Source organism: Dicentrarchus labrax, unplaced genomic scaffold, assembly GCF_905237075.1.
Source record: "Dicentrarchus labrax unplaced genomic scaffold, dlabrax2021, whole genome shotgun sequence".
Taxonomy (NCBI): Eukaryota; Metazoa; Chordata; class Actinopteri; family Moronidae; genus Dicentrarchus; species Dicentrarchus labrax.
In genome coordinates this window covers 19,790,999-19,912,894 of record NW_026136721.1, presented here as the reverse complement: position 1 = coordinate 19,912,894, position 121,896 = coordinate 19,790,999, and the positions used below count along the sequence as shown (strand labels likewise).

General features: G+C 38.6%; 7 protein-coding genes and 1 long non-coding RNA gene across 11 annotated transcripts in view; 1 reads left to right on the top strand and 7 right to left on the bottom strand.

The window, feature by feature from the left end:
- Positions 1-341: 341 nt before the first annotated feature.
- Positions 342-8,121, bottom strand: LOC127354356 (uncharacterized). The gene is made up of 6 exons (XM_051384245.1): positions 7,878-8,121; positions 4,142-4,300; positions 3,559-3,897; positions 2,056-2,118; positions 1,789-1,904; positions 342-1,201 (listed from the first exon to the last, which is right to left on the bottom strand). The coding sequence occupies exons 1-6, from the start codon at positions 7,903-7,905 to the stop codon at positions 1,055-1,057; spliced, it is 852 nt and encodes a 283-aa protein (XP_051240205.1). The 5' UTR covers positions 7,906-8,121; the 3' UTR covers positions 342-1,054.
- A 1,087-nt stretch (positions 8,122-9,208) lies between these two features.
- zgc:174863 (uncharacterized protein LOC100136852 homolog) lies at positions 9,209-21,144 on the bottom strand. Of its 4 annotated transcripts, none has more exons than XM_051384240.1 (9): positions 20,989-21,144; positions 14,946-15,025; positions 14,517-14,846; positions 13,754-14,062; positions 12,447-12,566; positions 11,756-11,788; positions 11,021-11,062; positions 10,879-10,951; positions 9,209-10,732 (listed from the first exon to the last, which is right to left on the bottom strand). In XM_051384240.1, exons 2-8 carry the CDS (start codon positions 15,019-15,021, stop codon positions 10,923-10,925), a joined length of 939 nt encoding a protein of 312 aa, XP_051240200.1. In that variant the 5' UTR covers positions 15,022-15,025; positions 20,989-21,144; the 3' UTR covers positions 9,209-10,732; positions 10,879-10,922. The 4 variants fall into 4 exon arrangements, with proteins under 4 accessions (XP_051240200.1, XP_051240199.1, XP_051240203.1 ...); XM_051384239.1 differs by having other exon boundaries at positions 10,879-10,926; XM_051384243.1 differs by lacking the exon at positions 11,756-11,788.
- A 315-nt stretch (positions 21,145-21,459) lies between these two features.
- On the bottom strand, positions 21,460-31,398 carry jpt1a (Jupiter microtubule associated homolog 1a). The gene is made up of 5 exons (XM_051384257.1): positions 31,177-31,398; positions 29,439-29,581; positions 24,819-24,916; positions 24,514-24,541; positions 21,460-22,968 (listed from the first exon to the last, which is right to left on the bottom strand). Exons 1-5 carry the CDS (start codon positions 31,230-31,232, stop codon positions 22,835-22,837), a joined length of 459 nt encoding a protein of 152 aa, XP_051240217.1. The 5' UTR covers positions 31,233-31,398; the 3' UTR covers positions 21,460-22,834.
- A 2,263-nt stretch (positions 31,399-33,661) lies between these two features.
- Positions 33,662-36,945, bottom strand: sumo2a (small ubiquitin like modifier 2a). Its single transcript, XM_051384258.1, has 4 exons — positions 36,798-36,945; positions 35,709-35,840; positions 35,075-35,146; positions 33,662-34,126 (listed from the first exon to the last, which is right to left on the bottom strand). Exons 1-4 carry the CDS (start codon positions 36,816-36,818, stop codon positions 34,061-34,063), a joined length of 291 nt encoding a protein of 96 aa, XP_051240218.1. The 5' UTR covers positions 36,819-36,945; the 3' UTR covers positions 33,662-34,060.
- A 305-nt stretch (positions 36,946-37,250) lies between these two features.
- Positions 37,251-47,484, bottom strand: gga3a (golgi associated, gamma adaptin ear containing, ARF binding protein 3a). The gene is made up of 17 exons (XM_051384207.1): positions 47,410-47,484; positions 46,655-46,739; positions 46,385-46,460; positions 46,171-46,269; positions 45,950-46,073; positions 45,631-45,734; positions 44,774-44,854; positions 44,470-44,607; positions 43,952-44,033; positions 43,551-43,676; positions 42,391-42,600; positions 41,867-41,946; positions 41,399-41,784; positions 40,390-40,664; positions 39,231-39,400; positions 38,950-39,060; positions 37,251-38,726 (listed from the first exon to the last, which is right to left on the bottom strand). Exons 1-17 carry the CDS (start codon positions 47,444-47,446, stop codon positions 38,616-38,618), a joined length of 2,295 nt encoding a protein of 764 aa, XP_051240167.1. The 5' UTR covers positions 47,447-47,484; the 3' UTR covers positions 37,251-38,615.
- A 32,229-nt stretch (positions 47,485-79,713) lies between these two features.
- On the top strand, positions 79,714-83,934 carry mchr1a (melanin-concentrating hormone receptor 1a). The gene is made up of 2 exons (XM_051384232.1): positions 79,714-79,869; positions 80,687-83,934. The coding sequence occupies exons 1-2, from the start codon at positions 79,812-79,814 to the stop codon at positions 81,709-81,711; spliced, it is 1,083 nt and encodes a 360-aa protein (XP_051240192.1). The 5' UTR covers positions 79,714-79,811; the 3' UTR covers positions 81,712-83,934.
- A 7,005-nt stretch (positions 83,935-90,939) lies between these two features.
- Positions 90,940-94,650, bottom strand: LOC127354384 (uncharacterized). The gene is made up of 2 exons (XR_007881534.1): positions 94,299-94,650; positions 90,940-93,952 (listed from the first exon to the last, which is right to left on the bottom strand). It is a non-coding gene; the product is annotated as an uncharacterized LOC127354384 (long non-coding RNA).
- Positions 94,651-98,883: 4,233 nt separating this feature from the next.
- Positions 98,884-121,896, bottom strand: part of usp43a (ubiquitin specific peptidase 43a) — a 106,148-nt gene continuing 83,135 nt past the window's right edge. Inside the window, exons 12-16 of the mRNA XM_051384193.1 lie at positions 116,735-116,854; positions 111,310-111,559; positions 108,710-108,868; positions 104,943-105,104; positions 98,884-104,836 (exon numbers count right to left, since the gene is read on the bottom strand). Of these exons, the coding sequence (XP_051240153.1) occupies positions 103,683-104,836; positions 104,943-105,104; positions 108,710-108,868; positions 111,310-111,559; positions 116,735-116,854 (1,845 nt within the window). The 3' untranslated portion in view covers positions 98,884-103,682. The remainder of the gene's footprint in view (positions 104,837-104,942; positions 105,105-108,709; positions 108,869-111,309; positions 111,560-116,734; positions 116,855-121,896) is intronic.

Genomic DNA, 121,896 nt, shown 5'->3' with positions numbered 1-121,896 from the left:
AATGATTTGAACAACATTGTGTTTAGAGCATGTGCTCTTATTTGAATAAAGGATCAACATTTTATCAAGTTATTCCAGGGTAAACAAGCTGCAACTCAACTCACTCTCAAACTGTTTTATCATTATCACTGTTGTTGTTGTATTTGCTTAACTTTGCTGTAATGTAATGCCTGTGGTCTAGTGTAGCATGCACTTCCTGCTCTTGACTGATAAGCATGTGTGTCAAAGTCAAAAATAAAATGAAATAAAATAAAAATGCAAGCAGGAGTGTTTGACAGAAACATAATTCTGGCATTGATGGGGGGGGGCTAAAAAGAGAGAAAAAAAAATCTAAACTGATATGTTAGTTAATCTTAAGCTTTTATTGAATATTCTACATATGTTTGTACACACTTATGCACTCTTGAATATCACATGTGCAGATAAAAGTCAAGAAGCTGTTATTTTAGAAACTGCTTTACAAATATCATTCTAAAGTTTAAGTCCACAGTGCAAATGTTGCATCATATTCAGTAGCATTGTTTGATAGGAAATAATGAACTATAAATGCAAAATACAAAATATGAAACACATTATTCATTGCTTTATAGTGATACACAAAAACAATTATCAACATAAAACTGATTAACAATATATGAAACTATTAACTCCTTTATGAATATATGGATTATATTAGATTTAAGATATATGAGAACTTTACCCTGTAACTTGCAAAAACAACCATCACATATATCCCATCCCCCTCATCATGTTAAGTATGTGGTTTGGGCCCACGTGTCATGCCTCACACCGTCCGACACAAACTTTAAAAATATCTGCGCCAGATTCATATTCATTTTTCTAACAGCTACATTAATCTGACCACGCACACTTTTAGGTGGTACTTTCACAACAATGAAACACTTTTAGGAGTGTTTAGCTGTTAAACATATGAACTACGTATTTTACTTTTTGTCTCATGATGATTTAAATCACTTGAAACATTCCATTAAGCAACAAACAATTAAAAAGTAAACCAACCCTCACCACGGCAATAACATTTGATGTTACAATGCTAAGCCAAATCACATGGACTTGGCGGTGACCGCTCTGGAGCTGCTAGAGAGCAAAAGCCGTTCTTGGTCATAACTTCATACACATAATCATTGGAGACCCGCGGGACCCGTTCTCTTCTTCTTCTGTTGCTAGTCCATTGTTTCACCTGTTGGTAGAAAAATATCACTGTAGAGATTGTCTGCATGGTATGAAGGTGTGTATAGATATAAGAAAGTCACATTCATTATGCAAGAAGACTTTTTTAGAAAGAAATTCAAGACTGAATTTTAGGACAAATGTTGACAGTCGAAGTGAATATCACAGACTACAATCAGTTGTTGGAATCAAGATCTTGTAAATTAAAATATTATTAATTATATCACTTTTTATTTTTATACTAAAACACTTTTCACTACTAAAATGTAGTCTCAATTAATTTAAAGAAACAATTCTGGAAAGAACGGTGGAAAGAATGTCTGTGTGTGTACACTTCAATAAACCTGCACCCACATCCTGCAGATAGAGCGTTAACACAGTCAACATCTAAACTGAAGCTCTCAGGGGAGCAAACCTTATATGTACAGTTGGTTGGTTTTGGGGGGCTGCAGTGACTGATTGTCTAGACTGATAAAGATGCACATGTAGAGGAAATAACATCTGCAGACACAGGAGGTAACCACCACTGAAGCTGGCACAGCTCCTTGAATATTTTAGTTCAGGCACAAAGCAGTGTGTAGAGACGTCTGAACTCACCCTCGGGAGGATCAGCAGGATGAAGATCACAGTTACCAGTGTGCTGCTGGCGATGGTGGCAATGATGATTAACACCAGAGGCTGACTTTTCTTACTGGTAGAAGCACAGGGCATTCCTGTGTGAAATGACAAAAAGGACAACATGGGTTACACCAAATAAAAATCTATCATCTTCATGTAAATGTTGATTCCATAGCATTTGTAACACAGCTTAACTATATTTTTTATTTTATAAATTTGCAAAATGACAATGAATTCTCCACAGACCTGAAGCAGGATGCTGCAGGACGTCACACAGTTTGCAGACAACACCACTCTCATTGAGTCCACCTGCAGGTGGGAAATTAACCAACTGACTCTTATCCCACTCCTTAGTCACTACACATTACATTAACAAAAGGTCTATGCCACCGGGTCACTATGTGTTACACTAATGCATATCTCTTGGTCAACATCTTGCACATTACAAATACTCTTCATACTTCATACTTTGAACTTCTGCACATTGCCTGGTTACTATTTTACAAATTCCTGCACAAAGCTTTACAGTTTGTTCACATTTTTATTGTTTAGTTTCCATTTATGCTTATTGACTTGAAGAACATTCCTTTTATATATTTTTTATATTTACCTCTATGTTTATTGTTACATGTCTATGATTGTTACACACCAAAACACCAAGTATAATTCCTAGTATGCAAAAAATACTTCTCAATAAACATGATTCTGATTCTGTGAAGACCTCTCAAACTAAAAGAAGCTAAATATTACCTTTACGTGGTGACAGACACACACCACAATGTAAAAATACTAGTCCTACATTTGAATATTCTACTGAGGTACCAGATAACGTTATCAGCTAAATAAGTTAATACTTAATTAGCTACTTAATTATAATATTCTGCAGTCCTAGACACCTGGGTCATCTTAAAACAGAAAATTGCTTTTAAACATGATTCTGAACCGATGACATGTTTCAAAAATCTGCAACAGACAATAACACATTAATTCTATTTGGGGTCTCAGAAACCTCAGCAGTAAAACAAGAGTAATACAGTGATTTTTCATACGATATGAGTATTATGACGCTACGAGGTCTAATTGGAAATTAAACCTCCACAGAGTCTAACTGACTCCAAACACAAGGCATGTCACTATGTTGGATAACATAGAGTACATTTCTTTCAGTAATTTCTTGGTAAAATTTCTTTATTTTGCCACCTTCATCAAATGTGCAAGTTGAGTTGCCACTTCAATCTGTTTCAACATATTGGCTTTTTATGCTCAGAAGAAAAGCAGGGCAAAAAAATAAAAAAAAAAAAATGGTGGATTTTGCAAATATCATTATCTTTCACATATATACAGCAGTGGGTATATTATCACAAATAAAAGTGATACTATTACCCACGTTACTACTTTTTGTGAGACTACATATCATGGATTTATCAACATGTAGGCAGCATTTTAATAGTGTATATTTCATATCTGGTTGAGAAGGGGCCCATTCTGTGTACTGTAGTATCATGTTTTATAAATTCACTATGTTTTAAGTAACTGGTAACAGTCATTACATGTAGTGGAGGGAAAAGTGCCCTATAAATCATTTCTCGCTAAAATGTACTAGAAGTATGAAGTAGAATTAAATTACACGGTTAACTGAAAAAGGTACTTATTCTATGAATGCACTGTACTGTACTTGAGCTACTCTCTACTTACTACATTTGAGAGATGACTGTGTGCAGTTTTTGAAAAGCAAAAGGAAAAACGCACCTCCAACAATAAGTGTGTAGACATTGCAGCGAACTTTATCACCGGGAAATTTGATGAAGGCACAGCGGTATAAGCCAGTATCATCCACGGTCAGGTTGCTGATGGTAATGGTGTGGTTCTTCAAAGGTCCTTCTGTCTGAGTCCTGTTTTTGTATCTTGGTCGTGGGGTGATTTTGTCAGCTGTTCCTGGCTTAGAGTGAAAGTAAAGCACCTCATCTAGCTCCTTAAACTCGTGATACAAATACATGCCAGTATACCCTTCAATGCTGCTCGGACATCCTGCAGAGGAACATTCCAACGTGATGCTCTCGCCAGACTCTTTATACACTGCAGTGTTGTCTTAAAAGAGACAAACTGTCTGATTAGAGGGTCAAAAAGCATACAGCAAGACACAACCATCTGCATTATTTAAACACTGAACAAGTTGCAGTGTTTCTGGAAGCAGCAACTGAAAAAAACTACTTTAATTTAACACAATTTAACTGGTCTAGTGAACATTGTGGCAGACTACAACTGCGGCAAAATGTTCTCGATTGAAAGGATTGAAATAATGAAATAATTTAAGAAAGGTAAATGGTCATACCTTTTGCATTGGCGAAAAGAGAGAGCAACAGTATGAACCAACATAGTCGCATCATTTTGTAGAACTGACTGTGTACTGTCTTTGTTTCTGACATATATACATGCAGATAGTGCAAACAGTCCTTCCTGTGCTGTTTGATGTGGGGTGATGATATGAAACCTGTTAGACAAAATCATTTGATTTCAGTCTTCTCCTTATGATCCACAGATAGTAATACCTTTAGCTTGGTGACAATGTCATGATGAAAACCAGACAATGAAAATGTGTAGGTGAAATCAAAGGTAAAGGCTAAACAACTTCTTGAATTTGAAAAATGTGTTAAAGGTTTAAAAATTAATAAACATAACATAATAGATGTAATAACTATGACTTTAGATAATTTATTATACTTCATAGAAGTATTAGGTGAGCACAACCTCTAATGGAGGTTGTTAAATACAATAAATATAAAATGAAAGATTTGCTATGGCCATGACAGCTGCTTGTGACACGCGCGGCACGTTCACACCGACAGCCGTCAGCTGCGTGGCTGCTGCTTTATGTTTCCCTATACACTTTTCCCTGTATAATGCTGTAGAATGTCCATGAAAAACAGGATTTTCATATAATTGAACTTACGATGCCATGTAGTTTAAACGTAAATGTGAAGAGTAAAAGAGCGATGCAAGCCATATAAAGCTTTATCATAACAGCATACAGTTGGGTTGTGTGCATAAATGCGTAACGCACCCAACCCAGCTGTTTACTGTTATTATAAAGCTTTATAAGGCTTTATTTTGGGTGAATGTCTTGTTGGAGTGATTTAGGCAAGCTGAAGGAAGCAGGATCACAACTGACGTCACCTGAGGGGAGCCGCCAGCAGTGATGGGAATAACGGCGTTATAAATAACAGCGTTACTAACGGCGTTACTTTTTTCAGTAACAAGTAATCTAATTGATTACTCTTCCCATCTTAATAACGCCGTTACTGCCATACTACATACTTACTGCGGCGCGTTACTATAATTGAAGCTGTTTTTTTCATCAGACCAACTAGATCTCTGAGCCGAGAGACAAAGACCTTTTTTTTCCCCCTGTTCTTCGTCGGTTAGTGGGCAATGCACGAGAGCGCATAAATGCTGACGATTGGCTGAGGTTGAGTAAAATTTCATGGTAAGCCAATCAGAGGTAGAGCTGGGCGGGTATTCGAAAGCACGCATAGTCGGACACACAACAAACAACACAAGCGAGTGAGTCAACGAGAGACAGGTATGGCGAGCCCAAATAATCCAAAAGTAGCCTTCTCTAAATGGAAGTAGAGCCATTACTTTTCCCTCCAAGAAATTAAAGGAACGAATGTAATCGTGAAATGCACATTATGCTATTATTATTATGTTAGATTGAAAGCACCTCATATTGTTACACTGTTCTACTTTTTCGAGGAAGAAAATACTTGAAGTACGGTATATCTACCAATTGTCTGAAGTTTTTTTTTTGTTTTATTTGCACTACAAAGACGGTATATATTTGTTATTTATATTTGGTATAGTGTTATTTGTATCGATCCACTATATAAACATAATGTCTACATACATGGCATTTGATTGGAGGCTAGTCTCACTTTGTCCCACAGCAACATTAAAATAGTTTAGATTTGTGTACGTTGTTTCTGTTAATAATGTATTGTATTAAGTGTCCATTTCATTATAATATTCAGATTTATCATAAATAATTGAATATGCACATGTATTTTAAGTTCTGTTAAAGAGGGGTGGTGGTGGGGTCACATTTGAGCATTTAAAAATGTACTTGAAAGTGACGCAATAGTTACTTTCTCAAGTAACTAGTTACTTTTATAATTGGTAACTGAGTAACTAATTTAGTTACCTTTTGGAAGAAGTAACTAGTAACTGTAACTAATTACTTTTTTAAAGTAACTTGCCCAACACTGGCCGCCAGGAGTTGCACCTGCAGAGAGAGATTTGTGGGTTTGAGACACATCGTGAACGACAGTCAAGACAGCCGACCCAGTTTTTTGCTGTACGTGATTATAGTAGCTTTACGGTAAAATGCGTTTCAGAACTGGTTTCAAAATAAAAGCCCGTCAAAGTGTCAAATATGAGACTTATTACATATGAATTGGGATTCAATTTAAAAGGATACGCCCTGTTATCACAGACTAATTCCACTTCAAGGTTATAGTACACGACCCCATAGTGTGACCCAGTAAGTATCAAGACATTCTGATGTACAGTTACAAATTAAAAGCCCGTCAAAGTGTCAAATATGAGACATATTACATATGATCTTGGATTCAATTTAAAAGGAAACGCCCTGTTATCACAGACTAATTCCACTTCAGGGTTATAGTATAGGAGCCCATAGTGTGACCCATTAAGTATCAAGACATTCTGATGTACAGTTTCAAATTAAAAGCCTGTCAAAGTGCCAAATATGAGACATATTACTATAATAGAATAGGGCCAAAAGGAAAAATGTGAAATCAAACAGGAATAACTACTTGTAATGATTTTAACCCAGTGATAGAATTTTGAAATTGCTTTTAAAGGCATGCAAAAGATAAGTATTTATAACTTGATGTCACAACCAGAACTCTTAATAATACATAGAACATGTTGTACATCAGAAATCTTTACATGGATAGGATTTTAAAAAATATACATCAATCAGAATGTCTTGAAACTTATTGGTCACACAATGGGGTCGTGTACTATAACCCTGAAGTGAAATTAGTCTGTGATAACAGGGCGTTTCCTTTTAAATTGAATCCCAAATCATATGTAATTAGTCTCATATTTGAATCTTTGGTGGGCTTTTATTTTGAAACTGTACATTAGAATGTCTTGATACTTAATGGGTCACACCATTGGGTTCTATACTATAACCCTGAAGTGGAATTCGTCTGTGATAACAGGGCGTATCCTTTTAAATTGAATCCCAAATCATATGTAATTAGTCTCTTATTTGACACTTTGACGGGCTTTTATTTTGAAACCAGTTCTGCGACGCTATTACCGTAAAGCTACTATAATCACGTACAGCAAAAAACTGGGTCGGCTGGCTTGACTGTCGTTCAGGATGTGTCGGCTGGCTTGACCGCAGTGTTTGAGTTGGATTGAACTCACCACGAGGAGAACACGAGGAATTTTGGAGATAAGAAGAGACTGAGAAACTGAGTTTATCTCCCACACCACAACAAACTGTTTGTATTCAACTTTTAACCTGAACATCCGGTTCAATAAAGTATTTACGATTCTGATTCTGATTAGTTGAGATCGCCCCCCGGTGGGAATCCTCAAGTACAACAGTCAAATGAATCTGTGGCTGTATGTCACAAACATTATTGGAAAATACATGCAACAAATCAAGATCCCTGTATGTAAAGAGTAAACCCACTGCACATGTAAAATTGTATTTGTATTATGTTGTTTGTTAAGGAAGTTCAATTATATTAAAATATAAAATGCATTGTATTGTGTGTTGTTTAAGGTATGTGGGAGTTATTTTGTCTGTGGACAACAGTCAACAAACATGCTTGTCGACACAATCTGAGGAATATGTATATGAGAGTATCTGCAAAACAAACAAAAATAACAACAAAACTTTTAGCATTCAACAGCCATAAAATCTTGACTTCAGAGTTTTGGCTTAACAGACAGATATTGAACCTGTTCTGGAAATACATCTGATGTTCAAAAGTGTGTCTGGGTGTACTTGAATGTGTGGATTTACTTACATGAAATGGCCAAAATGTGTAAATCCATGAAATGCTTAGTCTCTGCTGTGAAATCTGAATTTATGAAAAACCTCCTTTAAAATCCATGTCAAAACATTGATTGACACACTACATGTGAAGCTCAGCTTATTGATTCAGTGGGTATAGACAAGCAGAAGTAAAGTTTATTTTCTATCTACAAATATTAATAGATATTCCTAAATGTAACACACCGGACCTTTAAAACCTCCAGCTGCTAGTTCCTCATTTTGAATCTAGCACTGTTTAGTGCACCGCTGCACAGAAAGTGGACTGTTCCTCAAATTGTACAAGAGCTTACTTAGCTTGTTTATAAAAGCAGTCTAAAATGATTCCTTTTCATCCAACTGCACGGAACAGGATCTTATCAAACTCATTATAGCAATAAAAACCCAACTTTGAATGTCAGAAACATTGGTCACCAGGTATTATTTTTAACAGATTTTGAAACTTGGCTCTGTTCAGCCTGGGTAGTTTAAGAGAACCCGTATGGGAACGGTTACTTTTGACTGCAAATGTTTTATTGATATAATGCTCAAAATGCAGGAACAGCTCTGCTGTCCTAACAATGTGTTGCAATGCTCCTTGTCTATCTATTTCGGGTTTGCATGATCTGGATTCTGCAATATTCATCTTGAATCTGGGTCAACGTGATGTAATATCATTATTGATACATTTTATTTACTTACATAATACACCACAAGATTGGCCTGTTAATGAATAACAGAAATAGTGATAAGACACCAGATTTAAAGAGTCAGAAAGTGCTGGTTCACACTAAGAATCACAGATAGCCATTACTCACTATTTATCAGTCATGCAGCATCTGTTACAAAAACTTGATAGTGCTACAGAACTTTTGTTAGCAGAGACCATTTTAAATGTGTGCAAGAATTTTTAAGCCTTTCACTGTTTTATGCACCGATGAGAAGAGAATAATTATTTGTAATCTTTTCAACTGCAGTAGGAAAAACACTGAAAGATCTTGTGTAGTGATACATTGTACTGTAATCAAATGAGCTCATCAGGAAGTGGAACAATGCAAACCAGCCACTGCGTCACATCTTAAAAACAGCCACCAACTTAAAGAGAAGCAGTTTGACACAGAATTTGGAAATGTGTCTAGATATGTTAATATGTTGATGAGAGACAACCTGAAATTTTCCCCTGGAAATGATTTGTGATGTCTGTGTTCACATTGTTTTCTATCATATCTAGACATGTGTACTACCAAAACCCATTAACAAGAACTGCGATTAGTGAAACATAATCTACACAAGTGTGCAATAATAATAAAATAATCATTCACATGGTTCAGTTTGTCAAATTATATTTATTACATAATAGAAAAGCACAGATCAGAAAACAATGTGTTAATCACACCACAACAAATACAGAGTAATTACTGTACTGTCTATAGTTGAGCAACAGCTCTATTTTGACCTGATGAACAACATACAGTGAATTGACTCAGACACACAGAATTAAAATATTCACAGATTTGTAAAAACGGTATATACACAATACATTACTTACAAGTGCATCTACTGAGTTTTGTTAATGGACATTTGTGTTTTTTAAATTTCCAGAATATAAAATTCATACTTTCGTAAAGCTGTTGTTTGTGTCTATCCAATCAGTCAATGATTAACCCCAATGACGCTGTGCTATGGAACCAAGATTAATCATACACCTGCAGATGTTGATAAGGTGTTTTTGTTGAACACAACTGTGGTGTCAAAGCATTTGAGTCCTGACTTGGACTCCAGGATATTTTCTGGTGATCTGCTCCATTACCAAGCTGGTCACATATCAAAATCTCAAAAGGCTCAAAATATGGGCGCACATCCGTCTGAAAGATATCAGATGAAGAGAAAATGAAACCATAAACCTGTTTGCAATGGTAAGAAGATAAGCGATAATTTGGCAACAAAGATTCATACTACCGCCAAGGATTACACAAGCCAAAGACATTTGGAGGAACAAAAACATGTGTTTTAGACTTTTATACACCACATACTATTTCGCAACAGCAAATAAGTGACATGTGAAGATCATGAGACATGTGGAAGTGCAACTTCACCGAGGTAAATTTCTCTGTGGCTAGAAAAGGATATGAAATTTGCAGGGATTGAATATTCTCAGGACAGCCTGTGGAAACACTGACCTTTAAGATAACCAACTGACTTCATTATTTGTCTTGAAGTGGGAAAGTACCAATTTGCTATTACATAATGTGTTTCTACAGACCCTCAAATTATAAGGCTGGTGATATCCTACATTTTCTTTATTTTCTACAAATCCCAAGAAAGGACAAAAGCCAAAAATTAATTGATTTATAGCATATTCTTCTTTGCTATAGACCTTATGTCACAGACGGAAGTTAGAAGGAAGTCCACTCCTGCCAAGCTGCCAAGTGCTACAGTTACTGCGTGGGCTGAACAAAGACAAGATTAAACAAAGATTTTTCCAAGAACAGCAAACACATCTGTTATTCACTGACATCCTGATATCACTATCAAGTTGGTTTTTGGTGATACACTGGGCTCCCACTGGTTGTTTAGGTTTTAAGGTCACAGGACACGATCCATAGCCTTTAAGTGTATGTTTAGATTTAGAATAGATTTAAGAGTGATACTTAATAAGCTTAGATGAGTCCCTCACAATTTCTGTGATAAATCACAGTAATACAAGTTATTCCCAGTTATATACTGTACACACACACACACACAATTGTGCAGTAGGAAAAGTGCAGTGACAGTGGAGTTACGAAACAAGGAAGTGTTGATTTCAGAGGTTGCCAGTAAGTTTGCATATTCGTGTGACTAGTATGCGTCCTGCAGAGAGGGAGTGGGAGAGAGAGAGACAAGAAGAGAGAAAGAGATTTAGATATTTGATATGTTCTTATAGAGTGCCACTGCACACGTTGAAATGGAGGTGAAATTAATCTTCACAATTGTTTGCTTGGAGAATTATTTTTTACCTCAGGCCAGGCTATTTTGGCTTTCCAAATCCATCTGCTGATGATCATCTACAAAAAGAGTTCACATCAAAGCCTGAATTAAATCTTATAGAGTGCCTTTGACAGCAAAACAAAGGTTTATTAGTTAGACACAGTGACATACCTGCCTCATCCCCTGGTATATACGGGACCGCTTGATGGTCACCTGGAGCAAATTAAAAGATGTTACCGTAAGTTACAAATGGTGGGTGTAAAACCATCACCATATTTAGCAAGTTCATAGCATGCAAGCATAGGCAGGTCTCTAGTGATAAGTGTCTTAAATATGAGTCAGGTTATATTGTGATTCAAAAACTGGTGAGTAGTAACCAAGCTCAATTTTCCATCAACCATGGAAAAATACAAAACCTATGTCCAGTGTAATACATATCACAGGACTAGACACCTTTGAAGTCAGAGGAAACCCAGTGAGCAGTTTATATATTATGATAACCAGTTAGTGTAGGGATAGTAAAGTGTTTCGGTGAGTGACCATGTGCTCCAACTGAATTTATGAACAAAGTTCAAAAGGTGGCAGTAGGAGAGCATGTTCGAACAGACATGAAATGAGATCGGAGTAGTGAGTGAGTTTGGTTTTATTTCAAAATATTTATAGTCTGGGAAGCTGACCATATATAAGTATATATATATATATATATATATATTAATCAGTAAAAAATCATGCAAAAGTGAATCTATCAGCAGGTCTGTTGCAGATAGTGTTTCAGGCTGCAAAAACTAGTTGCTGATTGAAAAATCAATAGATAGAACCTTTATTTAAACCTCTAAAGACACACCGAATGTTAGCCGTTCATATCCTGTTAGAAAAGAATAGTATGTTTGTCCAAAATGGACGTACTCATGAGGGGTGCTGTAGAGTGCCTCCGTGCCTCTGAAAAAAAATAATGAATGAATAAAAATGAGTGTTCACTTACTGCAGGTATCTACTTGTACTTACTTCACCAATCTTTGTGAGACATTTTTTAGAACACCGTCTAACAATGGAAAGTGGTTTCACTCTACTGTTTTAGACCAATGAGAGGTTTGTCAGTAGCTACACTGCTTAACCTAACCTAACAATACACGAGAGCGGACCTTCCCATCCTGAATAACACGGCTGCGCACCAGGTGTTCTTCAGGTTTTTCCACTTTTCTGCCATTCAAGCTGCATCTTTTGTATTCTTATTTCCTTTTGCCAATTCATTGTTCACAGAAAGCCACTGATGAAATCCCACAAAACATTTGAGAATGTCAGTTTCCAAAAATATCTCTCCTGGAATATTTTTGAGTGAATACATACATCTGGCATTTTGACATACGTTTATTTAAGTCCAGATACAAGAGCTAGATGTAATTAAAAACAGGGAGTGCATCCCAGTCAAACAGAGAACTTAGAGTTCAGTGCTACAGGTCAATTGCTTAGACATTTGATTTTAGCTAATGAGAAGTTGCTACAATAAAATAGAGTTTCTTAATCTTTCTTGCACCTTTTTGTACATGCTGTGTCGTTACTATTAAAAAATGAAAATTAAATGTATTGTTTCACTCACGTTGGGATCGCCTTCGGTAAACTATCACCACCAGCAGCAATCCTGCGATCAGCGATCCGATGACCACCAAAGGAGCGACGATTTTGGAGGCTGAATTGATCCCTTTTTCTCCTCCCAGCTCTGAATGAATCAAATTGAATAATAATTTTTAGATTCAATGTTCTAATATTTTAAGTCAAGAAAGTAAGAGTAAAGATGGGTGTGCTGTAATGGAAATTATATTATTTTGCTTTTTGAGCTTTGCTGATTTTTTTTTACTGTTCTGCTGCTTCACTGGATGTGGCCACTGTTGCATGTCAGTCTCTACTAAACTTTCAAAGCATTCCTAAGAGGTGGCCCTTATCTTTTCCTGCAGAGATATTGGTTCATGTGAAGTTCAAGTATAAAAACCCTGTTTAAACCACAGGGAGTCTGCACCAGTTGCTGCTTTGCTCTGTGTTGTACTAATCCCTTTAAAAAGGTTTAATAAATAAGGACAAAGTTTAGTTTCATTATTTCAAGTCTCCAATGACAATGCTTGTAAAAATGGGGTATGCGTGTACTGGTGGGAAGTTCCCCCTGTAATACTATTAGCGATCTACATTCACTTTCTCTTTTGCTCCCAGATGGGTCTGCACAATATGTACAATTGCTCTGGGTTAACCCTCGTAAGCAAAGTAGAAAGTAAACAAGGTAGCATGCGGCACCAGGACTGCAACAATGAGACAATGAGAAGGAACAACAGGCACCGATCAAATGATAACCTATCGACTGATTTACTGTATGTGGCAGCTGTGAGAACATAGATAACAGCTTAGCTGTAATGTTCCAAGTGAACCTGTTGATGCCATTAATGAGAATGAATAGTGGATCAAAAACTTCAGTCCTACAACACGAGAACCTTCACCTAGTCTTATCATGCCTGGAGCGTCATGCACAGTTTTCTTTCTTTGTGAGTATTGTTTTGAAGTTTTGATTTCAGGTCAGATTCAGAGACATGTCACAGCCTGGATATTCATTGAATTGTCAATCAAAACAACTACAGCACAGATGAGGGTGACCTCTAGTTGTAGATAAAACAGACCCCCAAATCCCCATTGTTTGTATTTATATGTAGCTGTTGTTTACAAGGTTGGTCCAAAGTTCCTCTTATTTGAGCAATCTTAACTGTGTTATGAAACAGTGGAGACATCCATCTTGCTTCAAATTACAAGTAAAGCATGAGTTTACATGTAACAGTGGGAATTACTGTACGACATTTCATTGTGTGAAGCAGGATTGAGACAAAAAGCCAAAAATGCTTTAAAATGGTTCTTAACAACATATACCTTCTTTTTTTGGTGGTATTTCAAATGTGACCTCATCCTCTTTGTCTCCACTGGCATTGTACACTACACAGGTATATTTGGAGAAAGTGGATCCTCGAAGCAAAGGCAGCTTGCTAGAGAGCTCAAACAGACCACTTTCTGTCTTCTTTGCCTCCATTTGAGCACTCTTCACCCACTCCACGTTGTGCTCATCAAACCAGCTAAGTCGACCTTCTGGGTAGCCACCAGAAGAGATACACACCAGGGTACTGTCTGCGTTTTCAGTAACTGTCTCAGGGACAGAGTTTATAGTTGGTTTCTTGTATTTGGCTGCAAAGAGAAAAAAGAAAAACAAACATGATCATTTAGCTGAACTTAGTACTACGAAGTACAATACATGGTAGGCAAGATAAATAATAAAGAAACTGACTATAATAACAGGTATTTCTGGATGTGTATATCTGTCACAATGAAACAGAAAGTAAGTAAAGCAACAGAGAGAGACAGCTGACACTGCTCAGGGAAATAACAATCTGATAGTCCAGGAAAGTCCCTTGATCTCTAAACAACTTCATTTCATTAAGGCCACAATTAAATCTTTCGGCACGTAAATTTTTTTAGTAGCTAGTTGTTGAAAAGAAACAGAAACAGAAATTTTACTCATGGTTTAACTTTGTGATGAGTTCACAGGGATTAAGAGATACATTCTTGATTCTAAATGGTCTCTCTATGCCAAATAGTTGTCTTAATATTTCAGTGGTCAACCATGGCTGAAGGATCTCACCTCTGACTTTGAGTCTGGTTTTGTTATCGTCAGTACCGCTGTCTGTCATCACCGCACACACATAATCTCCCTCGTCCTTTAAACCAGTGTTGTCGATGAGCAGGGATATGTTCATGTTCTTTTTGTTCCAGGACGGCTCAGCAAACATATAGCCTGGCTGCTGCTTAGTGATCTCTTCTTTGTTAAAAACCAGTAAGGTCTTGTTGTCCTTCTTCCAAGTGACCACTCGGATTGTTACGTCTTCTTGTGTGGTGTCAACTACACACTCCAGCAGTGACTGCTGGCCATACCGTCCCACATTTTCGGTCTTGCATTGCACTTTTATAAACGCTGTAGAGGAAAAGATTTTTTTTTTAAAAAGGGATGAGAAGTTACATCAGTAGCAAACAGCATTTCATACGACACACTCCCAAATATCGCTGAACGTACCATTAGTAGTTGCAGTTCCTGCACTGATGAAGATCAGACTGAAAATACAGATGAAACCAATGGAGGCCATGTTCATTTACCTGAAATGACAGTTAAATTAAACAATTGTTAATGTGGGGATCAATTAAAATGTAACAAACATATACACATGTTTTATGGGATATCTATTTTGGTATTTTTGTGGGGCTTACTTGGATATGTGCTGGGATTGAAACAAATTATAAATATATATTATTAATAAATATTATAATGTGTTAGAGGTCAGTGTGCGAACTGAAAAGAAGGACAGTAATTATGCACAATGACTGACAACAGTTGGAGTAGGGTACAGCCCTATAGAGCGGGGAAGTGAGATCTGATCACAAGTGGTCACTTGATATGCATTCTAATGCCAGGTGTACTTAATAGCAATTTAAACTGTGGTATTTATGCCAGACTCCTTTCAAAGAAGATGACAAACTTTGCTGATGTTCCAGTAACACAAGATTAATCAAGTTACATGGTGGTTTTACAATGCCCGTCACTCAAATTGGGAATGCAGATGGAACTCATAACTGCTGCACTGTCAGGTGACTGTATACGGAGTCAGCAGAGCCCCATGCCAGAAATAACAATCGCCTTTCCATCCTGAGTGGTTTTTTTCTGTGTAATTACAAATGTCTACTTGTTGAAGACAGGACAATACTAGTGAAACATATAATATATGGATAAAAGGTGTTTATGTGCCTTCTGGGAGGTTTGTTTGTCTCCAGCAATGGAAGTGATGACAGAGTCTGAGCTGGTCTAAGCAAGCAGGCTAGCAGAGTTAACCAAAGGTAGTAAATCTTTGCAGCAAAACTAAACTGCGCTGCTAGATTGCCAGTGTCAATACCCCCTGCTGTGGTGAGTCAACAAGATATTAAACTACCTCAGAAAAATGCCAACAAAACAAGTACATAAATATTAAACTTCAGGGGAAAGCGTGGAGGAGGACCACCTTGACTAAACGGTTTCCTGGGGGAAACCCAGCAAGTTATGCCTGTACAAAAACAGAAGCTGTTAAGAGCATAAGCTTTAAAAAGGTCCAAAACTTTTCCACCACGATTAGTTAACCGCCCTGGTGATGGTTTCAAGATTCAACTTATTCGTCATTCATGCAACAATCAAGATTCAGGTTATTCACAGAATGATTCCACAGTACTGAACCAAGTGGCCAACAATCTTTTGTTTGTTTGGCTCTTTTGTTTGAAAGCACTAATTTTCACTGGACCATAACCAATGGCAATAAATAGTGAATAAACAGAGAACAATCTGTAGCCCAGCATCCAGCATCAAAATGACTCTTACAGCAACTGCACACTAGATCTTGCATGCAGGAGAACCCAATTCTTAAACTGATACTTAAACATACTACAAGGAGCCTCTACAATGCATATGAAGACGATTGGCTGTTACGATATAGTTATTCTCAATGCCTGCCACCTGCCGCTTTTGTCCATAGGGGTCGCCAGATTCAACACAAAATGAAAAGTTCCTCACAATTGCTTTGAATTTAAATGTATACTCTTTTTTCCTATTACACATACACTAACAGCAGTCAGTAGTTTAAACAGAGTTTGCTTACCAAAATGATGTAGCGCTAAACCATTTGTGCTTTCGCTTTTACCCTCCAGTAACTGAAAACATTTCCATAAACTGATCTCTGTCACTGGGTCTCTGTTTTCACTTTTTTTTTTTTTTTGCAACTTGAACGTGCCTACTGGGTTAAATTAGATACTTTGCATGCATGCTATTGTTCAAGAAAGGGAGCGTTACCCTCACCTGGCAGGCACAAAGCACAGAAAATAGGCAGACTGGGGTTATGAAGCTATATGAAAAAGGAAAGAGCTGAAAGAAGAGGCTGTATTTAATAATTTAGTTGTTATTTATGTTTGAATAGCTGTTTCCTGTTACTTGGCTTTCATGCCCACACTTTTCTCACAGTTACTCGCATAAAATTAGATTGCATTTGGGGTGGTAGCTGACTGTGGAGACTTTGGGAAATACAGCATTCTGCTGTATAATGAAGGAGTGAAACAGAGGTCTTGTTGTATTTCTAAAACAAACTCCAGTGACTGCAGCTGAGTATAAGAATATAATACAATACCAATTCATTTTAGTTCATTTATTTTTTTATTGGAATAGAAACAAAAGCATCAGATAGTCACTGATAAACAATTTTCACATCAATGTTTTTTTAAGCTAATTTGCAATGCTTGTCCCTCAAGGGTTTTTATTTTTATACATACACAAATACAAAAGTAAAATAAAAGTAGACGGTAAGTTTAGACATCTGATCTTCCATTACTACTTCACGGTCACTTCGGAAACCTGTTTGACCGGCTGTCCACTAACTTTCCACAAGTGTTTCTATTTACTCTTCAAATGTCACTTTACCCTCACATTAAACAGACAAGCAGTCATACTGAAAGAGAAAGTCAACGAGTTTGCCTAGACTTGCCAAATATGAGACAACATCTTAGACCCTTCAAAGAGATTGGGAGCAAATATGTAATCATCCCTGTGCTATGCCGACCTCTGTAGCTTTTCCTTCCTTCCTTTATTTGTGTGTGATCTCTCCTTTGAATCTTGATTTGCTTCATGACACAGTATGTGTTTTATGTCCTATACTGAAAGATTTGGTATCATTTAGGCCACGGCTTATTCAGCCACTTGGTCAAAACAGACACTTTCAAATGATTTGCCATTTGAAAGTGTCTCTGTTGAAAGTGTCTCTGTGAGGCCAACACAAAGGGGCAGTCCCACTTCCTCAGACGGCTTGCATGTTGGGGGATAAATATGTGTTTCAATTACAAGCTGGACAATCACACAGTCACGCATGCAGTCCCAATACAACAATCAAGTCACTGCAGCTGTGCAGAATCTCTTGTAAATCTTGGTGAAACATCTGCACTTCCCACACTACCAAGCCAGAATTGAATCCATGAATTCCTCCTCTGATTTGCAACATACTGATAGCACTTCATGTTTAACCACAAACTGAGACTGCAGGTCAATCCAAACCTGACGTTATGTAAACACTGTCAAGCAGAACAGGCCAAAACACTCTCCAATAATGACATGTTAATATTCAATAACACAGATCACATGGCACTGGTGGCCTGTCCTGTCTGTTCACTTCCTGTCTGGAGTCTTATGTTTGTCCACGCAGCTGTGTTGTACGGGGATGTTTATACTATAGCCCCAGCACTACTTGCATTAGACAGTTTAAAAATACATTGTGTATATGTGTATCTATTGGCTGATTTTTTTTTTTTTGTACTTAAACTAAACTTTTCAAGATTTTTTTAGAGTGGGGAGACAGAGGTGTAACCCATATGGTTACTAAGCCCAGTTACCAGCAGAGAAGCTGTTAAAAAATATAAATATTGCTTAAAAAGACAATTAAGTCTATTTATGTTAAAAATATGAGTTCATAATGAATAGTTAATAGTGTTAAAATAACTCTACTATAAGTGTGTACACTATCATTTACAATGATTTAAACTGTGTATGTACTGAATTTGATTATAAATATTCAGAGAATCAGAGTAGAAGAAGTAGAGAGTTAATATGAATATGGTATTAATGGAATGTGCTTTCTGCACTGTGTGTGTAGATTGGTTTTATTTTCTGCCGGCCAGGGATTGATCAGCACGAATTCTGAACCTTTCGGTTCAGTGGCGAGCCAGGCGATCGACAGGGAACGGAGAATGGGATCCACTCCAAAGACCACAGACTTCTACTCATTGCACTCTGACACAGATAAGAACGTTCACCACAAAATCTACCCGGGTAGTAGAAGGAACTGACAGATATACACACACCAAACACAGAACTGAACTTTATTCTTCTGATACAGAAGAAAAGGACACTTTTATTTGAACTTTGTTTTATTTATTTTTTTAAATTTATTTTTATAAAAGAGCTCTATTTTGTTTTTGGGGTTTTCCATTCCATGCGCTGCGAAATAATATTGATGGATGCAATAAATGATCACTGTTCAACTTTCACTCGAGTCCAACTTTCTGAACCTAGAGAATGTGGTTTCTTTCTAACATTGAGGTTAAAGGTGCCACAAGAGGTACGACATTGGAACAGGGGCCGTCAGTCATACACTTACAGTATATGATATAAATCTAAACCATGTTACCACCAAGATCACCCCTAACATTTTTTTTTAATCCCTTAAATATGTTTGTTTTTTTTTTTTTTTTTTTTAAAGAATTGTGACCAAGATATGTACTGCATGGAAACTGTTTAAAATATATTTTTTTCAATCTATGTAACATGGTCACTGTTTCTAAAATACCTAAAAAATGTCAGGATGACTATTCTTTTGCATATAGGCCTGTCGTCAATTTCTTTTTCCATTTGGATTCACTCCTCCCTCACATACTTTCCTCACTGTCATTATCGGGGGCTGAGCTGCTCTCAACAGAAGTCACATCGTCAGCCCCTCATCTTGATCCTGGCTTTTTAATTCTCAATCTCTGCCTTCAGTTCATTCGTGCTGCTGTTACCTGTGGCCCTGCAAACTTCCCATCACCGAGACTGGGCAGTGATGGGATGATGTGGAAGGACTCAATCTGTCGAACCTCCACGACCACACAGACAGATGAAAGCACGCTTTTATCATTACTCTCTCTATACACACTCTGCATTGTGTAGTGAGGTTGCCAACAGGAAGCCCAAACTAGTTAGATATGTCACCTTCAAAAAGTCCTTCATTCCTCACATTAACAAACATACAATATAACAGTGAAGGACAGAGTGGTGTCGGCATTACACGTTTTGATGAAAGTACCTACACTGGTATTGGATTTGTCTAAAATATATTCACAGCAATAATTGGGAATGCACCAATTGGGAAATGCTGTGCAGATACTGATAGCTTTTGGTTATATATTTGCCCTTTCGTGGCAGGGAAACAAAGAAATCTACAAAGATAAACCTATCTCTATTTCTCCTTTCATCCAAGACGCAGATGCATGGAGCACATCGTGATTGTGCCAATGCTGGAAAACAGAGTTGATCATTTATCCAACATCCAAGTGGGGAATAACCAACACGACATTCAGCCAGCCCAAAAATTGATAATCAGCGAGTGCCATCTTATTTACCAATGTCAGTCAAATCGAATAGGCAAATATCGGCCAATGCTGATGTTTGGCTGATATATCGATGCATCCCCAGCAGTAATGTCTGATGTAGGCATATCTGCTAAACTTAAGTTAACTTCAACTACATAACTACTTCTAGTCTAGTAGTGTCTACTAGTGTTTATAGACTGCAATGATTAATGCAGTACGTATCTTATATTGCACAAGAAGCCACCTCCTTGTAAGATAACCAATACATCCGCATTTATTATCTGTGACTGTTGTTCCAGGACAAACTCCCAAAACTGCCCTCAAGATCAGTTTTATATCCACATCCGTCTGTGCGTTGAATTCGTGGAAATCGTAATACAAACATTACAATTGTGATAAAGCACTCCCTCACTGAGAAAAGCTTCATTTGGAGCGGCAGGGAAGTCTGTGCTCAGATCTAAGCCACCAGACACAGACAAACCAAATCCTCACCACAGACTGTGGCGCCTGCGCAATGTATGGGAATATTTTAATAATTCAATCCAACGTTACTGTTCTAGTTATTATTCTTAAAAGACCTAAAAACGTCACAACACCGCCACTTCAAGGTTTATTTAAGGGTTTTAAGTGTGAGAGAGCAAACACAGAGAACATGTTAAATAAAATACAAGTGGAGCTGTGGTTCAGGAGTCCCGGACTAAAGGCTCAGACACAAACAACCTCCACTGCCACGGCAGAAACATCAGGATAGAACGCGGAAATATGGAACTATAATAGCTACATTAAACTGTGAACATGTATGGTTTAACTTGCCTAGTACGTCGGCCACCTCGCCATTTAATGAACAGTTACACAGCTTAAGTTACAACGTGTGACTATCCTACATATGGCTCGTCTCTGCCAATAAAAAAGAATCATAATGTGGAACTTACTCTACACGCTCCTCTAAAAGCAGAACACGTCTTTGACCGGAGGCACTGTGAAGACTGATGACTGTTTGGTCTGGTTAACCAGGTTATTCAACTTTCACTTTCGTTATGAGTCTCATACAGTTCGCACTTTGGACCAATGAAAGACATTATAGGCTACTCGTTAATCTGGCTTTGACACAGGTAATGCTTAACGTGTGAATATGGAGAACAAGAGATAAGGAGAGGTTGTCTTTGACTTAAAATAAGTCAGTCGTATGGACATTAAAAGCTAACCTTTCAAATGCACTGTGATACAGAGTCCCTGCTTTGGTTGCAATAACACGTATTTAAAACAGTGGATCTCAGTAGTTTGAATCAGTCAAATCAAGAGGATGTATTTGAATGTTTTTTTTAACATACAAATTCCTCTTTGTGTTTTGTTGGACAGTGCTTGAGCTCTTAAAAAACACACACAGCAATACAACAACAACCCATGGTCAAAATTGATTTTTAATGGTAATTTCCACTTGTGCCATTTCTTAATTTCATTTTTCTGCAGTGACTTACATCCAGCAACAGGAATTGGTATAGGATGCAAACAGAAATGTCTTGCATCATAACACACGTTAAAAATAGACACCACAGGAATTACAGTTCATGTAGGTCTTCTTGGGTGACAGCTGGCCGACACAGCAGTCACACACAGCAGCCACACACGTGGACTCAACAAGACAGAAGCAGGAGGGAGTTTGGGATTTTGGTTTAAATAATGTGACATGAAATGTTCTAAAAGAATGTTGTATATTTCCAGTGAGAAAATATAGAAGGAAAAAAAAAAAAAAAAGGCTGAGCTGTCATAAGGTCACTTGTCAAATCTAGGATGGGTTTACCAGAAACAGTGAAGTGTCAGGACCAACAACATTCCATTAACTCACACTGGAAAAAACTAGGTCTTGATGGCCTACTGGTAGGATCCGACTGGGGAAACCCAACCTTGTTTGATATTGTAGCCTAACATACAAACAGGCACACTTTATTTTAGAGTAAATTTTACCTATAAAAACATGGGGTACTCAAACCTGGCACTGGGGTTACAATAATCTAAGGTTAGTGACTACAATATAAAAAAGGCTTTTTCCAATTCTGTTACCTGACATGGGACCTACAGTAATCATCTGAAGACAAATGTTTGCATCCTTCAGATCACAATGACAGTAATTTATGTGGCTCCTATGTGGATCATAATAATAATAATCATAATCATAATAATAATAATCAGTAGAAATATTCCAACTTCATGCAACAACAATACAACAATTGTTCCACAAAATGCAACTAACAAAGGTTAAATTAAAAAAAAAATCTTCACAGTTATGTTTCTTCTCACATTCATACATTACAGACCAGACGTGCATGCAAGATGGGTCAGAACCGAACACAGTGCAAAACTGACAGCTTTTTTCTTTGCCTGTGTCCTAGAGACTTGCTCGTGTAATCACCTACAGCTTGTGCTGTCGCAATAAAGTTAGGAGATATTTACCATTGGTTGATATGAAAAATGTGATCCTTGTACCCTTTCTGGCAGGTCTAATGCATCACAGGGGCAAAGGCAGACTTTGAACCATGTAATTAGAAATACATAAAGTGCTTCTGTCAAACAAACAAACAAACAATAAAAACAGTACAAAACAGTTTTCAAAAAAGAGGTATCAAAACAATGCACTTGGGGATGTGGAGGAGACTGGTGTCTGTTGGACATCAGATAGGATTCCTGCGGTACAGACAAATGGGCTGGGGGTTCCTTGTTGAAGAAATAAAAGATGAGTTCAGAGATGATTGGATGTAAGGAGGGGCAGTCGGTTGGGATTCAGCCGAGGATGAGGCTGGACTTGCCCCCAGGAGGATTCCTGCGGCCGGATGGTAGTCCTCCAGCGGAATCCTCAGCTGGAGGGGCCTCCTCTTGCTGCCCTGGAACCGCTTCTGGCTCAGCAACACTGTTTTCTGAACACAGGCAGAGAGACTTGATTATAAGTTACATTTTCACTATAATTCACTATAATCATCATGTCATGGGAAATGGGAGCACATGCGACCAAAATTTTTAAGAGTGCGACTAATAATTTTTCTAGGTCGCACTGGCGCACCTGACGCTGTGTGAAAACATAAATTTCGCAAGCGCATCATCTCTGTGTTCTCCTGTGACCGAACTCACACACTCATGGTAGGATCATATCGTGTTCTAAACCAATAAGAGACAGAGCTCGGGCGGGTCTTTGCCTCTGATTGGCTGTGGTCCTGTTCACCGTGCTAAATTGTGTGTGTGTGATATTCCTTCAGACAGGACTGGCTGAAACAATTTCCCTGGCTGAGGTACAACAAAGGATGTAACGCAATGCACTGTGTGTACTGTCAGGAGTGCGGTCAGAATGTGGCCAGAAATAGTGCATTTGTGAGCGGGTCAACAACATTTCGTATCGAACTTTTATTTCGAAATGTTTTATTTTGCTTAGTGTTTTAGTTTGAAATGTTGTTTCAATTTCAGCTCAGTGAAGCACTTTAAACACTTTATTTTTCAACTATTTTTCTTTTTATATATATAATTGTGCTTCAAATAAAGACAAGCATTTCTCTACACCTTATTCTTGTTTAAAAATCATTCACATCAGGCTATATGAAAGTTATGGAGAGCGATAAAAAGGTGACCTTATGACGTTAAAGCAACGCAATGAAAAATTTGGGTGCACCTACATTTTGTGCTGTTGCACCTAAAAAATAAAGTTAGGCGCACCAGTGCAACCAATGCAAAAGGTTAGTCTGGAGCCCTGGAGCGTACCACGGCTAAAACATACCGATGACAGATAGAGTCTGCGGACATCCCGGGTGAAAAGAGCTTTTCTGCAAGTTTGTTTGCATGTTGAACAGGCGCTTTAATAAGCCTGATTCAAATAAAGGTTATTTATAGATAATCTCTTCGCTCATGACAACAGCACACCAATTTTTTTTTTCTTTCCCAGGGTGGTGGAGTCATGACCTGGGATTGAATTTTTATATAACTCGCCCATTTGAATTATATTAAGGCCTAAAACCCTATTTGCAGAAATGTAATCTGGTATTCATAGGAATGTTTCCATTAGTGTACGATCACTTGAACATAGGAATTGCTGTGTTCTTTACCCTAGAATAAGCCAATGCTGTCTAAAGATGCCGCGGGTCGCCTTTTCCTGGAGTCCGCCATGTTGAACTGCCATGTTTTTACAGTAGCCCAGAAGGGACAAACCGAACACTGACTATAGGGGCGTTTGCGTTTTGTGGCCAATATAGTGTTCATGCTTGAGAGGGTGAAGCGTGGCAATCTGCAACTACACTGCTAGATGCCACTATAATCCTTTTATTGTCTTTCCTCCTTTTTCTTTGAGGTGCAGGGATTGTACCCATTATGTTAAAAATGACTGTAGAAATCTGCCAACCGGTAGGCTACAAGGAGATACAACAGGCTACCCATGTACTATAAAACTGGGTGATGTGACCTGAAAAAGAGGTGCTTACCAATATCACGTACAGAATTGTCTCCATCCTAAAAAAAAAAAAAAACAGCAAAAAAGAAGTGTTAAGTATTTCACTAGCCTTCACAGACTGAAAAACAGGAAATTCTGTACTACGTCATCGGTGATGATGAACGCACTTAAAAGTCATTTGGTAATTCTTGGTAATTGCTACACAAGCTACCTTTGTGAGACATTAAGGGAAGATGAAGAGAAAGTGCTTTAAATTATCTGGACTTCACTTGCTTCCCTATAAGTTTGTCTGCTCTCAGGTTTCACTTCATTTCTTCTCACAACTCATGATCTTACTGAGGCCGGGGCGTCTGCAGAGTGGTTGGTGGTGGGGTTCCCTCCTCTCCTCAGGGGGGCTGACGGCTCACCACACAGTACCCCTGTGGGCTTCCCACCTGAAAGAAGATGGAGACATAATGGCTCAGAGAGACAGGCCTTCATACAGGAGGTGCAAGACAAAATATTTCTCCATGTTTATATGATGAGAAAAATGCCATGGTGACATACAGTATGTCATATCATTACAACATTGTATTTTTTTCTTCCAAAATAAGTTGGGCTAACCTGGGAATGTGTGTATGATCAACTGACCGCTCACGTTTCTTGTCCCAGCTAATTTTTTTCTGTGTGACACCTGTTCAATAGGCAACAGTATTGTTTTCGCCAGACCACAACAGTTGGGGCAAGCTGTGTAGTATTATGTGTATTCATATTGTGGCCATATTAACCATGTCCCCTACTTACTAAGACAATAATTGAACAATTTGTTTTTTACTTGCTCAATAGAATATTTGAGAAAGATTTCTTAACATTTTTATGTTAAATGGAAATCTGCCAATACCTGTACCAAATTTCATGGCAATCCATTCAATAGAAGTTGAGGTATTTTAGTCTGGACCAAAGTGGGGGTACAACTGGCCGACAAACCAACGTCCGCATTCCTCTGCATTGCTAGCATGTATAACGTTAGGGATTGTTTGAAAGCTTCACCAGTGGCAGATGAAACTGCATCTGAATTATACAAACAACAGTATCTAGGGATTATAGACTGAAACCGGCAATGAGGAAAAGTAACTCATATTTTCTGGTCATCACAGAAAGTACATGTGCTATGATGCAATCTTCATACACAGAGGAAACAGGAAGAAACTCACATTTCCTCATAATGTTAACGATAAATGCTAAAGCATCCTTGTGTCCGGAGTGTGGGTAATTTCCAGAATTGTATTTATCCATAACTAGGGATCTTGTATCTTAGGAAAACCCCAGACAATTGCAGTCCACTGATGCCATGCCCTAAAGCTCATGCTCCCACACACTTCCTACTCAATTCCTATTGTGCGTTAGGGAAATATCAGATTTGGGAATTTTCACTTTCATATTAAATGTCATTATTACAACAACTCTTTATACTGGTGTCGCTGTGATGTGCTACTGTGTAGGCCTTTCCCCTCAGAATGGGAAGTTTTGCTATGCTTTAATTTTCAATCTCCTCATTTACAGGTGTATTGTCGTAGTATCTCAGTGAATCAAGCCATTACATACACAGAGGAAACAGGAAGAAACTCAAATATCCTCATCATGTTAACAATAGATGCTACATCACTCTCATCTCCAGAGTGTGGGGAATTTCCCTGAATGTTTTTATCCATAACTGGGGATCTTGTATCTTAGGAAAACCCCAGACAATTGCAGTCCACTGATGCCATGCCCTAAAGATCATGCTCCTACATATTTCCTACACATTTCCTACACATTTCCTATTCATTTCCTATTCATTTCCTATTGTGCGTTGGGAAAATAACAGATTTTGGAATGTTCACTTTCATATAAAATGTCATTGTTACAACAACTCTTTATACTGGTGTCGGTGGGATGTGCTACTGTGTAAGCCTTTCACCTCTGAACAGGCAGTTTTGCTATGCTTTCATTTTCAATCTCCTCATTTACAGGCGTATTGTCTTAGTATCTTAGTGAAGCAAGCCATTGTAATTTTCAGAATAAGAAAGTAATGTATGTGGATTCATTCCCAGAGACTGGGTCGTGACTCAACTGTGGGTCGCATTTTATTTGGGTCACAAATAAAGTTGCAGAATTTCTTATTTTTATTATGCACTTATTTTTTCAATTTAATAAAGTGTACATTGTTTTACTGATGAGGTAAAACAAAAAAGAGAGCCTTAACTCTTCTCACTGTGAATTGGGTCGCCATGGTTTGTCATTTTTAAAAAGTGAGTCCCCAGAAAAAAAGGTTTGGGAACCACTTGAGAGTGTCTTGGCCAATTCACACCGCCAACATTTTTAAAAGCACTTTTGATATTTATCACACATACGTTACTATTGTACCAATCCACATCATAATATGGGTACTGTATGACATGTACTTATCTGATTCATCCTTGTATACTGAATTTGTAAATCAGATGATTACGTGCACACTCAAAAAGATAAACTATGTTTGTTTACAATTACAAGAAGAAGAACTGCTGTTTGGGTTTTTTTGGCTGTATTTTAATACTTACATATAGTGCCTATGTTGTCTAGCTATAGAGATTGGGTGTGTGGTATTCACTCAAGAGTTTCTGATCCCAACAACATTGTCAATAATACTTTCTGGTGTGCAAGAACTTGTCTTAGTTGTCAACAGGGACGTGAATGGAGAAGAATCATAGAAGTGAAAAGTAAATAAGTACATTTACTACATACATGAAGTACATTAAGTATAAATGAGAGCAGCCATATGTCACTTTCTTTTGGGTGAAGCAAGCTCTGTAAAGAAAACATGCCTAAAAGCTGCTGTGTGGCATTTTAAATCTTTTAATTTAAAATAAAAAGAAACCCAGTTTACGATTGTCTGTACTCTCCTAATCAATGGAGGACAGTAAAACAAACGTTTTATATTTTAAATATAGCCCTACCATAGACACACCCGCTTTTGAAACCCGTTTTCTACTTTCAGCTCAGAAAGGTCATTGCCATCTAACGACGATACTGCTTCGTCACAGTGATGTAATTAGTTTACAGTAACGTCACATGATTGGACAGATGGCCAAAACAGAAAAATAAAATGTCTTAAAGATAGAAACACTGTCAGATGTCAGAAATATGAGATCCAATAAGGAAGTTGTGTATGTCAGGTGTGTCCTCTGTGATGGAGGTAGACTGAAAGGACACTCATCCTCATATATAGGAAAATACTGTACTTTTTATTTCACATTAGCATCCAACTGTAGTAGCTGCAAGCCCCATTTGTGTTAAAATGTGAGTGTTTTGAACAGTACGAGCATACAAATGGGTGGCGGAGAAGCGGATAATGCTGCAGGAGTGATTTAACAGTTTTTCTGGATGTTGACACAAAGTAAAAAAAGGTGTGCTTCCAACAAAGCACACACAGTTCTTATTTCAGATACTTCCCCCCTGATACCATGAACAAAGCAACTTTTATATTGTGCGGTATAGACACCTCTTGACCAAGAAAGGGGAAGTCTAACAAGGTTATTAGCTGAACAAGATATTTAGTTTAAGATTCTGCCTATTAAATATAAAATATCTAGATACATGAGTTTCCAGTTATCCTGTCATTTTAAAGTTGGACACAGCATCTCCAGGACTGCCATGCCAGTCCAATTGCCTATGTACATTCATGGCGGCGCACAACACAGCCAATCACTGTGATTCTCTGTGACAGCTGAGCTGAGGCAGTTGCAGTCTTCAAAACGGTGAGACAGGCACTCTGTGACTATGAGGAAAGTGCTTGTTGAAATGTTTTTTAAAAAGTTTATCCTTTCTAGCCGTTCTGACTCCCACGGTCAGGACTGAAGTCTCAGTTCTATCAGCAAATCGGAAGTAAAAGGAGGAAGAAGAAAATGTCAGCGGAAGAATATGTGAAAGCTTCAATAGGCATTCAGTCTGTGACCACATAGAATTGTTTTTCAATATCTCGTGTAGGTGTTATAGTGTTGAGTGAGAATCCCAAAATACTTTTTTAGAAAAAAAATACACTGCGCTGTCTCAAGAAACATTCATAATACTAGGGCCCTAATAGTCGACTAGACAATTATTCTTAGTTGAAGCACTTTATATTAGTCGGATAGTCACAGAAAAAACAACAACAATGTTATGCTCCGTTTGGGAGCTGCGCCTTGTTACTGGGACTGAAGTGTCAGGGGATTGTTGCAACAAGGATATTTTCTCTTCCGTGTTTTGAACAACAAGACTTGTGTGATGTTATACTGCTGAAATAAATTGACTAAAATCAGAATCAGAATCAATTGCTGTATTTTTCCATTATCATTTAATAGGCAGCTATATAAATACATATTTAAATGTTTTGCGTGTAGGTGGTGCAGGGCTGTGAAAAACGGTTCTAGAAAGTATTATTTCATTTCCTCTTTCAGTAGTATTTTGCTGTGTATATTTTTAGGACTGGAAAACCCCGCACTGGGTAAGAATGACCAGCCATAGGTATATAAGGACATAAAAGATGTGTTTTGTCTGTTATTATTCCTCTTAGAAATATACTTTTTAAATTCTATGATAAACACTATGATCTAACAAGGACTCGAGGCAGCTCAATACTACATGAATATTTCAGATCGCTGCAGACTTAAGAAGATCCTGATTAGTGGAGAAACACTAGTGATTGAATACCTACTCACAGCCTGAAAGACAAATCAGTGCATCAATAGGGCAACTAAATGCATTCTGTTATGTCAAGTAGCACCACTGGAGACAGCAAATGTTATTCTTATGTATTCAGCTGTCTGCAGTTTTGAGCCTGGGGAGGCAGAGGATCAGTTTGGCCCTGCAGCAAGAGAAAAACCTGCAGTGAAAACCTTGTATCTCCAACAGATATGACAAATTAAGTTATAAGCTTTAATATTAAAGCGACATGTTTAGAGATTAGGAGGATTGTACCTGGTGGGTTGTTCCTTCGATTAGCATAGGGGTCCTCTGGCTCAGCGAAAACACTGGAGGCCATCTTGTTTTTCCGGACGGGAGGCTTCTCCTCATCTGCACCAAGTGAAATGTTGGAGCCGCCACCAGGAGGGCGCAAAACCCTGGAAAGTAAGAGATGGTGATCAACACTGTTAGTGAAAGTTGGATCGTCTGGGTGATTCTTCTGCAGCATCTTCTTGCCATTCTCAAATTATTAATAAAAAAATAACTTGCCGTGGTTCACAAAAGGGATGCACAGAATGGATCAATGAGAAATTATTGTTCATTCACACTAATGTCAATAAAGGTCAACGATCAATTTTAATTTGGGTCATTTAACAATATGCTACCCTTCAGGAGATAATGAAATGACTTTAACTGTCTATCGGATGGATCTGTTTCAACTGTGTTATTATTCCTTTAGTACCCTTTTATACAGTTATGGTTACAGACTCTCCTTCCACCTCCCTACACTTGTGTTTGAGTGTAATTCATTGCCAAAAAAAGACACAATAACAGTTACAGGTGGATTTGACTTAATGTTTTTTTAATTCTAGGGTTAGATTATGGTGGAACCTATAATTGTTATAACAATACTAATGTGTCATTATTACAGGTGTTTCTGATATTTTGTCATATTCATTGACAAACAAGGGTAGACTAAATATTAAGAACACCTCTCAGTATAATGCCATACAGTTCAACAGTACCACAAACTACAGATTCCTAAATGGCCTCTATAAGGGTAACAACAGGGTTGTTACTTTTGACTGCACTATTTCTTAACTAGTTGTGCCTAAAAAACTATGTAAACTATGTACTTGTGCTGTAGGACCCTTACTGTACCCTCTACACTATATCCATATTGAGTATTTTCTTTAAAATTGAAAGATATCACTTGATAGTGCTTCCACAGTGTGTGAAATAAATTGGTCTAATGCAATTTGTATTGTCACGCTATGATGGTATTCACCACGATAACCACATGACTTAATGAACACTAAATCCTTCAATTTTAAATATGCATTATTCCAGATTCAACATCACGGGAATGTCTTCGGATGTGGATTCCTTTCATTGCATCTCTCTGATTGAAAAATATACATGCAGCTCGGGTTATTGTCAGGTGTAGCCAGCTGTAACATGGCCCTCGCCTCAATGAGGCCATATGCTGGGCAGACGAGCGCATGTCTTATTGTACCTCACTGATCATCTCGATAACTGATCCCAAATCCAAGGCGGCCCCGCCCAACTGGAATGACAGATCTGATAAATCTGTCGTTGTCAGACAATAAACACGATTAAGTAATCAGGAAATATACGCCCCAAAAAAACTACATAAAAGGCCTACATGTAGCACTAAGGTCTGGTGCCGAGCCGCCTAGTCTGCACTTGCTAGCCAAGCAGCTTCTCCAGCTACAAAAGGGAGGGTGCATGTGTGCTATGTTGCTAGCTAGCGTTTAATAATGGGACTGGTCCATCCCAACAGACAAAACGGGAAGGTGTGGTACCGAGCTTCATCGTAGCATCGTCGTCCCGTGCTTACATGCAACCATTTCCAAAGCCGGTTGAGTAACAATTACGGGTGGGGACCAGAGCAAAAAAAAAAAAGACTTAAATTGTACGTTAACCTATGTAGCGTTGATGTTAACGCCGGAGGATGCTGGACGCTTCTTGGTAGCTAACGGGTTACAGACGGTCTGAACGACGCCTTTACCTGGAACTGCTTTTAGAACCGGGCTCCATCCCTTGATATGTCGTGGTCGTCGTCATTTTAGCGCAAAGAAGTCGTACAATATTTATAAATGTGACAGTATACACGCGAATTACACTTTCATTACCAGTACTTCACCGCCTCATCATTGTCTATCCTAGCCGGTGGTTTTCCCAATAATCAACCTGCCTCCAGTCTGAGTGGTTCGGTGTCAAGCTCACCAGAAGGAGCAGTCGCGCTTCCGGTCAAAATTTCAAAGTAAAATATGTTAACATGGCAGACCAAAAGTTGCGGCGGTTTTAAAAGCATATCCAAGTTAAATGAAATCATATCTACATTATTAATGTAAGGATTACATTATTTAGGGTTAAGGGTTTGTTCTTTATGACCCCGTATTTAAACAGATGTGACACATTTGGAGTGTAATCTGGAGGCAAAATCCGATGTATTTCCGGTCTTCCTCTGCTTAATTCCTGGGTGCTTCTCCTTAATAAAGCCCTGGATTTGACAGAGGTGCTGGTGCGACATAAACCACTGTGGAGAGGATGTTTCTATAGCCTAAGTACCGCCCACAAGTGAACAGCTCCTTCTATGATTGGATCCTGGCACATTAATCTAGACTGTGATTGGAGAAAGGACTTTTCATGGCATGCACATCCATCAGCTTTCATCATGTATTAAAACCATTGACAGTATATGATTAAAACACGTATTGTTTATTTAAAAGGTATTCAAGAACACATTAACTCATTTGAGGGTAAATTCATCTTGTCTGTGCTGGTAGCTCTCAGAAGGCCAAACTGGAAGTTTTTTTCATCTAAAGTAAGGACAGAGAGACAAATACACAAAATACACAAGACAACTTAGCATACTCCAAATCTTGTCTACAGACTCAACAAAATTTAAAGTAAAACAATTTCAGTCATGAGACAGCTGTATGAGATTAATGCAACAGTAGATGTGGCTGTGGATTCTGGGCATGATGAATGTGTGCACAACATACTGGCATAAATAAAAGAACTACTGTGGCACACCCTCTTTTCTACAGGCATGCCTTCCTGTTTGGGTCAAAGTCATGAGCCACATTCCCCTCCCTGCAATACAGGTTCTGTACAAGCACTGAGGCTGTGAATACAAAGTACTAACTTGCATGCTTACCCCACCAGGGTAAAAGAAAGAAACAAAGAAAGACATATTCACACAGCAATTTTCTGTTGTATGAGGAAGATTGGGCGCTCCTCGACAAATATTTTGGTGATTTTTTTAATTGAAAACAAGTAAACACACAACCTCTCTTATGGATCATTAAACACAATACTTTCAGCAACTACCAATGCATATTAACATCTGATATTATAAATTGAAAATAAATAAATAAATAACTGTGGCAATAGTTCTGCAGTCACAAATTACTCAATATGCTCCTTAGGCCTGAAGCATGTGAGCAACTGTGATTAGGAAGCTGATAATCAGTTGGTGCCAATTTCAAAGCTTTAGAAATGCTTTTCGAACCCTGTGCCAACACCAAAACCTTGTGCAAACACCAAAACCTTGTGCAAACACTCAGCTGTGTAAGACTAAAAATGAAAGTTACTGATGCCCATTGATGTCCACAATGCAGAAGCACAGAATACATAGAACTACGTCTTTGGAAAAAGGTGCAGCACTAAATGAAAAGAACACCTTTCCAACTGTTAAGCATGTGGGCAGATCTATCATGCTTTGGGTTTGTGTTGCAGAGTTAGAAGATAGAAGATAGAAGAAGATATATACTTTATTAAGTTAATAAATTAAATTAAATTAAATTAAGTTACTAAGTACTGACAACGTTTAAAACTTTTGCCCATGACAAAGTGTTGTTTTATTTTTGTACAGTTTATGATATAAGACATGAATGTGCATGATGGTTTGCTAAAAATATTATACTTTGTTGCATATCCTTGAAAGGTCGGGTTCAAATCTTTTCAATTAACAAAAAGAAAATCCACAAAACGCTATTTGTCAAGGGGTGCCCAAACTTGTGCATACAACTGTAGTCTGATATTTATAGCAATGCATTATAAATTAATCTCACAAAATCTCCGGTTTACTGTTGGCTAAGAAACCAAATAAGCTGTCTTGATAAGCAGTTGACCTATTTCTTTTTAATGCTGGTTTAGTTTGCTATAGCAGTGGTTTGGGACCAATACGGGGTTCCCAGGAAGAGGAATAGAATGGTTTAACTTTTTACATGTTTTTGGAAGTTTGACCACAAGAGACAAAATAAGGCTGGCTGTTTATATTGATCATAATTTATATTGATCCCATTTGATAATTCTGACTCTGAAGACTGTATCATCTTGAAACCTAAAAATAATAAAATTATCTTAAAAACCTCAAAAACCTTTAAAATGAAGGGTCTGTGGTCTAATGTGCATCTACTTGACATAAAAACATTTGGGAATCTCTGTCCTATAAGTATCCATATAACAAACCACATAGACATACATTTAAAAAAAAGACTCAATTTATTCCAATAATACATTTTCATAACATCAGATGTGAATTTAAAACGCAGGCTTACTTGACAACAATAACAAAATTCCATCTGAATCAAAACCTCAATGACAAGGTATATAAAAAAAAAGACCAAAAAAAAAAAGGAGGACCAAGGAGTTTTCTTTCAAAACTTACAGGGAAAACAGAACATCTGTCTACACAGCACAGTTCAAACATGTTAACATACGTATGACAGTGTGATCAAATCTATCTACACCAACTGTGCTGCTGCCTTTGAGCATTTTGCAAAAGTATTCCACTGGATGGTATCAACACTGGTCATGAGCATCTGAAGACTGGACATGTTGGGATGAAAAGGGGAGGTAGGGATGTTCGTAGGAAACAGTCTTTAAAGAGAAGAGCCTCCGGTTTGCTGTTGGAACACGTCAATCGTATCTTCATCCTCCATTTCTAGCTGCAAGAAAAAGTTCAAATGTCAGTTTTATTGAAGTAGTTACTGTGACAGACATGATAATTACTCAGGTTTGGAGGCCTCCACAGGAATCCCCTGTACATACCATGGCCCTATATATCACCATTAGACAGTTGTGAGTCAAACTGTGACAACAAAACACTGCTGTTTCCTGTTCAGCTTAATTTCTAATGACTAAACCAACAAAGGTTGGCTCAACAGTTACCAAAAAATAGATAGACGGGTAGGTGTTCTATGGACATGAAGAGGCAACACAGGTGCAACATGGTCCCTAATCTGTTCACAGCTGCTTAATGCCGTTTGTGAAGTCTGTCCTTTATTTCTATACCACCAGCATTGTAACACATTACATATACTGGACATGGGTGATAGCAGAGTGTGTCCACCCTGAAGACAGTCTATAATATTACTCTTTAAAAAGGCAGAATGAGTCAGATTTTCCTAAATATAATGTGTAGACTCGTAAAAAAACAGGGTATGAGTTTGGGACTCTATAAAAACAAAGCAACCAGGTTGCATCGCTCTTTCTGACTCTCTCCTCTGCTTTACATCTGTGTCATGGATGTATAAAGAGCTGCAGGTCTGTGTGACCGAGGGCCGGGCTGAGCTACACACAGAAGCAGAGCAGAGGCCACAGCAGACAGGATGAAGAAACATGACTTCGGCTGCTGTTTATTTGTGCTTAAGAACGTAGCCACCATGCAAAAATCTGAAGAAAAAAGTTTTATTTATCTGATTCTCTCTCTCTCTCTCTCCCAAATATAAATAGTGGATAGTGATATACACAAGGAAAAACCTTGTTTGGGTTTCATAAGAACTTTGACCTAAAACTTTTGCTAAAGTTCTGTTGACCACATGAAAAACATAAAAAAAAGGATAGTATTTAGTCTCTAATTCATGATACCGAAAAGTGATTCTGCACGGCCTTACCTGTGAGGGTGTGTCTGTTTCATTGATGGGCTGACCGTCAAATCGAAATCGTATTTGCCTCATTGTCAGCCCCTGTATGGACAAACAAGAAATATTAAGTTTAAAATTTTGAAAATCAACATTATAGAGCAGCCAGGTGACCTCAATGTTAAGGTACTAATAATGAACAATAAAATCCCAGGCTTGCTTCCCCGTTTCTCTCTCACTTCACTTTCTGTTGGCTAACACATGTCCCTCCAAGAAAACTATTGTATATAAAATACTTTAAGAAAGACTTGACGCTGCACAGCTATCACTTCTAAGGCAACAGGGACACGTTTTTAGAGAGCCCCACTTTCATGCTTAAAACCACCACCACCAGGTTTATGTGACAACTAGTTGAAAATATTAAAAGTAAGCTAGTGTAAAATGTTTTATTAAGGCTTGATATATGTGACGTGTGTGTCTCAATAACCTGATAGCAGTAATTCATCACAGTATGATCTATTGAAATGGGATGCACAATAATATTACATAAGTAGTAATACACAGGCAATTATGGTCTATTCAGCTGAGCTCCTGGTCTCCAGTTTGCATCTATTCAGGCCACCAGCATTGCAGTGAACATAAAGGTATAATTGTGTAGCAGCCTCACCTGCCGTTCGCAATAAGCTTTCATCAGTTTGCTGAGAGGAGTGTGCCTTTTGATCTTGAATTGCACCACTGAGCCATCCTGCCCTGCCACCTTCAGGTTGATGTGCTCATTGTTCTCTGTCTTCACTCCCTCCTGAAAGACAGAAAAACAAAAAGTTTGCAGAGAGTTAAGTTACTTTCAAAAAAGAGATTCAAGGAAACACAAGAAGCTCGGTAAAGTGTGACCTCGGGCATGTGTAATGCATGTAATCCCCCAACCACTTAACCACTTAGGGCAGGGTCAGAGGCAAGATTGATGTACAGTGTGTACTGCAATGATTAATGACCAAAGTATATTGTATTGTTACATATGTGCGCTGTGTTTCTTATTTATTTTTTAACCACCGTTACATCTGTCTGACATCTGCTGGTGAGCTCAGCTCGAAGGACTGGTGTGGTCACTGAGCACAGAAAATGGGCAACATTACAACTTCACCTTAGCATTAGCATTAGCCTTAAGCCATTCAATTGCCAATGGCCTACAACCTATAATAATGCCAAACGGCCTAGTCAGGGTGGAAATTACAACCTGCACGTTATCAACAATCCCCTGGTCATGAGACACTTGGGTGTGCTGGTAATGAGCAGAATTAAACGTTTTCATGTGATATCAACAACCAGTTAACGGTTTTTGTCGGTCAAACATTTCACTTCGGCCCGGTGCTGTTGTGCTCTGCTGTCTCTAAACGCTCCTCACCTTCCTTCGGTTCTTGCTAACGTTACCTGGACATACATCAATTATACCGTCACACATCACTAATACTGATAGCGGCATTTGAGAGGTGTTGATTAAGTGTGTTTAAACGGAGAAGAATTTTTAATTTCTTTCATACCGCCGGGGTCTGGGCTCATTAGCTTATTATGCTAACTACACCCGCTAGCCTGCTAGCTAACGCGGTAGCTCTGTGGTCTGTGCCGTTAGCCTGCCCTGTAAAAAAAAAAAAAAAAAAAAAAAAAAATTGGAGAAGAATTGGTCTCACAGGCGGCTTTGTCATCTGTAGCATTATCGCACACGGATGGGGTAAACACTGTAAAGAAGTCCCCTCCTCACCTTGGGTTTTTCGTCTGCCATGGCTGCTGCTGTGTCTGTCGGCGCCTGTTCTGCTGCGGCTGCGCTGTCCGGCGCGCCAGTTTGCGTCGGCTGGAGTGCGCACAGCTGCGCCAGATCAACTGAGCGCTCCTGCACTGTGCTGTACCAAAGGAGTGAATCCTCTCCATGCATCCTTACAGAGTCTACTTTCGTTTACACATTAAAAACATTTGCAACTTGACACTGTACTCCTACTTTACTAGAGTATTTCCATTTTATACTTACTTACTTTATACTTACATGGGGGATGTTATATGCTTCCTTTCACTCCACTACATTTATGTAACAGCAATTACCACTACAGACAAAACCTAGGAGGAGCTTATTACCTTATTATCCATCAGTACTTATTGCATTATTGCACTGATATTGGTCAATGGACACTGAAAAAAGAAGCAATAATATGCAAACAAATTTTACAAATAGATCAATCTCATTCTTTATTTTCCCATGCACAGAAATAGCTTTTCAAAAAATATGCAATGGTAAGTTCATTTAACAATCTAAGACAAATAAATAATTTTATAAGAAATATGTAGAGAATCTCCTATATAGCACTAATAGCCCCAGAAGAACAAAAATAAAGAAGTCTGTTTTTGGTGAGCCTAATGCTCTGAATTAACCACCAAGTTTTTACTAATTACATATTGCCCAAGTTTGTTATAGGAAGCCCACACAAGCTAAACATTTACAGTTGACTCCGAAAATAACAGCACCCCATTAACTTGGTTTCCATAACATGGTCTAACAGCAGGAGCAACGGCAAACCGGTGGCATTTAATTAACGTTAACAATATTCCTTTCTGCCAAAGAAAAGAAAATGTAACATTTTATAAAATGCCTGTCTGAATATTTTGTAACATTAAAGCCTTTTACACATAACTATACCGGTTTGTGCCTTTCTTATTGCAATACTTAATGTCCATCATAAGAAGAGTATGCAGAAAGAATGCAGCTGTCAATTGCAAAACATGAGATTGAAAGATTTGATGCAATCCTCCCAAACCAAAATAAATAATAATAACACATTCATGACAATAAATACTGAAAAGTACTAATAAGCATGACAAGAAAACGAGTCAAGACAAGTAACAGTATTCAGTAGTAATTGTGGGGCATACTGGAAGTCAACTGAGGGTAACCGGTTTCTTAATGAGCCGATCTGTGAGTGCCTCTTATTTAGCCACAGAGGGGCTCTTGTCTGCTCCAGTCCAGTGTGTTCAGCATAAAACACTACAGCAAATCATGTGAAATGTAGGTTTTGGTCACATGTTCAAATGACCCTGGCTTCACAATCTTCTTCAACATGTGTTTTTGCTGTATATTAAGACTGTCTGGCATCCAAAAGTGCAAGTATTCTCTATTCTCTATTCAGGTCTGACATTACTGAGGGAGGAGTAATAAATATAAACATCAAAAAGAGAGCAAAATGGTATGATAATAGTAAAAACCCCAATAATAACTTAATACTTAACATTATCAATTATTTTCCCCCATATAACCATCTTCGACATTCAGCCCCTTCACACCATTTGTTACTGCACCAAACCAACTATCTCTGGCACTGTAGTAAAGATTAAGTTGTATGTACGCTACAGGAATTTGGCTACTTCAGTGGGCCACCACAAGCAGAAAAAACTCCTTCAAAGTTTGTTAAAGTTTAAATTATATTCTTCAGATTCTCTCTAAAAGTCTTCCAGTAACGCCCCCTTCTCTTGACCTCTGAGCTGCACTGCCAAACTCAATTGTTAAAGAAGTCTCGTCTTGTCTAGTGCAGGGCTATAGAGCTCCCCATCTGTCAGCGGGCGGGAACTCATTCACCTCCCCCACTTCAGTGTGTGACTGCTCTCCCAGCGTGAATGTCAGTTTGTATCTCATCCGAACCTTTTCCTGCAAAACACATACACATGCACACACTCAGATTGGCAGCTGGAACTCACAACATCATTGTGCATTGTCAATGTCGGCAACCATTATCTCCTCAAATAGGATATAACAATACGTATGACCTCAAACATGGGTAAAAAAGAAAGTGCGCTATCAATTAATACATTACATAATGCATTAATAAAGTGTTGTATGAACACCAAAAAAGCTGCAGGCTGAGCTCTACCTTGAGAGGATTGGCAAGCAGCATGACTTGAGTGATGGCAGCAGGGGGAAGGATTGGGTTAAAAGGAGCCAGCTCTGTCCCTGAGGGTGGTTGCAGTTTCACTTTCATCACCTGTAGAATCAGCAGAACAGACATCAGTGTACATTAAACAGAAGTAACAACTCCCTTTAAATTTAATTTTCAGGCAAATATTTAATTTAATGAGTTAAATTATCGGCCGAAATTACTATGTTGCATCCTGTGCAGTAATAGTGATATCACGGAGGCACAGCAGCTTTTACCTTGGGCACAGCAGCCTGCAGAACAATGTTCCTGACAGGCAGCGGGGCTGTATTAAGCATGGATGCCACCATCACCAGTACATCAGGTCTGCCAACTGGACAGTCAGTGGCGAAATGCAGCAGAACGCGGACCCCGTTCTTGTCATATGCTGTCACAGGACACACTTGACCTTAAATACAGCAAACAAAGGGGGGAAGGGTGATTACTAATCACTAATTAGCTAATGTTCATTTGACAACAAGTGTAGTCTTCACAAACACACCACTGTTATTGCTCCTGATGTAATCTCTACAAAAGACATGTCCTTTCTTTTGCACATGCTTTGATAATTACTGTCAGCCAACAATACAAATGTTTACAGTCAAGACCAAGCTTACTTGGGTAAAGTATCACCCAGTGTCTTTGCCAGTTTTATCAAGTTTCCCACTGTCACCACAAAGTGGCAGCAATGTCTAAAGTTGAATTTACCAACCACCAACCAATCTTAAATATGGAGGAAGGTTTTATTTTCTGCCTGACTGCTGGCGGTAACTTAATTACCTGCACTATAGAGTCATGAAACTCCACTCTGCTTTTATTTATCTCTAATGCGATTATCCTCTCTGCAGGGTATCTTAACAAGGTTTAGAGATCAGACATAAAGCTGTTGTTGAAATGGCAACCAATTACTAGAATCATTGTGGTTAACAAAAGGTATAATATCCCTATAATGCCTGCTATTTTCAACTTTTGAGGATATAAAGCCTGCTTGTCATGTAGTAGAACTGTTATAAACGCTATGTAATCTGTGCACAATATAATCTGTTATAATAGATTTTTCGTCAAATGAGAATAAATGTCCTCTACAGTATGTCTGCCCTGCTCCAGTGCTAACTGCATGGAGAGAGCTCTTGCAACCTTTTACATAACCAAAGGTTTTGGCCTTTTCAGTCAATCGTCATTTTTTAAAAACACGATTGATCCAATCTTTTACAGTTCATTCACTTAAATTACAAAAATGGCATGAAGAAATTAGACTCAATGTCCTTCCTTGTCTCAAATATCAAAATCTTTACATCAAATATCTGTTCATCAACATTTTCCTACATAATATTATTAATAAAATCATCCTCATAAAACACACGAACAAAAACACAAAGCCCATTTCATGGAACTCACTTGGCTTGATGCTATCCAAAGGGACAAAGACATTGGCCAGGGACACCTCTTGTCCCATGCCTGGACTGACTTGGCTCAGAGGGAGGATGGGGGACAGGGAGCGTAACAGAGGACTGTCATCTGCCTGACTCTTGGCAGGAGGGGGAGTGGACCCTTCTTCCATCCCTCCTAGGAGTGAGGTGGAGGTGACACCAAGACTGGAAGACAGCGCAGCCGGAGCTAGCACGTCCTCACTCTTGATCACCATGCTGCCAAAGTCCATCACACTGGGTGTACTGTGTGTATAATTAAAGTTTCTTTGTCAAAGACATTACCGGTTTACATAAAGCTTAAACTTGTAATGACAGAAATAAAAATTGATAACAAGATGACAGACGTAGGATGAAAGAAATGCTGCCTGACATTTTAAAACAAGCACTGTGCAGTCAGGTTTTGTAATTAATAATTAGTGGAATGCATTTGGTTAAATCAAAACAAAACCTCAACCACCTGACATCCAAATGAGTGGCAGCACTACCACTTTAAAAAGGATCAGTGAAAAACTGCATTTTTATTAGATCGAGACAATACAAACATGCTCTGAGGTTTAAAATTTAATTTAGATAGTATTCTAAAAAAACATTCACCATCTACTCTGAGCGACGTTGCTTAGTTACAGTACTCAATACCCTGAACTTTAAGTCACTGCAGGCTAACCTACGGATTAGTTTGTATCAAAAGTTAATGGAATTTAGCAGATCAATCTGCCATTTGGAAATTAGTGATTGAGAGGCACTTGAAATGTCATATGGCAGAACAAAGAAATCACTGTTAAGCATTTCAGTGGGCAGAAGTGCCTTTAAACTTAAGTGCTTAGACACCTTACACATTGTAATTTTAAAAAGAAATGCATAATTTACTGAAATAATTTAAAAACATAATCCAGCAGCATCCAAGATATTATACACAAAGATCAGCACTGATCCATATTTCCACCCCAGTTTTACCTCGAGGCGCAAGTATTACTTACGTTTTAGGACTGCCCAGATCCAGCAAGGCGAGATCTTGCACATTGTTACTGAGAGACGCTGAAGGCTGTTGTGGTGCAACAGGGATGGCTGATGGTACGGATGAGGTCATGCTGAATGACTGAGGAAGTGCAGCTGAGACCGTGGTCAATACTGAACTGAGGGACTGTGGGAATATGACTGCTGTCGTTGAGACAGATTCTGTAGAAACCGGAGGTGTGGAGAAGACAGGGCCAGGGAAGCTCAAGGCAGAGGCAGTTGTAGAAGACTTGGTTAGGGTAACTGGGGCACCTGTCACAGAGAGGGTATCTGGAAAATGTGAAGATGTAGAGAATGCAGGAACCAAAGGCGAAGTGGTGTTAAAAGGATCCAAATCTTGACTGGAATCCTGGAATACAAGGTAAAAAACTGACATTACTAATAAGATAATACTTGGCATCAGTATAAATTATTGCATTTAATTTAAATACCTGTAAAGATGGCAAAGGATTGCTCAGGTTTACAGGTGTAGGTGTGGATTTACTTGGAACAGGTACAGGTTCACTGAGGCCTGTGAATGAAAACAAATGTGTCAAAACATGTCACATCTGCATGTAAACAAACAACACTTAAAGGGTAACCTCAGTATTTTTTAACCCAGACCATATGGGGGACAAGAACCATGAAATGAGCTACAATGTAATCCTTGTGGGCTAGTTTAGTTTCCTATTATATTATATTATATATATAAGAATTATTATTCTATGTGTCTGACAACTCAACCCTAAAGAGAAATTAAATGTTTTCTGAACAACAAGCAGAGGATGGTGAACCAGCAGCTGCAAGGCTGCGAAGCTTGACTTTACTGTGGCCAGACACTTTTTATAACCCTCTGAGCGGGTCAGTAGCAAAAGCAAGCACTACAGGGTGGTCCTGGTTGAAAAATACTGAAGTTAACCTTTAATGTCTAATACTGCCAAGAAAAAAAAATCAACTACATTATATTGGATGTTACCTAAAGATAGTAGCTCTTCATCCAGCAGGGAGAGTGCTGCAGAGTGAGCACTGAGGTTGGGCGACTGAGGGTCCGTGGCAGCAGACCCACACAGCAAGTCAGCGGGAATAGACAGAGAAGATGTCGGCGGCTGCTGCTGCTCTGGTAGAGAGACACTTTGGATGTCCAGACCCACAAGGTCAATCAGAATCTCTGATTGGTTTGTGCGGCCTGTCAGGTGGAGAAAAACACAGGCAGTAAGAAAACAAATATGTATTTGACAGTATATTCAGGTAATACTGTCTGTGCCCATCCATCTGTCATGCAAAGTTTAAAAGGGTCAGCTCGCCCAAACTTCCACACAAACATATACAGAGGTTTTCCAACTTATCCCTAGTGGCCTAGCCATGCAGACTAGTTTTGTTTTTTTGCATGGTACTTTATTGGGGGGAGAGGAGAGCTTTTTTTCCCTCTCTACTACTGGGAACTCTGCCACATCATAATACAGCTGTGAGGAAAATGAAAGAGTAATAGTCATACATTCTGTATGTTGGTTTTCCAGGAACATTGTCCAAGTTGCTCAAGATGATCACAGAGAGATCATCGAGAACTATTGTAATTGTACATAATTTCTTACGAGAAACATCTCACCTAGTCAGAAAAATGTTCCATGAAACCCAGTTGCTGATAATCAGACATTGTTAGGAGGAAAAAAATAATTTTGTATTCATTGTTTTATAGTCTTTTTGCAGCTCAACATATTTGTGGGTGCAGCATCTCAAAACAGCAGCAAAGGCCTGTTTTGACTTGATTTGTTATTGTGGTCCTTGTGTATAATAATAATGATTTAATTAGTTACTTGCTTTATTACCTCCAGGCACAACAACAATTCTGACTCACTCTACACTGTTGAGTTTCTGGTTTGACACATCAGTATATTCATTGGTCAGGCTCTTTAAGAATGTTTTCATGTTCAGACTTTTTTTTAGGCTGATGTGTTCTTTGCACATTGCCACATATTTCCAAACATGGTCGATGAGGTTTTATTACGGTTACATGACTGGCCGTTGTTTATTAATCAGTTGTGAGGCACTCAAAATAGAAGCTTTTATGAAAAATGGTAGAAACTGCATTGTCAAATAATAATTATTACTGACATGCTGTGCAGAATTAAAATGTACCTTGTCTGGCTGATGACTGCATTTGATGTGCTTCTACAGTCTCTCCATTGATGGTCAGTCCTTCCACAATCTTCTTACAGGAATTAATAACATGGGAGAGGTCATCACTGGCCTGCAGGATGTCTCCTGATAAGTACATTTTAAAAGGTTAAGACAACTGAGGTTTACTTTTGAGACAATAACAACAAAAAAGAATCTAATTTTTCTCCCACCATGTTTGCTAAATTTAGGAATTGTGTAAGCAGAATGTTTTTTTTATTATTCTGGCCTGATAGGATGCTGGTCTTACATCAGCACAAGATGTCTCTTAAATCAAGACTCAACCCCTTAAATTAGATTAAATTAGGATAGCGAGAGCACGTCATCAGAATCAATAGGGAACAAATTACAGGACTTCTTACCCAAGCTGCTGTCATTATCCTCCGTCTCAGTGGCGAGCTGAAACACTGTTTGCCTGAGCTTGTCACAATCACCATACAGCTCCTGGAAAAATAATGGAAAAAATGACTGAATGTTCACATCTTAAATATTATTCAGAAAATTCTACATCCTAGGATATAAAAAGAAATGTGTTTCTCATACAGACTACAATATTGTAGCAATGTATTACACATCTGTAGAGAATGCTATCACTGCATGAAAAGTGCTTGTGTTCATTTTTGAAATAAGTTACTTTGAGCTGTTAATATTTCTGAAAGATACTTGACACCTAATAAAAGGACTGGTTTGTCTCAGAATTAAGGTATGTTCATTGTTTCCTGCAAGGTTAAATTAAACAGCAGTACATTATTTTGCATTGCTTTGGGGCTTTAAGGAGGAGCAAGGTTTGTACTATTATAACAGTGTTAACAGGAATGTCAATTAATGCCAAAGAAATAAGTTAAGTTGTTTCAAAAGGTCAACTGAGCCTTAAACAAACCCTAATGAGCTCCTTGTCTCCGTCTGTGGATTCTTCGGGGCTGAAGTGAGCAAGCATCTCATTAAGGAGTTTGACGCTGTTGTTTACTGCCTCCAGTGTGCTTTTTTGCTTTGTCACTTTCTGTGTTCTTACTTCATCCTGGGAAAAAAAACAGCAAACTTGACTGTCAGTATAAACACGCGCTTTCAGATGAAAACTGGGAAATGTGTGCAGTAATTTGTTTCTCATTTCTCTACAAAAAGACCAACAGAACTCAGGAGGAATAAAAACACAAACAGAATATTTCACTTTGACGCTGACGCACCTCCTTGACCATGTTCTTGATGAGCCGATTGGCCTCTTGCAGATCTTCGGGCTTTTTGCTCTTCAGCAGCTCTGACAATCTCTGCAGAGACACGACAGGGGCATCAGTGAGCAAACACTCAAGCTTGTTTCCCACAGATTACCCAGACACAAGCAGTAAAGCCGTACTCGCTCACAGACCCTGAAAAAACAAACTTCATCCATAGATCAACTGCAGTCAACACAAAGTAAACATGCAGTCGTGACCTGTTTTGGCAACCAATGACGTACAAAAAAAAAAAAGTAGAGCAACTCAGTTTTGATCCTTTAAAACTTTTCCACAGTATGTAGTACGAAGGTTATACAATAAAACTCTTATAAAGAATTAATTACAAGTTACCACTCTCATATATATATATATATATATATGAGAGTGGTAACTTGTGGTAACTTGTTAAATGTGAAGCAACAGCCCAGATACGGTTATCTTAGCTTAGCATAAAGACCAGAAACAAGGGGTAACAGCTACCCAGGCTCTATCCAAAGGTTAAAAAAAAACACCAGTTAAATCTTGCTGGTTTAATCCCTACAAAAACAACAGTGACTTCCTGGGGCTAAATTAGGCATCTCCTGCCTGTAGCTTCATACTTAATAGACAGATATGAGAGTGGTATTGATCTTCTCTTCAAATGCTCAGCATAAAGCGAAATAAGGGGGAAATATTGTTAAAGGTGTTATATATAGTACATGGGTAATAGTAAGGTAGGGTTATTCTATATGCCATGCCAAAAAAATAATTAACTGAAAATCTGTATCTTTAAAAGAGATTAAACAAGAGTTATGATTATCACAGTCAGATCCCAAAATAATTCTTCTTACCTTGCTCTTCTTCTCATCATCAAACACAGGATTCTTTGGTCGCGGAGAAGGTGATGGTATTAATGTGGCATCAAGAGGGATTTCTGGGTCAACTATGACAATACCTGAAATAAAAATGGCAACAGCTATTACTGTGGAGGTGACAGTTTCGGGACTTCAAGGCGACAAAATTACCTTAAAAAGATTCAAAGCACAACAAAGTCATCATCAACTGTCTAGAGTTTTATTTTTGGATGTCTCGGTTATGCATTCAACTTGTTCTACTGTGTTATTATTTCTTTTAAGCACATTTGAACAGTTTTTAAGTGTAATGTCTTACCCTGTGACTTCAACATCTGATATGCTTCACAGATCTTTGTTTCATCCGGTAGAGACACAGTCCAACTGTACAGCATCTCAATCACTTTTATCTTTACTCGCTCTGACACTTTGTCTCCTAGATACTGAAAAATAACAGACGCACAGCTTAGAATGACACCAAACATCAATTCAAGGAAACATATCCCCATCAGCTGAGGTTTGAGCATTTATATTACTTACCTTGGGTGAAACAACCTTAATTAACTCATTTAAAAACCTAAATTTCCCAACTTCGTTGTGAAACCTTTGCCCACAGTTCTTCATACAAGCCTCAAGAACCTACGAAAGGAAAACAAGCTGACATAAATATCCTCTAACTGTTATGTTATGTTATGTTATGTTATGTTGAAGGACGTCAGAAGGAAAAACCCAGTGAAATGATCACACTACAGACCGTTAATGCTTGTATCGCCTCCCATTCCTGAGGGGACTGAATCTTGTGAGCCAACAGTCTAACGGATATTTGTGGGCTGAAAAATATGACAGGAAGAAACAAACCAATAGTAACTCAATTACAAAAGGAAAAATCCAGAGTCAGGGTTATAACAGGCTTTATAATAAGGTTCATGTGTTTACCACAATGAGGGCACACATGAGCAACATTAGATGGGTGTGATTCAATGTTATGGGTGAGACTGGGTTTATTGAATGAATGTGACCATACCCTTCGAGCTCCTTATTGACTTGGTCACAGAATCCCATTATATACTCCCAGTCTTCCTGTCTGTTGGAGGGGTTGGTGGCTTTGTCTGAAATAGAGAAGGATATCATCTCTCATCAACATGCAGCCCTGACACACATTTAGTCTCCAGATTCTCCTTAGGTAAGCAGGCTATCCTGTCCCTGGGAAGCTAATGAAGGTTGGATCTCTGTGATACATTAAATCGACTCTGGAGTATCAAGTCATATCCCTGCCGAAATCAGCTTACAGACCACCCAGACAGCTGTTGTCAGACTTTTTTCAGCTTATTTTACGTTATGAATAATCTTTAGGCACTTCTCTGGTCCAGTTTTACTGTTGCTGTAGCAAGTCTTGTTTGAACTTGGATTAAGTTAAAGCCTGAAGGTGTTTACAACAACCGTCTTTAGCTCTAGGGAGCAAGTGCAGAGGCGTATTGTGGAAAACTAGTAGAAAAGAATAACCACTTTTTTGCAATTCAACATACCGACTGTTAGGTCCAGGACACAGGTAGACCAAACATCAAAGCTGATTTTGGCTAGCGACAGCTATTAGTTGCCAGCAGCTGTCTGTGTTAGCCACTTTCTGACAACACAGACGAATTACCTCCATACTTTACACATTCAGCAGTGTCATGTGAGTCCAAATAACGTTTCGGACACATACAGTTATGCAGCACATAAGTGTGCACCTCTAGTGTGAATAAATAACGCGTAAAAGGAGTTAAAGTATGAACTTACTAAGCCATGACTCCAGCGACTCTCCATCATCCGCCATATTTGCACTGAGGCAAACAACGCGTGACCCGTGCTGCCTTCACGGGCTCTCGAAAAAATGGGAGTTACCGGACCGTAGTTAGTGAGTCATTCATGACCCACTGACATTTTTTTGTATCACAGGTTAAAGCCTGAATTTTGTTCATTACCGATATGTGCCGGTATGAACAATGCCATACGTTTTCATGCCAGTATCATATTTTTGTGTTAAGAGATTGGTAGTTAGGTGTCATACACACAATTAGCTACACGCATAATGGACAATCCCTCTCTTCAGTCTGCTGCGGCTTCACCAATTGCCCTTCTGTTTTGCTCGATTTCAAAAGCTAATGATTTATTTTTAATGAGTTGGTAGAGATAAAAACAGATGGTGGATAACACATGAATATAATGTAAACAATAAACATTGGACATTTATGAGGTGGCTACCGGCTACACCCATAAGCATTCGTCGACCAGAGGTGGCTGCGCTTCCATCAAGCTTGTTTGTACAGTTTGTACAGTAAATAAGAGGACGGTCCAGCCATGTTTGTAGTTCTGTTTGCTGGAAATCTGGGCACCGACTGTGAAAGTTTGCTCTGGTCAAACATGGTGTTCCATGTCTGCTGGATGTGTAAAGTACAGTACTTTGTTTTTTATTGTTATAACAAAAAATAAGTAAATAATCAATAATCAGGCTAATAAAGTCAAATGTTAAATCAAATTGTACCCAGTCTAAAAGAAAAGACATGTAGGAATTGAATCAGATAGTTATTTGGTTTATTTAAGATTGAACTCATACAGTAAAACATTGTTTGGAGACACCCAGTTACAATGAATACCAATAAATAAATCTTTTGGCTGGTCCCCTCCCATAAATGTTTGCATGTTTCTGGCTGGCCTTGTTTCTTGGCACTGCAGCACTTGACCCTGGGAAATTGTGATTCCTTATAAGTCAGATGAACTTGGCTTTCCTGCTACTAAAGCAACAACAGCTCCCCCCTCTCCTGGAGACTGATCACCAAACTCCTCCACTATCTCTCTCTCCTCCATTGTCTCCAAGTGTAGTCTACTCCCCACAGAGCTAACAGATGCGACTGCAAGACAAACAACAGGCATCTTGACCTCAAGATGTCCTCAGCTCAAATATGGATCGCAGTGCAGCAGAATAACAGGTGGCTCCACATTTTTTGGCGCATGTGACGGATCAGGAAAGGATTGTCATCAATCTGTAGCCCGCCTTGGATGAGCTGAGGAGGCGGACAGAGTTGCAAAATACTTTCCAGATCCAAGTGTCATCCCACCTTCTGTGCCTAAAAAAATTGTGTGACCGCTGGAAAACCTGCTCCAGGTCAAGGTTTTCTACAGCCACTGCTGTCACTGCACCGGAGTCAGCTCTCCCTCTCCTTGAACTCCAGATGCTGCTCCCATATCTACACATCCCACTCTCTGATGATTTGCCGCCAAGGCCCAGTCCAATGCAGTTCCCAGGACTTTGTGTAAAAAGAGGCGAGAATGACAAAATACGGAGGATGTTTCGAATAACACCAGGACCTCTAGACATCCACAACTGTTTTTTTCTGAACCCCTTTACTTCAGTATACAGCTGTGTTTCTCCTGACACACACACACACACACACACACACACACACACACACACACGCTTTGGTATTCCCACTAGCACGACTCTGATTCATACAGGTTGTTCTCTCACTGCTCTCCTCCTCCACATTCAGAGCTTGGGGATATCATGGTCAGTAGAAACAGTGTCAGTTATTCTGATGGCTCCAAAGCACATGAGCATGCAATGATTTCCAACACAAGTACAGCTGTCGTCAGGCCAGGTCTGGTCATTCCCGAGGCACAGAGGTGCATTCTAACAGTGCTTGATTCTGCTTTTTTCTTGACTCAGCCCCAGAAAGGGAATATTTGGAGAGGTTGGGGTCACCTTTTGACGTAGTTCAGAGTTTCAGGGCTTCATCTACTACAACAGAACCCACATCTTACCCTTTATTTCCCATTGGATACAAATAAATCTCTATTCACAGTCATGGTATTTGTGTAATCTCTAGCATCACAATGGGATTTAAGGTACTATGTCTTAAAGGACGGGGTTTAGGAGCTTTGTCCAACAATGTCCAAAGTATGCAGGATTTGTATGTACCCCATACATCCAAGTGCTCAAAGAACCAAAGATAATGGCCTAAACACACTCCCAGTGTTTGATATAACTGGTTAAAATGGGGCTGTGAACCTTTGTTGCAAGGCTCCCCCTTGGGGAGCTGACATGCTCAAGGCTGAAGTCAGCATGGCAGTCATCAACAGAGAAACAACAAGGATCATCATGATGATAATGGATGAATACTGATGGAATTGAATGTGATTACGCTTTATCAAATCTTTGTGTTATCCCCTTTACAAACCCTTACACATAGAGAAACATTACTCTGGCTTTGCTGCCAGGAGCCGCCATCCTGTCTGCACTTGACCTAATTTACGGTTGCCCAGAGGTGTCAGGCCAAATACAAAGGCCAGAACACAAATACAAAGGCCACAACATGAATACAAAAGTCACAACACGAATACAAAAGCCACAACGGAAGTGAACTACAATGGAAGTGAACGGTAACGGATGTTGACAGTGATCGTGTTCTGGCCTTTGTATTTGGCCTGACACCTCTGGGCCACCGTACTAATTAATGATGCACTCATTTTAAGTTTGTATCTCACAGCTCCTTTTACAGTGTGGCCATATGGTGGTGCTAACAGCTCAGAGACAATCTACAATCTGTCTGTATTTATTATGTGTTGTCACCATCAGCAGTGAAATAAGCATTTTGAGTGTGTGTGTGTGTGTGTGTGTGTGTGTGTGTGTGTGTGTGTGTGTGTGTGTGTGTGTGTGTGTGTGTGTGTGTGTGTGTGTGTGGTCCTTTATCTCTTGAATTGTATGATTTGTGTGGTGAGGAGTGACACATTAATAGAGTTTATTCAATACAAATCTATGAAGTGGGGTAAGGGTAATCAGGCTGATAAGAAGGTATTTTTTTAAAAGACACAATCACAGAGAAAATGCTAATTCATACTGTGCAAACAACTGCTGGTATACTCATTTTATGTTTCATCTATAAAAAAGAGTGAAATTGGGCTTCCGGGCAGGCCCATAAAATTTGGATTGGAAGCAATGCAATGAGACATGAAAAAAATGTTCAACTCCCAGTTAAATACAAATTTCAGCCAGTTCTGTAGCATGGATTTTCTTCCTCAGCACCTGCTTTCTCTGAGTTTTTTTTTTCTTTTGTTCTTCAGTTTCGAGTTGCATGTCAGCAGCTAGTCACTAAAGCTGGAGAAGTCTCGAGGCTCACTTACCACATCATCAACTGCAGACACTCGCCATCCAACTACTGTAAAAGGAATGCATTACCAGGGTCATTTGTAAAGGTACATGTCAGTGGATGTATCAGCTTTCATCCCTGCTGCAAAAACAAATGACCTTCAGATCAGTTTTTTGCAAAAAAAGCACAAGACCAAAGCTGTGAAAAACATTTTATGGCACATTTCTACTTTTACACACATCCCACACTATGTATATTCAATTTTACAGTCTATTCACATCCATACCAGCACTGTATATTGCATGCAATATGTGATTCTATGACACCACGATGCAATTACTTATACAGTTATGCACTGTTGTGAAATAACGAAAGATATTTATGTAGAAGATTGACTGGAAATAAAATAAATCTCACCCACTTGTGTGAATTAATCACACTAGAAAAGATTATTTCATCTCGTGTTTTGCTTTGAAGAATTATATCAGCTCTGATGAGGCAAGAGATTAGTGACTTGTCACACGTTGCGTTTGAATTACATGAGGGAATTGACCCGGGTTAAGGTCATTACCAATTAACTCAAGAATTGATGACTTCAAATACAGATATTATAAAGTAATTCTCTCCTCCTCTCCATCAGTCTTTCTCCAGTCCTACGATAACTTTACGAAACCACATGTCTGCATTCTGAAACACATCCATTATATTATTATTATTTACGTACTCGCTTGGTGAATTTGTTTACTTTTTCATGCTGGATAAAAATGTGTATTTTAGTAAAAAATAAAGAATCCCTCCTGATCACAGCCCAGACACACAACATGTTTAATTCATATTGCACATATTTGCCACATAGAAAAAATACTAAATTACTTTCAGTAAGATGAGAAAAATTAATTAAAAACCACTCCATGATCAGTTTTAAATAAATGTAATCCAGTCTAATTCTCCCCGAATATTGCAACAACTCATATCTCCAAAAGCATTTATGTAATTTTCAAAGGAAGTGATTTGCCAAAATTTTCCCCTGACTGTGGCTTTGGACTAATCAGGCAAGCATATATGAAGACCAGAGTCAACACTTTGGCAGACATCGCTGAGGTTAGTTTTCCAGCAGGTCGCGGAACAGTTTTGGGCTTGTGTAAAAATAGTCAACATAGAGGTTTTAACATGAATGACTTCAGTGCTGTTCTCTGTTCTGCTTCAATGAAACATTTAACTTAAGATCTTTTTTCTTCTTCTGTTCTTTTTTCAGGTAGTGGAAAACAGCTCTCGTTAGAGTCACCTCAATATCCCACAGCTTGTTGGAAATGCAGATGACAGAGTGTAAGTTGAGACCTTCGACTGGCTGAAGCATCTGAGTCCCAAGTTCCGAAAGCTCCCACAGATCAAGAGTTATCAGCACTTCAGGTATCTATATTGAAACTTTCACATTGTGTACATATAAAAAATAATTTCATGGACATGATAGTGTTTTATGAGAAAATAGTTAGCCATGTTTAAAATGTCCTGTTATGTGCTTATTCTGTCACAGCTTTGATGCCAAGAGACCAGGTGTGGTGCTTGCAAGAACTCACTGTGATGCACAACCTGTCGAATTCCAGCTACTGCGAGATTCAGCGGTTCTGCCCCCTGTTGACAGTCTTCCTGTCCTGGCCCCACCTGGACTGAACATTGACAGGCAGACCTATCTTTATGAAAAAATCAGGCCTTTCTGTGCTGACGGGGCAAGAGACATCACATGCCCAGCGCCAAGGGTCACAGCACAGAAGAGTCCACAGAAGAGTATGCAGAAGAAGATGCGGATGTGATATCACCAAATAATTGGACTCTCCTTCACACCCTCTCCACAATGTGCTGATCAGCCACAGGAGCTCATTCAGCAACAGACTGATCCATATACACTGCACTTCTAGATTTCAATTTCAATTTAATTTCACTTATAGAGCACCAAAACAATACACGTCTCATGGCGCTTTACAGAGTGTTAAACAGATGTGGTTGTAGATGTGTTGATGTGGTTTATACCTTGGATTATGGCACAAGGGATTGTAACATCTTATCCTGTGTACTAATGAACGATATTCAGGGGCTTTTTGTAATAAAAGCATTTTCATTTCAATAAAGTACCTTCTAATTCTGATCAGTCCACTAAAGTGCTTAAAGAAAATAACACTACATCAACATTAACTACATGATAACTGCTTTTGATAACCATTGTTCAAACCACTACAATAATTTCTGCCCTGCAGGCTAACAGATACCGGATGTCACTGAGTGCAGGGGGTAGGGCTCATCTTAATGAGATGCAAATGAGCACCATTGTGTTGACTAGGGAGGGGGTAAGAATTTCCTGAGGTGAGAATTGCAAAAGTTCTAGGGCTGTTTTCTCCCTAAAGGGTTTTGAGATGTGCATACATTCAAATGGCCACAACTTCTTCAAATGTCATCAGATAAAGCTTAGAAACTACACTTTCAGAATCTGTAAATAACTCAAAATGCCTCTCGGGAGACTTGTTGCTCGTTTTCTCGTGGCTGGTCACATATTTGCTTTTGAGGCAATAATTAGAGGAAGAGTGAACAATGAGGAGAAAATGCATCCAGAACAATTTTCACATGCACTTTTTACTCGTTGATTTTGACAAAAGTTGTGCTCCTCAAATAATATTTGACACCTAATTTGTTTGAAAATATGAAAATCAAAGTTATTTTCAATGAAAATATGAATATAAAATTATAGTATTAAATTCCCATTACACAGCATGCCATATCACATGAAATGTAAAATCAAACACCTGTTCCTGGGCAAAAAAAATTAGCTTACAGCTATGTTAGGTAATGTATTTCAGAAGCATTTGTTTTTGTTGAATTATCTTTACATCCCGACAACAATCAATAAATCTAATGCTCTGGGCAAAAAAACCTGTATCTGTGACTGTTGCAGGGCTGTAATAAGCCCATCCAATCATTTTATTCTGCACAAAGAAAATGACTGACTGTTTAACCTCCTCCCTGTGCACACTCTGCTACATATGACTGGAGTCTTTCAGATAGGCAGACTGTACCTACAACAGCTGGCACTGCTAACAAAGCAAGTAAAGAAAGGCAGAAGTAGAAAAGACTTTTGGTTGGATATTGGATATTTTTAAAAGTCGAGCTGTCTTTTGCTATTTTCTCTAACATTACCTTCCCTAGCTTTAATAGAACCAGATGGATTCTAATATTGATCCTAATCAAGGATCCCATTATTAAAATTGATGCAACACAACTTACATTACATAATAATAATTAAAAAATGCTTATCCAGCATTCCAAAGCAGAGTTATTAAGAACACATTACTCGTTGGTCTCCTCAACTGATACTGACATTGATCTGTTTTTAGCAGCCGGGTTCAGTGGAAGGTGTAAATAATAAAGCACAAAATAATAGTGCATCGATGGAATAAATAATTGCCACTAAAAATCAGCACATGATTAATTCACACAAAAGACCCTCATGTAACCCTCTTTACTTCATGTTTGATCTCTGCTCGGCTTACTGTGCCGTGGTGTAGCAATCCATGAAATATGACTAAAAGCTTTGGTAAAAAAAAGAAGCAAGTTGACATTGTGATATTATTTAAATTTTACACTAACAGCTGCTTTTGTGGATGTGTATGAAGTCAGTATCTGTGTGTGTGCAAACGCATGTGTGTGCGTACTGTATGATGAGATTAAAAATTCATTCTTCAGCTTGGGAACAACAGTTGACAAAACAACCACCTTACAAATTTCATTTAGTCGCTGTTCTGTACTGCCCTTTCAGTGGTATTACACAATCTTGCTCAGCAGATGGAGTTGCTGCTAAGGAACATAATTTGATATAATTGGAAGCACCACAGCAAGCAGCACTACATGGTCTTCGTGGAGAGACAAATATGTATGCAAGCCTTTCTCTGAATCCCTCTGTGCTCCAGGTTTCTGTGAGCGCTTGAGTGTGCATGTTTTGCCCTGTATGTGTGGTTATTTATCATGTCTGTCCAGATGCATCTCCTCCACGTCACAGAGAAAGATTGATTGACTGTGGGACAATGAGGTGGAGCGGTGATAGTCCACCAGATTGTTTAATAAGTTGAACTTTACCATCCAGAGGAAATATTTTCTTGGGCCGTCATACAAGACTTTAATGTTCTGAACAGCATTGCCATGCCTGGGGAGGAGGAACATATAAATAGTCAAAATAATGTTCTTTTGTTTGTTGATTTTGGAAAGCTAAAAAAAAGTGGAAGGAGCAGCTTCAATAACTATAAATAATAAAATAATCCCTGAAGAAATTCAAAGCACCACACAGGATGTCACAGACTTTCAGATTTAATATCTTTGGGGTGTGACAGATGATTCACAGGAGGAAAAGAAAGAGAGCTGTGAACAACTGCAATACAATCATACAACAGCAGGGACATGAATGCTAAATAAGGACCCACAGACACATTTTTCACCACTGTTATTTATTGGAGATGAAAATATTCTTTATCTGAACCATTTTCCAATAACCAAAAGTGTTATAAAAAAATCCTTTAATTTATTTCAGTAACAATCTAAATAAAAGGACATTTTTTTATGTCTATTTTCCCCAAATTGCAATATAAACTTTTATTGTTGTGTTGCATACAATATAGTAATTGGAGGAGTTTTTACAAAGAAGTTACTTTAGAGGTTGAGTTAGAAAAAACAACACAAGATGAAAATGAATTTACAAAGTCAAAAAGCTCCCCAAAACTGAAATAAATGTAGAGCAAAATCCAGTTTGACCACACATTTACTTTTGTTACAATTACTGAAGGCAAAATTTGGACATTTGGCTATGATGGCAGGTAAGACTGTGATAGAGTGTTGGCTGACAGTTCAATGCCCTTGTATGCAAACCATCTGAATTATGTGATTATTACTTGATATTATTCTAAATGCTGTTGGTGCACATAGTATTTGGTTCATGTGATGCACAGAGACGTTGATTCAAGTCGCCATGAGTAGTGTGTGTTGCCTTGTGAGCCGAACTGAAATGAGGTAGAAACTTTTCTTCATAAATGTAGAACAGCATGTAATTCCCAGCATATTAACTGAAAACACCTGTGCAGGTTTTCAGGCTTATTATCCTCCCATAAGAACGCAGCATGTTATAGGGTTAATAATCTCTGGTATTCGTCCCAAATAGTCTTGAAGAGACCAAGGTGGAATGCGAAAAATGATTGTATTGGAAAAGTCGATGCTTGGGCTGATGGTAATGGGGATCCTAATAAAGAAAAGCTGAACCTGCTGCTCTATCAAGCCTAGTACTAGTCCATGCTGCTCCTAGTAGTCGGTGCCTCATTCCAGATGTTTTGGATCTAGATCTTCGTCCTTTAGGAGATTCAGCCTCTCTTTATCTCCATTGTGTGCATGCTGTCCATGTCTCTCTCTCCCTCTGGGTCTGTTTGTTTCCTTGTTCCTCTCTGTGTGAACAGTATGCTTGAGATTTGCTTGTGGCACAGGTCTGTTTGGCAACACCTCAAGTTGCTCGATGTCCTCCCGGTTCCATTCTTCATATATGTTTAATCTAGAACTTTGTCATTCTGATTGTTGTCTCATACCGTAATTTTACAGTTTAATTTTTAATTTAATTTTATGTTATCCTAACTTATTTGTTGTGTTCCGTGTGTAGCACGAAAGGACAATAACTTTTCCATAGAGGCCGTCTTCACTGCTGTTCAAGCAGAAAAAATAAGATGAGGCAAAGGAATCTCCTGAATGCACAATGTTTGCTATCTAGACTATTTCAAAAGGGAAAAAACACAACGCTAAACTAACTTGATCTAATATTTCTTTTGTGAGTGGGCAAGATGCAGGCCTCCTGAATTGGGTGATGTCCCCACATATACTTGCGTATTAACTCACACTTCCACTTACTATTTAAATTTTCGACTCATTTTTGTGTGATTAAGCAGCAGCAGGCTGACCAGATGACCTTATTAAAGTGGCACAATTTGGATTTTTGTGCATTTAAACAGTGTCCAAACAAGGATGCTCTTTGTCCTCACAATTAGACTCTGATTTTGGCAAGTAATGATTGTAAAATGTATTTGCAGGGCTGAACCAAAGCTACAGGACCTAGAGGGATTAAGTCACTGTAATGAAAGAAAAATATTTGTCCCTTACTCTGCAGCCTCCCAAAGCACAGAGTAAGTGGCTGGAGTTCAGAGTCTCACACACAAGAGGACAATGTTCTCCCTTGTTGCACTTTTGAGGCTCAGATGTTTTTTCCGACGTGCATTGTTGAAGCTAAAGTGCAGATGTGTTCTTCATTTTACTTCATTGTGAATATGCTTTTATCCCTTTTACAGAGAATTATTGAAAATATCTTTCATTTAGAGCAACAAATCCATTATCTTATTTTCAGAATAAATGAAACAATTGGAATCTAATCTGGAGTCTAAATGACAATAATAAAGAAATCAATCGTTTTTTAATTGACAAATACATTTTCTTTTACAATGAATGCAATGAAGTGGCATTGGAGAAAAAAAAAGAGAAATATCAGCAAGGACAAGTGTGTGCTCTACAGCCAACAGAAAATGCACTTCAGGGTAGAGTAACTGAAATGACAACTGACTTGACAGAGTGGGTGAAATCCACTGGAATGCTGTCGCACTCTCGGAGGAGGAGGGCTCTGTCCACTCTCTGTTTGTTCAGCAATTCTTCAGGTCCGGCTCGGCACAAGTTCCCACGAAACCAGCTGTAAAGGTCAGCAAAAAAAAAAAAACAAAAAAAAAAACTTGTTATGATGTATAGCTACCTCTGAGCAAAAGAAACTAGACATTCAGACTATTTCCACAATACATCTGAAGAGGTAATTCAAAGTGTTTTAAATTGGTGGCATTAGAATGCCATTCAAAGCAATAAGCCAATAAGCAAGTAAAAATAAAAATTCAGTGATACCTATCAATCAAAGGAGCAGGGTAACAGCAGACATTTTAATTTAGATGTGAAAGTGGCAATGGTATCTAAAGTAAAAGCAGATGTCACCATGAGCATTAATGTCATGGTCAAACTATATTGACACCTGTGAGTGCCAATGTACTGTATTTCATCAAGGTTTTGTCATAATTGCCCATCGTGCACAATAAACCTGTTTGCTCCATGGCCAGCAACAAGCCTTGCAGCCTTTTTTGTCATGTTTCCAAGCAGCTGATAAGTGAGAGTGTTTTTTTTTTTTGTCATGTGCATACAGAGACAGTGTGTATCTAGTGATGACATCACAGACAGACATCCTGATGGGAGGCAGTTGAGTGAATGTCATTTGACAGTTGTCAGTCCCTTTACTATCCTGGAGCAATATCACAGCTTGTAAGGCTGCTAAATACAGTAAAAGCTGACAGATGTGGGTCACTCATCAGCAGTGTCTGTAGTTTTAACAAGACAGAGTCTACAGCCGTGATAGCAGACCTGTGAGGCTGCAGGAAAAGCCAGGGTTGAAACAGCAGTGCTTTGTTCAGCAGGAGTGCAAAGGAGTGTTGATTTATGTGCTTTACTACACACGTGACTTGATTTAGTGTACCAGCTGGGTTTGTTTTTGTGTGACATTCTCACCATCCTTTAAACCACTTCCTTGTGGTATGTGGCACTTGAGAAAGTCTTTTTGTAATTCCTTTGTATCTTTGTGTCCGATTCATTTCTTCTTTATTCCACAATCTTTTACTGATTTAAAATGACCATAGAACGTTTGAATGAATGTCATAAGCCGTCAGTGTTTTACACTGTTCGAGTTACATTTGCTGAAAACCCAGCTGTTTTACGGGCTAAAAGGCTAAATGATTTTAGTCTTTTTTAAGAAATAAAATACATTTTGGGTCACATTTTTAAAGATTTATATCTTCGGTACGAAATTAGTTTGGGTCAGAGTGTCACAGACAAGGTAGAGGGGTCAGTATTGAGAGACTAAAGGTCTTTGCACAACAAGTCGATATTTTTTTACCTCACGTTGTGTCAATTATGTTTACACACCGACTTCAAACCCTTTGGTCATTATTAAAGGTTTTAGAAAAGGTTAGATTTTCTGTCTTTTTTCGCACCAGTCAAAAGAAATAGAGGACGAAGAGGAAGAGCGGCAGTCTGCAGAGAGAGACAGAGAGACAGAGAGACAGAGAGTGGGGGGACAGCTCCGGTGCCAAATCCGAAATGCAGGCAAAGAATTTCAAAGAATTCTAGAAAAAAGTCTAAATTTCCTGGATTACTTACAGCAGGTTATGTTAGGTTATGGTTAACAGTGAGAATATCCAGGCTTGTGTTACACCAGTTTACATTTTGTAATTTGAGGTATAGAACACAATTGTGTTATTTTTGTTAAATGTAATGTAAAATCTTCACAGTTTAACATTAGCAGCAGTCACAATAATAATAGTGTCATGTCAGATAGGTTGTGAACCATTTTTTACATTATTTTGTAAGCAAGCTAATGTTATTTTTATTTTCAATTACTGTAGCTACCAACAGTTGCATGTGGTAGTTACAGGTAGAGCTTTCATTCTCTGCCCAAACCCGATGGTATCCGACCCGGCCCTGCTTGCTGGGGTCATGCCCAAAACTGCTGCCATAAGTCAGGCTCGGCCTGAATGAGATTAAAAAATTAATAAATAAATAAAATATATATACTATATATAATGTAAAAAAAATGCACAATATTATGTGCACAATGTAGTTTTCTTTAGCTTGTTATGAACTATTTAACACCATTATTAACCATTTGGGTTTTAATAATACAAATAACTTTAACTACAAGCTTTTCAGCCATTGACTTTTCCTAATTATGTGTAAATAATGTGTTTTTGCAGCAGGTACTAGAATTTCTGAGCATTTATAACTATGAGCACCACTGCAGTCATATAGACCACAGTTGCCATTATAATCCACACACAGAGTGGAATTCTGAGCAGAGCACACAGCGGAGGGAATGAGACAGGAGTCAAGACTGTAATTGCTATATTAACTACTTTTACTTTGCAAGATTATTGTGAAATTAAGAGAGAGAAAAAAAGACAATGTAACAGGTGGTTTATTTTTATCCACATGAGAAATCCAGTGTTGTTATCAAAGACTGACATAACTGTTATATTGCACAACCACTGCAAAATAGAGAGAAAAAGGTTGAAAAACCACAGACATCAATTCCACTCCAGGTCCCCTGCTGGAGTTTAAATAATGGCTAGGTCTCTAGGTGTTGTTCTGGTGAGCGTGTCTCTGATACAAGATCACAAACTGAGGCAGTCTGGGCTCTGTGTGGCCATCAAAAAGTCAGACAACCTGAACGGCTTTGTCAGAGTCTCCAAACTCCCACCAAGATAGTGCCTGTGTATCTGAGTGCCTGCAAATATCACCATGCTCTAACGCCCAGGACTTTTCTACCAAGAAACAGCACATAAAGAGACCCTAGTATTTTTTTTGGTTTTCTGATACAAATTGTAGAAGTTAAAGGACTATATCAACTTCAGTACTGTAGCATTACTAGGACATAATGTCCTTAGTAGCCAGACATAAATGGCTGAATGTCATCTTGTAACAGTAAGAAAAGCCTTATGTATAAATCAAATCAGTCTATGCTGTATGTCAACACTGTTGACATCAGCGTTCTTTTCTCCCAGGCATGCTAATTTCCTACAGATGTTGATCCAAATGAGTCATTTTCAGCGAATTTACTTGGCGAGGAGTCTGATTTGCCACCAGCCGTGACGCAATTTAAAGTCATTAATTTGGTTTATCAATCTGGACAGGTGTGACACATTATTAATAGTTTATTCAGGCTATAGTTTACAGAATCCATACTCCATACTCTAATTATCTCTCTAAATGAAAATACGTGTGTTTGAGATGTTCGTGTATGTACGTTTTTATGGGCACATCTGTCCCTGCAAGCGTGTGGGTTTACATCTGCTTCTGCATATGTGTGTTTGTTGCTTCTCAGCTCTGCTTCAGTCTTTCTTTGCAACCTGCAAATATTTGAGCCTGTCTCCATCTGAAAAGTTATTGCCATCGGACTACTCGCAGTCAGAAAAATATTATTTATTACACTGAACGTGCAAAAATGAGTGACCTTGATTCCCAAGACCGGCTCCAAGAAATGATAAATAAATGTCTTAAAATGGGACATATCCCTTGAGTTTTTGCAATGATGTGGACTCGACTCGAGTGGAATGCTGAACACACAACCAATTTAAACTTGAATATACCAAAATGACTCATTAGGCAGCACACACATACACAAAAACACATGCATGCACTACCAATTTGTCCTCCCATTATTATAATCAATATCAAAAGAGAGCTCTACAAACATAAATGATCATTTTCACACACACACACACACACACACACACACACACACACACACACACACACACACACACACACACACACCTCTGCCAGGAATGGTGACTCACTCAGTTTCTCATGTGGGAGCTCTAATGAGCCGGTCTTTGAAGAGATGACATCAGATACACCAGGAGCTCGACACACACATCTGAATCACAACGCCAGCACTGGATTTGACTTCATGCTCCAGGGCCTTTGGTCACAGTTACTCAAAGATTGCCATAAATTAATCTTTTTATAAATATATATGTGTGCGAGTGCTTGTGTGCGTGCATTGTGTTTTAATACATTGAATAGGAAATAATGGCTGAACCCCGTGTCCAACTCATAAAGATGGTTTTACAGACAGACAATAGGAAGAGACAGACAGAAAATGGAGTCTGGAAGAAGTGGTATTGAGAACACATACTGAGATATATTCAGTTCAACACTTTAAGACCCAGGGATTTGTTATGGAACATGATTTTTGGTTCCTGACAGCAATCACTATGCAAAGTAGTGTCATGCAGGTGAGAGGGAGCCCATCTAGCACAATGAAGCATTTCTTGCAGTGTGGGATAAGAATGTGAGTTCTTGCCACCTTTTTGGTGGTTTAGGTATTGGATAAGGATGCCTCTCTCTGGAGGTTTCTGGACAAGTTCATAAGAACGAGACCCCAGGGTAGCCATAGAACATGAAGGAGAGATTATACAGTTTATATCATCATGGCTTGAAAATGTCTCTGGATCCCACAGGAGGAGCTGGAGGACGTTGCTGGGAAGAGAGATGTCTCAACTAACTCGGGGGAATGTTAACAATGCATTCAATAGTCAGTGGACTGATCAACAGTCATTGCCATCCCCAGATTAGCATGGCTAAAAATACCTCTTCATTAATGAGAAAAAGACAATTGCCTAAAGAAAAATAATTTTGTTTTTTGGATTTTTTCTTACTCTAATAATATGCTGAGAATTTGATCAAGGACTAAATAAGATCCACAATCAATAAGTAAAATTGGAATCAGAAGCACTTGGCTGTATACACCCTTCCAGGCCAACAGTGGAGTTAGCAGAAAGGACTGCAGTGCAAGGGGCATTGGTCGTCCACCTCGAAATCTGCCAACACATACATTAGTCTTTAAACAGCAGTGATTACTGTTATTATAATTAAATCTATGGTGATAATGCAGCTATGCAGTTTTTTAAAAGGGAGCTGAACAAATGCGAGGCTGAACCATACTTAAAGGTCTTAATGGAAGGTGATCTTTACATATCATATGCACACACAAAAAATGTAAATGTTCCACTTAAATTAAGGTCACACATAATTGCATGCTTGCCCCAACTTCAGATCTCTCTTTTACCTGAACAAACCTGAGAGAATATGAGGGGAGTGGAGGATGACAACTGGAATAAGCAAATAAGAGCAGGAAAAAAAAGGGATTTGATACTGCCCTGGGGACTGGTTTAAAACCACTGAATATAAAAAAAGGTTAAGCGCAGGATTTTTGGTATAAATTACTGAGCAGGAAAAACCAGACAGTTGGCTCTAAATATTATTTCTAGTTCTCTTATTTCAATACATGTCAGTGTTGGGCTTACAGCTCGTTGGGCTGCCTCCCAGAGAGAAACAAGGTAAATCTATTTGTTAAAGTTTAACTTCTGGGTGTTCACTTAAAGGTTTTACTGTGTGTTGTCTTACAATTTGGTTAGTTGGGAATATAATAATAATGATTATTATAATAGTAACGTTCATGGTCACACACTCCGTGTTAACTAGATATAGTAAGTCAATAGAGTGTTATTGGCAGGAGTTCATTAGTTCTGTATGTCAGTTCAGGGCTCAACTTGGAATCAGTCAGTGCTCATTAAAAAAAGACTCATTTCGTGGCCAATTCATGGCTTAGAAATATGAATTTGAAAATAGGTGAGGCAAAAAGTGAATTTAATGAAAATGCATGCAGTAAATATTTAATGATTCACTGCTCCTGGTAAAATGCTTAGTAGTAACTTAGTAGATTTTAGAATAGCAGCCAACTTTGAAAATAGACACGAGGTAAAACCTGTCCAGACAAAGAAGAACAACAGCATCAGTTGTTTCAACAAGTGTACCAAAATGACTAAATGAATAAATAAAATTGTTTATTGAATATTGTGCATCTGGGTTATTTTAAGTAGGGTTGTATGAGGTACCATAATTGGTGTATTGTCTGCAGTAGTAGGTTCATTTAGAATATTTTCACTGCTTTACCTTATCACCAGACAGCCCTTCCTGATGGGTTTATGTCAATCTCTCCAAAGCCACCAGACTCCATTGACAAAAAAAGTAATTTTACCTCAAAGCAGCAACTGCTGTTAGTTCAGGTCCAATCTAACTTGACAAAACCCCAAAGTCACACACAAATCAGTGTGATTGAAGAGGATTACTATTATAAAGCCCACAAAAAGAATGCATAAGGGTACTTCATTTGTGTTCCCTGGGTCTGTTTAAAGGTGTCTGGTGCTCAAAGTAGATAGGAAGGTTGATGATTAGTATAATCTTGCCTGAATCCAAACCATTCACATGCACATTATCTTGACTATTCAACACACACTGACAGCAAAGGTTAGTCATTAAACAGGGTATATAGTTTTGTTTGCACAACTTGGCACACAGTATTTGTAAGGTCTTCTTAGGCACAAATATTCAGTTGCTGATACATTTAACATTAACACTAGTTTGGGTAGCACGACACATTTTGATTCATAAATATAATAACATCAACAAAATAATATAGAAAAGATAGGCCAGAATAAGAAAATTAAAATAAAATTAAAAGAAATCTCAAAATTATAAAGCTCTCTTTGAAAATCATGCTGGAAAATTGAACCATTTAATATGCAGCACATCTCCCCTGTGAGGTTATTTCTGTGACGCTTAACACACCGTCAGTGTAGAAAGGACGATGAACAGTCAACAAATAAATTAAGGCTGTGTCACTATGTCACCACAATGTCCTTCTTTGGTGTCCTTAACATTGCAACCTGCCACTGCACGCTTAACATCGGTTTCTGTTTCCTATATAGTGATGATTTTACACAGAGAAGAGTTGTCCTTTACATAAACATCAATTGACATATCAAAATAACTAAACACAGCCATTTTGTGAGCTCAGAGTGAGAAAAAGGCTATAACTTAATCACCATAGAGCTCTCTTCTAACATTTTAGGGTATGAATGCCAACAACAAAGAAACACACAAAGAAACAGTCAGCCACGATGACAGTGCAGACGATGAGTCACAGTATGGGTGTACGACACGTGATTTGTGGACATAGTTTTAATGATGGATACAAAGATAGGACAGATCAGCATCATCCACACTAAGAAAGGTTTCACCCCTGGCGTATTTTGTCTGTCGTTTAGAATTTGAAACCCAGAAATTACACAGCGGCAAGACACTTGTAAAAAGAATCCTCATTCAAGGCATTGTTTGTGAAGACAGCTAGAATAATCAAATGTTATTAAGATTGAAAGAATAAAGACAGTGGGCCACAGAAAGGGAACTGACAGGAGAAAATAGTTCAAATTGTCCTTCAACACTTTGTTTTTCAAGCAATGGAGCCATTCCTGATATGGAAGGCTAATAAGTTTTGTTTTTTTTACTTTGCAGAGGTCCTCATAGGACAAATCTTTTTTTTTTTTGCAGGCATGTAAACGAATTAGGGGTGAAAAAGGTGAGAAGGAGGTGTGAGCAATGAAAAACTTTAGGGGTATGCTGCTCACAAGATAAAAAGAAATACATTCTAAATGCTAATTTCTGATGACTTTTATCATTATTCTGGTGCTTATTGGATCAACATTAATATTTTTTTGGCCATGGTTGTTGAATCACTGCTCTCCCTTGTAGTATAAGAATTAAACTTGAGGCAAAGGTTGCATTTAATTGCTGATCAAAGATCTGTCATTACCTCAAATGTAATACAGACCATAATAAGAGAGAGAAAAAAACTCAAATAATTATTCAAAACAAACCTTAACACTAATATTAGTTAGTAATTGCAAGATAGCATGATATTCAGCTGTAAATTAATCTGGTCTGTTGTCGCTATGGAGGATAGGCTAGTTTATGTAAATACTAGTGCCAAAAAAAAAAACTCAGTTGTGTCCTGTTTTTTCTTCTGCTTTTGGTAAGAGCTCACGCATGCATTACATATTGTATACATGTAACCGGTTAGTTTCTGGCGTTGTCTGCGTTGTGTTTTGATGAAGAGGCCCAGACCAGGATATCTTTGGAGGCGATCTCCGTTTATTCTGACAAAGGTGTAAATAACAACAATATCCTCTGGTCAATTGTTATCAACGTGAGCTCCTACACAAATTAAATGACAGAAATATGTTAGCGTACTACACAATAAGTTTAAGCTAGCAGGTAAACTTATAAGTGTAGTTTAACAGAGGCTAAAACACGAAAATTTCTGTGACCACAGTGTCGCTCACCTCTCCCAAGGAGTACAACAGCAAAAGGGGAGAGGCAAAAGCGTGAGACACATTTATAGGGGGGGGACCCACGAAAGTGAACGTCGGGGTACAGAAACTGAGTCTCAAACGTTCCACATATTGACTCAGGAGGCCGGACATGTCCGGTTATAACTATTAAAACAGATTTTGTGTAATTATAATACTACATATTACTGTTGTATATTTGACTCTGTTACACATATTACTGCTGTATAATTGACTCTGTTACATACATAACTTGTGTTTATCGTCTGCCGCGTCTTGGTGTTTTCTGTTGAGGGCTGTACGTTACATCCAGGTAATACTGCCAATGTTCTCCCTAAATGAGCCAGTATACTGTATTACGGCTTATAAAATGTATTTTGTCCATTAAATATCAATTTGTTCATTGAAATATGAAGAACAACGTGAATCTTTGCCACCTCAGATGGTGCCCGAACGTCTGGCCCATGGACTCAGATAGACATCGATTACTAAAAAAAATAAACTAGTTAGCTAATGTTATCTTAGCTGTTTTTTGTCTTTGTTTCGGCTTTTTCTACAGCGTGTTCGCACTCCATTATCGCACAAAGAAAAAAATATTTCAAGTTGGATCTTCTTTCGAAAAGGTGACAGGTGTACATGCCTGCTTTCGGTGTTTGAATAACAGGTTGGTGCACTTAGAAAAGGTCATGTTAGTTGATGGGGTCACATCACTTTACTGGTTTTAGAACGGGGGCCTGTCGGACCAGCTTTCAACCCAGTGTGATGTCTTTTCAGAAGCATGAGTCACAAAAAACAGGATTGCCTGTACTGCATTGTTACGCGTGTTTAATTTCTGTGTCCCCTGCCGTTTCTGCTAGAAATGTTTTCAGCACAAAAACAAACACTATGCTGCAACAGCAAACATGCTGTGATCACATCGCATGTTGCCCTCTCTTTGTCCATTTGACAGGTTTGTGAGGGAAAAAGCCTTGCACATATGTTGTAATTCCATGTAATTACCCAAGTAATAACCAGGTAATTGCTTGGTATTAACAATGAGTATTGCTGGGTAATATCAGACTGGAATGTATGTAACAGGGTAGAAAGGAGCCAAAAAAAAAAAGGGCAATAATGGGGAAACACATTTAAAGATAGCAACAAGGCAAAACGATTTAGTAACAATATAGTAATAATTTGTTAACAATATCGTAATCACGTAAGAACAAAATGGTTATACATATAAACATTTATGGGGTAATAACCTGATAATAATTAGGTAGTATAGGTTGATGTTTTCACAATATTAAAACAGCTATCAGCTTAATACCTTCAAAATCAAGTCAAAAAGTAGTAATTATCATATTATAATGCAGAGAATTATCCTCCCTATTAACTGGTTATTACTTTGGTAATCACAATATAATACTTAAAATATTACATCTTTATTGTCAAACTGTCAAACTATTACACACCTATTACCATGTTATTACCGAATGTAATAACCTAAAGAGCTTCTGATGTTACATCAGTCCTCCATACTGACACTGTGCCATTGAGCAGCGAGAGGGCGCAGCAGTTTTCACAGGACTGGTTGCAGCCCCTCGGCAGGCTGCCACAAAGTTGGGGAGTGAATCATGCAAAGCTACTCTAGTGGACTCTCAGACTAAGTATAGCGAAACCAACATTGACTGTCTGGTGCAAGATGGGGCACAAAATCTGGACTCTTAACGTGTCAGAGTCAAACGTTTTTTATGGGCATCTACCACCCTGACCTCCACACCTTCACTTTTTGCTACACTATAAAACTAAAAGCTACTTTCAGCTAGCTAGAAAAGGACAGTATCAGTGTTGCAATTTTATGCACATTGGTCTGCAGTACTAAGATTTCAGGAATGGTGGGGTGCCATGAGTCGGTGAATGTAGTGGAAACACTGTACCTGTCCCAAATCTGAGTGTCAGGATCTCGTAATTACGAGATAAGATAAAGAAAAAGGAAACGTCTGTAAATCCTCTCTCAGTTACGGAAGCGCATTGCATGTCAGCCATGTCAGCTTTTCTGTTGCCACGGTAACAACGTCACATGGCAAAACGTAAATAAACCAAGTTTTTAATTTACTCATAGACATATATATTGTAGCGACCCTGGAGTAATGTTGTGTTATAATGTCAAATGTTCTGTGAGTTAAATACATGTTTGGGATTGAATGAGTAGGTAGGGGGGCGGGGTGCGAGTGCACAGCAGTGTTCCCAGTGTGTCCAAAGAGGTATTTGATATAAAAGAAAATATGTCTCTTTCACTGTCACTTTTACAGTGTACAGCACTTAAATGCCATTATTTCATGAAAATAAACATCAAAAGTGCCAACACAACCTAAAATCACTGATATTTACAGAAAAAAGGCTCTGCTTGATCTTCACATCTTCTAGTGTTACATTTCCTAAACTATTACCTCAGCCTGTGATGCTTTCCGAAAACTACTCAAAGATTGAGTGAGTCTCAACAAAATACTTTTTGAGTGTTTTGCTGGTGCTGCAGTTAAACATTGTGATGATGGAGGAAATTCAGTTTCTACTAACAGTCTGACAGGGTATGTTTGACTCTAACTAAGAGATGAAAAGCAAGAGAGAGAATAACATCTTTTTAAAAAACATCAATTGACCCACTTATTTTATAATACTTTCACTGTTTTCATTCCTTGTTGTTGAATGAAACAAGATGAAGAGGATTGTGTTATTCCAGGACAGAAATTAGTATGTTATGGGCACTTGCAGATGATGAATACTATCAAATAGGGGCAGAATGGATGTTGAGTGGCTAGGAGATATGAGAATACCATTAGGAGAGAGATGCAGGGTCACTTGGTTTGACATGAATTGATCAACTCTTCCATCATCAAGCCAGAAAGTCTGACAGTTGAATGTGACTGTCTTCGCCTCTTCCTGCCCTCGCCGGAGGGACAGAAGGAGCAGTGTGGCTGTCAGAGAGGAGGATTAAATCAATTACCATGTCTGAGGCTCATTTAATGCTTGCCCAAAATGGATTTGGATGCATTTTCTCTCCCTTACATAAAGCCAACTTCCTGTCAGAGCACTGAAAATCCACACCGAACACAAGCTTTAATTAAGTGCTGCTGCGACAGGAGTAAACACCATACTATACTAAACAGAGTGGAGAATAATGGATGAGTAAACAAAGGAACATTTTGAACTGCTGTACATTCAACAGTCTTGACATCCTGCCTGTAATTGAATGTGTTTTTGCCATGACGGTCTCCTTTCTACAAGGTCAAAATCTGCTAATTCATTCAAGCGTAAGCAGGGAAAGGTGGTCTCATGCAAGATAATGAGGAAACTAAATGGTGTGTCAAAAAGACATGCTTTTACTCAGAATGGTAGGTCATACAATGGAAAGTATAGTGGTCCTGTGAACCTTCATGTACTGTGTTACGATTATAATGCAAACTGGATTTCCTAGATTGTAAATAATCTTCTCTTCTTCTGGTACTGTAAACTTGAACTGTGTTCAGTGTTAGACTTTTTATTCTGGCAATCTCTTTTTAACACAAAAAAAATGGAGACACCATCCATGCCCAATACATAGCTGTGAGAATTTTAGTCTCTTCTCAGGCTAAATCATTCGATTGATCTCAATCAAAGGACAATAAACAATTACAAAATACTTGTGAAGTTACACAGGAGGCTTATCGCCACTTCGCCAAGGAAAGACCAGAACAAGAGGTGCAACTTATTCCTCTTGTGTAAGACCAAGATATGCAGGTGAGACAAGGACAGCTTTTGCTATGAAAGAAAGATAAATTTACGATCTATCTGGTATCTTTACACAGACTCTTGAAACTCACCTTGTCCAACACAGCCATTTCTTTTATTTGTGGTTCAGATTTTCTGTTTGTCTGTCTGCGTCAGTATCCTTGGGTTTGAGATGTTATATTATACTGTCAGTTAATTTTTAATGACATACTTTCAAAGCCCAAAGCACTCTGGACTGCTACAAGAGCTCTGCTGTGTGAGCACAGTTACATTTGACTGGGAATTTGGGTGTTGCAAAAGATTTTTTGACTTCTTGCACTGAAAAAAACACATGCTTTAAAGCACAGTACTGTGAAAAAAAATCCAATTTCAGAGCCCACTTTTGGGCTTTGTAAAATAATCTTGTTGCTTCATCTTGTCCCTGCAATGTCAAGAAGCTAGAAATAACTTACTATCTCATGAAATGAGAAATGCATTTAAATGTACATATTCTCTGCAGTTTGAGAGGAGTAACTAAATGACATGGTATGATATGATCAGTACTAATTCATATGGGGAGACATTCACGTTGCCAAAAACAAACCAGGCAGCTCTGAATCGCGGGGTTGAGAGGGAGCACACAAAAGCTTCTAATGAATCCAGAAAGAAGGACAACCAAACAGCCCAACCTTGTATGGCCTGTTACTTAATTTGAAACAAGAGAGGCAACATTTTTGAGTCTGCCTAAACTCTATGTTAATTTACTTTTCCCCTTAATCGCTTTTCTCCCTCCATCCCATAAATCTAGCCTGCAGCTAACCTGGATCTGCTCGTCAGTGAGTCCGTTCACCGTCCACCAGGATGGAAGCCCCGGCGCATCCTCTCCTCGCCACTACAGGGATGCTTTAGTTATGGATTTTGCCCTGTCTGAATCTGCATGGAAAGGCTGTTTACATGCTTCGGGGAGAAGGAGCTGCTCTTTCCTATCAGACTCTCGCCTCCTTGTGCTGTCAACAGACTGACAAATTAACTGTGATAAAAATCCAGATGCTGTATTGTTTATATTTTAATTTGGGTGTAATTGGGGTTGGGGAATATGGCCAGAAGCAATTATGTGATTATGACAGAAATCTTGCTATTAGTATCAATAATATTCTTAATTTCAATAAATGGTCTCTATTAACTGAAGTTTACATTGTGACAGAGTTTTGTTAAACTTAACATGCCAATCATTTAAGTGTGAAAACTATATATAACATAACCATGAACACATAAGACCATGATATTTGAATCAGCCTACTGAATTATATCACCCAGGGCTATCAGGCTGCAGGAATAAATATGTGTAACAGGGTCAAACACTGTACACAAAGGCACTATTCTGAATTAACATTAACAGCACAACACAGACAGGCCGCTATTGATTTGTGAACCGTACACACACACACACACACACACACACACACACACACACACACATAAACAGGAAGGATAAAATATGCTGTCATGCAACAGCAACAGCAGAAGCCGTTGGTGTTCCATTTATATCCTCCAAAGGCCAGAGATGACAGAAATACATCTACAATGAGCAATACAAATGACTACGGGACTGCTTTGTTTCTGTTTCTGTTTCTGTTTAAACTTTCTTCCAGTTGTCTTGCCCAATTTACTGAAGAGTGCTTGCTAACTTTCTGACTCTGCCATCAAACTATAGAGCTGTCCAGTTACCGGACAGGAGAACTGGGACTGAGAGTGGTGACTGTCGTATTTAAACTAACACATCCAGACTGTCCTGTCCCTCTATCATGACACAAAAGTGATGTACAAGCAACAGCTCAGCAGCATCACAAAGTTAAGACAGAAGTTTCAATGGATTTCCAGTATAGGTCTGTTCTCATTTTCTGTAAACTTTGCCTAGTGTAAATTCATGCATCACTGGCTGAAATGCACAAATTTGAGAGAAAGATTAGCCTTCATATTAGATTGCATCCCTGTGTCAAAGTTATTAAGCAAACCCTACTGTATCTGCATTACAGTATATCTTGCACATGGACATATCATAATGTATCATCCACATAGGGGTGATTTAAACTAATAAAGCAAAAACTAAATCAGTGACAACCGTCTTCATCTACAAAACTTAAGATTTGTAGGCCCATAAACAAATGAAAAAGCACCTACCTTTAATAGAAATCCGCTTGAAACTAATTTCATCTTCTGCTGTTGCATTAAAGTCAGGACTCCATGGAGCAAAAATCTGCAAACATCTTCCGGAGGGAAACCCCGCAGTTATTCTTGCACAAACACTGATGGTGCTCTAGCCCCGCACACTGATCTCCCGACGACGGAAAAGTAAACAAAAGCTAAACACAGGTAAACATGAGGCCGGTTTTATGTACTTATACTGGCCCAAACTGGGCGGGTATTGTAGTGAAAGTCCACGTGATTGACGCTGCCTTCGACCAATTACAGCACGTGCTCTCATTAATTAGCCCAGAGAGAGACAGTAAGGGGATGGGAGTGTGAGTATTGTAGTAATAGTAGCTCAGCAGTGTTATTTAATGTGATTTAGGAAATAAAATGTTATTGTTACAAGGAGCTGCATCACATGAATTGTTGTTTTAGCATTTAGTGTAAACAGAATACTTACAAAGTATGTAGTCTGGCATCAAGATGTAAAATAATGATGCAAATTACACCATTAAAGGTCCATTGTGTGACATTTAGGAGGCTTATTGACAGAAATTCAATATTCATAGCATGTTTTTAATAGTGTATACTCACCCGAAAATAAGTATTTGTGTGTTTTTATTACCTTAGAATGAATCTTTTTATAACTACAGGGGGATCAGGTCCTCTGCCACACCGCCGACCATTTTGTACTGCCATTTTACCACAGTAGTTTCAAGGCCTCCATCGTTTCTCCTACACATTGGAAATCCTGAGCTTTATTTGAATGGTAGCAATCTGCAACTTCACCTCTATATGCCAATAAATCCAACACTGGTCCTTCAAAATACATGGTAATCGCATCATAAAAAAAACATTTTCCTCTTCCATGACTGCAAATGTTTATTTTGAAATATAATATCAGGTAATAATTTCAATATTAGCTGATGCTGAACAGAACGGCTGGCTTTAATTTGTATGCAATAGCAGCTGAAGGAGTATGAAGAGTTAGAAAAGTTAGCATTTGTTTTTAAAGATATTTTACAAAACTAATGGCTGGCTTTATAGGTTGAATGATATTAATAATGTATGAAAGCTGTGAAATATTTTAGGGTTTCTTGAAAAGCTGTTGAACTGAATTGCCAGCTTTAATTTTTTTGTGGAGAAGCAGCTGCTGGAGAAGTATGAATAATGACTTTGAGCTTTTTTCTAATTTATAGCAGCTATATGCACATTTGTCAAGGCATTTGAAATCATATTATACATAAAAATCTGTACATCACTTGGGAAATACATCATAGTTGCCTAAAAGAAAATCATCCTGTAGAGTCTTCATCCTATTCTGTATCTAATTATTCTCCAACTGTCTGATTTTCTCTCTGCTCCATCTTTTATCCCTGAAAATCTCCTCTACTGTAAGAAAAGAAAATATAAAACACACTCTTCAGAGAGTTTCTCATACTCAAAGTCAGTAAGTCCTATCGCCTAAATGGGGACATCAAGAAATAGGACACCCTGCTGAGTAATTTATTATTATTCAAGTTTTTACACATATTACAGAGATTATCAGTTAATTACAGTTAAAGTAGTCCAAAATAGCTGCCAGACTCCCTTGGTTGCTCCAAGCTCCAAGGAGATGGAGCCTATGAACACTTGAACAGTAAGTCATGTCTAATGCACATAGAAGTATAGAAGTGTATGTATTCTTTTAATTAAATGAAGTTTCTATGTGAATCGTAATAATAATATTAATAGTAACTTTGCTTAAAGGAAAGTTGAATGTTTAGTTCCTAGCTAAAAGTAGGAATGAGTGATTAGAGTTGAAAATGCATAAAAAACAATTGGAGTACAAGTATGCAAATTATCAAAATTCTGACTGATAGCAATAATGTGCTAATTGAGTTGAATATTGTGATGTTTAAATTAAGTTTCTACATTGCAAAAATTAATACAGAATTATAACAAAGAATTGTGTGTGTAGTAGAACATATGTTGTGAAAGCTTTCAGCATTTACACCCAAAAAAAGCCCATTTCCAAACCTTTCCCAAACACAGAAACAAGAGGGGATAATTAAAATACTTCTATACAGGGTAAACAGACAGCCCAGATTGATCCTGCAATTTCATACCATTATTGCTCATCAACTATGGTGTTTTTCCACTGACCTGTAATCGAAATGTGAAAGGGTAACTTCTAACACTTAACATACTGAGGAATTTACAGAGCTCTCACCTTTCAATCACTTTTAATCAAAATTTGGATATTCTCTTGTGAGCACATAGATGTCTGGCTGTTTTACCACACTCACAGAGCCACAAATTGAAACTGTAAGCACAAAAGCAAATCACTGATTAAAAAAGGAACATCCAGAAAGCCTGGGACTCACTGTACATTTCTCAATTGTCCAATAAATCCACTCCCACTTGACTCCAACAAGATGCTTGTGTTGCTCTGTGTCTGCTGAATGCTGCTGAGGCACAGTTCCTCCATTGCATATGCTCTGTATTAACAATACGCGGCTGCACTACTTAAAAAAGCTGTAATTGCTAGTTAATCTGATTTAAATAATGAAAATGAAATGAAATATTATAGGGTATATAGGGTAATCAAAGGTGTTACCAATTATACTAAATAAGGCTCTGTTCCATTACTGTAGCAGAGCCTTTCCAGTGAGCCAACATGTACAGTAGCAACACCCTGGCTCTGTTTGACCTGAACGGAATTGAATAATTAATATCACTGGTAACACCTATGTTTATCTTACTATTTCATGTCCTACGGCCACCTCACTCGCTAGGGGAAGTTTTGTGACAGCTGTTTAAAATAAATGGTAGGTTTCCACATGAGTTCCCCAGGAGTGAGGGCACTGAAGAATGACTGATGACAGAACCTATTTTCCTCCCCAGTGAGCTCGTTATGGATGACAGTGCTGTAAAAACTAGACTGCTAGAGGCAATGTTTTAGAAACATACGGGCACATTTCCTAACTTCCAGACCTAATTAGGAATTAGAGTTAATAATGTCTCTGGAAACTGTATGCTGCAGGTGTGTAGAGCCAGAGGAGGACGAATGTACACATGAGTGGGAAACTGATGATTTGAAACTCACAAAAGTGCCTGAAAACTCAACAACCATGGATTCCAGTCAGGTAAGGTAATTCCCCCCTCAATAGATACAGCATTAAGTATAATGTCAATGTCAGTAAACCTCACACTCCAACTCTATAAAAACTGTCCTGATTTTTGTACTAAGTGAGTTGTACTAAGCATTTGCTAATGCAAACCCAACATTTCCTACTGTTGGCTTCACATTAGAAGCATTACGTTTGCTTTTATTGTGAAGCAGTCATAGAAAATGCAATGTATTTGTCACAGGGGACAATGTTTCCAGCATGTTTTGACATCAGATCAGTCTTAATAAGGCAGGAAGCGATGGGACTAAAAGGAGCAGCCACATTGAGCTGTTAGATGAAGAGCTGCAGGCAACAGGCTGCTACCATCAGCACCTCTATCCTCCTTTTACTGTTGCACTTTGTGTGAAAAACTATTTGTGCAGTGTGCAACAAGAAATCAGATTACAGTTACTCATGGCATAATAAAAAGACTGATTATTGGCTATTAAAAGAGCATGAGTTTGTTTGCTTGCACTGTGAACACAGGTAAACACAGGTTGTCTATTCTTCAGAAATGGTGTTGGATATTTATTTGTGGCAATAACTGAGCTGTATGCAAACCACTGGTGGACTCACAAGGTGATTGTCCCCTCTGCTGCCCCATTGATAAAAAAATCAAATCGTGGGTCCTTGACTGCAATCTTGACTAAGATGTTTCACTAGAAATGAAATACATCTTTCTGCACGCTGGTGCCCTTTTAATTTTTTTCCCCCCTACCCCTCAAACAGCTTGAGTCTGCCTCTGATGCTAACTTTAGTCTCAAGGGTTAGAACGTTACCATTTCTTGGCAACACCTCTCATTAACTTCCATCTCCTTCTAGCCTTGTCTGTCTCATTGGCTATTGTGGTCCTGCTTGGAAAGTCTGTGTCCGTTGGGTCTGCAAGCAGGATTATGATAGGATTAATGATAAAGTGCACACGCTATGGAGTGGTGGCAGTAGGAGTTGCTATTAACAACAAAATGTTCAACTGAAGCAGCTCATAACATACCAAAACAGTTTTGTGGTTTTAATTCAGTTTGACTTAATTTACAAAAAAATTATGTCACAAAATTGAATCAGCTTCCTTAATGGTGAGTACATGCAAAGACTTTACATTACATACAAAGAATGGTACTCTGAATTCAGATTAAATGCTAGTTTGTTCTAGCTCTGCCCTTGGGTCTTGGGTCAGGGAAGCATATCAATGACATGCTTGCAGCGAGTCATTAACACTACTTTGTACTAAAATAATGTTCTAATTCAAACTGCTTACAGTGTGTTCTGCTGATTATCCAAAGCAATGGAGATGTTTTATTCTGGAATGACACATTGCTACTGAGTTTTTATGTTTCACAGAATGTCATTCACCGTCGTCATCATCATCATCATCATCATCATCATCATCATCATCATCATCATCATCATCATCATCATCTAAAATAATGGATTCCATTGGTTGAAGAAATATGTTTTTTGTGTGTGATTTTGGGAAATAAATATTTTAAGAATTAGCAGTTTACTCAAATTCCATTGCAATGCACAGTTTAACCTTGGTTTTGTTATTTAATCCCTAAAATGTCTAGTTGTCAGAAATCTGTATAATTTTTATTTCTGGTGATACAGATTTTTATAGATGCTAGAAAAGATGTGGTATTTATTTTTAAAATCTTTTTACAGGATGTGGGTTTAGGCAGGTATGATCAACCATGTATTTAATTCTACACTTGGGACATTGCAAATGAAGAGGCTGTTGTATATGTATCAAACTTTCAAGATACACTATGAAAAGTGGGGCTAATATTAAAACGGCACACTGCTTGAATCAGGGTAAGAATGTGTAGTTATAACAGTTTACAAATGTGAGAAAACTATTCAGAATAGAGTTGGCAGTATCATTTATGACAGGGCAGCAGAAAACAGCACACTGCAGGGAAGTGTTGTTAGTCCTGTGTTATTTGCAAGTTCAATTTTTGGGGTAGGGTTCTTATTTGCTGATGATGGGGCCATAATATAGAACAGAGCAGGAATCTTCCATTAAGTGGGGTTAGGGTCATCTTAGAGCAAATCCCAAAAGCCGTTGGTTCAGGCTTTAGCCTATTAAGGTTTGGCCTAAATGTTTTAAAAAAATATTAAGTGTAATATTTCAAATCAGCCTCAATGAATGTTGGGAACTTTCCCTTGATGGAATTAAAACACTTTTTGGGAGTATGGTTTGAGAATGTAGAGTGGCAACGGGAGGAAAAGGTCACATCAACAGGCAAGAATGCTATTAATGTTTGTAAAAGCCTGACTGGAGGGCTGGAAGGGGCGCGGTGAAAGTGGCATGATGCACATGATAATATCTATGGTTCATTATGGATGTGTGGCCAGTGGGTTGCCGGCAGTACCAGGCTCTTACAAATATGGAGTGGGGCAGTGTTGCACCAAACCAAAACCAGCTCTCCTGATAGAAAGATAGAAGCTAAATCCCTAGACAAAAAAAAAGATCGATCACAATTTCCAACCAAATCTCTTGGGAAAATTCTGAACGGATTGCGTAGAAACAAGAGAAGTTTAATGAAAGTCTTAAAAGCTGGAGTTGTAGTTGTAGGCCTAAACACGAGTCTACTAGTATGCATTTCAAATGTACTATAACGAGGAAGCAGCTGAAAGAACTAAAAAGGCAAACACGTTGGTCATTTTAAATACATATTGCCATGTAAAATAAAAGCATTTTAACCCTGCACAAACCCTACAGTGTGCCTTGGATCATCTGTATTTTTATTTTTTTATTGAGACCATATTTTACCCATAAAATGAGCCCTTAACAAGATGGAATAAGCACAATATACCTGAAGTAGTTGTCCTCAACTAAGAAGGCAATTTCAAGTAAAGAAATTCAGATTTCAGTCCAGTGTGGGCCACCAGAATGCGATGCAAGTGTGGCAAAAAACATGAGAGAATTGGAAAAATGGCAAGCCATTTGATACAGTCGTGTAAATAGGGCCTTTAAACAGAGAGGATTTAGCAAAGATAACAGGGATGAGGTTATTCTGAGCTCAGACGAGGACGAGACTCTTTTGATGTGAAAAATAAACGTGTTTTTAATTTTGCAGACTAGATGATAATTGGCTTAAATATGGGCAAAAAAATATTGAAGCAGAAATGACAGTGTTCATGGTAACGACAGCACAGCCTGCCAGAACACATGAAGATGGTGAAGAGGAAGAGTAGCAGTGGCCTGTCATCTAAGATTATAGCAGGGGTCTTTCAATTCGCAGCAGTCACTACAAAATCTACATAGTACAATTTTTCTACTTTTTACTTTTTCATTGTGTAGCAGATAGTCCGTTTTAAACCATGAATTCAAAATGTTTATCATTAAAAACAGCGTAGACATTTTCTTACAAACACACACTCACAAACACACAAACACACACACACACACACACACACACACACACACACACACACACACACACACACACACACACACACACACACACACACAGAGAAACCTGCTTAAAACAGTGACACCAATAATTAATGCCCAAATGTACCAATTGTTTATTCTCATTTTATTGCTGTCAGAGTTTTCATTAACTTCATAACTGCAGATCAGAGGAATTAAAAGTGTTGGTCTCAATGATGATTAACAACATGATTAATTATTAGCCAAGCAATTCATTTTTTTTTTTTTTTTTTTTTTTGAAAACATAAAAAATAAAATCTGGTGTGATTTCTGATGAAATAAAACAGTTTTAGTATTCTCTGCTAGGCCTGCATCTGTGACATGTACTGTGGCGTCTCATTCTCACATTAGTATACAGGCTGCTGCTCTTACTGAAGCAGCAGCTTTGGTTCCAGGCTGCTGTTGTGTGTCTGCTTCACATGTTCAAGATGCAAGATCTTACTAATGTTGCACTGATGCAGATTTTCTAGTTTTGTTTACAACAGACACCCCAGGATGTATATGTACTGATCATGTGAAGGAGGAGCAGTGGTCACACACACATAGCATAATCTTCTTTCCTTCACCCTCAGCCAAATAAATCTCACGTTTTGATTTACCCTTTAACTCAGAGCAGTCTATGTCACTGTATTAATTGCCCCTGATGCCTAGGGATTCCTAGGGAGCATATTTCTGACCCACAAATCTTGTCATAGTCACATACAATTTTCATGGCGACGTGTGAGGACTCCAAATGAGGGGCAGCAAGGCCATCTAGTGGTTCAAAACGGAAACGACTTGTTTGGGGCTATTTGGGCTGTACTGGAAGGTTTGAAAAACGGTTCAAACCTGCCAGTAATTTGCGGAGGGAGTCTTGGATTCATTTGTCGCTAAGTAGAAACACCTGTTGCTCATCATCTGCTCCTCATACGCCCACACACTAGCGACGGGTACTGCCTGTCGAGATAGGACACGACTTCACTCAATTTAATGACAAAAAAAAAGAGACACGCTGCATGCAAAATGTGTTTGGGAAGTGGAAACAAATGAGCATCTTCTTAATTTGGGCTCTTTACACTTGTGTTCTACAGCTATTCTAAACCCCAGGAGCCCTATATGTGAATAGATTTTTATATTTTTTATTTTTTTAAATATATATATTTTTTGACTTTCTTTCTTTTCCACTTTCTTTCATTGCTGCGATTTTATAACGTGCGCTGTCCTATTTCCCACCACACAAATCCCCACCGATCTTGCCCTGAGATAGCAACCTAACACAATTAAAATCATACATTTGGGTCTCCGAGGAATCGCTTTTACGCGCGCGCACACACACACACACACACACACACTCTCTCTCTCTCTCTCTCTCTCTCTCTCTCTCTCTCTCTCTCTCTATCTTCTGGTGGGGTGATATCATCTAAAGGCCATCAGTTATCTGATTTGATTTTTCACCAGCTTGACTGACACCTGCAGCGCAGTCGCAGCTCCAGAAGATGTTCTCTCAGGCTCTTCAGCCGCTCGGCGAGGAGCGGCTCTATTAGCAGTGAAGGCACAGAGCGCGCTGCTCTTCTCACAGAGTCAAACAAATGATTGTGCTGTGGAGGATTTAACTGTTTGAAATAAGACATTCTGAATAAGAGTAAGAAGGAATTTTGTTGCAGGCTGCTTCAGATGCATTTTACTTAAGAAGCAGACACTTGTTAACCTGGATATACTTTGGATTTTTCCGATGGATTTCTTTAACGATTCAAATGTTTCTCTTGAAGACACTAATTCAACAGCAACAGGTAGGTTGAGCAACCAGTAATATAAACCAGTCAACGACCACCTCTGCTTAATATTGTATAAGACATGTTTTTTTTAAATAGCCTAAACAAAAATTAAATGCAGTTGTTTTCTCCTCCCAGTTATGTTGTATACTTTTTTAATAAAGCTTTCATAGCCATATTGCACAAATTCCCTTCACAGCTTGATATGTTTGATTAGAATGAAATATGATACCTTCATCACATCAGTTTAAACTTTGGCTCTGCCAAAAGCTATATCCTGGTTTATAATTAATCTAGTAATTAATAAAGTAATATTAGTGTTACAAATGGCACCTAAGTCACTGACTTTGGTAAGATGTTTTTAGACATTTATGTGACTTTGTGTGTACACAATACTTATGCATAGCAACCTATTTTGAGGTATATTCCTTAAACATCATGTGAATAATTACAAATAACTTTTGCCCCCATCATCATCTGTCTTTGCTTTGTGCTGCATTGAAAGAGCCAGCACACACACACACACACACACACACACACACACACACACACATACACATAGGCACACATCTTTATGCACATGCACACAAATCAATAATTTCCACTCTGAAATGATCGAACAGCCTAAAAGCAAAATGGAGAAAATGCACAATCGTTAGTGTAGTGTCTGAGAATATATCTACCTATGTAATAATCCCGACAAACTAATATTGTTAATTGTAAATCTGCTGCTAAAGATTTCATATCTCACAACATGATTAAACAATGTACAATATGATATTACTTAATATTGTTCCTTTATAGTCAACTGCTGCTCTCTCTTTCTTGTCTCCAGCTGTTGATGCAGCCCTTCATTGCAGTGCCATCCTCCCTGTCATCTTCGGCATCATCTGCTTTCTGGGTATCATTGGAAACTGTATCGTCATCTACACAATTATGAAGAAGACCAAGTGCCGGGCAAAACAAACTGTTCCGGACATTTTCATCTTAAATTTGTCAATTGTTGATCTCCTGTTTCTCCTTGGGATGCCATTCCTCATCCACCAGTTGCTGGGCAACGGTACCTGGCACTTTGGAGCTGCAATGTGTACGGTCATCACTGCTCTTGACTCCAATAGCCAGATTGTCAGTACTTACATCCTCACCGCAATGACCCTCGATCGTTACTTGGCTACGGTCCATCCTATACGCTTCAACTACATCCGCACACCTTGTGTGGCAGTGCTGGTCATTGGCCTGGTGTGGGGTCTGTCGTTACTCACCATCATCCCCGTATGGATGTACGCAGGTCTGATGCCTCTCCCGGATGGCCTGGTGGCCTGTGCTCTCCTTTTGCCTGACCCAGTCACTAACACCTACTGGTTTACGCTTTACCAGTTCTTCTTGGCATTTGCTATACCTTTGATCATCATCTGCCTGGTGTTCTTCAAGATCCTCCAGCACATGTCCACCAGCGTGGCACCACTGCCTCCACGGAGTTTGAGGGTGCGCACCAGGAAGGTGACCCGGATGGCAGTGGCCATCTGCCTGGCTTTCTTCATCTGCTGGGCCCCTTACTACATCCTTCAGCTAATCCACCTAGGGGTGCAGAAGCCAAGTCTAGCTTTCTCCTACGCCTACAACATAGCCATTAGCATGGGCTACGCTAACAGTTGCATCAACCCATTCCTCTACATTATCCTAAGTGAGACCTTCAAGAGGCAGTTTCTCAGGGCTGTGCGCCCAATTAATAGAACGTTCCGTGTGAACCCGAGCACCACTGATGGTGGCAGTGTGAGTGTGAGAATGGTACCTGAAGGGGCTCATCAGGAGGAGCCAGCGTCTGGGGAGATGATACCATCCATTGTGGCTCCACAGTGAATCAGTAAATAAAAATAAAATTGGACAAACATTAGCACAAGAACATGTGTACATGCTGGTACTGAACAGTAATGTTTGCACATCAACTTCAATCGACCATTTTATTCAAACAATACGTTTGTTAGTTTATAGCCAAGAGCTGAATTAAAATACTGTTAGACTCATTCCCATCACTCCCAATCATGCAAAGCACAGTGTTACTGATTTAGCTGGGCTTTATTTTTTGAAAATTCAGTTCAATTCAGGCATGTGCGGCTAGCTAACAACATGCATTGACTCAATGAATTCCAGATGATACTGTTATGTTCCTCCACTCTGCTCTAGTTTGAACAATCATGAAGTAGATTTATACAGCTTGGGTAATCACACATTTATGTTAAATGGGAGACATTTTCAACCTGTGTAGACATATCTTTACCTCAACCTGGTGAATGCAAATGTTTTTGAGTCCACTCACATCTTTCAATTGAATTTTTTAACACAACTAAGTACTACTGATTAGGCTATAATAACAATGACTGTAAATTATGGGTCTGGATTAAAAAAGTGACCTTATCCCTTTTCCAGTTTCTTCCAGACTGGATCATGTATTGTAAATATTTTATGAAAGTTAAGAAAGTTCTGGCTGATGGCACACTATCTGGTAACAAGTGGAGTAAATGTCACAAATAATTGCCGCCCAGGGCAGTATTTCACATTGTAAACTCCCAGTAGATACTACATTATGATACACACACACCATGTTTAATGTAAGGATACTGTGAAGGACATAAAGTACATTATGTCACCGACACACATACATTCAATATAATATAAAGCGTCACACAGATGTTACTGCAGCTTTGATAATCATTCTTCTTTGTTCTCGTGTCGTGTGGTTCTGTGATTTCTGTGAATATATAACCTCTGTAGAATATAAGAATGAAGAATGAGACTGGAGATAATGTCTTGGATCATAAATTGTGAAATGCGAAGTCTCTTCGGCCCTTTAATGTAAGTATGTATGTTGACTTTCAATCAGCTGACTGACTCCCCGTTATAGTGGCAGTATTGACAGTAGCTGGAGAGCAGAATATTTGTATTATATTTGGCACTTTCCATTAGCCCTCTTTGTAATTAACAATTTTATCATGGAATGGGTAATTTCCAGTCAGGGACAATTAGGTTAGCTGTTCATGTTAGTTTTCTGTTCTTATTTTCTGTTTTATAGTAAAAATCCAGATGCATTCACCTGACTTTTGTTTTTTTAACTTTGTATATCTTTTTCAGCAGTGCTTTTAGTTATGTTGGCATTTGGATTGTTAATTTGTTTTTGGTCCTGCTTGTCTTGTTTGCTTGTTTGTTGTCAGCATCTCATAAACTTGTCAAGTTCAATGAAATTTGGAGTAAAGTTTGGCCATGGCCAAAGGGACAAGCGGGTAGTTTCTGGTGGCCCTTGTAGCATCATTTGGCTAATGATTGGCAAAGCAGTCACTCCAAGTTTCAGATTTTGTCCATTTCCTGCAACAATTGCACAAAAATTGGTGCCAATAGAACGATGCTTGTAAATCTGACTCACCGCACTTTTTACAAGCCAAAGAAAAAGGAAAATTAAACCGATTGTTTCCTGGATTTTACATTGCCAAACATCAAAGAGTAGTAGTTTCCTCCAGAGGAACCTCTGTAATAAGTTAAATGGTTGTTTGTGAAGCAGGCAAAGCTGCTGCATTTTTAGTATCGATTCAGTCTGAAATCCAAAGTCATGAATATAAATGAAGGGCTTTGATCTGGATAAGCTGATATGTCAAATCTATAAAACAGTGCCATTTTGCCAATGAGGTGTTGTTAATGTTGTTGCATTGAAATTAACTTATATTGTATTTTTAGCATGTACAGTTATGATGGTGTAATTATTTGTCTGGGAAGAGTTATTTATTTAAATATTAAATATTAAATCACTAATATGAAACTCAGGGTTTCTCAACCTTTTTTGGCCAGTGACCCAGTTTTCAGAGTCTCAAAATTGTCTTGATGCCAGAAAATTAGAGTGGTCAAGTTATTATTAGACTTGCTTACTTTTGTATTCTATTTTCAAGAGGGCAAAGAAAGCTCTGAATGTATGGTTATCAAACCATATCCTGTAGGGTCCCGACACCAAGGATGAGAAACTGATGGTGTAACTGTTGTTCTTGTCCATTATGAAGTAAAATTTAATTAATTTAATGTAGAAGTGTTAATTGTTGACAGAACAATAAGTTGTTGGCAATTGTATGTGTACTATTGTGAGCATTGACAGCTTAATAAATCAATATGTATACTGTGACAGAAATATTTTAATTTTGTACGAAACTGTTTGTTTTTTTGTTGTCTGACTTGGGATTTCACTCTAAATACATTTTTAACTTGCTCTAATATTTAATACACGTAGACATTTTTAGTCCTCGAATACATGTAGCTAAATGTCCTGAGATATTTTACTGGAGCTTAGGACTCATACCGCAGATTCCTCCCATGATCTGATACACATTTCAATTTTCTTTTCATCATCTATTATTTGACCAATTCAATAAACAACGATGAATCTTTCAAAAGTTTTTTTTTTTCACAAACAAGGAGAAATGAGAAAGTCTGGACAGGAACTGGATGAAATACGTGAGTTGAGCTTTTAATCATCAATGGATAAGTGAGTAGCAGAGAGAGAAGATGGCATGAAAGAGCCATGTGAGGTTGAATGAAGTAATTTAAAATTAAAAAAATGTTTGTGTTATTTGATCTTGGACTTTATGTGAAATATTCAACCATTTGTCGTTTTAATGAGAAAAAAGCTTCGATAGAGTTATCAAGATCTGACGTGACCAGCTCAACCAAACAGCAGCCTCAGCCTGAGCCCAGCAGCCGCTGTTTGTCTCAGTCCTACCGTACAGTCAACAGGTAAGGTAACGTATTGATAAGTTCGTCGTTGACAGTTCTCATAAAATTAGTACTTTATTCTCGCAATATTATGACTTTATTCTCGTAATGTTACGACTTTATTCTCATAGACCTAATATTATCACTTTATTCTCGTAATATAATGACTTTATTCTCGTAATTCCCCCCCAATTTTTTTTTTCTCTTAGTATGGCCTAATACTCCGTAGTAGAAACTGTACCAGAAACATCACAAAACAATAAAGATGAAATTCAGAATTTAATTAAATGCCAAGAATCATCAAAAAAGTTAAATTATCAGTCAATGGATCGATACATATCATTTACTATTGTCAGCACTGTGGTAGTTTTGTTATTTATGACAGAGACTGTCAACTTATTTTGACCACTCTACCCTTATAACCCTTATTTTTCTGTTAATGTAATCTCTTACAGAACTGCATATGGTGTGTCTGTTCTTAACACTATAGTGGTATTAGGCAACAGTCTCATAGTGTGGATTTAACCTTTCCCTGTATTTGTTGTTTAGTTACCTCAGTGAGAACTTTCAGAGATGAAGTTGCAAAAGATAAAAGACATTTCATTACCTTTACACTCAGCACTGTGCCTGGCAACCCATCCAGAACTTCACAAGGGGGGTGTGTTTCAAACATCTTGACATGCAGTCTATTGACATTTCAAACAGCTGATCCTCTTCTGCAGCGTTTAGAGCTGACCCCCGCTGCTGTCTCGTCACTAAATGGGCATAAAATCCATTTGCTGTGACTGCACCACTTGTCAAACTCAGATAGGCACTTTTTTCCAAAGAGTTTTTCTTTATCTGAATTGAGGGACTAAGGATAGAGGGTGCCATGTGCTACACAGATTGCACATGGCAAGTTTGTGATTTGTGATGTTCTGCAATATAAATAAAATTGACTTGACTTAACTCCACGAGAGGTCCCTGATGATCACCTGGATGTCAGCGCTGTCAAAATATTCCACAACCAGAACCAGTCTCTACTTGCTCTATTCAACTTTAAATGATTTATGAAAGCTTCAACCCATACAGCTCTAAAATGTTTGCACTTCAAATGCCTGATAAAAAAATAAAAAAACGTACTGACATTGTAAAGTACATAACAGTAGTGGTGATGGACCGCAGTTGATCAAACACCACAACAATCCTGATTAAGACGGAATTCAAGGGCCTATAATAAAAATCAACTAATGAATGGAATATTTCTCCGGTTGTTTATCGTTCTGACAAGAAGTTCACCTTTATAATGAAGATATATTCCATACAATCTAGGTGTAGAGTAAACTATTCTACAACTGAAATTACATGTTGATAGTTTCCTGTGTCACTTTTCTATTTCCCCATTTTGATGTGCATCAACGCTCCAGAAGATTGGCAATTTTATTAAGAGATGGTAGTAGGTACATTTGTTGGGATAGGCTAATTCAGGGAGTAAATTAAGTGAAATTGCTGCTCTTCTGAAGCATCAACATGCATTAGTCACCCAAAAGCCTACTTCCCTCAGTTATTTGAAATAAAGTAGTACACTGGATATGCTGGTAGCGATCAGAACCAGACAAAAATATTTAACAATTTGATTATTATATAGTATTTTAACAAACTCCTGCACTTTTGGGGTATTGCAAGGCTCCATTTTTACAACCACTCTTATTCAGTGTATACAACCCTCCATCTCCATGTTCTAATGAATGAAAATCACATCCATTTGTTGAGATTTGGAGATATGTGCCTGAAAGTTTTATCTATGGTGTTCAAAGCCTTGAAAAAATATGTTTTCTTCAATAGATTGAAGGGTGTAATTCAGCTATTTGTGTACAGACAGTCTGTGAGACTGGTAGTGTCATATTAATAATAATAATTAATCCTTCATTTTCACATTCAAATTATTGCATTTATTTACAGAATAAAAATTATGAAAATGTCAGATATCTTCATGTTTGTTTGATATGAGATGGCTCACAGAGTGAAGTCAGTTGCTTTTGGCACATGTGATCAGCAGGATTTCCAGCACAGATAGAATTTGAATTGAACATACTTGTGGAGTGAATCCTGTCTGGAGTGAGATGTCTTCTATGCAGCTCCATCTCCACAGAGAAACATGACGTCTACAGCCATGCCAGCAGCCCTGTGAACCTTTACTTAATCACAGTGGTGCTTACAGTTAGCATGCTAACCACATCATGCTCACAGTGACAATGCTAACATGCTGATGTTAAGCAGTTGTAATCTTTATCATGATCATTATCTGGGTTTAGGGTGTTAGCATGCAAATAGTTGCTAATTAGGGCTAAACACTAAGCACAGCTGGGGCTGGGACTAAGTATTTAGTCATAAACCAAAGTATTGGACACATTGAAATTTTGCCCAGAAGATGGTGCTTTATGAGTAATTCACAGATATTTTTTTTATTATAATCAACTGAAAATAAGAAATTTTGTGTTTTGATTATCTTAGAATGAGCTGTTTATCTAGAGGGAGCAGGTCCTCTTCCACTGGCTCTACATAGGCCTTTTTGCAAATTTCACCAGTTTGGTGGCTGCCGTAGCTTCTCCGACACTCTTGGAAGAGGAGTGGTTATTTGGTTGGTTGCAACTTCACTTAGATGTCACTAAATTCTACACACTGGACCTTTAAGGTATCACCAAAATTATTACTGACCCTGAGAAGGACATATGTGAATGTCATTCCCTTAAACAAAGGGAATAGTAAAGGATAGGAAGAGGAAACCACACACGCAGCTCTTGCCTTCACTCGTCTGTACTGAATCACATGAAACAATGCAAAACCCATACATATGTTCACATATGCACACTCACTTTCAGGACCACAGTTACCATGAGTATTTTTTTAGCATGTTCTAAATGATCTAAATTATTGTTTAAACTAAATAACCACATGACATTTAAATGATGAAATGTATTTTTGACTTTATTAACTTGCTATGACATGAACTACACTCCTACCATGATAAATATGGACTTGAACCTTACAACACAAATATATGGATATAACAGTAACAAGCTTAAACACCAATGTAAACACTGGTGGGGCCATGAGGTATTAACTTACAGTTACTTAAAGTACTATCAACATGTGTTTACAGTGCTTTGTGGGCGGTTATTATCTAATCCTCTGCAGCTCTTGTCTTCAATCATCAGTACTGAATGAGGAAGAGGAGCACGATCCCCCCACTGGGGCCCCAGGGCTTACCAACAGACTGAACAATTAAACCACACATACAGGGATCTGCATCACCTTTTGCATTCCTTTTCTTGGTAGTACTCACTGGCTGCATAATCTCAACAGTGATCAACTTGATATACAGTTACAACTACTATAAATAAAACAATATGTCTTGAAAATGGAATATAACTGTAATAATATCTAAATGAAATTAGCTTTTCAAATGAATTATTTTTTACCTAAAAAAAATTATAATTGTTTTTTTTTTTCTGTCACATACCTCTTGTCACATGCCACTCTTTACAAATTTCAAGCCCATGGTGGTGCTAGAGGAAAAGTCAGGGGGTCACCAAAGTGAGGGATTCATCCTCTAGGCACCATGAATGCCTGTACAAAATGTTTTGCCAACCCATAATAAATGTTGACATATTTCACAAAATAAGTAAGAGCTTTGACCTGCTGGTGGTGCTGGAGGGGGAAAAAAGTATTGATTCTCTTGGAAATAATGTCTGAACAGACTTTTATGGCAATCTATCAAATAGTTATAAAATAGATATGATATGGTCTCGACCAAAGCTCAGGACTGACCAAGAAACCAGATATTCCCATCCCTAGAGCCATGCTGCTATCATGCCAAAAATTACTTGTGTGTATGCATAATGATGTTCATTTGCTCTGCATGTTTTACTGAACTACTTTTGTAAGACTGGAAGCACAACAAAAAGTCTCACATCCGTGCATCTGTATGGCTGTTGCCAGTAAAGCTGCTGCTGCACTTGCAAATACCCTTTCCTATTGTGGTGTTAGCTCTTAGTGTGGGTGGGAAGATGGTTGGAGTAGTAAGATTCTGCAGAGTTGTACTGTACATGTGCCAAATACATTAAGTTTATGGGGAATACTGTGTTAAACAAAGAGCAAGTCATTTGTGCATTTAAGATTAGCTCGTCACCTGATCTACCTGACACCATCATCACCGTAGCTTTCATTTTGCTTAGCTTTCACTTTCAACACTTATTTTATTTAAACTGATTTGTGGGATACCATGTTTCAGTAGTATCAAAGTCATATAATGCTTTGTAGGATTTTGTATTTTCTGTAACCAACTGAGTTACTGTAGTTTCAAAGATTTGACAGAGAAGCTGCTTCAAACATCATCATAACAAAAACTATATTTTGTGAGACTACAGCAAGTTTCCTGCATTTCCTCCTTCCAAAATGATGCACCTTTTGTATGGCAGTTGAAAATACAAACAAATCAAAGACTTTTAGGCCTGATGAGTTAGAAAAATGTGGTTATGCTAGTTAGAGTTAGTCATGCTTCATTCAGCCTCATCAATTGGTAGAAATGTACTGGAAATAGAATGACTCAGTGTTCTTCTGTTTGGGGTTTGCACAGGTAGCCTTTAACGATGGACACAGAAGAACAGGATGAAGAGAAACAGCAGGACATTATCCCTTTCCTAGACCACATCTCCAACCTCATCAGGTCTATCATCCCTGACAGCCACATCCTCTGAGCCTTTGTCGCTGGCTTAATCCTCTGGTACTCCCAGCAGGAGAAAAAGAAACTGTGACGCAACTGATGAGATCATTTTATAACAACTCTGGGATTTAAAGGAGAACACTGTAAACATAACAAACATGCATCATTTTTCAATTATGTATGCATCTAAAAAAAAAAGACACTTAATGATTGTTTACTCCTCTGCAATGTCCCTCATGAGGTAACACGTAAGTCAAATCATTATAGGCAGCAGTGCTTTTTTTCAGGATGTTCATTAGAAATTGGCAGACATCTTTATTGGTTTGGTAACATAACAGCCCCAGGCTGGGTAATGCAACAACCGTACAGAACTATTATCAGCCCATTCCTCCCCTCCCCTCACCCCTTCCTCCCTCCCCTCACCCCCCATGTCCCACACACCTCCATTCCTTCCACCCCTTCAGGTACAACCACTAATTTCTTCAGAAAATATACCTATTCAAAGAAAAGAGAATTAATAACAACAGTACAAAATATGAAAGCTCTAGAAATGTTAGAAAATAACCCTATTTACATTTTCCAGGGTTTCGCCTCAGTTAAATTATCTTTTAATTTTTTAAAAGAACTGACTGGAGGAGGGACTGCAGCAGTGCAACATTGGGCTCAAAGGGAGCTCCCAAATTAACTTTCACAAAAAATCCACACGCTCTCTTTCTATTACCACTATTTGTCTCCAGCACTAAATTGTTTTAAGGGCTAAGCTCTTCTGCTGGCCAACCTCAAAACCAATCTTCACCTCAGCTGAACTGAACAGAGCCGAACAACATCATTCACAATAACAAACTAATTGTTACATGTGTCTGTATGTGTACCTGCTGGAGGTGTGCAGCTATCCCCCAGGTGACAGTGATGCTGTATCTTCCAGATATAGCGGGTTCCATTTTCTATATCCCTGATCTTACATGGCTCCTCGAGACCCTCTGTGTCCTAATTCTTTTAGGGCAACTAAGGACAGTACATATTAATAAACATATATTTGAAACATGAACTGGTTCAGGGGCTGCTGTCTCCTCTGCCAAAAACAAAGCCAGTATAAACAGCTGGTAAGTTGCTGATAGTGAAATGGAATATCCTTCTTTACTAGATTTGATCTATCTAGTGCTGATTCAGTACTATACTATGCAGCCCATATTCTATAATATTTAGATATATGGCCCTTCCCATCTAAAGTTAAAAGTGTTATTTCCTCAAGTTTTAATAATGGTGATAGACCTATCTGTTCATATTTTAATGATATGTAGCTTTTTACATGCAAACAATTAAAGTATTGAGCATAGCGTTAGTTCAGGCAGGGCACGAAGTCAGGCTTAGCTTTCAGTTACAGCTATATCATACGATCACAGCTAGTCATAAACATACATCAGCTGATTCCTCTAAGCTTCCCATTGGATACCATGCACAGTCAGCTGACAGCTCACCTGATTTCCTCAAGCATCCAATTGGCTAACACCTACATGGCGCCTTATTTAAGCTGTATTAGCCTGCCTGCCTATCTCTGCTGCTCCTCTACAAGCCTTTTTGCCAGGATGTTGTGTGCGTTACTTGTGGTTTGTCGGTTGTTTCTACTTGTCCTGTCTGCGGCGAGTATGATGGCGGGTCGATTGCATTGTGAAGTCTCAGCAGAGATCTCGGCTGTTGGGGAGAGTGTCGCTTTGAACAACAGTTGTGTCCGGCTGCTCTGGTTCTGGAGGGTCCGCAGAAGGGGGGAGGAATTGCTCCTGCGGCTCCGCTGCGGTCCCGGCTCCGGCTCCGGCTCCGGCTCCGGCGCTGCGCTGCGCTGCCTTTCAGGGGAGCGCGGGTCCGAGGCGCAGCGGCCGGCTCCACCTGTCTTGCTTGTCAGCTCTGTCCAACATCCGGTTGTCGCTTGCCGTCATGGGTTCAAGGGTCCAGGGTTCGGTTTGGCACGTCAGGCCGGCCAGTCTTCCTCCGCAATTGTTTCCCTCTTCGCTGTCTGCAGGTAGAGCGCGTGGTCCCACAGGTGCAGCGCTTGACGATGACGTCACAGCAGCTTGTTTGACGGCGTCACATTCCCGCCGAGAATGCTGGGAAGTGCAGTCCCAATCACCATAGGGAAGAACGTGCTGCCTCTCAAAAAAGGGGGCATGAGAGATAAACCTTCAACCCCAGTAAACGTCCCTGAGCTGGGGAAGGCGCTAAGAAAGCATTCTGTTATAGGGCTGGTTCATGGTTCTTAGCTGGGCTGACTTGGTTGCCAAAACCTACAATCTGCTTTGAAAGAGCTGAGATAGTCGAGGCTTTACTGAAGAAGGATAACAAAAAGGTTCATATTGGTCCATTCATAAATCGCCTTCTCAACAAGCATTAAGGTATAGCTACCAGGGATATTCAGGGGGAAAAAAAAAAACATTAATTGATCTGCTCTTGCAAAGGCAAAACTAAGGCATAAATAGTTTAACCCCTTCAGACCCTGTGTCCATTACAATGGACGTCACTTGACAGGGGCTTCTTTTTTACTTTTTGCAACATTTAACAGACAAAAATAGGTATGATGTTGTCATATGATGTTGGTATTTTAAGAATTGTTGGACCCGATGTCCATTGAAATGGACAAGAAAAATAACAATTAAAGGGTTTTGATTAAAAAAAAAATAATAATAATAATTTTTATTTTTATTGATTCTCATTTCTGGTTGCATAAAGGATGGGGGAAAAAAGTCATTATTATATTTTTCACACTTGGAACATAAGGCGGGTCTGAAGGGGCTACATCCTCTGGCACTTTTTCCTTATTTTATGCTATAATCTACAATGCCATCAGTTGATTAAGGAAGCATGTAGAGGCGCATGGCTAGCCAAGGCAGATGTCACAGATGCATTTAAGTCATGCATTACACCTTCACATTGGCATCTGTTTGGTTTAAATGAAGAGAAATGTACTTCTCAGTTAGGCTCACCTTTGGTTGTTACAGCAGCCCCACATATTTGACACTGTCAGAGGCTCTCTGCTGGATTCTTTTAAATAACTGCAACTGCTTTCGTGCTCCATCTCGTAGACGATTTTCTGTTAGTTGACTATCAATTCAAAATCAGACCATGCATTTTTGCTCTTAAATATACCTTTAAACATTAGGTCTTCTGCTAGCCAAGGAGAAACATCAGGCCTGTAAGGCTAGAGTCTAGGCTTCACTCTAGATAGTGTACTGATGAAAAATTGCATCAAAGAGGTAATGAAAGCAGCAGGCAGTAGTAATTTCAAAAGAGAACTGCTCTCCTTGCTTAGACATCTTAAGTTGGCATGTGTGTTATTCCCCAGGGAAGTTCCCCTATATCCAGGCTTCTGGACCTCTCCGATTTATAGAGAACTCCATGATATGGTGAGCTTGGAGAAGGGCTGCAGATCCGAGCCCCAGTCCTGATCTCTTCTGTGTGATAATGGTATGGCATCTCCTTCTTTTACAATGAGCAGCTAAAATCATCATTTGCCATTAATTATAAAAGACGCAGCATATTGAGTACATATAAATGAATCGAACACTGTGTGCCAGTTCACCCTGGAAGCTTTATGTCAACAGCAAGGTCTAATAGTGTGACTGCTATGATCTACTAGATCACTAATGAACAGCTTTGCTGAGCTTAGAAGACAGAGAGCAGACATGAGGGGCATTTAGGGAAGAGCAATGGATCCTCAAGTTTTTCGGTGTTGGGTACAGAAATAATGGAGATATAATTCATTCAAACATACAGTAGTAGTGGCATGATTGACCTGTATGATAACCACCCTTCCGTAGGTTTTGGGGGGGTATTTTAATAATCAGTGGTTCACAGACATATGGCTTAAATCCTGTCATCCTTGCCAGCTAATGCTTCTTCTACCTTTTTTAATGAATGTACAATTGTTTCATGTTTCTGTGGGGAAGAGACTGGTCATGGGAACATGTCATGTTTTTTCGACAATGAGGCAACTGCCAACATCATTTACAAGGGCGTTCTTCAGTTCCATTCATTAATAGATTTGTAAGACGCCTCACTTGGTTATCTATGTTGGGTAAATTCATTATTAGAGCAGCTCATATTCCAGGCTTGGATAACAATTGCTGATTTTTGTCCCGTTTGAATCGCAGAATTTCGCCAGCTGTGCCCGGAGGCAGCGCCATCCAGCCTGACTTGCCCCCCATTTTCTCAAACCGTGTTAGAGTAAACACAACCATGCAATATACAGGCTATCTACTGCTCAGTATATGCGATCTGGCTTAGCTAATCTACATTAAAATAACTCATTCAATTCGCATAAATGCAGCATCCGTAGCTCCTGTCTCGACGCTAAGGCTATGGGTAAATGCTCATTATCTGCTTACGAACGATACCTCCTGCCTGAGGCCAAGCAAATCTTGATGCTCAAAAGCAATGAGTGCCTTGTAATTTCCGGCTTAAATTCATTAATGTATAGCAAATTTCTGGGGATATCTCTAGTATACTTAGCCTTGTACTTCAACTAGTGTCTGCTTAGACGTATTGGTTTATAGTCCTGCTGGCTCCTCTTACTGGCACTTCCATGTAGCTCATGGAAGGGAGGTTGCCTGGTGTGGTTCTTTGGGGGTCTCTGCTGCCGCTCTCCTTGTCTTAAACCTTTCCATGTATGCACATGGAAGGTTTCCACGTAGGCACGTGGAAGGACAAGGAGGTCCCATACAGAGCCACACCACCAAATATAACCCTCTGTTCGGGAAATATGTTTTTGCTGGTTTAATTTAAATACACTCTAGCATAACTTCTGAGGGATCTCTTTATTAATCCTCAGCCAAGTTACTTAACTAGTATCTGCATAAATTATTGGCTTTATTACTGTTATTTATTTCTTACAAAAATTTGCGCTGCTGGCTCCTCTTACCGGCACTTCCATGTAGCTCATGGAAGGGAGGTTGCCTGGTATGGTTCTTTGGGGGTCTCTGCTGCCGCTCTCCTTGTCTTAAACTTTTCCATGTATGCACATGGAAGGGCAGGGAGGTGTGCTCTCCCTGCCTTAAGGTTTTCCACGTAGGCACGCGGAAGGACAAGGAGGTCCCAGAACAGAGCCATACCGCCAAATGTAATTCTGCTTGGAATATAAGATTTTGACGAAAGTGGTCCTGACTGAAATAGGGATCTGACATAACTGATCAAATAAAAGCATATGATTGGGCAGTCATAAAGTACCATCTAAGATTTGGAAATTAAAGCTTAATTAATAATCTCATCAAATTGGGAAAACAATTTTTAAAGTATGTCAGGAACAATATGATATCATCCACATATAAAGAAATGCGATGGACTGATCCCCCAGTTCTAATGCCTGATAATCCTGTACGTTTTCTTACGGCCATGGCTAGAGGCTGAAATTGCTAAAGTAAATAGAATGTCTGGTGGATCTCTGTAGACTAAAGGGTGTCGAGATGGTATTATTAGTTAGGATCTCAACAGTTTGTGTATATTAGTTGAATCCATTTGATAAATGTTTTTCCTAGCCCTTTCCTAAATCTTGGGAGTAATTTGAAAAGGTAACCTGTCGAATGCTTAACATGCATCTACTGATAGCATCGCTGCATCTTTTGCATTATAAAGTAAAATAAAGATTTATCTAATATTGTGACGTTCTTGTCATTTTTGGTAATGATCAATGAATAATTAGCTGACAGGTATTTATCTAATCTTTTGGAAATGTTTATGTCACATCCCATTAAACTAATTGGTCTGTAAGGCAAGGATTCAGTTCTTAATGTTGTGTTAGATAAAGATCTCATCTCATCTCATCTAATGGTTATGGAGATGATAGTGAGAAGGTTGAGGAAATGACTTCCTGAGGATAGCAGGCTGGCTGGCAGGCACAAAGGCAGACACGAAGGCAGGCAGGCAGACAGGCAGACAGGTGAGGTGTAACTCTCATTGAAGACTCAACGATCTGGAGTAGATGAGTTGATTGAAGGCAGGTGAGCAGACTGGGAGAGTTGATGAGTTGATTGCAGGTGTGTGGAACAGAAGGCAGGAGGGAAAAACACACCCACGACACACAGACAGGAGACACAAGGGAGGGGGAAACACAAGAAAAACACCCTGGAGACTAAGGCTCATAAGTCAGAATGCTGTTCATCGACTTCAGCTCAGCATTCAACACAATCATCCCCCAGCAGCTCATCCACAAAGTGGACCAGCTGGGGCTCAACACCTCCCTGTGCAACTGGCTGTTGGACTTCCTGACGGGGAAACCACAGGCAGTTCGGGTCGGCAGCAACACCTCCAGCAACATCACACTGAACACAGGGGCCCCCCAAGGATGTGTGCTGAGCCCCCCCTCTTCATTCTGCTGACCCACGACTGCACACCATCATTCAGCTCCAACCTCTTCATTAAGTTTGCGGACGACACAACTGTGGTGGGTCCCATCAACAACGGTGATGAGACATATTACAGGAGTGAGGTGAGCAGGCTGGCCACGTGGTGCAAGGACAACAATCTCCACCCAGCACCAAGTTCCTGGGTGTGCACATCTGATGATTTGTGGTACGGCGCCTGCACCGTGTCCTGCCGCAAAACTCTGCAGCGCATCGTGAGAGCAGCTGAGAGGATCATTGGTGTCTCTCTCCGCCCCCCCCTTCTGGACATTTACAACACCCGCCTCACCGGCAAAGCCATCAGGATTGCAGGTGACCCCACCCACCCATCTCACAGCCTCTTCAGCCTGCTGCCGTCAGGGAGAAGACTGCAGAGTCTCCGGGCCAAAACCAGCAGGCTCAAAGACAGTTTCTTTCACCAGGCGGTCAGGAGACTCAACTCCCCCTGCCACAGACTAGATAGATAGTGTTGTTAATAATAATAATAATAATAATAATAATAATAATAATAATAATATGATGACTGAACAGATATACATGTATATGTAAGCCGTGCTAGGGGTGGATAAATTAAAACACGGGGGCCGACAACGCCACCTAGGTTTAGCTGAGGCCTTAGTGTCCTTTTTATCTAAAAACAGTCACTCAACTCTCTGGTCCCAGGTGTAAGTCCTTAAGCCTGATTAAGGTACATCTCCGTGGCGGAAGTAAAACCAACGTAACAAACACACCACACTTCAAAATAAAAGCATGCAATAATAAATAAGGCAAGAACACAGCAACCAATAAAAACACAGCAAATTCAAAGTAAAAGCATGCTTAAATAAAATCAAACTTCCACCCCGTGACATATACACATAGATATTATACATTAATATTGATATAATCTGAACATGTGTCATATATTCAGCCTGTGCAAGGTGTGCTTACATACATACTGTAATATATATATATATATACACACACAAGATATGATATATATATATATATATATATATATATATAATGTATAATAGATACTTGACTATACAAGAAGATATACATACAATAGATAATATCTTATATATTGTTATATAATAATAATAATAATAATAATAATAATAATAGTAATATATAACATATAATATAACTAATAGTAATAACAATATAATATTAATATAATAATATATTGTATAAATATCATATGGTTTATATTAACACATATCAGATATGATAGGCTATATGATGAAGTATATGTTCTTTACAAGGACCGCCCCCCCCAGAAGAAATTACAAGAATAAAGTCATAATACTACGAGGATAAAGTTGTAACATTATGAGAACTGTCAACGTCGAACTTATCAATACGTTAGTTATCAGTACGGTAGGACTGAGACAAACAGCGGCTGCTGGGGTCAGGCTGAGGCTGGTCACGTCAGATCTTGATAACTCTATCGAAGCTTTTTTCTCATTAAAACGACTTTTTTTCTTGAATTATTATAACATTATTCTCGTAACATTACGACTTTATTCTCGTAATTCCCCCCCCAAAACTTTTTTTTTTTCTTAGTCTGGCCCTAATACTCTGTCGTACAAGTGCCCTTGATTGTTGATTGTTGATTGTTTATTTGATGTCTTTTCTATTTATTTAGTATACCGTATTGCCTGTTTGCACCGTGGGTCCGAGAGGACTGAAATTTTATCTGTGCTGCATGTCGTGCATGTATAGCATATTTGACAAATAGAGCTGACTTTGACTTTGACTTGGAAGGATACAGCCATGGCCATGCCACTTAATGAATCTGGAGGCATTTCTTTAATAAACGATTCTTCATACATGTAAAGAAATTACATTACAAGTTGTCTTTTAAATGTTTTGTAAAACTCTATTGGTAACCCCATCAGTGAATCCCCTATAGCTTCACAAAGTTCTTTTGTAATTATCTAGTACGATTTTTTTTCATCATCTGATATAGTCAGAAATTTCAACTAGTCAAGAAATGTAGTCTGAGCTTTTAGTTATTATTTATCAATAATGGGTCCATAAGTTTCTTACTTTTTCACCTTGGTCATAGTATGTTTTAGCCACTTAGTTGTCAGTTGTTTATCATAATTAACTCTCATGATAGATTATGTAATTTAAAGAGTCTCTGCTTTTTAATTTGTGTTAGTTTTCTTATATTCATAATTCTTGCTTGTGCTATTTGGTTTTAGAACTTGTTTAAAAATTAATTATTAATGTCCACAGATACTGTTGCATGTTTCCACTAATTACTACTAAGCATTTTTTGACTTAATTAGTTCCATAGAAATCAAAAAGTAGTCAATGCGTAAAGGAGTTTTATATGAGCTTGAATAAAAATAATATTTCATTTTGTTTCAGTTCTGCTTTCGCCAAACTTTAGTCTGTTTCAATTTGGAGCTCTATCCAACAGTGGGTCAAGGGCACAGTAAAAATCTCTTCCAATAATATCAAGTCCCAAGGCAGACACAATGAGAAATAACTTTTTAAAACACAATGTGTTGTCTTTGTAAGAGCCAGTAAGAGCCATACATATTAAATAAATAAATATTTTACCTTGAATAAAATATCTTCCAGATGAATAGATAGATTAGATAGTTTTTTTGATTTGAAATACTGTATGTAGGATTTACATAGACATGCATATAATTTTCAATTTCTGACAAAAAATGTTACACACTGGACCTTTAACTCAACAACAAACGCTTCCTTCTATTACTGTATATCCTGATGGTCAGCAGTTGCCTTGGCTGATCAGCTGTATCCCCAAGTGGAGTCCCAAGTTTCTTGTGTCTGTGAAAACAACTCTCAGCAGCGCATCATTTTGTATGTATGATTCACACACCAGTGGAGACTACTTTGGCTGTGGGATGCTTTTGTAAAACCTTTCTGGTTCCTGTGGCACTGAGAAAAGATGGATCTTTCTGTTGTGTAGCACTCTAAGTTTGCAGAGGTTGTGTTGGAATCAACAGAAGGCATGTTAATATTGCTCAACTTTGTCCTGACGTCTGCTCGGAGTGAATTTTAGCTTACTTAGAACTACAGCTACTATAACTGTGTGGCTAGCTTCTTGTGCTTTTTTTTCTCGATAGAATAAGTGTTGTTTTAGTGCCAGTCTTGCATCCTCTGTTAAAATATTACACTGCTTGGTTGCAGTTGGTTCAATAAAAGGTATTAACTGAGCACCCATAGTCATAAATAATTCCTTTTTTATTTATTGTATTGAAAAATAAAATAATATACCATCATGTACAGACAATTCTGGCAGAAACTGTTGTTTTACAGTGAAAGCATACTTGTTACATCCTTATGAAAGCAACAGGTCAAATGTCATTTATAATAAGCTTATTTATTCTCTCTCTCTCTCTCTCTTTCACACACACACCCACAAAGTTCTACCTGTGTGTATCCACAAATATATACATCAATTTGTTTTGTTTTTTAATAAAATGTAGAAAAATTGCATATAAAAACATCTTCAAACCACATTTCACAAAAATTGTGTTAACAATCAACAGCAGTGCTCAGTTTGGCAGAGTAAACATTGTGTATATTATGTGGCCATTAGTGGATTGAGCCATGCAAAGAAAACCAGAAACAACCTTTTTAATTTAATTTAAACTGTATTCAGAAAAACAAAATACAAGTCAATTTATCAGTGATTATTTGCTACTTCTGAATGTGCTTTGACTTGGTGTTTTACGCTGGATGTAGGAAAATGTACTGAAAAGATGGAAATGGTCAGCTTTGTAAAAGTGTGTATTTTTTTTCTCATTCAGATTCATAGATTTTATATATTTAAAGAAGGTGAAGAAATTATTCCACAATTTGAATTATTTTTAATCCTCTCTGGGCGCTCTAGACAGTATACTAAGAGTACTGATTTTTCATGCATTAATTCACACAATTTCAGTATGAACAACATAGAGCGTCAATATGAATACATACATTAATTTAGCTTAATACAAAGCCACAGCTGTCATCCTGTCCCTGCAATTCATGGGCACTCGGCTTTTAAGAGCACAAATCTCTGGCTACAGTGTGTTATTTTAACAACTATGTGATTGTAGTAATTTCAGCCTTTTTCTGAATTCATTTTTACGGTTCATTGTACGGTTACATTAAAGGGAGAAACACAAGTATCTCACTTTGTGATTTAATAATGTATTGAGTGTTGAGTTTTGATTTGAACATCTGCTGTTTGGCTTCTTCAACTTTCCATGCGCCCTCTCAAAGAACAAGTTTTATTTCATAACAGCACTTCAGAACACTAATGAATAAGACATTCAACTATTATTGCTTAGACACTTAGAAAAGGGCTCAAAATAAAAATAAATTAGAGCTCACTGAAAGTAATAATGTAATGTGTGTTCTTTTAAGGGTTGTGTGAGAGTCAACACACTCAGTACATTGTCTTAGTAGTTGAATCAACACACACCCCACATATTTTTACTAATTTGTTGCAGAAATAAAAAATATTCTGAAAAAATCACGCTGAAAAGAAAAAGGCTTTTTCCAACAAAGTGTTCCATTAATCAAAGCTATGACTAATGCCTCCAGCAAAATTAATTCCTTGTCAGCATGGCCTTTTTGGTTTGAGGATAACAATAGAAACATTAGACATCTATCTGCAAGACCGTTAAATGATGATGCTATCTGTGAGTAACGTTTTGGGGAAATCTCAGGCACCCTTTTAAGAAAATGTATGAATGTTGTTTAAGAGTTTTGTACAATATAGGTGTTGAGAATTAAACTAGAGGCAAAAGGAATCTAAAGATTTACTATTAGAATTTTTAAAAAAAATATTTTTTTTTTCTTTCATGGCTGCCCATTACATTCTGGAAAATTTAGTCATTGAGTTTCCCTGATTTGGCTAGTAAAATCTAACATAAAACGCAAACAGTACAACTAGTTGAAGCAGTTGGAGAGTTATTTAGTAGGGAAAGTAGACATCTCCTAACACATAAAATAATGGCTGCACTATGTGATACCTAACCTTCCCCTCTGAAATAAAGAATTTCACGCGTCACAGACTCGAAAGCAGAGCGCTCTTTAGTATCGTCGTTCATAAGAAACAGAAGCTTTTATCCTTGGCATAAACATGATAAATTGTTAATTCAAGTGTTCAACGTGTTAATAAAACGCAATGAGCTACAAACTGATGATCTGCATAGAAAACTGGCTTCCATTTGCTTCAACTCTTTGATTTTCATAGGTATCCTTCCCGATAAAAACAACATGCTTGTTAACTTTAAAGTGTAACAGTGATATTCTTTGAACTGGGATTTAATGTAAGATCGACGTGAGGCATCATGAAAAGCCTTGAATAATATACACTATTTGCAGCAAATTTTTAACTCTGGTTTTGTTTGTGCAGAGTCTCTCAATCTAGGTGACTTTGTGGGGTTACTTGTTCTCATTAAGACTGAGTCAAAAGAGAATTCTGAAGGCTGCTGTTACACTTTTGAAAAAACTGTAATTGAAGGCATATCATACTCACATTCAAATGTGAATACTGTCAATACGTGATCGGACATAGTTTAGCTGATGTGAATAAACTACCTCTTTCTAATGTTTTAATACATTTTTTTTTTTAATTTATGCAGTCAACTGACTGCATGTATATAAACAAAAGATTATCTAAGATGTGATGATTATGCTATGTCTTTTACATTCTACAAGTGGATAACTGGTCCACTGGACTGAATACTCCATCCCAATATATTGACTGTTCAGTTATAGCACAGCAATTTTGGAGGCTGCTTATTAAATATATATAATATAATATCTCAATTATGTGGCTGAGGACATCTGTGCCAGGAAAATGAAATTAACAATCTGCTTTCCTCCACCAGTTTTGTAAGTGACTTTAGAGTGTAGTTTTACTGTGTATTTCATAACAGTAAACAACTAACCATTTAAATTGGAAGCAAGTTCATACTGGAAAAAAAACATGGTCCAATTCAGCAAAAATAACACAGATTACATGAAATTAAATTAAATATGCTTGCATGTTCCCAAAAATAAATTTTGCAGAGAGCATTAATTAATCTCTCAGGACATGAACATTATCATAGTTTATTATAATACTCTACCCTGTGAAAAGTGCACAGCAAAACCTTCATTATGCCGGATTCACAAAGGGAACTGCAAGAACTTGAGAGAGAGACCTGCAAATACTAAATGCAGAGCACTCATTAGTTTTCACGAGGAGGCTAAGGGGAGCTTTTTCTTTTTTGAAATAGAAACTCATTGTCCATGCCAAAATGAAAAACTGTCCAATCACAGACTGGGAGGTGGGACCATGGGTGGAGCTTAGTCTTGTCTTTAACGTTAAAAATTGTTTTCTGTGGGCCATCCAGCTGGAGGGACACTACTATTGACTGAACAAATAGTTACATTTGTGACTGAATGCATTTTTAAGGGATGTATTGTGCTGCAAGAAGGTGTACAAACAGACACACTAGTTGACAGCTAGGTATAGTGTAAAGTAAACACAGTAAATGCTTACATAAAAAGGAAAAATAAAAATGTGTCTTCTATTTCTCATTTTTAAATTTGTTTTAATCTGGGCTTCGACTGTTTAAAGAAGGAATTAATAAAGGTAAAACTCCAAACACTGACCAACTTTCCCCCTTTTTGGCATTTTGTGGAGTATTATTTTTATTTCTCTTTTTCTGAACACTGGTCAAATTTGGTCAATGTTAGGCTATGAACTAACAGGTGAAAATTCACAAAAATCAATTACCAAGGAGTAATTTCCTAGAGTTGCCCCTTTGATGGCACATTAAAAAAATGTGGATCAAAAATCATGTAAGAGGGAACATTTTTCTAGCAACCACAGCTTCAGTAGAACAGCATGAGATGCAGGAGAAAAACTCCCACTCTTTTTTGGTGCTAATTCCGGTCACAACCTTCCTATAACACAGCTAACCTTATTAACTGTGTGATGGTTGATACCTTCTGGAAATCACAGGGAATCATAAACGAAGAAACAATTAAATAAGGTGATTACACCAAATAGTAGAAGAAAAAAATACGGAATGCATTCAGTATGATTAAGAGATGTTATATAAAAGGTGTAAAACATTATCCATCTGCATTAATATAACACTTCACAGCAGACAAAAGTATTTTCTAAATTCACTTCCGTCACAGGGAGGTTAATCAGGCTCAGCTATAAAGTGAAAGCGCTACTGGTCCTAGTAGGGAAACTTTGCCAAACAATGATTAAGAGACCAAGGTCAGTGAGTCTACAGAATACCAATCCCAGTGAGTTATTACAGTTAGAGGTCATGGTACTTCCAATGCAGGTTAAACTCGGGATAAACAACAACTGCAGTGTAGGTCACATAGGGATAATTCAATGCTTCATAAAAAAAAAGGCCATTCTGAACTTTAAATAAACATTAAACAAGGGATTAAAGATGGATAATTGATGTTAATCAGAAACTGCAGCTTAAAGGACCAACATTAATCAAGTGAACACATTACAGTCCTATAAATGAACACAATCAGTGTGCCTTGATTGTAAGCACACAACCATAAGAATTCAAAATGGAATGATGAATTCCAACACTCAAACCACAGTAATAAGACACAAATGTGGATAGTATGCTTGTATGTGCATGTGTTTGTGTAAGCGATTCCATGCTTCCAGTGCTAAACAGACAAACTCATTGGTCTAAACTGCATATTCATTGCTCAGGCACTTGTTTTAAGTTATAAAAAACAGAATAAAAATGGACTCCCTCTAACGTTTGATGGACATTTAATTCTGCTCCTTATATCCCAGCATTTAAGGACCTTCATCTGCTTCATGTCTCTCAACTCCATGGTGCAAACCATTTCAGCCAGTTCAATTTCAGGGAACAAAAAGGCATACCACTGTGAACTGAGCTCTATTGCTTTGATGTCAGAGATTGGACGTCATTCACTGTATGACAGATAAAAGGCTTTGTGTATGTGTGAATGTGATAAATATCTCTGGGTCAGAAGCTGGACTCAGGGACTGTCCTTTTGCGTCCCAGTGAGGTTGTGCTGTAACGAGTCCTCTGCAGGGTGCCATAAGAGGGTTTGTCTGAAGTCAGGCTACGTGATGGTGCTGGGGCTGTAGACATCCCATTACGATGCAAAGATGCTGTCCTGCGCATGCTATGCTCCGCTTTGGTGGGGATGTTGGAGGAGCTCTGGGAGCGTTTGATGTCAGCCGTGGTTCGTCCCACCTTCCCATTTGCCAGCTCATCACGATGGCCTGATCCATTAGACTTGCCTCCTTCCACCCCAGTTCCTCCTCCTGCTGTTCCGTTGGACAGTGACAGCCTAGAGATGGTCCTTCTCCCTCCTTCCTCACCTCCTCCTTTCTGTGGCTCACCCTCCTTAGACTTCCTCGAGTCCTTATCCTTCTTCAGGAAGTTACCTTTGAAGAAGGAGAGTAGTCCCTCATGGCTCTTGGGCACGTCCCCTTTCTTGGTCTTAGAGTTTCCTTCATATGTACCGTGGTGTTCCCTATCAGCCCTGTCCCCCTTTTGTCTTCTCAGAGTACCATCATGAAGGCTGGGAGTACTGTAGCTGGGCTGAACTCCAGCACTGGAACTCTTTTTTGTCTCAGTATCCTGGGGAGCTTTGGAGGAGCTCTGCCTCCTGGCATCCTTCTTCCTGGTGAGGGTGTTGCTGCTGGAGCTACTGCTGATATTTGTAATGCTCTCATCTCTTGTCTGGCTCCCCTTGCTGCGTCTCAAGCTGGCTGTCTTATCTGATGGCCTCCTCTGGCCCTCTGGGACTTGTGGATACTCGTCTCCTGCCTTACCAACACAACTTATGCTCCCAAGACTGGAAGATCGGAGATTGGTTGCAGCCTGGCCATCAGCAGCTTCCTTTGTGCTGCGTGGTTCGCTCATCAATGTTACTATTGAATCCTTTGTGCACCGGGGCCGCCGGCCAGATTCCAAGTACTGTACCAGCTCCACAGGGGCAGGATCTTGGACAGATGGAGGTACTGGGTCAGGTTTCCGTCTGTCCTTTGAACCAAAGGACCAGCGGAGGGGAAGCACTTTGCTCAGGGTGTCCTTGGTCTTGCTGGGGGCTCTCATGCTCACGCTGCGTCCCTGAAGACCCCTGATTAATGGCCTGCTCTCAAACCCCCCTAACAATTAAGAAGAGGAAAATGTTTTTGGTTTACATCCAAATTCACCTTTACACAGAATAAGCTACTCAACTGATTAGGGCAAATCCTGGCTGTGGCCGCTTACCTCTTTCCTCCTTAGTACAATTTTCAAGGAAGACTGGAGACTCAGGCGAGTCAGGTATGGAAGATGGGCAGGTGGTGGAAGATCGAGAGACTAGACTGCCTCTCTTACTGTCCCCTGTCAGCCGGATTAGCCAGTGGTCTGACATTGATGAACTTGTGGATCCTTTGTGACACACAGAGGGAAGAGAGAGTTCAGAGGAGGAATATAAACCATAAAAGACTATTTCACCAATTTTGCATTACACTTCCATAACATTGTTGGACTCATGATGGACATTAAAACCAAAAGCTTCCACTGGAGTCAGGCTTTATACAACTTTTGTCAAATGTCATATTTGTCTCTAAGAACTATGTCATGTGTAAAATGGATTCCTGTTTAAAGAAACAATCAAGGGAAAGACACACACAGTGAGATAGGAACTCCAGGTCCATTAGACCCGTGGCAGTGGGGAACAAAATTATTCAAATCCTTACTTAACTAAATATAGTCATACCACAATTTATACTATGGTCTGGGTGATTATTCAATTCTTAATGGCTGCTGGGTTTCCATTAAAACCTGATGTAGGACACCTACTAAGTAGTTCCAGTGAATTTAATGAAAACAAAATCTAATCAACACTGAGTCCTTCAGGACCTCATCCTGTGAACACCACAGGATGGCGACTATAACACACAAGTCCCTACACTGCCACTACGTATTAGGAAGGACCTCAGGTGTTACCAGGGAAACAGTATTATGACTTATAAAAAACCATTAGTTTTTAAATGAAAGCGCACTCAAATATAAAATAAAGGTTATGGTTAACATATAATGTAAAAACCATCAAAACTGTAACGGTAAGTACAGGACTTGAGTGAATATACTGGGGAAAATGTTTGTGTGTGCCAGTATCTCCTATATTGAGCGTACTAATGCTTGGTGTTCTGAGTCAGGTTAATTGACATTAAGTACGTGCCTGTACCAGTGTTGTGAGCAAACATGTTTCTCCCTGCAAAAAGCAGTGCTTTTGTTTTTGTTATTTGTGCCTCCTGGTGTCCCTTAAAAGCATCATCTCTGTCTATCTCTTCAATTAGGAGGGGGAGGAGGAAGCTTACACAGGGAAATGAAAGGAAGAGTAACACTAGTCTATGGTGCAAGTGTTGCACTGGACAGGAAAAAAACCCTTCACTGAAACACTGCACGGCCACTGTAACTGATCTTATGAAACTTTCAGTTCAGCAGGCTGCCATGGAAACAATATCACTAATTGCAATAAAAATATGTCTATGTAAGCATGGCAAAAGGTTTCATCCCGATGCATACATGACTGCCATGATGTACTTCACTTTTGCCTCTTTGCATAGACATAGTGGCAGTTAACATGTGATTCATTGGTCTTAGAAAAAAAAGAGGACAGCAGTTGTAAGACCATATGAAACTGTATGAAACCCATTTGGCTTGACAATAATGCATGTGATTGACAAAGAATCTAAATCTAAGGAATCTGCCCTGGATGTATTGCTTTTAGTGCACAATAAAACATGACTGAGTAGCTCTTTAAGATGATAAGTCACGTTGACAAGAAGCAAAATAAGGTTTAATGGTTGTTAAAAGAGCAGCTTTAAGGCTGGTAGGTTGGTATAGGTAGTCCTATAGAAAGTCAACAATGTTACTTAATGTTATGTAATAATGTAATACTTTAATATAAGGTACTGACTTACTATTGAGCAAATAATTCTATATTCTCCATACTTCTCTATCCCTACTAAACTTTCACAGCTCTATAAAGGGTCTTATATTTCCTCATTCCTGAGCGAGCAATTGGAGAAAAAAATACATTGCAAGCACATGAATTATATTTTAAAGAGAAATTATACGCAACAAAATAATAGTTAGCTTGAGCAGAAAAAAATCTATTCTGTACTCACTAAAAGTATTTGCATGTTTGCTGTTTTGCCATATTAATGTGACCCTTCTCACATATTCACATACTCATACGCCCTCTCTCAAACTCGATCGATGGCAGAGAGCTGCACATACTGTTATTTCTATCTACCTTTTTATCTAGTGGTTGAGTGCATTTTTTAATGCATTTATTGAGTTAAGGTTTATGCACAACACTTAGTACACAGTAACACAGTATGCTGATGGCCATACTGGAAGCTGCAGCTTTTTTTTGTCTTTGATGCTTATAAAGCCAAGACCCGGCTTCTTCATTATTTGATGATTGTGGCCTGCACACTTAATCCCATCTGGGTATGGAAGCACATTATGGATATTAAGCAGATAAAAGCATTAAAAAACATACACCATGTTTTTTTTCTTGCATATATGACTTTCTTGTTTCAGAACTGTGTGCTGAGTTGTGTTAAGCAGTTTCTACAGTGATTGTCAATAGGAATATACTATAATAAGGCTTTTTAGTATGAATCCAGCAGATGTAGAGCAGCATTTTGTAGTATCACAGCTACACTACAGCCTAGAGTCACGCAGTTTAATATATTTTTATACAATATTTTCTAGTGTCTCTCAGTTCTCCCCATTGTGCCTTCAAGCAGGTGTTTTACATTATTGGGACATGATTAATGTATGTGTCATTGGTTTGTTGTAAGCTGCTGTTTAAGTGCTTCTATTTAAATTATTTATGGAAGACCCTTTCTTTGTTTTTGTAGCCAGAATTCTTGTCCCTAATGACAAGGGAAAAGAGGTGGAAAAGAGCTCCATCCGCCTAAAGCAACTAATAGCTGCTACTTAATGTAACCAAGACCAGCCAAGTTTTGTTTTGGAGTAAATATCAGATCTGTGAGCAGCACTATGGTATGCTTTGTGTGTTATGTATTATGCATGGATTCAGAGAGTGAGTGTACAGTGAGAATACAGTGATTTTAAATGTAAGCCACAAGCCCCTTGCAACTCTGAACTTTCTTTAAGGCACGAAAGCCACTAGTATCATAGCAACTCAAAAGGGAGGAAAATCGTGAAAGAAGAAATTCTTCTTCAAAATGAGCCTCTATTAAGTAGATACTAATGTGGTTAACAACAGATTTCTGTATGTTCACTTCTCTCTGGTACGTCAACTACTGTCCCTATATTCTATAGAACCTGGCCAAGTAAAAACCTTAGCCTGCATTTATCTGAAACATGAATACAGTAATTCATTTGTAAAAAGAACATTTCATAATTACATGATGACTGTTAATAGGACATGAATGCTTTGAATAATGGAGAAGGCAGAGCAATGTTCATACTGTGCTCTGTTCAAGGTCTGTTTCAAGGTTTTTTGCTGAGTTACTCATAGGCCAGGTCTACAGAGAAAACAGTAAGTTAATGTTTTATTAATATAATTATTCCTATAGTACTATACAGTGTGTACTCATGGGTTCACCCCGTGGAGAAACAACGTTTATATTCTTACAATATTCTAATACTGAACAGTTACAGTTTTTTTGGGGAGGAAAAAAAAGTGGATTTCATGGTTGAGCAGGTTCAGCAAGAACATTTTCAATGAGTTTGTATGCCCTGATGTCCACACATAGTTAAAATGACTGGTGGATATTAAAAAGTTGAAAAGAATCTGTCAGCTCTCTCAAATGTAACTCTCAGATGGCCCAGTGAACGTATAAGACCTGTGTGTTTATGGTTGAGTAGTAGTGTAGGTAGTACTTTGCTTATGTTTAAAATGAACACATTAATTCAAAAACATTTTGTCGTACTAACAGGCACTTCCATGTGCTTTTTTATCCATTAAAACGGTTTTCCTGTTTGTTAGTCAGTTGATAGCATACCTCTGATGGAGGAACTGGCCGACCATGGAGGAATGGTGTTGCGTCTCTGGTAGAAAAGGATGTAAGCTCCTCGGGTACATACTTCTTCTTCTGGCACCAAGTCTACACTGCTGTCATCGTAGCTGTACCACTGTCCATCCACTGAGTTCCTACAGTAGGCTGGATTAGAAAATGACAGCAAGTATGAACAATGGCCGACTGAACGTACAGTATATACAAAGCTTTAAGGATAAGGCTGACGTTATTTATTATCAGTAAATCCTATGAAGAGACCTAAATTGTCAAAAAGAAGCTTCAATATGTAGTATCACATAAAAACAATGTATATATATTGTATGTATATATAACTCTCTAGTAACCACACACACTCATAGGAGAGGTTTCAGGTACCATAAAAGACAGAGGCAACCGTGCGAGAAAGCCGTCCTAGTGGCGACTGCTCCATCCTCCACATCTCCTGCTGTCTCCTATTCTCCTACTCATTTGCCTCAGTGCTGTATGTCTTCACCGACCATCCCTAGCAATTACAGACCTGGTCTTGCCTCATCTGTGTCAAGTTTCCTATCCTGCTAGCCATCTGAACCCTTCACTTATATACTTGCTGGTGTCTCCAAAAAGTTGAAGGAATGCCATACTACACTAGAAATGGAAATAATAAATAATTATTAAAATCAATTTGAATCCAGACATAGACACAATTTTGGTCCATGCATAGTTTGATCTATAGATAGTTTAAACATGTATATGTTTTCTTCTTTTATCAGTTATTCTGTCTCACATAGAAACATTAGTTCATTTCAGCTTACTTTATTTTATTAGTCCTTCAGCCCCCTGATATATTTTTTCATTGTATTGTTGGCTGATTGTAATTCTGTATGGCTGTTCCTTAAACTTTATATAAGGGTGAGCAAAGGGTAGACCTCATTAACCAAGTATGTCCCAGTGTGGTCTGAAAATCTTCCACACATTGACAGTCTTGCCGGCTGATTGGGCATTGTTGGCAATTACTGGAAATACATCAAACAAGTGGAAGCCTACTTGACCACTTGCAATTACTGCCTGCGTGAGTAATAGATTTGTGTTACTGAGCCAACATCTCAAGGGCATTAGAGACTCAAATTGTGGCCAAAGAGTTGTGTCCAAACAGACACTTAAACTTTTCAAGTCTTTTATCCAAGCTTAAAATACTACTATTTACACCAGTTTACTCCTGGGAGTGCAACGGGCAGTGGGACAGAACGACACTTTTTGTTTTTCAGTTCTCGTGTTTGGATAAAAGAATGGATATTGTGTTTTTCAGTGTTAATCATTGACAGGCTTTTCTTCCTCTAGCAGGATTATTACTTGGTCTGTAGGGAGAAAGTAGAAAAAGAAATATCTGTCAATCAAGAGTGTGTTTTAACACCTTATTAAGTTTCAGCACTGACTATAAATATCAAAGGTTACCAAATAATACAGACAGGATTATGACTAGTATGTTTTCTGCAACTGAACAACACTGGCTACCAGAATGAGACACTGAGATCTTTGCATAATGACTGAACAATGTGACTAAATTACTGAATGGACAAGAAAGGGATTTGTTCAAATACTGCAACACTGTTGCACTACTTGTGATGACAAGGCTGTTCACCATTCTTGTGATTTTAAGATTTGATTGAAGACCCAACAAAGAGAAGCTTAAAGGTCCATTGTGTAGGTTTTAGTGGCATTTAGGGGTGTAGTTGCAGATTGCAACTCCTTTCACCCTCCTTTTACAAGAACGTGTGAGAAAATACGGTGGCTGTAAAATGCACAAAAAAAGGCAAATGACCCTATCTACAGCCAGTGTTTGATTTGTCCATGCGTCTCCACAGATGGTGACCCACAGGTAACAAAAACATAACAATTCCTATATTCAGATATTTATACAAATAATTAAAAACAATGAATATTATATTCCATTTATGCCAATACAGCCTCTGAAATGTTACACACACATTACCAACATTACCAACAATGAGATGAGTCGAAATATATATTTCTTTAGCTTCAACTGTAACATTTAATAAATGTTAAGTTGCAGCCAATTTTATATATATTACCTTAGGCCCATTATACGTTTTAATGGCTGCATCAGCAGATATATTTTCCTCTTTGACACTCCAGGGCAGGGACGGAACAACATCTTGCCCTCTGTGTTGGTACCTAAATTCCAAATTTTTTGATTTCTGTTGCAAGATGATGTTGTTATCCTCAAATTTGCTCATAATTAAGTGTAAAAGAAACTGGAATCCTTCTGTTAGAAAACTATAGTCCAGATGTGCTAGAGAGGAGTTGATATGACCATTTAAACAGAATAAGTGCAGCAGACTGATGTGTTACATCATTAACAGCATCAGCACTATAATAGACTGGAACTGAAATGTTCCATAGCATTGTTTTGTTTGTCCATTCTGGGCAACTGTAGAAACATGGTGGTTCAACACAGTGGACTTTTATTTTAATGTGATTATACACTAATGTAAACATACTTATACTATATATTATATTCCATTTCTTGACCTTTAACAGACAGTTATTATGTAGTCAATAAAGTATTGTATCACCAAATTCCTTACCAGTATAATGTCCTCCGTGCATTCCTCCATGATGGTTACACACAGCGTAAAGGTCGTACAGATAGTCGTGGGGGAGGATCATGTCAGCAGGTTGGTGGTGTTGGCCTGAGGGCTGCTTCCAGGAAGGTGGCCAAGCCCCTAAGTTCAGGTTCCTTATACTCTGACTCCTCTTTACTACATGGGGGGCCATGTCCAAACCAGTCAAGGGGAAACGCACCAGGGTTGACAGCTTGTTCCTCCGTTCGCCCACCTGTTTCAACATTTCTTATTCATATATACAGTAGAAATATTTGCAGGCATGAAAAATAACACACATTTTTATGTGAAAATGTATGTAGTGGCTTTAATGGAAATAAATTCAACACGGAATTTACATTTTATCTGCTATCAAATGAATGTTGCAGAAAATAAAATAATGCATAATACAAAACTATATCTAGTTTATATATACAAAAACTAATCACATGTGGTAGAAAACTAGCTACACAGGTGTCTACAAGGATGTTTGTGTACTTTTGACCACTACCCTATCACAGCATGACTGTTTTCTTTTAATTGTATTAGAAAAAGATAGAAAAGAACCCCATCTGATTGTAACTTTCTGTTGAACTACTGGGTGTAATCGGAAATGATCAGACATGTAAGAAGGCTTGAAGCCACTAAGAGAAGTGCAGCAGCGATTTTCTGCCCAACATCACTCGGTATGGATTTGCCCTCCAAATTACGCTTTAATATTGAAGACCCACTGTCCCTCCTGGGATTGGCATGTTATTATAACGTACAGGTCTGCACACCCCCACAGCCAACTGTGTCATGCCAAACGCTGGCGTCTCCTATGAACATCTATGGCACAGTCAAATAGAATAATCGACTATATTCTAATGCCAACACTGAGAAAAATCACATTGGTCAGTGGAGGGAAATCACAATGGATGGGAGCTTACAGGCAAGTGCCTGAAGGGGTTGGCTAGGGTTTAGCCTGACTGGGCTCAGAGCTCAACATGCTGTCACCTTAGACCACGATCAGTGAGGAGAAGCAGAGGGCTGCCAGTCAAGCACTGGACAAGGGTAGAGGGATAGCTGAACTTAACCTTGGCTGCAGTAATGTTATCTGGTATGAATTCTCCGGGGGGCAGCGAGACAGAAGGTGTTTGGAAGGTGGTGCCAGCTAGATAAAGTAGGGATATGTTTGCCGAATGTGCCAGCTGTGAAATGAAGCACCTTGATAGAAGCTGGACTGTGTCCTTCTGGACGTGGCCAAGGTGAGCAGTGCCATCGGGCAGTGACGTGCACATACATTTTGATGGGCAGTGATGTGTGTACAAAAAGAAAAATAAAGCACTTGCATTTGCATAGTCAGACAAATGGTACCCCATAACTTTGAGATGGAGACACTGATCAGAAAGTACAATATGTTTTAAATAAAGAGAATATTCTATTATATAGTAAGTAAAATGTATGCTATTATATATTTAACAGAATATGATATAACTTTGTTTGTCAATAAAGTTGGTGGAGAGACCAATTATAAAGAGAACCATTAAAATTGAAGGGCCAAGATGTAGCGTAGGCAAAGCAGGACCTTAGCAGTGCAGCAGCGTCCATTAGATGGACGGTAACTAAAACATACAGTGGGTACGGAAAGTATTCAGACCCCTTTACATTTTTCACTCTTTGTTTCTTTGCAGCCATTTGCTAAAATCAAAAAAGTTCATTTTATTTCTCATTAATGTACACTCAGCACCCCATCTTGACAGAAAAAAACAGAAATGTAGAAATTTTTGCAAATTTATTAAAAAAGAAAAACTGAAATATCACATGGCCATAAGTATTCAGACCCTTTGCTCAGTATTGAGTAGAAGCACCATTTTGAGCTAGTACAGCCATGAGTCTTCTTGGGAATGATGCAACAAGTTTTTCACACCTGGATTTGGGGATCCTCTGCCATTCTTCCTTGCAGATCCTCTCCAGTTCTGTCAGGTTGGTTGGTGAACGTTGGTGGACAGCCATTTTCAGGTCTCTCCAGAGATGCTCAATTGGGTTTAGGTCAGGGCTCTGGCTGGGCCAGTCAAGAATGGTCACAGAGTTGTTCCGAAGCCATTCCTTTGTTATTTTAGCTGTGTGCTTAGGCTCATTGTTTTGTTGGAAGGTGAACCTTCGGCCCAGTCTGAGGTCCTGAGCACTCTGGAAGAGGTTTTCTTCCAGGATATCTCTGTACTTGGCCGCATTCATCTTTCCTTCAATTGCAACCAGTCGTCCTGTCCCTGCAGCTGAAAAACACCCCCATAGCATGATGCTGCCACCACCATGTTTCACTGTTGGGATTGTATTGGGCAGGTGATGAGCAGTGCCTGGTTTTCTCCACACATACCGCTTAGAATTAACGCCAAAAAATTCAATCTTGGTCTCATCAGACCAGAGAATCTTATTTCTCATAGTCTGGGAGTCCTTCATGTGTTTTTTGGCAAACTCTATGCTGGCTTTCATATGTCGTGCACTGAGGAGAGGCTTCCGTCGGGCCACTCTGCCATAAAGCCCCGACTGGTGGAGGGCTGCAGTGATAGTTGACTTTGTGGAACTTTCTCCCATGTCCCTACTGCATCTCTGGAGCTCAGCCACAGTGATCTTTGGGTTCTTCTTTACCTCTCTCACCAAGGCTCTTCTCCCACGATTACTCAGTTTGGCTGGACGGCCAGGTCTAGGAAGAGTTCTGGTCATCCCAAACTTCTTCCATTTAAGGATTATGGAGGCCACTGTGCTCTTAGGAACCTTGAGTGCTGCAGAAATTCTTTTGTAACCTTGGCCAGATCTGTGCCTTGCCACAATTCTGTCTCTGAGTTCCTTGGGCAGTTCCTTGGACCTCATGATTCTCATTTGCTCTGACATGCACCGTGAGCTGTAAGGTCTTATATAGACAGGTGTGTGCCTTTCCTAATCAAGTCCAATCAGTTTAATTAAACACAGCTGGACTCCAATGAAGGCTCAGAACCATCTCAAGGAGGATCAGAAGAAATGGACAGCATGTGAGTTAAATATGAGTGTCACAGCAAAGGGTCTGAATACTTATGACCGTGTGATATTTCAGTTTTTCTTTTTTAATAAATTTGCAAAAATTTCTACATTTCTGTTTTTTTTCTGTCAAGATGGGGTGCTGAGTGTACATTAATGAGAAATAAAATGAACTTTTTTGATTTTAGCAAATGGCTGCAATGAAACAAAGAGTGAAAAATTTAAAGGGGTCTGAATACTTTCCGTACCCACTGTATAACTGTATAACTAAAAGGCCACCCATTTACCCTAACTCTTCAGGCACTTCCCATAAAGCACTTCAATGCAGTTTTTCATTAGACCCTCCGACCTTAACCAGTGCCACAAAAGATTCCATAACATTTTTCTCAGCTCATTATTTTCGTGTTGCTTATACATTGTAATTAGTATGTTCAGAGTGGCAGTGTTGGGGTTTGTGTGTTACAGTCGTTATCCTGTGGTGTTAAGGATGCGGCTCTGAAGGACTACACTTGGTGTTGTCAAAGTCAAACCCATAGCTGCTGCAGCAAGCACTCAGGCCTGGCACATGGGGCACCAGCTACCAGGGCACCCTAGTGAGGCACTTAAACCAAACAAGACACAGGGCAGTGGCTGGAGTCACTGCAGCCACTATTTGTGGACGTTTCTAGTGTGGGGACACTAATGAGTGAATGCTACTGTGTTGGAGTTTGTCCCAGAGTATGAGAGGTTGGCTCCAATGTGACTGTGTACTGCAGAGGTTGTTATTGGTGCTCATGAATTGCACAGCAGTTTGAAGTAGACTTTTTGACATTTAGATTTTGACTTGTCATAGTAGGAAAAGCACAGGTGTTACTATTAACATTAATGATGGTGCCGTTCTGTTTAAGTGTCCCAGTGAGCCATGACAGTGTGACAGACAGCCAGAATGCACATCACCAGGGCTCTGAAACTGAAGCTGCTTAAGGGAATTCAGCCACCATTAATAGTATAATTTACAGCTGTACTTTTTCTACTGTGACATGTCAAGATTTCTTGAGACCCTGGGGTGTCCCAATTGCAAGCCACACACGGTTTGTCAACAATATGTATTATAAACTAATTGTCGCAGTATATTGTATGTGCATTTAGTATACAATCGTCTACAGCCATGCTAGAGGCTGAAGCTGTACTGAGGCACACCAGCCCAGCAACATGCTCACAATGACAATGCTAACAAGCCGATGTTTGTGCCAATCCAACCAGAAGATGTTGAGATATTTTACACAAGTTAAAAGAAAAGTCATGAGATCGCCAAAGTCTTTAGGAGACATTGGGGTCCATGAACATCTGTGCAAGGTTACCAATCAATACCAATTCATCCAATAGTTCTCAAGACATTTTGAGGTGGACCGACCCATAGACTGACATTGCCATCCCTTGGGCCATGACATTGATATGTGTTATGACATCTAAAAAACCTAGAAAGTAATCCATCTATAAATCCATCCAGTTGAGATATTTCAGTCTGGACCAAAGTAGTGAACGGACAGATGGACCAACCAACCAACCAAGACTGCCATCACTAGAGCCGTGCCTCTTCACATTGCCAAAAATCTATGTTCTTTACTTTGTTTTACTGACATGGTCTCAATTGGGTGTTAATCAGACATTTTCTTAAGGACTATAGTCTTACTTGGGGGCTCTTTAATGATCGCATGGGTAGTCACAGACAAACTGAAGGACAATTCCTGATAAGAACAGCCTATGTCGTCTGAGTCTACATCAGATAACTCAGACAATACAGAATGGTGAGGCAAAGCACAGTGAGAAGCATTTGAAATGTGTGTGTTGGAGGGGAAGGAGCAGTGGCAGGTAAATATTAATTAGTTCTATTGTTTGTTTATCTTCCTGTAATGTGTCGGGATTTCTCTCTCTATGGAAAGACTTAGCAGAATGTTTAATGCTGAGCTGTCTGGAAAAGTTTTGTGGTTAGAACGTGGCCCAGCGTTTAGTTTGTGCAGCACCTCTCATTTATCTAAGTTGTACTCAGCTGCATTCATTTACGTTCTGCCCTTCAATTAACAGCCTGAATGAATACAACACCACTTAATGTGTGTATGTGTTCTCCCTCAGCTCTAGGTAGACACAAACTTGTTACAGATGGTGACAGAAGATATGTGGGATTGACTCTTTACTGTCCAATGATGAAGAGATATGTTATTGATTGTATTTTGGAGGCAACATTCCCATCTAACTGGGCAACAGCCTGCCCTCCAATCTTATCTCACCTCTGCCTCATCCTCTCGAACTGTTATAGCCTGAATCCTTCAATCTACAGAATATTTGATGCAACAATGAGTATATGTATATAGGCAGCTATAAATTCAATATGGACATATGATTACCTCGTAAAGAGACCACTTTGCAGCTCACCTACCTGTCGGAAGCGCTTGAGATGAAGGATCAGTATGTCAGGGAGAGTCCACAGGCTCATCTTCACCATGCCCTGCTGAAGCTGCTTACAGTGGGGACACTTCCAGGCATCGTCTGGGGCAAGCTGGAATCAGTGAGTGAATCAATCAATTAAACGGTTATACAAATTACATAAAACTGTGAATTTTTTACTTCAGATGGATTGTCCTTACATGGAAGCAGGTGTTAATGTGTTTTTCATTAACTCTGCCCTGATCTGTGAAGTTGGAACTAGAGTTTTCTGGAGTGGAGTTGGTCAAAAGAAGGCAAAATGTGAAATGTGTTTGCTGCCTCCGTTTCTGCTTGCTTTAGAGGCTCTATACTACTTAGGTCACCTGTGTTTGACTGACATCTTCCCACTGCTTACATCTTTCAAGTATGGAAGAAAAGGACTTTGTTTGCATTTCACAGTGCTCGGAGGAAGAATGAGTGACTTCAAAAAAGTTATTGTTTTAAAATGAACTCATCCAAGTCATGACAATAGCCCTTAAGCTGTAGCAAAATCCTGCCTATATCAAATGTCAGTGATCCCCAGTCTACACTAGTCTCATGGCTAATCATGGTTGCTGTTGCTATGGCTATAGGCAGGGCTCCATTGCCTCTCTCCAAGAGTCCAGGGGTGATCATGAAATAAATTTGCTTCTTTCAATTCAATTCAATTTTATTTGTATAGCACCAATTCATAACAAAAGTTATCTCAGGAAATTTTTCAAAGAGAGAAGGTCTAGAACATACTCTATATGACCCAAGAGTTCCAACCATGAGCAAGGCCTACTTGAAAAACTTCCTTCAAAGAGGAGGAAACCTTGGGCAGACCCCGGCTCTAGGTGGGTGGCCATCTGCCTCGCTTTGTCTCCTGTTGGTGTGTAACTTAAAAGACCTATGTGTAGGGTTTAGTGGCATCTAGCTGTTCAGTTGCAGATCAAGCTCCCTTGTTTCTCCTACAACCGCAAAGGAGAAACTACGGTGGCAACGAAAAGTGTGAAAAGTGCAAAACTGCGTATCAGGAGTGTTTAGTTTGTCACTGCTAGATTCTACATAATCCTACACACTGCTCTTGTAAGTCTTCAGTGATAAGGGAATTCATGCTGCAACCAAGGAGTAATTACCTACAGTGAATTAAGTGGTCTCACTTCATCCAGATCACCATCAATAAAACTCATAACAAAGATGATAAAAAAACTAACACACACCACACATTGCAAGAGCCGCTCATTCAATAAACAAAAAACAAAAGCCTGAATATTATATATATAATATATACATATATATATATATGTATATTTCTCAAAAAAAATTGTAAGCGCTCCAACCCAGCCTTCAGTCAGGGAAAAAGTGTAAAAATTGAGTGTGGAGACACAAATCATTTAAACTAACAGTTTTATTCCATAGATATTGTGTGTGGGATATCTTATGTGTGTGATAAGACACAGGAGAGCCAAGAAAAGACAATGGATTGGAGATTGTTATGGCTGACACTCAATGGACAGAGTTTAGTGGAAAAAGCTACATTTCAAAAATATGAAATGTTGTTTCCAATCTTTTTCAGTATAAATGAGGTAAAGACTGTGTCCTTTCCAGGGACTGACTTGCAGAGAGTTTTCCTCTTGCTAAATGAGCTGACTGTGACTGACATACTGAATCAGGTGGCAAAAGAACAATATAAACCTCACAGAGACTGAACCGTGGTGGAAAATGTAGGGTTTTGCTGGAGACCGGCTGTTTGAATACAAACACACAATGCAGATTCTTGTACAACAGGGGATAGGGGACCCAGTCAGCTTCCTTTGTGATTTTATATGAATAGAGATGAAATCATCAGAAGTACAATAAGCCTCAAAAACACAACAAGGACGCTCTTGCTGAGACAAGAGGCCATTCCAGATCTCTACAAATAGAAACCTTCTTAAGATTTGTTAAATGTCTATGTTATATACTATTAATTAGGCAAACTGACACAGAAGTTTGGCCCTTTTTCCTTCTAAATCAAAATACTAATAGATGAGTGAGTGGATATAAATGCGTGAGAACAACAGATAGGGACAGAATGAAGATCCTTGACTTCAGTCTATGGCAGTAGAGACCACACCCCTGCCCCCTTACTATGTCAACATTTACATAATTAATTTTTTATTCAACAAAATTTAATTGTGCCAAGAATAGTATTTCACGAGAGGAATAAATTTTAAGTGATGAGCAGCTGTTCGTTAGATCTGACTGGCTGTCTGCACTTTGGATGATCACATTTGGAGCAGCCCCCACACGGCACTTGAGCTCTCCCTGCTGTGCAGCAGTTAGTTATTACACTGCACTTCCGTTTCACAGGCTCATTTCAGTCAGTAATTGGTGATGTTTTTACAGTCCATAAATTCACGGTGAGCAGGGTTGTACGCAATCATTACGGCTCTGAGTTGTCATCACATTTATTGGTCATGACAAAACTAATGTAGCTTCCTTCCTTGTTTTGTACAAATCCTACCTCTTATCCTCCAAGGCAGTATCATCATTATGTTTTTTTTATTATTAGTTTCTAGAATTTATTTGTCTGTTATTTTCTGAAACAGTGTGTTACAAGTTACGCATTGTCATTTTAAAAACGTGTTTCCTTTTCTCATTTACCAAAGTTATGTCATCTTCTCTTCCTTATCCAGACCACAGCCCAGCATTTTTAGGCATGCTCAATCACTGAACTCTGTGTGTTCTGTGTATGTGTGTGGATGTAGTTAATTAATGGTTAATGGTTAATGGACTTGTACTTGTATAGCGCCATGTCATCAAATGTACATGAGACAAATGCAGCAAACGTATTAATTTTTTCTCTTCAGTGGTGACACAAATCTACATGCTTCATGTACACCAATCCGTAACATTATGAGCACTGTCAAGTGAAGTGAAAAACACTGATTATCTGGTTATCATGTCTCCTGTCAGTGGGTGGGATAGGAGCAACTTTGACAAGGGCAAATTTGTGATGGTTAGACTACTGGGTCAGCGCATCTCCAACTGCAGCTCTTGTGGGGTGTTCTGCAGTGTTCAGTACCTATCAAAAGTGGTTGAGGGGAGCGAAGGCTGGCCCGTGTGGCCAATCCAACAGACAAGCTACTGTAGCTTAAGCTGCTGAAACAGTTCATGTTTCTGATAGAAAGGTGTCAGAAACACGTCTGTTGTTTATGGGGCTACAAAACATTATGACCACCAGGGAGCCCAGGTGGTCATAATGTTATGGCTGATCGGTGTATTCTTAATACTCTTAACATTTGGAAATTGCACTCTCCTTATTTTTAACAATGTACACCTCTTTTCTCTTCAATAATACTGTTTACAGTAAGTTTTGTATTTTATATTTATAATAAGACTGCCTGACCTATGTGGGACTTGTTGGACTATGTGGGATATTTTGTCTTATTTATACACCAAAACTCCAAGGCAAGTTCCTTGTATGTGAAAACTTACTTGAACCTATTACTTCTTCTATTCAGCCTTGCTAGAAATAAGGATTTACTGCTGATGTAACTATGTGGGAGTTGTGGCCAGTGAGAATATTTTTTTTATAGATTGTGAAACTGCATGTGGATACTGGAAAGATTAATGTCACTCAGGACAACAACAGGAGGCAACGGTAAAACTATGAACAACAAATTATGAAGTTAAGACGTCACCATGCGCCAATGTGTGAAAAAATGTATGGTCACAGTGTGCAGAGGGGGTCAACTGCAAAGGTTTATTTTATCATAACAGTGGAGCTGGTAATATGAATTATGAAATAAAGGCTGCTTGGTTTGCTTTTGCTTAAGGCCATGGTATATGGTTATATGTAAATACAAGAACATGATCAACCATTGCAACAAGAGTATTTCAGCTTAAACTGAAAAACAAAAAACCCCAAAAACATACAAGAAAAACAGAAGATTAAGAAAGAAAACAACATAACACAGTGCCATACACCAAAAGAGGATTAGTGATTAAGGTGAAAGTTAATTTTAGTTTTGTATTTGCAATTTAGAATACCACTGGGTCCGGTTTAATGAAACCATGTCCAGTAAGCTCTAATCTTCCAATGGGGATTCAGGGGTTTCACCACTTTTATTCATTTTACATACAAATAAGTGGCAGAGCAATACACGATTGCAATACCCGATTGCTCTGGCACAGCTCTGATTTGTCTTCAAACCTACTACAAGAAGTTTTAAATGGTCATGAAACAGACTAAATACAGCTGCCTCTATATGATCTACATAAGCACACCAGACTATATAGTAATTCTTTATGCCTGCAACCGGGCCGTATTTGGTCGGATTCCCGTTGAATTTAATGAAATGAGAACATGGAAACATTATCGCTTCTGCCCACAGGGGCAGCCAGAATCAACAAAAAAATGGATGTTCCTTGTTTCTGCTTGTATGCAGATGACTCTGTAATTGTGAGTTTTCTGCAGAGTGGGGAACAAGATCATGGTTTCCTGTCTTTCCTCCAAATAAATGTGGTTAAGACCAAATAAATGTCTATGGGTTTTTGAAGGAGGCCTTCAACCTGACTCGCGTCTGATTGAGGGCAAGCCAGTGGCAGCAGCGCAGCAATATAAGTATGTGCGAGACGCTTAAATTCGCTGCAAACGCAGATGCTATACGTAAAAAGGCAAATCAGCGGGTTGTTATTTTTAAGGAAGTTACAGTATTAATGTAGATATGACACTGATGAAATCTTATTTCATTGACTCTATCTTTCCTTCTTTGATGATTTGCTGCTCTTAAAAATAGGTAAAGAGCCAAAACAGGGCTGTCTGACAGCAAGGTAAAGTGGTGAAAATCGTCTTAATATACCATACACGTAAAGTGATACTGAGGTGGGACTATTTTTTTATATGGTTGAAATAGGTTTTTCTGGTGACCCAGTATTCAGCAGTGCATTGCTCTGCTTCCATGCTGGGACTCCTGTCTGCTTTTTCTCACTGAGACTATGGATAAGTACCTCATACAACACCACTTCAAAAAACCTGAACTATTCTTGAACACCTATATAAAGTCAAGGACATCTCAAAGGCAAAGCTTTACTCTACCTATTTTTTATTTCTTACAAGAAACACAGAGCTAAGAATAATGACTTATGTTGTTTACATGGTAGTTGTCA

Coding starts and splice junctions, on each gene's coding strand:
- zgc:174863 (XM_051384239.1), bottom strand. CDS start 15,021: ATGAACATGGCCTCCATTGGTTTCATCTGTATTTTCAGTCTGATCTTC. Junction 14,847..14,945: donor AGGAACTGCAACTACTAATG/GTACGTTCAGCG, acceptor TTTCCTCTACAG/CGTTTATAAAAGTGCAATGC. Junction 10,927..11,020: donor TATACCAGGGGATGAGGCAG/GTATGTCACTGT, acceptor CTCTTTTTGTAG/ATGATCATCAGCAGATGGAT.
- jpt1a (XM_051384257.1), bottom strand. CDS start 31,232: ATGACGACGACCACGACATATCAAGGGATGGAGCCCGGTTCTAAAAGC. Junction 24,917..29,438: donor TCGAAGGAACAACCCACCAG/GTACAATCCTCC, acceptor ATCTTCTTTCAG/GTGGGAAGCCCACAGGGGTA. Junction 22,969..24,513: donor CAATTCTGTACGTGATATTG/GTAAGCACCTCT, acceptor GCCTGTGTTCAG/AAAACAGTGTTGCTGAGCCA.
- sumo2a (XM_051384258.1), bottom strand. CDS start 36,818: ATGGCAGACGAAAAACCCAAG. Junction 35,841..36,797: donor TGGCAGACGAAAAACCCAAG/GTGAGGAGGGGA, acceptor TCTGTCTTTCAG/GAGGGAGTGAAGACAGAGAA. Junction 34,127..35,074: donor AAACAGACACACCCTCACAG/GTAAGGCCGTGC, acceptor TTTTTCTTGCAG/CTAGAAATGGAGGATGAAGA.
- LOC127354356 (XM_051384245.1), bottom strand. CDS start 7,905: ATGGATTTACACATTTTGGCCATTTCAT. Junction 3,898..4,141: donor TCTTTTCGCCAATGCAAAAG/GTATGACCATTT, acceptor GTCTCTTTTAAG/ACAACACTGCAGTGTATAAA. Junction 1,202..1,788: donor TCCTGCTGATCCTCCCGAGG/GTGAGTTCAGAC, acceptor TTCTACCAACAG/GTGAAACAATGGACTAGCAA.
- gga3a (XM_051384207.1), bottom strand. CDS start 47,446: ATGGCGGATGATGGAGAGTCGCTGGAGTCATGGCTTA. Junction 46,461..46,654: donor GTCAATAAGGAGCTCGAAGG/GTATGGTCACAT, acceptor CATATTTTTCAG/CCCACAAATATCCGTTAGAC. Junction 43,677..43,951: donor GGATAATGACAGCAGCTTGG/GTAAGAAGTCCT, acceptor TGTACTTATCAG/GAGACATCCTGCAGGCCAGT.
- mchr1a (XM_051384232.1), top strand. CDS start 79,812: ATGGATTTCTTTAACGATTCAAATGTTTCTCTTGAAGACACTAATTCA. Junction 79,870..80,686: donor CACTAATTCAACAGCAACAG/GTAGGTTGAGCA, acceptor TCTTGTCTCCAG/CTGTTGATGCAGCCCTTCAT.